The sequence below is a fragment of the Aquarana catesbeiana genome, linkage group LG01 (assembly GCF_042186555.1).
Source record: "Aquarana catesbeiana isolate 2022-GZ linkage group LG01, ASM4218655v1, whole genome shotgun sequence".
Classification (NCBI taxonomy): Eukaryota; Metazoa; Chordata; class Amphibia; order Anura; family Ranidae; genus Aquarana; species Aquarana catesbeiana.
This window is the reverse complement of record NC_133324.1, coordinates 415,149,490-415,293,668: the sequence shown is the minus strand read 5'-3', so window position 1 is coordinate 415,293,668 and position 144,179 is coordinate 415,149,490.

Here is a 144,179-nt window from a genome sequence, read left to right as displayed (position 1 = left end):
TGATAAAGTTGACTGTGTCCCAAAATGCGTAGCTCCACCCTCATGTGTAACATCCTCACAGCATCACTTCCAGTCAATCACACTTCCTTGCTGTCCACTGCTGTCTTCCATATGACTTCACACTATCAGTGCTGGCTCTTTCTGGTTTTCAGCTTATGGCTGGCTTGCTCCATTTCCTGACAGACCCATACACATACATGACTATGGTCATTGGAGATGTATCACCCACGCGCCTATACTGTTTTCTATGAAATGGCGTCATCTGCTGGTATGTATTCTTTATGTAAGTGCAATACTGTTTTTACATTTGTTTATATCGATTATAATAAATACTAAACTCTCAAAAACTCTCTCATTGCCTGCATTTGTGTCATACTTGGGAAATGTTGTACCTCCACTGGCTGATGAGGACATCCACTAGAAACTTTTCACCATTTGCTGGATTTTATGAGTAATGCCATTACTTCAGCTCCGAAATGTGAGTGCATTTGTATTCTCCTCTTCACACCAGCATTTTCACCAGTATTACACTGAGAGTTGGTTGTCCTCCTTTTTTTTACTGTTATCATTTTATATCCATTTGAGAACCCAAGATATTGTGTTCACTGATACTGTTGCATAATGAGTTTGCAGCTAATGAGGCCATCATAGTGATCTATTGAGATGCCATATACTCCTACTGTACAGTATAGGTGAGTGTAATACCTACCCTTTTTTATGTATACAGTACTATGTATTATATAGCTATGTATACTATGTATACTTTATCTTTATGTATACTATGCTTAGCCTCTCCTCCCCTTTTTTTGACTTACAGAACTCATTAACCCTCAGCTGATGAGAGAAGCTGGAAGGCTTTCCATTTTCATGGAAATAGCCCATGCTCTATATTGAATACTGTGTTGGCTGACAAATGTTAATGTTTAAATTAAAGTTGTTTTTTTTTAGCATTTTTTTTTTGTTTGCATAAGCCCCCCTTAGAACTCATGCCAGACCCTTATGCAGATTTATCCAAGTTATCCATGCATGCAACTGGGGTGTGAGTCATGCTTGTAACTGTCAGCCTTGCAATGCCTCATGGGACTTGTAGTTCTGCAACAGCTGGAGAGCCACCAGTTTGAGAACCCTGCTCTAAAGGCTAAAGACTATCCACAGGCCTTAAAGGAAAAATTTTTAAAAAGTGTTGGGTTCCCCAACATATATCCCCAGGTAGAAAAAAGAAAAAAGAAAAAGGTGTGGTGTCTCCCCCAAATTCTATACCAGACTCTTATCTAGGCATGTGGGGTTATCCAGGCATGCAGTGAGCATGCAGCCTCCCCTGAGGCCATATGTCCTCAACATTGGGTATATTGCCAGGGGGCCAAACCAAACCAATGTTATTTACGTCAGGGAAGTAATTATCAACCATGATTAGAGATGGGATGAATGCCCCCCCACTGTTCGGTTTGCACCAGAACTCCCGAACAGAGAAAAAGTTCTCACTCGAACGGTGAACCCTAAAAAAGTCTATGGGACCCGAACTTGAAAAATCAAAAGTCCCCATTTTGAAGGCTTATATGCAAGTAATTGGCCATAAAAAGGGTATGGGGTCCAGGTGCTGTCCTGGGGGACATGCATCAATGCAATTTTTTTTTTTACAGGAACAGTGATTTTAAGGATGCTTAACCACTTGCCGGTTAAGTCATATGACGTTGTCCCAGAACAGCAGCTCCTGCACGCCTGCAGCGGCGCACAGCATGGCGATCACCACCACGCTGTGTTCCTAGGACACAGGGCAACCCCGATCTCAGTAAAGAGCCGTGGCTCTTTAACCATGTGATTGACTGTGTCCAATCACAGCTGGTCACATGTAAATGCGGAAGTGCCGATCAGCGGTATCTCCTTGCAGGGAAGACCAGGACAGGTAATCAGGGCACTGATCATCAGTGCCCTGATTACAGTAAAGCCCCAGCAGTGCCCATCAGTGACACCAATTAGTGCCCATCAGTGATGCTAGTCAGTGCTGCCTTTCAGTGCCCATCAGTGCTGCCATTCAATGCCCAGAAGTGCCCATCAGTGGTGTCCATTAGTGCCCATTAGTACCACCCATCAGTGCCGCCCATCAGTGCCGCCTATACGTGCCGCCTATTGGTGCCCATCAGTGCCAGCTATTAGTGCCCATCAGTTGCACCTGTTAGTGCCCACCAGTGCCACTGTTCAGTGATGATCAGTGCCACTGTTCAGTGATGATCAGTGCCACTGTTCAGTGATGATCAGTGCCGCCTATCAGTGCTCATCAGTGCCGCCTATCAGTGCCCATGAGTGTGGTATATTAGTGCCTCCTCATCAGTGCCACCTAATCAGTGCCCTTCAGTGCCGCCTCATTAGTGCCCATCAGTGCCACCTCATCAGTGCCCATCAGTGCAGCCTATCAGTGCCCATCAGTGCTGCCTCATCAGTGCACATCAGTGAAGGAGAAAAATTGCTTATTTACAAAATTTACTGACAGAAAGAATTGTTTTTTTTTTTTTCCAAAATGTTCTTTTTTTCTTCTTTTTTTTCGTAAAAGATAAAAAACCCAGCAGTGGTTAAATACCAGCAAAAGAAAGCTCTATTTGTGTGAACAAAATGATAAAACTGCATTTTGGGTATAGTGTTGCATGACCGTGCAATTGTCATTCAAAGTGTAACAGCGCTGAAAGCTGAAAATTGGCCTGGACAGAAAGGGGGTGAAAGTGTCCAGTAGGCATGTGGTTAAAGTGCAACAATAACATTTAAACATTCCTTTAAATATAGTGCCTGGGGGCCCCCTTAGTCTGCCTGTAAAGTGGTGCATCTGTAGCATGTATAGAACATGCTGCAGCAAAAATTATATTTCTAAAGAAAAAATAATGAATGAGAGGACATTTAAATTGCTGGCAATTTAGTACAATTGCCGGCAATAGAAAAATGTTTAAAAAAACGCCATGGGGTGCCCCCCAGTCCATACCAGGCTCTTCGGGTCTGCTATGGGCTTTAAGGGGAACCCCACACCAAACTCTAAAACACAGAGTGGAGCCCCCCAATATCCATACCAGACCCTTATCTGAGCAAGCAGCCTGGCAGGCCAGGAAAGAGGGGGCGAGCGAGCGTCCCCCCTAAACCATACCAGGCCACATGCCCTCAACATGGGGGAATGGGTGCTTTGTTGATGGGGACAAGGGCCTCATCCACATAACCCTGAGCTGTGGTTATGGGGGTCTGCGGGCAGGGGGCTTATTGGAATTGGAAAGCTCCCTTTAACAAGGGGACCCGAAAGTGGAGAAAGAGTCTGCTTAACAGGGGAAAGTTTTTTTTCCTTTTAATTGCTGCAGCCTGCAGATCACAGTCTTCTCTCTGCCTCTGCCCACCCCCTTCCTTCCCTGCTGAATCGGCTGGACCAACCCCAAACAAAAAAACCCATGCAGCAGGCTGGGGACAGCAGCATGGGCTGTCCCCCCCTCTGCCTCAGCCCACCCCCTTCCTTCTGGGCAATTCTTTGACTGGGATGGCTCACCAGCCCCATTGCAGCCAGACTCCAGGACCAGCAGCCCAGCTCCAGCAGCCAGACCCTTGGTCCCAGCAGCCAAACTCCAGCCCCAGCAGCCAGACTCCAGGACCAGCAGCCCAGCTCCAGCAGCCAGACCCTTGGTCCCAGCAGCCAGACCCCTGGCCCAAGCAGCCAGCCCCAGCAGCCAGACCCCTGGCCCCAGCTGTCGGACTCCAGGACCAGCAGCCCAGCTCTAGCAGCTAGACCCATGGCCCCAGCATCCAGCCCCCCTGGCCCCAGCAGCCAGCCTCAGCAGCCAGACCATTGGCCCCAGCAGCCAGACCCCAGGACCAGCAGCCCAGCTCCAGCAACCAGACCCTTGGCCCCATCAGCCAGGCCCTAGCAGGCAGACCCCAGGGCCAGTAGCCCAGCCCCAGCAGCTATGTGATCAGGCTGCATTTCATTGGGCACTGGTATAGCTGCCTTTAATTGCCACTGATCAGGCTGCATTTAATTGGCATTGATAAGGCTGCATTTTATTGGGGGAGGAGGGAGAGGGTCGGCGCTGGCGCGAAGCGTCACCTCCCTGAAATGAGTATGAAACCTCCCTGAAATTAGTTTTTGCAGGTTGGGATGTCTGGACGTGCATTACCGCACATTTTAGAGACACACAGCAAAGCGTGTGTTTTCTGTATGAGTTGCCGGGCATTCAGAAACAATGCAAACTTAGCCTAAACAGCACCATGATAGTGACATGGGTTTGGTGGGTGTTGCCATGCATTTTCTGTGCAGGTTGCGTGAAAAAGCATGCATGAGTGCCCTCTCAGCAAACAGCAGTGGGGGAAGAGGAGGATCAAAATCTTTACAGAGAGCAAGTGAGTATAACATGTTTGTTATTTTTAAAACATTAAAAAAATGCCTTTAGAATCATTTTAATTTTCTGACTAAAACTCCACTTCCTGCTTTTTCCCTATTCACTGCACAGAGGAATTGAGTGTGGGCAGGGATAACACAATTCCATTCCTTTCCATTCACCACCCACATGAAGGCCCAGAAACTCCCACAGTAACCCCTACCCACCCACATCAACTCCCACAGCTGATACACGTGACTCCCATAGCAGGCCATTGAACTACAGAGGCTCAAAGGATCATGGGGGAAGGAAACAGGAAGTCAGAGAACTTTGAAATTCAGCCAGGAGGAGCAGTGACATCACAGACACAGAAATCTGCTTTATACAGCTAAGGCTGTATTCACACCTGAGTGTAGGATCTTTGAGTGTTTTCTGGTGTTTTTTCACGCTTTTTTATGCATGAGTTTGGAGTGTCATTATTTAAGTCCACATCATTACACAGTCATTGATGAGGAGTCCTGGATCAGAGGAGAGACTGTGGGGAGTTGTGTCAAATCGATGTGGCCTGAGGGCATAGGATTTGCAAGCTGGGCTAGCTGGGACCAGTAGTTCACTGTTCAGAACATGCTTTTAAACCTCTAGGCCTCCGGGGAGAGATACTGCAGGCCCCTGGCCTAGTAGCTGTGAGCAACCAGTGTCAGCAGGAGAATTTATTCAGAGTGGGTTCTTTTGATTACAGAAGAAGATGTAACAAAAAATTAATATGCTACAGTATAAGTTTGTGCAGGAGGAGAGGATTTCTGGGAATATCACCCTTACACGGTCAAGGGTGATGTCCTCGTCTTTACACGGTCATTGATGAGGAAGTTCTGGAAAAGTGACGTTCCCTCACAGACTTCCTGGCACATCCAGCCCTCCACTGTGGTACACTCACCGACCTTTCTCTGACCTGAGTCCTTGATGGAGAAATTAACCGGACCGTACGTTCCGACAGCTTCACCTGCCCCTCTGCTCCAGGAGTTCCTCATCAATGACCATGTAATGATAAGGACTTCACTAATGACCATGTAAAAGTGAAGTTCCTTCACAGTTCTCCCCGGGCCTCCTCCTGCGATCGCTGCACCCCCCACAGATGGGGGTGCCTTCCTACTGCTGTCTAGTACTCCATTCTCCACTTCACCCTGCTGACAACTCCCTAGCATGTTACCTCAGCTTATATAGGAGGCCCGCCCCCTGCCAATACCAATTGGGGATTGGTCAGGGCTCCCACATGAGCTGCCTGCCACTCCAGTTCTAGGCCCTGCCCTTCTTCCAGAACATTCTCCCTGGAAGCAGGGGAGGCGCCTCAGAACTAGAGCACAGGTGGTCACACCCACTGCTACTCTAACCACTCCCTGCCCCCAGATCAAAACAGACAGGCCTAGCTTAAAGCATGGGCCTGCCTAAATTTACCTGTGCTGACAGTCTCCCTAGTAAAAATCCTATCCTAGCACCTACCTTTTGATAGAGGGTGTTACAATACTATGTAATAATAAATAAATAAATAATTAACCCCTAAACGTAACCGATAACCCATAAAAATAAATAAAAGTGAAGTAATAATAATAATAATGAAATAAACACAAATAAACATCCTAACCCTACCTAAAAATAAATAAATAAATAAATAAATACATTAATTAATAATAATAATAATAAAATAATAACAATAATAATAATAATAATAATAATAATAATAATAATAATAAATATACTAAATTACTATTATTATTACTTTTTTGAGTTTATTATTTTTTGGGTGTTTATTATTATTTTTATTATTATTAATAATAATATTAATAATAATAATAATGTATTTAATATATATGTTTTAAGGTTAAAAGTAATTCTTATTTATTATTACTTATCATTCATTCATTTTATTTATTTATGATCATTTTTAGTTATTTGTGTATTTATTTTACATTTACTTATTCATATATTATAAAAAAAAAAATCTTTTTTTTTTTTTTTTTTTTTTTTTTTTTACATTTTTTTCATTTGAGCAGAAAATCGCTCAAAAACGCTTCACAAAATGCTCAAAAACGTGCGCAAATCTGCCCAATTTGAGCTACAAAAAAAGCTCCAGAACTTTTTTGAGCTTCAAGTGTTTGGCTTCAGGTGACTTGGAGTAGAGATGTGAACCATCACCTTGGAGAATAATTGATTTTTTCTTCTCCAGTGTTTTGGAGCTTAGAGCTTCGAGGTGTGAATGAGGCTTAAGTTACGCATAAACTGACAGTGGGGTTGTTATTAATTTACATGCACAATGCATCTGTTGTTTTGGGGAGGAAAAGCTGGAGTTCTTCTTTAACCACTTCCCGCCCGGCCTATAGCAGATTGACGGCTGGGCGGTGGTTCAGTTATCCTGACTGGGCATCATATGATGTCCAGCAGGATAACATGCCGCCGCGCGCCCGCGGGGGCGCGCATCTCGGTGATCGGTGGAGCGGTGTGTCAGTCTTACACAGCGCTCCACTTATCTTGGTAAAGAGCCTCCGGCCTCCAATCCTCCAATCACGGCTGATCACGATGTCAATAGGAAGAGCCGTTGATCGGCTTTTCCTCACTCACGTCTGACCGATCGACGGCTCTCCTGACAGGGGGGTCTGCGCTGATTGTTTGCCCACACTACACTACCAGGGAATCCACCAGGACGACCAGGGAGCCGGGCAACATGTGGATGGCCAGGTATGTACCCCATGGCCATCCTAATGTGCCCAATGTGCCCAATCTACACTATGGCAGAAGAATTCCACAAATACCTCCGGTTCAAGGTCGGACAAGAACATCTACAGTTCACTTACCTTCCTTTTGGGTTGACAACCTCACCCCGAGTCTTTTCAAAAAGTTCTTCTGGCCGTAGTGACCCTCATCAGAACTTAAGGGATACGCTTGTACCACTATCTCGACGACCTTCTGCTACTGTCCTAAGACAAGAACCAGCTATTGATCCACAGAGAGCAGGTTATCACCACACTGCTTGAGCTTGGTTGGCTCCTAAACTTAGAGAAAAGCCATCTGGAACCAGTTCAGTGCCTGGTATACCTAGGGGCCCAGTTTGACATGGTGGAAAGCACCATCTCTCTCCCAGTGGAGAAGATCCCAGTCATCCGAGGGAGAATCTCACGGGCTCTGAGCTCCTCACACCTAAAGGCCTCACAGTGCCTAAAAAAATTATCGGCACGATGGTCTCTATGACCCCCATAGTCAAATGGTCTCTGTGGAGGTTACTCCTTTTCTAGACAGAGTTTCTCCATCAATGGAGCTCAGGGGACGGCAATCAGTCCATTCACATAACCTCAATGATGAGGAACAACCTCTTCTGGTGGCTTCAATGCAGAATTCTTCTCGCCTGCCATTCCATTGCCCCCTTCTCATGGGTCACAGTCACAACCGATGCCAGCGGTGCTGGTTGGGGAGCCCTTTGCAGGTCAGAATTTGCTCAAGGCAAGTGGGATGCACATCTTCACAACCCAGACTCAAACGTCCTGGAACTATGGGCAGCCTGGTGTGCCCTTCAATTTTTCACTCATCTCCTGAAAGGGGAGTCAGTTTTAGGGAAAATGGACAACACCACAGTGGTGTGAAGAGGCAAGGGGGCACTCAGAGCTCCACACTGCTAGAGCCCATCATGTCCTGGGCTCAAAAAAACCTGACCAATCCTGAAGTAGACCTATTTGCATCAACCTGCAACTTCAAAATCAAGAAGTATTACACTAGGGGCTGTTGCAGTCAAGACTTTGGAGTAGACGCACTGACAGATCAGTGGAGCTTCAACAGCCTTTCCCCCGCTTCCGATCATTCTCAGGTTCTTACGGCGACTCCAAGCAGAAGCAGTCAAGGTGGTAGTCATTGCACCTTACTGGCCAAACTGGCCAAACAGGCCATGGTTCCCCTCCTGACCCAGCTCAACTTCTGGGACCCGGTGCCTCTTCCTCCCAGGCTGGACCTTCTTTTTCAGGGGGCTGTCCTGCATCCGTGTCTGGCGTCACTAAGACTGATGGTCTGGTTCTTGAGAGGGAAAGGCTGGAATCTTTCAGGTGCACTTCAAGAGTGATTTTCACCCTCATGAGCTCGAGAAAAGAGAGCATGAACAAAATGTGTGAGGATATGGGCCAAGTTCGTTGAATCCTCATCATCTAAGGGCAGATCGTTCAGGGATCCAGGAGTCCAGGATATCCTCGGCTTCCTCCAATCCGGCCTAGATCTGTCTCTATCCATCAGCTCTCTGAGTTCAAGTCTCAGCTCTGTTAGCCTTGGGTGGTTCACCCTCTTATCCGGCAGTTCTTCTGTGGGGCGATAAGACTCAGGCCCCAAAGAAGACCAAGATTCTTGTTTTTGACTCGCTGACTGGTCTCAGTACCGCAGGATCCGCTCCGCTTTCTATCAAAGTCTTCCTGATGCATTTCATCCACTAGCGCTTCTTCAAAGGATGGACTTATTTTCTAGTCTTAGAATTAATAGATGGATGGTAAGTTTGAAGAACATGGGGCACAGCAATAGGTTACCCAAGTTACCACAAATAAAGAAAAAAAAAAGGGACACCGCAGTTAAAAAAATGTACCTAACTACTCTACATTGGATAATTTATTAATAAAAATTAAAATGATCCTTGCCCCAGACAAAGCTTAAGTATCATAGTGGTACCCCATATTATTCTGGGGTGTCCAGCCATATAAAGGTTAAAGCTGGCCATACATTGATTTAAAATCAGCTGATTCAGCATGGAGCAGCGAAATTTCAATCCATATGTGTCCGAAGTGGTTGGAAAGTCGATCTACTGATCGACTTCTCTTCAGCTGCCCTGTTGGAAAAAAGCCACCCACTCAGCGCTGTAGGCTATAGACTGCAGCAATAATCTGTGTTTTCTGATGGCAAAGAAGTCCCCCCGCTGTCAGAATACAATGACACTATGGGGGTTATTTACTAAAAATGGATAGTGCAAAATCTGGTGCAACGCTGCATAGAAACCAATCAGCTTCCAGGTTTTATTGCTAAAGCTTAATTGAACAAGCTGAAGTTAGAAGCTGATTGGCTACCATGCACAACTGCACCAGATTCTCTGTACACCTGTTGTAGTAAAGTTATCCCAGTGGGGAGGATTCCCCCACCCACATTGAATGTTTCAATGGGGGCAATGAGTCAGTTTTTTTCATTCAACCTGCTGGATGAATGAAAAAAAGGGACTCATCGATGGCCAGGCTAAGTTTCACAGTGATTCATTGTAGTAACTGGAGACTTGCTCTGAGAGATATAAATATCCCAGTTTTATGCTATCAGCCTTGTTTACTTTATTCATTCACAAGAAAACATTTCAACAGCAGTTAAAAATTGGTTTCAGGTTTGAGTGTGGGAACACATAGTAAGTTTTGAGTAAGGTTCTATGGAAACCTAGAACTGTTGTCAGTTAGAACTAATGGGGTTGATTTACTAATGGCAAAAAAGCTGTTCATTTTGCAAGGGAGTGTCCACTTTGCAAGGAGACTTTCAATTAGCTTAATTATTGTGGTAAAAATCCACTTTGCAAAGTATACCCAATCATATGCAAGAAAAATATAACAGTATTTTTGTTTGCACATGATTGGATAATGGAAGTCATCAGAGCTTCACCTAGTTTACTAAACTAATGCAAAGTGAAAATTCTCTTGCAAAGTTAACAGCCTATTTGCTTTTAGTAAATAAACTTCAATGTGTCTTCTTCCGTCTGGATACACAGTAGAAAAAAAAGCTCATTACAAAGTTTAAAGGTGGATCTTGGGCACATCTAAAAGACTCAAATGAATGCAAATCTGTATTCAATAATACATCCTGAAATGTGTTTCATTTTTATCTCAAGCAATATAAGTGCCAGGATTTGATTTGTTTTCATCATCTTATAGTCAGATTAGGGGAGAGAAAAGCAGTGCAATTAACCAATCATTGCTGCAGATAAGTGAAGAGAACATAGTAACAGAAAATTGAGTACTTCTTTCACTAGATGACAAAAATAAAAATTATTGTCAGATAAAACAGCTTCTGTATATGCATTGTTTCTGTTTTTTTAGCTGCTGGCCTGGAGTTCAACTTTAAAGGGCTTGTAAATCCTCAATTTAAAAAACAAAAAAAAAACATGTCATACTTACCTCCACTGTGCAGTTAGTTTTGCACAGAGTGGTCCTGATCATCCTCTTCTGGGTCCCCCAGTGGCGCTGGTGGCTCCTCCCCACATCTAGTGTCCACATTGGAGAAGCGCTCTGTATATGCATTGTTTCTGTTTTTTTAGCTGCTGGCCTGGAGTTCAACTTTAAAGGGCTTGTAAATCCTCAATTTAAAAAACAAAACAAAACAAAAAAACATGTCATACTTACCTCCACTGTGCAGTTAGTTTTGCACAGAGTGGTCCTGATCATCCTCTTCTGGGTCCCCCAGTGGCGCTGGTGGCTCCTCCCCGCATCTAGTGTCCACATTGGAGAAGCGCTCTTCTTGGTGGACACCCATGCGGGCGTGCTCCTGAGTCCCACATCTGTGTCCATTCACACAGAATGCAGGACTCGGGCCCGCCCCTGGCACCGCATCATTTGATTTGATTGACAGCAGTGGGAGCCAATGGCTGCGCTGCTATCAATCTATCCAATCAAGACATGAGACACCAGGTAGAGCTGGTGTGCTCGTTCCAGGCCAAAATGGATCGGGGTCAGGTAAGTAAAATGGGGGGCTCGGGGGCTGCAGCACCACAGAAGGTTTTTCACCTTAATGCATAGAATGTATTAAGGTGAAAAACCATAAGGGTTTACAACCCCTTTAAGCAGAAAATATACAACAATAAAAATGTATTTTGTGTCCAACATTTCACCATAGTTAAGTAAGTACAATGGACTCCATACAATAAGGGCTGGTTCAAACCAGCTGCTGCATTGCAGAACAGCAGCTGATGTGCAGTACAATCCAGCTGAGATCAGCACAGTAATCATGATCTGAGCTGCGCGGATCACACTGTTTCTTTTTTTTTTAATGAACTTTATTGAGTTGTCACACTGACATCTATAAAGTTCAATTACTGGCCACATGGTGTGAGGCAGTGGATTGCCTCACACTGTGCTGTGCTGAAAAAAAGTACTGCATGCAGTACTGTTTTCAGTGCATTGTGCCTGCACACCACTGCAACAGTGGCACATAGGAGACAAGGCATTTTGCCTTGTTCTTGAGGTGGGACTGCTCTGGAATAGCCACCCAACACTGTCTCACCTCATCTGGTGTGAAGTATCCCTAACTGAAAGTATCTGATGTAAATTAGCCCTAACTGAACATATCTGGTAGTCATATGTTGTATAAAGAAGCCAATTTTCAGAAAAAAAAGATTTTCTCAAGTAATTGTATAGTGCATGTTAAACATAGAAGCCAGACAGTCAGAGCAGCCTACAGTGTAAACATTAAACCACATTTTGCCCTGAAAGGGTTACAGATAAAATTGCCATTAATCAATGTGCAACTACAACTATATTATCCAGCTAGCTTTGTGTGCTAAATGAGCTTCCTCAGGAAGAAGGCAAATAGCTGGGTCTTTTTGTTACCGTAATTCTCATTGCTTGGATTTATCACTAAACCATGACTTATTTCAATAAGATATTTTGTATGCATTTTTATAACATACTATATTATATACAATATATCACATTATTGAGACATATAACCTAATAAAAACATAATACACTTGCATCATAACATTTTATGGTAGAAACATCCAGATGTTTGTAACAATTGCCAGCTCCCTGCCAATAGTACTGCTAAGCCACAATGAGCTACTAAAATGTTCCTTCTGAGAAAAGCAGTGAAATATATGATTTTATTGATTACTGTTGATATTATGTTCCTTTAAAGGATTTAATAAAATATTATATCCTTTTTTTAAACCTAGTGCCTGAAACACACATAAATACAGGTGAAATGATTTGTAAGGCATGAAAATGTTAACGCTAATACATTTCAAAGATATTTACACAGGTGAAGTCTAACAGATAAATACTTATTATTATTGTTATTATTGTTATTATTATTAATATTATCATTATTTAATATGTAGGTGATTATTTATCAATGATTTTCATTCTACTTTAAAGGCTTTCTTTTTTTTCTTCTTTTTAACCTTTATACTTGATTGTAAAGCTAATACATGTTCATTTGTTCACTTGCTTTACAAGATATCTTTGATGATTACAGTGGACTATTTCCTGCCTAGAAGGTGGTTAATCCCAGTAGAAAGAAGGCTTTCAATTTTTGAATGCTCTCTGTGCATCTAGTCTTTCTTGACTAGGATACTTCATTAGTGTTATATGGCATACTATATCCAACTGTTGTATTGGTTGCGCAGCGGAATCTATGTAGTGTGTGCTTCCTTGATAAATCTTTTCATACAGTATGCTTTGTGATCTCAAGGGATTAAGCATTTGGAAAAATGTATGATTGTTTCAGATGTTTAATAGGTGAGATAAGATATTGCTGAAGATTTGTGGCAAAAAAGAAAAAAGTTAATCCTAAAAGGAATTTTATTCTGGGTTTAATTCAGGATAAAAGAGCACCAGCGAATTAGCTGGCACAAAGGTGAAAGTATTTTGGAAAGAATAATACAAAGGAACTGCTAAACATATCAAATAGTCTAGTTACACATACCAACAAAATTGAAGATTAAATTGATAGAAACTTTTAAAAGCTGCATTAGAAGTCATACCAGCAGTTACAGAATTTATGTTTTGTGTATTACAAAGAATACAAAGTTTCAGCTTTAGAGAACAGATTTTTAGAGCATTTTACTTTGTTGTATTCAAACAAGACATTCAGCAATTATTTGCTGTAACAACACATATCAGAAATGTAAGAATTGTACAAACTGAGCCAAGTGACTTACAAATATATGGTAATTAAGATTAAACAGAAACTAGCCAACAATATGAGGAAGAAATTGCAGCTGGGATCAAATGTCATCTGCTGTTTCTTTGCAGTTATTATATGCATCAATGATCAATCGCAGAAATTGGATAGCATTGGTGGTAGATAGGTCAGCCAATGACATAATTTCTATGCAAATCATCGGCTGCTTTCTGTCTCTGATATTGTGCTAGCACTGTGCAGAAGGCTCCAGTAGGGTTCCATACATATTATCTCTTGTTTTTTTTAATAATTTCTGTATCCCTGCATATTTATTTTCAATGATAAGAAGGATTAATGCAGATTAATACTTGATTTTGTTTTTGTTTATGTGATGATTCATGGATACTTTATATTAGAAGAAATACCATACTGTACTTTATAGTGGAGATATTTTTGAACAGTCTAAGGAGGGTAGGATTGATTGCCTTCCAAAATGTATTGATGCTTTACTGCAATATAACTTTTCAAGTTGTTTATGACCTTCTGGATGTTACTGTACTTTTATTATCAAAAGTGGTTAAGACTAGCAATCATTCACTATAGATTATGTGGAAAATTTGGTCCTATGATTTGCTTTGATGAAATGGATATCAGTTGGAGCAAATTTAAATGGTAAATGACTCCTTTTTTTTTTTAAATCAGAAAATTCGTTTATTGAGCCACCAAAGATAAAATACATATCATGCATCAGATCATTAAAAATGACACAGTATAAATTGTAACATCAGAATCTTAAATGTCATCTTGTCTAAATGTACGTTAAGTAACTGGAAATTATTACAACAGTGGCATCAAATAGATTTTGCTTTGATATAACAACAAACCGTGTTGTGCAAGAGAGTAAGGATTCTCCAACCCAACACAGCTATCAGACGACCAACTGGCCATCTAACCATAAACCTTGCTCCTGGTCTGCTCAAATAGGTACAATTTCATTAAAGCAAAATATGAATACTCCTACTATTATACCTGTCAAACAGTGCTCTCTAAACTTGTAGTAATCTGTGCATAATTAATTGTGGGGGTGCCAATCCCGGGGTATCCAGCCAGGGTTGCCAAATGGAATTAAATTTCCGAGATGCATTTCTATGCTGATATGTTAAATGTTCCCTGATAAGGATATCATTTACCTGCTCTATTCATTGTTTTTTGGTTGGAACATTTAAAGATAGCCAAAATCTGGCCACCATCTTACGAGCCAAATATAGCAATATGATCACTGCTATATTAATAGGAGGGGGGTATTTTTCTTCATCTATCGCTCCCAAGATGCATATCAGGGGGTCCAAGGGGACCCTAATTTGAAATACTGAGGAAATTACCTTGGTAACATCGCCCCAGTAGCGATGCAACTTGGGGCAGCGCCACATCAGATGGATCAATGACCCCTCCTCACCGCAACATTTAGGACACAAGGAAGAATCTCTGCTACCCCAACGATGTAATTGTATTGGTGTGCGGTAAGCCCTATGTAGCAGGAATAAATGTGAAAGTCTATGTGATTGTGAAACGGAAGTTATCGGCCCTGTCTGAAGGCATATGTCCCATGTGTCATCACTCACTTCCCCCAGGTCCTCTATCCATCCCCGTCTACTTGGTAGAGTTGTGGTGTCTTGTATGGCTAACAGCAAAATATGAGTAAATATGAGATATTAGACCCTTTTTTTCCTGCCCAAAGAAAATATTATTTATTAGAGGGTGAGTGGCAAGTGAAAGAACAGATGTCCGGCCCTGGGCTTGGAGAGCATGTCGTAACTGAAGGTACCGGCAAAATTTATGTCTGGGAAGCCTGAATTCTGACTGCAGCTCCATAAAAGATTTTAATATGTTCTGATTAAATAGTTGAGATATATTGTGAATTCCGGCGTTCCTCCAAAATTGGAAGCCGTCTAACTTGTAAACTTCTGCTAAATTCGGATTATACCACAGAGGAGTTTCTGCCAGAAAACCCAGAATTTTCAACTTAGATTTGACCGTGGACCATAGTTTTTTCAGAAGAATGATAGTGGGAGCCGTTTGTGGCAAATGTGACAATCCTGCCTCCAAATTCGCCAGCACTGACGTATTTAGTGTTCCAGTTCGCAGCATGCTTTCGACTGAGTCAGAATCACTCAGCAACCCAAAGCCGCTTAATTGTTGTAGTTGGGAAGCATAGAAATATAGTTTAGGGTTAGGAACTGCAGCTCCTCCCCGATCTTTACCATACTGCAAAGTGGAAAGACCTATTCTTGCAACTTTTTTCCTCCATATTAGGGATCTAAACAATGTCTCAATACGATTAAACCATCTGCGGGGTATCCATTGCGGGGAATTGTGCATAATGTACAAAAGTTGGGGTCCCCAGACCATTTTAATTAAATTTATTCTACCAATTACTGATAATGGGAGTTTACACCAAGTATTACATGCCATTTGAAGTCTTTTAAAAAGGGGTAGTAGGTTATCCTCTAAATATTTTTTTGGGTCAACCGACACTTGCACTATGAGGAGACTACTTTGAGAGGTTCGGCGTTGGCCGGTAAAGTGATTGTTGGCTCGTCCACCGGAAGAATGACGGATTTACTCCAATTAATGGAGAATCCTGATAAGGAACCAAAGTGCTGTATTATCTGCATCACATTTGTGAGAGAAGCATCCACGTCCCCCAGGTAGAGAAAGGTATCGTCCGCGTAAAGGGAGATCTTATCGGACACTGGTCCTCTGACAAAACCCACAATAGACTGTGAGGATCTTACCACAGCCGCCAGTGGCTCAAGGGCTAACGCGAACAACAGGGGCGAAAGTTGACACCCCTGTCTCGTACCCCTGAAAAGGGGGAATGGATCTGAAAGATCACCATTTACTCGGATTCTAGCCGTGGGGGCTGAATACAGCAGTTTAACCCATTGAATGAAGTTATCTCCTAAGCCAAAGCACTACAAAATTTCCCATAAATAAGGCCATTCAACACTATCGAAAGCCTTGGCGGCATCTAATGACAGTATTGCTCTTTTACCTGGGTTATCAACAGGAATCTGAAGATTAAGAAAAAGTCGTCTGATGTTAAGGGCTGTAGATCTCGATGGGATAAACCCGGATTGGTCTCTATGGACCACCTTATGAATAACTTTAGCTAATCTTGTGGCCAGTACCCTTGCTAGAAGTTTTACATCTGTTGTTAATAGCGATATGGGTCTATAAGAGTCCGGGGAATGGGCCTCTTTACCAGGTTTAAGGAGAAGGACAATAATTGCTTCATTCATGGATTGGGGTAAACTTCCTATTTTTTTGGCATCCTCAAATACTTCCTTCAAATGTAATAATAATGTTTCAGAGTAGCGCTTGTATACCTCCGCCGGCAAGCCATCCGAACCTGGAGACTTGCCAGGAGAGGAAAGCGCCAGCGCCTCCAACAATTCCTCAGCCATAAGGGGAGCGTTCAACTGCTCTACATCCTGAGTCGGAAGCTGTGGTAATTGGCATTGATCTAGAAAAGAATTCATTTCTGTTAGGGTGGGCGTGACCATAGAGGAGTACACATCAGCATAGAAATCCCTGAACGTGGATAATATATCTGCATGGGAGGAAACCAAAGTACCTGAGGAGTTAGTGATAGCTTCTATATGAGATGAACCTTTTTGTGAACGTATCATCATAGCAAGCATATGGCCTGTGGTTTCTCCCTCCTCAAAATATTTCTGTTGAAGAAAAAAACTTTTTTTTCCGCTGTAGTTAACACCAGATGCTTGGCCATGTGTTGAGCCTCAAGAAAAGTTTTCTCGGTGCTTTCCGAAGGGGAGTCGATAAAGGCTGACTCCGCCCTCTTAACCTCGTTCAGAACAGTCTGCTCCCAGATCTTGGTCTCGGTCTTAATGGCATTAATAGATTTAATAAATTGTCCTTTTAAGAATGCTTTTAATGTGTCCCAAAAAACGCCAGGGCTAGATGTAGGTTTGTTAAACCGAATAAAAGATTCTAAATTGTCATAAATAGGGTCAGGAGTAGGAAATAATGACAACCAGAACGGGTTGAGTTTCCAGCAACCCTTCTTGGAGATACCAGATGTAAGGATCTCTATGCATAAGGGAGAGTGATCAGAAAAAGTTCTTGCTTCATATTTTGTGGAGGTTACTAATGGTAGCATCATATCATTGCCTAGACCGAGATCAATTCTGGAGAAACCCCTGTGTGTGACAGAAAAACATGAGTAACATTTTACATGTGTGTGGCTCATCCTCCAAACATCCCTCAGACCCAACTCCACAACAAGGTGAGCGAAGGATGTCTGCCCTCTACTCATCCCACTCGAAGGGGTTTTTGTGGACATCTTATCCAGATCAGCATCCAAATAATTATTAAAATTTCCAACGACAAGTGTTGGAATCCCTGGATGTTGTGACAAAAAGGAAGCTAATGTCTTGACGACCTCCACCGAAAAAGGGGGCGGTATATATATATTTCCAATAATGCATTGTAATCCATCTAAGGAGCATACTAGAAAAACATATCGACCATAAGGTTCAACAAGTGATAGTGTATGTGTAAAGCTGACATTTTTACCTATCAGTATACTGACACCTCTGGCATAGGAGGAGAAGACAGAGTGGAACTGGGCACTAAATAATTTGGTAGAGAATGGGGATTCCTGACTAGATGGGATATGCGTCTCCTGAAGACACACTATTGAGGATCCCATACGTTGAAGCATATGGAGTACCGCTAGACGTTTCACTCTGTCTCCCAAACCTCTAACATTCCAGCTAGTAAGTACTATCTGTTTAGCCATAAAACATTAAAGCATATGTAAATGAGGCAAAGTTGTAAAAGGCACAGTGAGTGTACTCTAGATAACCGCAAATATGTTGTCTAGCAAGACGGTAAACATTAGGCAGTCTTTGGTATAAAAAATTAGATCTGTAAGAGAGCAGGTTAGGCAGTACCAGGACCAACGATTCAACTGAGTCCCAAAAAACAGAGAACAATAAAAAACAAAAAAGAAAAAGAAACTGTATTGTCCACGAAGGACCCGCAACTGGGGGGCTAAATTCAGTAGGCAACAGGCCTTGTTTTGCGTGCATGAACGTAAATACAACTGACATGCTTTGCGAGCGATATCCTCCGTCTTGAAAGGAGAATTGCAATCATGTGACCAAATCTATTATTTGCAAATAATAGTTGCACCATTATGACATGAGTAAAAAAAAAAAAAACCCGTTGACATTCAGGTATTTCTGCGCTGTCTGCCCAAATCTTCCCGCAGGGATCTTTCCTCTCTATCCAACCATTGCATTGCCATTGTAGGTTTCTCGAAGAAATGTATCTCATCTCTGGCTACAACACGTAGATGGGCCGGATAAAGCATGGAGTATTGTAATTCCAAAAAGCGGAGTCTCTTTTTAATATCATTAAACTGGGCCCGCTGCTTTTGTACTTCAGCCGAAAAATCTGGAAACAGTGATATTTTAGATTTATCAATCACCAGGGCATCACCCAAGGTACGTGCTTTTGACAAAATTATGTCTCTGTCTCTAAATGGAGCATTTTAAAGAGAAAAGCTCTAGGGGGATTGCCCGGAGGCAAGGGCCTAGACAGGACCCGGTGCGCCCGCTCCACTGCGAACATAGGAGAAAATGAATCTTTCCCAAACTATTCCAGTAACCACTTTTCAATAAAATCGACCGGATTCCTTCCCTCCATCTTTTCAGGGATGCCAACAGCTCTGACGTTGTTCCTGCGAAGCCTATTTTCTAAATCATCGAGTTTTGCAGCGTGTTTAGCCACCATTAACTGCTGTGCGTGTGTGTCTCTTTGCATGGGGGCCCATTCATCCTCTATGGTGCTAATACGCCCCTCAATGGCAGAGGTCCAATCCCTTAATTTCTGCATATCCTGACACATGAAATACATCTTAGCTTTCATCCCTTTAACTTCCGATGCAAGTGCAGTGATAGAGAGATTACAGGATGTAACTGTGGAGAAGATATCCCTCAGTGTGGGGGGGAGTTTATGTTCTTGGATGTAATATTTTTTTACTTAACTTTGTGGTGTCATTTTTTTGGTGACAGGTTCTTTTTATTGAGATATGCAGGGTCTAAAAGGCACTACAAAGGCACTACAAGTCTCCCCTGTGCTCCACTAAATGTTTTACAATGCAGATCACATTGAAAAACATTATTTGAGCTAGCTGGGGACACGGAGAACTTGTCCCGGAAGTGACGTCCGAGAGGTCGCTTTTCGGGTCACAAGAAAAAGGGGAGGAGAGTGGACTTAGCCACTGTGCTACCCACTTGATGTTTCATCACCTGTGATTTAATTGCTCCAAAATTTAGATGTACTCTTTAATAGATTTATGGATAAAATTAATGGATCTAGAGAGGAGTGTGCTGTATTTGGACTGATTTGCTAGTTGGTGATTGGGATATAGGTACTTTTTATATGTGAGATCGGGGGGGGAGCATCTCTTGGGTTGGGCTCCTCTGGTCCCACCTTCTTACGCAATAAATGTTGTTATTATCACTCCTTTTTTTTTGGGGGGGGGGGGTCTCAGAACCATATGTTTCTTGGGAGGTGTCTGTATTGTTATATGGGGTATAAATTTTAGGAGTAATATATATTTACATGGTATATTTATATGATGAAGATGTTGGTATGCCCTGATGTGTTGTTTTTGAGTATGTTATATATGTTTTTTTCTTTGGAAAAATTAATTAGAAAGATTTGAAAAACAAAGACATCTGTTTCTGATTTTTCATTTGTAAAATATTTTTGCATGTGTTTGGAACTCCCTACCGGACCATTTCTGACATTTCTCCTTTTTGTTTTTGTTTTATACATTTTATTGAAAATAATAAAACATATACAAGACATTTGTAGACAGAATACAGTTACAATATGAAAACAGAATGTATACAATGTCATATTGCCACTGATATAATGTAGGTGTATAAAGACAAGAGAAAAATAAAAAAATAAAAATTGGATACCACTGGATGTGTTTAGGGTATCATTACAAAACGACAGATCAAGTACATGTTGGATTTGAAAAACAGTAATGGCTACAATTACCAAGGTAGGGATTAGGTTTAGATGAATAGACTTAATTTTAGATGTATAGGAGGAAAGAGAAGAAAATAAATAAAAAAATAAGAAGGGAAAGGGGGCAGGGGAGAAGGGGGGGTATTTCCCCTCTCTCTCTCTCTGTGGTATGGAAGTTGTTAATCAAATTTCTGTTGTTTTAGCATAAAATATTTCATCTCAAAGCTAAATATCCTCCAAGGGTACCGAGAAGAAGTGGCCAAAACAGCTGTATAGTGTAATTCTAGGGTTTGTTGGTGGCAATAAAAACTTAGCTGTTTTCTAAATATAGTAGTGTTGTCTTAAAATGCTGCCAGCTATACCATGTTTGTGTGAATTTAGAATGTTTTCCTGTGGTATACCAATTCCTTCCATATTGTTATATCTGTGGAAACATTCTTTCTGTGTTGGGGTGATTGGAGAGTGCCAGTGACAGGGTATACAGTGTCTAGCGGCATTTATCATAAACATAACTAGGGATTTGAGATTTATTTTTTAGGTATAGTGGTGTGATGGAGAAGGTATTGTGCAGGTGAGTATTCAACATTTTCAGAAGTAACAGCTAGGATAGTTTCATGTACTGTCTTCCAAACAGTTCCACCAAACGTGTAGTATGGACCCATTGGTTTCATCACATTGCCAACATTTATTAGGAATCAGGCTGAAACTTTGTGAAGTAGGAGTGGAGTTCTGTACCATCTTGTGAGTATTTTGAAACCACACTCCTGAGTTGCAACATTCAGAGATCCCCTATGTGAGTAAGTACATGTAGCGCTGGTAGATTTGCAATCTTCCGCATGTTAGGTAAATTTAGTAAATTGTGTGTTAGGAAGGTTAAAGTTTGCCTCTGTTCCAGCTTGGCTGATGTTGCGGGTGTTTCCCTGCTGACCGGTGGGTGTCGCTGTTACCACTGGTCAGGGTTGGAAAGGCAATGTGTTGAAGCGTATGGATGCTCCTCTGTCCCGGAGGCACGCTCGGTGGAGGTGGTCCTCCGAGTTGCATTCTGGGCGAGGGTATTTATGGGACAGATGCCATATTTTGGGGTTCGTTTTACAGCCACCTGCTGGCCCTCCTGGCCGACAGGTATGAGTTAAGGAGCTACCTCGTGGTCCTCCGTCTGGGAGGCCCACGATACTATGGTGCAGGGGTGGGTCCAGAGGCTTGTCTGGGGCCTACCACCGCGGCCGAGGAATGGTCCTGAGCTGTCGGTCCTGTGTGACGAGGCTGGACAACCGAGGGGATCCCAGGGGAGGACCAGTCTTGGAGAGATCATGCCGCATGCTGGTCTATAGAGGGGCCTGGTGACTCGGTTGGAGGACGTATCCAAAAGTAACTATACAGCATAGTTTTGCCGGCTCGGCTTAAAGGTTCAAGCACTGTGACTGACTTTTCACTACCGAAAATCTATACATCCTGTGGCAGAGGATTGTACGGATTTTATTCCCAAACAAGTCTGTGGCAGAGACTTTGATTCGTGCTGCGTACTGGCTGCTAGATCGGTGAGAGAGGCCTATCCAGACGAGCAAGGAGTGTGTCCCACAAGGGGAGCGCATTTCAAATAGTGTTTGATTTATACCAAGACCATTTCGCCAAGAGAACCCTTTCAGAGAATATTTGAGTTTCTTCTGCGAGTTTCCTTTCTACCTCTTTCCTGCTACTTCCTAAGTCGTTTGTTTAATAAAGCATTTAAAACGTACTCCAGTGTTGGTGCGTGTATCGTCCAGAAGTAAACTCAAGGGAACCCTAGACCCAGTGCCAGTGAAACAGAGGGAAGCAGAGTGAGGGTAACAGACCCACTTGGGCCAGCAGCTCCACCGTGAGTTAGTGCTACATACATATGGATTTTCATTCAAGGTCAGAGAGCTTTATATCAAGGTCTCATTCCCATGCCAAACAAGAGGCGCTGGAGAAGGCTAAAAGATGCCCACAAATTTAAGACTATATACCAGATATGAGGTGTCTCAGAGGGGTTTTCTTGGTGCAGAGATATTTTATGAATGTAAGAAGTTTCTTCCAAAAGTATGTAAGCTCTGACATTTCTCTTATACATGTAAACATGATCTTTTTTGAAGAAAAATTACTCAGAATCCCTAAACTTCTTATATATTTCTTAGCAGAGGCCCTAGAAAATCAAATGATGGGTTTTTCAATTCTTTATGTCACAAGGTATTTCCACAGCAGTTTTTCAGACACATTTTTTTGGGAAAAAATACAATTTAATGGATTTTAGTGCACATAAACACAATATAATACCATTGTTTTGGTAAAATATAAAAGGTGATGTTATGCTGAACAAATAGATGCCTGATATGTCAAGCTTTAAAATGGCTTACACCTGTAGAACAACGCCAAGCTACAGTACATAAAAATTTCCATAGGCAACCCTTTAAAAGCCTTTACAGGTTACCAGTTTAGAGTTATACAGGAGATCTGGTGCTAGAATTATTGCTCTTGCTATAACGTTTGTGGTGATACCTCACATGCATGGTGTGAACACTGTTTACATATGTGTGCGTGACCTATGTATGCGTTCACTGAAGATTGGTGTGATCAGAAAATGCCGCTATTTACATAGTCCATGAAGGCACGAGAGAGCGGCAGGAGGGGGGAACCCCTCCCATCACTTATAAAAGCAGTCCAGTGGCTAATTAGCCATTAGGGTTGCTTTTACTTTACAGGGCATCGCTGGCTAAAAGAAAAGATAACGGGATGATGCCTGTAGCTGCACGAATAATAGAGTGGACAAAACAAGACAAGTGAAAAAAAGATGGGTGAAAATTGAGAACACAATTAGTAATACATTAGGTAAAATTATATGGATTCCACCACAACGTAGAATGCTAGACACGAAAACACACGTTATGTAAGTAAATGTATTAAGATTATGGGATTTAATTCACAAACAAGCAAAATAGAAATATAATTTGCTGTTAGTCACGTTAAGGGAAACAAATTATTTTCCACCAGAGGAGGAGGTATTAAGGCACAAGAAAGAAACATTGGGGGTACATGAATGGCAGTATTTTCAGTTGAGACCTTTTGTTACAACACTACCACAGCCAATGAGATCTGGAGAGGATTTAATGCCTTTCGAGCATCTGTGTGTCTCAAGGAGCACAAGACATAGTTTCTCCCAGATCTATAAGATTGGGAACAAAAGTGAATGAACAACAATTAGGAACATTTTTGAAAATGGTATATAGCTCTGCAGTAGATATAAAAACTACAGAAATTAATTATAAATGCCTGACAAGATGGTATATAATGCCAGAAAAAACATACAAATATCAAACAGGGAAATCACATTATTGGCGGGGATGTAAAGTAGTGGGAACTATGGCCCATATATGGTGGGATTGCCCAAAAATAAAGAAATACTGGAGGGAGGTGTTGCAACAAATAAAAGAGATTATAAATATAAAAAAACCCAATAAAACAATATAAGAATACAGTGAATCCACATCTGATAAACGCAGCAAAAAGCTTGATACCTCGATACTGGCAAAGAAATAGAGAGCCCTACAATAAGAAATTGGAATAAAAAAGTGGAGAATACATACAAAATGGAATACTTATGATGTAGTGGAGGAGATGAGATTGAACAATTCACTAATACAGTATGTGGAGAAATTTGACAGAATTAAAAAAAACAAGGAAATATGCTGGAATAGTGGGAATATAAGAGAAGAGGAGGTGGGGGGAAGAGAGAGGAGGATATAGAATTAAAAGATTGAAGAGAGGGGGTACCAGTTTAGAGTTATACAGGAGATCTCGTACTAGAATTATTGCTCTTGCTATAACGTTTGCGGCGATATCTCACATGCATGGTGTGAACACTGTTTACATATACGTGCGCAACCTATGTATGCGTTCACTGAAGATTGGCATGATCAGATACTTTCCAATTTAAAAATGCCGCTATTTACATAGTCCAGGAAGACACGGGGGAGCGGCAGGAGGGGGGCACCCCTCTCGCCACTTGTAAAAGCAGTCCAGTGGCTAATTAGCCATTAGGATTGCTTTTACTCTACAGGGCATCGCTAGCTAAAAGAAAAGTTATGGGGATGATGCCTATAGCTGCAGGCATCATCCCAGGATCTCCACTCAAAGTCCAGAATGTCAAATGACATCCTTTGGGCTGGAAGTGGTTAAAGACACTGCACTGAAGTCAAGAAGCCTAACCTTTTCAATATTGTGTTAAGTATATTTCAATCTGGAACCAAATATCCTTTTAAGAATGATTTCTTCATAAGTGATTAATTTCCATGACTACAGTTAATGGCAAAGTTTACAGTAAACAACATACAAAATATAGAAAAACTTTGTTTGAAAAATCCATAAAAAATACATATATCACTCTCCTTGATCAATATACTTTAAAAATTGACAATTGTAATATACTCTCCATGGAGACATTTATCCACTCATATAAATAGCATATTTATACAATTTAAAAATTGTTGCAGGCAGCCTATGTGAAACACATTTATACATGTCTGAGCTTGACACAGAACACATAAGGACTGCAAACTCTAGAGAAAAAGACATGAAGGGATGCACAATCACATATAGTGAAGGAGACTCCCTCTGTATCAACACATCTATATACTGCTTAAATTAGAGCATCTTTACAGTTAAAGTGTTACTAAACCCACAACTGTAAAATAAGTCTGTATATGCAGTACAGCATGCTTGGTATACTCACTGTGGAACCTAAGGGGTTAATTCTCCGCATTGTCTAAAAAGGCTGTTTGATCCCATCTTCTCTGATCCTCCCCTTCTTTTACTGTCCCCTATCCATCTGCTGATAGAACAGAGCCTCGGAGGCACTCTGCACATGCTCAGTTTGGTGTGTGTTGCTAGAGAGTATTTTTTTTTTTTGGGAGGGTGCATGTGATCACCACAGGGCCAATCAGCACTGTCCAGACAGAAGGTCAGTGGTCACACAGCCTCATAGGACAGTCAGAGCAGAAAAAACCCTCCCACAAACTTTAATCATAGACATCACAAGACTGCTATATACTGCTGATGAGAAAGGGTATTTAGCAGTTTATATTTACTAAAACTATTGAATTGCCATGTTCTGTGTACTGAAGGAGACCAGATATAGTGACTGCAGGGTCCTGGGTTTAGTAACACTTTAGGAAATTAGAGCATCCTTAGAGGCACTAGGTAATGAAGATCAACAGAATGGTTTAAAAAGCCTATTTTTCTGACATAAAAAAAAAAAATATGTTACTAAACAGATTAGAAAATGACATTTTAAGTTTAAGGGGAAAATGATTTATTAATTGGAGCATTCATTAAAAAGGAAAGTAGAGAAAAAACAAACAAAATAATAGTTAAAATATGAAACAAAAGAAATACAAAGGGATATTCTGGATTTCCAGAAATGGGAGATATTCAAAATGTCTTTCATTCCCTAGAAGGAATAGAACTATTAGCTAGAGTGATAACTGGGAAGAATTGAGTGAAGATCAATCAACAACTGACATGGAAGGATCAGCAAAAGGATGCTCAGGCATTTTTAAAAAGACTGATAGCAAAATTGTGATGTCTTTTTAGACACAAACAAGAAAGGCAATGAACTAGAAAAGAAAAAAATGAAGGGGCAAGGACAAATACTGCTGCAGGAGTGCAGAATAATGATGAAGGAAACTTGCAGGATTTAAAATACCCTAAAAGGTATAGATAATAACTTTGAAGTTATTATTCTTACAGGTTTCCCTTTAAATGATCATATCACTTTTTTTGAAGTAAGGTTTGATGTTTTTTGTATATAACTAAATTAATATAACTGCCTCAAGTCAAATGCTCATGTTTCAAGGAGGATGCCACCATTCTTATTTTACTGGATTAACCTGCGTGGATGGCCGCTTAACCCACAAGCTCTGCTCAGCCCTGAGACAATAAGCAATCCTCCACCTGCCACAGCAGCCTTTTTCTCCTATACTGGAGGGGAGCTGGAACACTGAGGATCGCAACGGTATGTCAAAAATAAATACCACTGCACATACAAGTTGCGCCGCCTCACAGACTTCTATACACAGGGAGGCACACTCACAGGCAAGGGCATGCAGCGCAGCCAAAATGGCGCCGGATCTCCATCCCCCTCTTCTCCCGCGCCAGCAACAGAGGCACCACAAGGTCCAGCACACAATCTGCAAGACATGGACAGCACTTAGCCCGACTTCCCACCTCATCAAAGCTCATCTGCTGATAGAGGTAAGGGGCCAGCACAGTACCCAGCACCCTCTCCCTCCAAAATCCTGTTGTACAAAAAACAGCACTGGGATGAAGTTGAGGAAAGTGAAAGTACGCAGGAATACCTGGCTGCTCTCCCTGCAAGCGACCAGCCTGCCTCAGAACACACCCTGAAACTGATGCTAAAGTCCCTGCAAAAGGACTTATGCAATGAGCTCCGCTCATCCTTATCCTCCCTCCACTAGTCCAAAGTGGATCAGATAGAGGAGTGTACGAACATGCTTGAGAGGCAAATTACAGAACATACCATTGTGCCCACCATGAAGCATCTGAGGCATACCACCAGCACTCGCAAGAAATCAGATTTTTATATAGCTAAAGTGGCCGACCTCAAGGATCATTCCATGAGGAATAATATAAAGTTCAGAGGCATCCCTGAGACTATCAAACCTCCAGACCTCATCCAGTACATTTCAGCAACTGTTTCTCAAGCTCATTCCCCAACTATCACAAGCTGATCTTGCTATAGACCTCACTCACAGGATCACAAACCGAATTACCTACCAGAAATGGTCCCGCGAGATGTATTAATTTCTTCCATGTTAAAGAAAAAGTTATGTCCGCAGCCCACACTAGCGCTTTACTGCCAGATCCTTACTTCTCAATCTCACTTTACACAGATATCTCAGCTGCCACTGCGTAAAAACATAGAGAATGTGCTCTAGTCACCACAGTCCTCCGGGATCGCAACATCACTTACAAGTGGGGTTTCCCCATCAAATTGATGATGACATTCCAAAGTCAAACAACCACCAGCTTCACTCCTAAAGAAGGCATTAAAAGATTGCTAAATTGGGGCCTCATCTACTCACCCCCACCAGCGATGGAATCACGCCGACAACAATCATCCGGCCATGGCCACGACAACACCAACCGCTCCTCACCCCGCGACCAACACCTCCGTTGACATTCCATTCTTATTCGGGGCCACCTCTGTTCCTAAACAAGCGATTTGGACATTACTTCTCTCCTTAACAACTTGTTGTAGATGGGTATTCTATGTTCACCCTCCTTTTTTATCTCCTTTTTTGTCTTTGTTTCGGTGCTTTTTTCTCTCACACTTTCCCCTGGATAACACAGAGGGATAAGCACTCTACCACAAGTTCTAAACTGTACTGAAAGTTCAATAAGCTATCCTTATTGCTTTTTACAATTTCATGTATCTACCATTGTACCAGTGATTAGTAAGTGCTATTGTTATATGTAATAAACAGCACTCAGAAGTTTGGTGTGCGAATCAACAGGTGTTCTCCCCCCTCCCCCCTTCCGCATCTCAAAGCCTCGTTTAACACAAACTCGCTATGGCTCGTAACATTACCTCCCTAAATGTCAAAGGCCTCAACTACCCCTTTAAGTGTCATTTACTATGGAAAGAAGCACTGAGACTTAATTCAGATCTCATGTGCCTGCAAGAAACCCATCTCTCATCTCTCAAACCTCCATCTTGTTCTCATAAACAATTTCCACATTGCTTTTATACCAACTGCCCTAAGAAAAAAGCTGGAGTCCTCATAGCTATACACTTTACAGTAGCGTTTCAGCGGACTCACTCAGAAATAGACATATTTGGCAGGTATATCATACTACATGCCTCTATCAACAACCATAATATGATGATTGTTAATCTATATGCCCCCAATACCCGCAAGGCCAGTTCTTTAAAACCATTATGGGGAAACTAACACCCTTCCCACAGCATCCCCTATTCTTATGTGGAGATTTTAATAAAATTGTAGACCCAATCCTTGACTCCTCCAGCCCACTACTCTCTACTTTGATCTGAAGATCTATATGACCCATGGAGATGCCTATATGACACTGAGAAGGACTATACCTTTTATTCGCACATGCAAAAGTCCTCTTCCAGGATAGACATGTTTCTGGTGGACAAACATACCCTCCAAATAGTACAAGATGCAAAAATGTCACCACGCCCCAATTCTGCTTAAGCTCTTTCCTCCTCACCCTAAACAATTGAGGAAAACATGGAGGCTTAACACCTCCCTTATCTCTCGCCCCCATCTCCAAAAACATGTCGCATCCACAATTGAAAATTATTTCTTGCTAAATGTTGATTCTGTGTCGAACCCCACTGTCTGCCGGAATGTGCATAAGGCATGTCTCAGGGGTCTCCTCATTAAATTAGGGGCGCAAGAAAAAAAGGAACACAATGCTACCACCGCAAAATTACTAGAACAAATACGCTCTCTTGAAATTGCACACAAAGCCCAGCCCTTCCCACTCCTAGGAACTGAACTACACATAATCAGAAGAGCTCTAAGCGAACACTTACACTCAAACTTTGACCTATCCCTAAAAAGGTTAAAACTATGTTTCTATGCACACCATAACAAACCAGGAGCTTGCCTTGCAAAGCAGCTTAAACGCTGCCTGTTGCACACCAAAATCTCATACCTCACATGCACTAACCACACTCGCCTCACTAATCCCAGACATGGCCAACCGATTCAGTCAGTTCTATGTCAACTCATACAACATAGCCATCACCGGTGAAGCCCTCTCTTCCACACCATCTGATATAACACAATTCCTAGATCACATACACCTCCCAAACAAATACACACCATCTCTAGACCCTTCTCAATTTCTGAACTTAAAAACACTATCTCCTCCCTCCCATTACATAAAGCCCCTGAACCTTTACATTACTAACTCCTTATCTATGTAACTCATTCAATCATACACTCTCCACAGGCTCAATCCCTTCAGAAGCCCTTGAAACAACCATTACCACAATTCCTAAACCAGGCAAACCAACAGATGACCCAGCCAGCTATAGACCCATCCTATTTCTGAATACTGATACAAAACTCTACGCTAAGCTCAGGGCCATCTTTAATAATGATTGGACCCTGGGCAAAACTTTTCTTGGGGCCTGCCCCCATGCAGTTTTGCTCTCCACCTGCTCTGAGACATACAATAAATAGCAGCTAGACTCAAAATTAGTTTACTTAATCAGATCAGGCAGCTATTGCGATTGGTTTCCAGAGGTTACAGTGTATCATTACCGCTCACTGACTGGTTGTTAGAGGTTACAGCACACATTACGGCTCACTGATTAATTGCTAGAGGTTACAGCACATGATTTCTGCTTGTTGATTGGTTGCTAGAGATTACTGTGGATATGCCCTCAGGGGGGCATGATATACATATCAATGCCGCTGGCTGTCCCTATTTACATATGAATGCTGCCGCTATTTACATATGACTGACGGTAATTTACATGTAAACACAGGGTCTGCAGGTGAGTCATCTTCACACAACAATAGGGCAGAGCTGGGCAGCATTAGTAGCAGCACTTTACACTGAGATATTGGGACACAGTACAGGACTAAAACCTCAAGGGACGAGGGAAAATAAACCAGGATAGTTGGCAAGTATGAGACAGCTGCTTTGGGCCCCACAACAATGACAGGGCCCAGGGCTGCCCCTTTTGCCCTGCCTTAAAAACGGCCCTGGCTAAGCTCCTGGCTTCACATATTTCCGCTATCATCCCTCACTTGGTCCATCCAGACCAAGTGGGATTTGTCAATGGCAGGCAGGCATCTGACAGCACATGCCGGTATATTGACCTGATGCAATGGGTCGAACACCACCAAACGTCTTCTCTGTTCATCTCTCTAGATGCAGAGAAGGCATTCGATAGAGTATATTGGAATGACCTAAAAGCGGTCTTACTGAAATTTGGCTTCTCTGACCCTATACTAAAAGCAACATTGGCTCTATATTCTTCCCCCAGCGCCAGAGTCATAAATTTCTCTCAGATCCCTTCCATATAACTAATGGAACTCTTTAAGGCTTCCCCATATCCCCATTAATTTTTACTCTCATCATGGAACCACTGGCACATTCCATTCATGCAAACCCTGCCATTTCTGGCATTGAGATTGGGGAGCGCAACAATAAAATCGGACTTGCAGATGATGTGATCGTCTCTATTACCAAACCCACACAATCTCTCCCCCATCTTCATCATACCCTGGACCTTTTTACAAAGCATCTTTATACAAAATCAATTACTCCAAATCCTGTATGAATGGATCCAATATGGATCCTAACACCAAGCATAGCATTGATCAACACACCTCTTTTCATGGGTCCCAGACTTTACTCTCTCCTATTTAGGTATCTACTTGACTACTCATACTTTCCACCTACTTTTCCTTACTTTTTCACATCTAGTAACCAAACTGCAAAAAAAACGCGCAAGATTTAAAAAGTGTTCAAGCATCATTGCACTTACTAATATGTACCTCTTGTCTCATGTACTGTACATATTCCATACTTTACCTATCCCCTTCTTACAATCACATCTTAACAAACTACAAGCTATTCTGACCTCCTTCATATGGAACGAGAAACACCCCAGAATTAAAAGATCTACCCTCTGTTCACCAACGTCTACTGGTGGGATGGGAGCTCCTAATATTTCAGTCTACTTTAAAGCAACCATTCTAGAACAAACCAAATACTGGTAGAAAGCAGATATGCAAAAACCCTGGATACAAATAGAAGCAACAGTCATGGCAACTCACCCTAAACTAACACTTAATGCACTACTCCTGCACCACCACAAAAAGCAGAGCTATCTTACCACAGTCAATGCAACTCTCAAAATATGGAGAGCAATCTTTCAACAATCAGGAGGCATACCCCACCGACTACTACAAGACATACCTCTCAAGGCTCTACAAACAATTCTGCCTGATATCCCAATCTCAAACTGATCACATAAGGGCATTATTACCATTGGAGATCTCTACCATGCCTCCCTGCTCCTACCCTTCCAGCACCTACAAAAAACCTACCGCATTTCATCCCGAGACTTTTTCATGTACCTCAGAATCCGCACAGTGCTCTCACAGGTGATGTGGTCTAAGAATCCATTCTTCTGGCTCCTACTAAAATTCTACAATACAGAACATCCCCAGCTGAAAGGCATCTCCTATATCTACAAGCCCCTTACAAACCCAGTACCAGACACCAAAGCTACTGCTATGCTGCAATGGGGGAACCTCCTCGAGTGTACCTACACTCACCAGCAATGGCCCAGTGCCTTCAAAAGACCACTTAAAATTCTCCCAATGTATCACACATTGGGAAATGGTACAAAAAAATCCTCAATGACTGGTACCTTATACCTTCTAAACTGGCAGTGATTTACCCTACCACATCCAACGCCTGCTGGAGAACCTGTGGCCACTGTACACATCTGGTAGCCATGCCCCAAACTGAAACCCTTCTGGTCTGCCCTCACAAAACTTCCTGCCTCTATCCTATCAACTCCTATCTCACTATCTCGCAAATGGTCCTTTTGGTTCTAGACTTTGACTCCTGGCCATCAGCCACTCACCCCATTTTAACTCACATCCTTATCACTACCAGGCTGACAATTGCCAAAAAATGGAAATCTCCTGATCCCCCCTCACTCACAGAAGTGATTCTATCACTAAACAACCAATGTCTCATGGAATTCATGTATGCCAGGGCCCATTTGCTAGCTCCTACATTCCTAAACAGATGGAACCCCTAGTTAGCACACCCTAAATGTTTACCCCTACCTTAACTTCTTACGCTCACAACACAACCCTAAAATAATGACACCTAAAAGGATCACCTGCTCTATCGCTACTATCACTGGTGTGTGGACCTACATGTTGTAGGCAACACACTATTGTTAAATTGTTGTTAACTCTTCAGTTGTGAAACGCAAGTTGTCTCACCACAGCTGACTGTACCTACATGTACCTTATATCTACTATTAAACTGTATCCACATCTCTGAAAGATGTACTGTTGTACTGATAAAATACCTTAATAAAATCTCAAGTTAAAAAAAATTATATAGGCCAATACACAATGCAACATGACCACAAAAGACAACTTCAGCCCACAGTATTCAATATTGTCATATTAGACCATATACTCTTAGTGTAATATACAGTATGTCATAATGAGACCCCCCTGTTCGGTTCGCACCAGAACATGCGAACAGGAAAAAAGTTCGTTTGAACACGTGAACACCGTTAAAGTCTATGGGACAGGAACATGAATAATCAAAAGTGCTAATTTTAAAGGCTTATATGCAAGTTATTGTCATAAAAAGTGTTTGGGGACCTGGGTCCTGCCCCAGGGGACATGGATCAATGCAAAAAAAAGTTTTAAAAACGGCCGTTTTTTCTGAAGCAGTGATTTTAATAATGCTTAAAGTGAAACAATAAAAGTGTAATATCCCTTTAAATTTCGTACCTGGGGGGTGTCTATAGTATGCCTGTAAAGGGCTGCATGTTTCCCGTGTTTAGAACAGTCTGACAGCAAAATGACATTTCAAAAGAAAAAAAGTAATTTAAAACTACTCGCGGCTATTGCATTGCCGGTCGGACAATACACATAGAAGTTCATTGATAAAAACGGCATGGGAATTCCCCACAGGGGAACCCCGAACCAGAATTTAAAAAAAAAATGACTTGGGGTGTCCCCCTAAATTCCATACCAGGCCCTTCAGGTCTGGTATGGATATTAAGGGGAACCCCGGCCAAAATTTAAAAAAAAAATGATGTGGGGGGTCCCCCTAAATTCCATACCAGACCCTTCAGGTCTGGTATGGATTTAAAGGGGAACCCCGTGCCAAAATAAAAAAAAAACGGCATGGGTCCCCCAAAAATCCATACCAGACCCTTATCTGAGCACGCAACCTGGCAGGCCGCAGGAAAATAGGGGGGGAGAGAGAGTGCCACCCCTCCTGAACCATACCAGGCCACATGCCCTCAACATTGGGAGGGTGCTTTGGGGTAGCCCCCAAACACCTTGTCCCCATGTTGATGAGGACAAGGGCCTCATCCCCACAACCCTGGCCGGTGGTTGTGGGGGTCTGCGGGTGGGGGGCTTATCGGAATCTGGAAGCCCCCCTTAACCAGGGGGACCCCCAGATCCCACCCCCCCTGTGTGAAATGGTAAGGGGGTACTGTACCCCTACCATTTCACTAAAAAACTGTCAAAAATGTTAAAAATGACAAGAGACAGTTTTTGACCAATCCTTTATTTAAATGCTTCTTCTTTCTTCTATCTTCCTTCATCTTCTTCTTCTTCTGGTTCTTCTGGTTCTTCTGGTTCTTCCTCCAGTGTTCTCATCCAGCATCTCCTCCGTGGCGTCTTCTTCCCTTCTTCTCCTCGGGCCGCTCCGCATCCATGGCATGGAGGGAGGCTCCCGCTCTTCTCTTCATCTTTTTCATCTTCTTTTCTTCTCTTCTTCATCTTCTTCTCTTCTTCATCTTCTTCTCCGGACCGCTCCGCATCCATGGCATGGAGGGAGGCTCCCGCTGTGTGACGCTTCTCCTCTTCTGACGGCTCTTAAATAACAGGGGGCAGGGCCACCCGGTAACCCCGCCCCCCTCTGACACACGGTGACTTGACTGGACTTCCCTGTGAAGAAGAAGATGAAGGAAGAAAGAAGAAGCATTTAAATAAAGGAATTGTCAAAAACTGTTTCTTGTCATTTTTAACATGTTTGACAGTTTTTTAGTGAAATGGTAAGGGTACTTTTGTACCCCCTTACCATTTCACACAGGGGGGAGGGCCGGGATCTGGGGGTCCCCTTGTTAAAGGGGGCTTCCAGATTCCAATAAGCCCCCCGCCTCGCAGACCCCCCACAACCACCGGCCAGGGTTGTGGGGATGAGGCCCTTGTCCTCATCAACATGGGGACAAAGTGTTTTGGGGGCTACCCCAAAGCACCCTCCCAATGTTGAGGGCATGTGGCCTGGTACGGTTCAGGAGGGGGGGCGCTCTCTACTCCCCCCCTCTTTATCTGTGGCCTGCCAGGTTGCATGCTCGGATAAGGGTCTGGTATGGATTTTTGGGGGGACCCCACAACGTTTTTTTTTTAATTTTGGCGCGAGGTTCCCCTTAATATCCATACCAGACCCTTCAGGTCTGGTATGGAATTTAGGGGGACCCCCACATCATTTTTTTTTAAATTTTGGCCGGGGTTCCTGTCACGGGCATGGCCAGAGCGGAGGCTGTTGGAGAGGACTGTGTGCAAGCCTGTTGCCCACCGATTATGGGCCCTAGCATTTGAGGTGAATGAGAAATCCAGTCTGAACTGTATTAATCGGACTCAGTCATGTATATATTGTATGGGGACTCCTTACTGTATATTTGTGTCCCTGAAGAGGGAGGGGGGATTCCTCCAGCAGCCCCCTGCTGATAAGACTGATTCATTCTGCTGGGACACATCCTGTGAGGAGATGCTGGTGTTATCAACATGTGTTTATGTTAATTGAGAGAGCTGATCACATTAGCCACCAGCCCTGGCTAATAGACGAATGGTCTAGGCTGAGGAGGGGGGAGATTGTTGTTTGTATTGTTAATTGTATTAATGTGTGAAGCTCGGTGCCCACAAGACTGTCATCTGGTCTGGGTACATTTTGTAGTAAATTAGGTCATGTTAATTAGGTTAGCTTTGAGTCATCCCTGCTGTATAAAGGTCTGTGAGATCTCAAAATAAAGGTAGTTCTGATGTACTCCAAGACTGGTGTTGTCTAGTTCTTGGGGTTCCTATAGCCAGATCCATTGGACTCGTGTTCCAGAACTTAGGAAGCGGTATATGACGGAAGCACTCAAGCGGAGTGTGGGGCGTTCCGTGACATTGGTGGCAAGCAGCGGGAAAGCTTCCTGAAGTCTGGGACATCCAAACTTCCATCTGGATCCAAGGTCCAGATAGCAGAAGAGGAGAGGTACAGATACCAGCCGCCATGGATGAGGAATTCAGAAGGAGGTTGCGAGAGATGCAGATACAGCACAGAGGACCAGTATCGGAGCAGGTCCTGCTGGGATGGTGTGATTCTATTCGCTGCAAACTCTGGAAGGAAGCGCTAGCCCGTGAGCAGCGACACCAGGGAAAAGTTCTCCCCTCCATCGAGGAAAGGTACTGGTCGCAGTACGGACTGCGGGTGCGGTTTTTGGGAGAAAAACCACACAAGAAGCAGACAGCTGAATTAAGCAGGCTGGTCTGGGCAGAGATGAAGCTGGATGAGAGCTACAGAGCCCTCCGGTGGCATGTATCTCAAGCATGTCCCTGGATAGTGGATGACAGCCCAACGGAAGGCTTAAGCTACGGCGGCTTGGGACTGTTGTTTGTGAAGCTGACAGGGGACCCTAACTTTGGGAGTGATTTGGAGCGGCGGGTGGACGAAATCATGGATTTCAGAGAAGGGCTACTGAACATTTCGGAAGTGCACTGGGCACAGGAAGATTTGGAGTTTCTGGCCGTTCAGGAATGGGAGCTAGAGATCGCCTACAGACGGCTGCTAGACATTGCTCAGTGCCAGGGCTGGGCTCCCTTTGCCTGGGACTATCAGGAAATACCAGCTGACAACCCTGAAATCCTGGCTGAAGAGTCGGCAATGTGGCAGAGCGATAGTGTGCTTTGCCAACCTGCCCCCACAGCTATGGAGGCGGAGGTCTTATGGCGGATGCAGCAAGTGCTGACTGACCTTGATGATCCTGTTTCTGCATGGGATGATCTTGGATGGAGGAATGTGCCTGTCCAGCAGCATGCCAGAGAATCTGCAGTGGAAAATCTGGAGATTGCCATCCCCAAAACTGAAGTGCTGACAACAGGGCAGAGCTCTGCTAACCTCTGCCCAGCATTGATAACATCTTCTGGGTTCCATGGACAGGAAATGGTGAACCTCCATCCCCAGACACCAGTTGCAGAGACAGGGGATTTGATAGACTTTTCTGCTGAGGAAGAACCATCGGGTGAGCCCCCAGCAGAAGAGTTGGGATTAGGGCCAAACTTCATTGCGCTCTGCTCAGCACTGATGGCATCTTCTGAGTTCCACGGACAGGAGATGGTGAACCTCTATCCACAGACACCAGTTATAGAGGTAGAGGATTTAATAGACTTTTCTGCTGAGGAAGAACAACCTGATGAGCCTCCAGCAGAAGAGCTGCTATCAGGGCCAAAGTTCACTGTGTTCTGCCCAGCACCAACAGTGGCTTCAGCCTTCCTGAGAGAAGAGGTAGTCAGCCTTTCTCCCACAACACTGACAGGGACATGTGATTTTCTGCCAGCAGCATCTATGGAGTTAAAACAAACTTCTCCAGCTGAAGATCTGGTAACTGAACAGAGGGTCCAAGACCTCTGTCCCACACTTTTACCAATTCCAGAGACTGGGGATTTAATAGACGTTTCTGTAGAGGAGGAACCACCTGGCAAACCCCCAGCAGAAGTGCTGGCAACCGGACAGAGGGTCCAAGACCTCTGCCCCACACCTGCAGCAATTGTGGAGGCCCAAGGTGAGGAGGTGGCAGTCTATCGCGAGCTGCAGATCAGAATCCAAGGAGAGAATGCAGTCATCACCTCACAACTGCAGCTTGATCTGGTGTCGGTTGATGGGGCTTCAGTCCCCACCTGTATACCCCAGGGATGCTGGGCAGTCGGCCCAGATCCCCAACAGCAGGATGGAGTGAGCCCAGTCCCCCTGTCTTCTCTCCAGCGGCAGAAAGGATTCCAGGGAGAAGGGCCAGTCCGGGCCTCTCCCCAGCGGCAGATATGTTCTCTGAGAGAGGCAGAGGATGGCTGGGTGAGTAATGCACTGTTTGGGATGATTTGTTTGGGGTACTGTGTGGGTACAGGCAGTAGAGGACTGGAGCTGTGGACTAACTTCGGAGTCAACCCGTCTGGGGTCTCCTCCTGTGTTAGTCTCCTGCCGAAAGGGGAGAAATGTCACGGGCATGGCCAGAGCGGAGGCTGTTGGAGAGGACTGTGTGCAAGCCTGTTGCCCACCGATTATGGGCCCTAGCATTTGAGGTGAATGAGAAATCCAGTCTGAACTGTATTAATCGGACTCAGTCATGTATATATTGTATGGGGACTCCTTACTGTATATTTGTGTCCCTGAAGAGGGAGGGGGGATTCCTCCAGCAGCCCCCTGCTGATAAGACTGATTCATTCTGCTGGGACACATCCTGTGAGGAGATGCTGGTGTTATCAACATGTGTTTATGTTAATTGAGAGAGCTGATCACATTAGCCACCAGCCCTGGCTAATAGACGAATGGTCTAGGCTGAGGAGGGGGGAGATTGTTGTTTGTATTGTTAATTGTATTAATGTGTGAAGCTCGGTGCCCACAAGACTGTCATCTGGTCTGGGTACATTTTGTAGTAAATTAGGTCATGTTAATTAGGTTAGCTTTGAGTCATCCCTGCTGTATAAAGGTCTGTGAGATCTCAAAATAAAGGTAGTTCTGATGTACTCCAAGACTGGTGTTGTCTAGTTCTTGGGGTTCCTATAGCCAGATCCATTGGACTCGTGTTCCAGAACTTAGGAAGCGGTATATGACGGAAGCACTCAAGCGGAGTGTGGGGCGTTCCGTGACAGTTCCCCTTAATATCCATACCAGACCTGAAGGGCCTGGTATGGAATTTAGGGGGAACCCCCACATCATTTTTTTTTTTTGGCCAGGGTTCCCCTTAATATCCATACCAGACCTGAAGGGCCTGGTATGGAATTTAGGGGGACCCCTACGTCATTTTTTTTTTTTTGGTTCGGGGTTCCCCTGTGGGGAATTCCCATACCGTTTTTATCAATGAACTTCTATGTGTATTGTCGGACCGGCAATGCAATAGCCGCGAGTAGTTTTAAATGACTTTTTTTCCTTTGAAATGTCATTTTGCTGTCAGACTGTTCTACACACGGGAAACATGCGCCCCTTTACAGGCATACTATAGACACTCCCCAGCTACGAAATTTAAAGGGATATTACACTTTTATTGTTTCACTTTAAGCATTATTAAAATCACTGCTCCCGAAAAAACGGCCGTTTTTAAAACTTTTTTTTGCATTGATTCATGTCCCCTGGGGCAGGACCCAGGTCCCCAAACACTTTTTATGACAATAACTTGCATATAAGCCTTTAAAATTAGCACTTTTGATTATTCATGTTCCTGTCCCATAGACTTTAACGGTGTTCGCGTGTTCAAACAAACTTTTTTCCTGTTCGCATGTTCTGGTGCGAACCGAACAGGGGGGTCTCATTATGACATACTGTATATTCCCCAAACACTTTTTATGACAATAACTTGCATATAAGCCTTTAAAATTAACACTTTTGATTTCTCCCATAGACTTTTAAAGGGTGTTCCGCGGCATTCGAATTTGCCGCGAACACCCCAAATTGTTCGCTGTTCTGCGAACTTGCGAACAGCCGATGTTCGAGTCAGCCCTATTCATGATGAAGATTATCTATACCATACATCAACATATTAGTGATAAAATCACATACTTTGGTCACATCTCCACTTTATTGCACATAGCCATTATTTACAGGCATGTTGCTTCATTAGGCCTACAATGTTGTTTTTTTATTTTATTTATTTTTATTTATTTTTATTTTTTTTCCTTATTGCTTCAAGCAGTGCAGAGCATCCAGCAACACAATCATCTCAAAGAGAATCAATAAGGATACAAAAAAAAACAAAGGACTACAGTCACAACCAGGTTGGATGAATAAGTTACAGGGACACCATGCAACAAAAGATCAGCCACATACTCAACCACACAATCTGGCACATCCTGGTAAAAGTATCTAGTATCTGGCGGGTAAGTGCAACTTCAGACCGGAGGGAGAGTTTGAAGGGAAGTGTTACAGATGGACTAGAAAAGGGGTGGGACTTAAATGTACTGACTGACTGCTGCTAGTGTGAGATTACAAGGGGTGGATGTGCAGAGAGACACAAATAATAAAAAACTGACTGACAGTGTATGTGAGTACCTGTGTATGTGAGTACCTATGTATGTGAGTACCTGTGAGTGCCTGTGTATGTGAATACCTGTGAGTACCTGTGTATGTGAGTACTTGTGAGTACCTGTGTATGTGAGTACTTGTGAGTACCTTTGTATGTGAGTACCTATGAATACCTGTGTATGTGAGTACTTGTGAGTACCTGTGTATGTGAGTACCTGTGAGTACCTGTGTATGTGAGTACCTGTATACGTGAGTACCTGTGAGTACCTGTGTATGTGAGTATCTGTGAGTACCCATGTATGTGAGTACCCGAGTGCTGTGAGTACCTGTGTATGTGTACCTGTGTGCTGTGAGTATCCAAGTGTGGTGAGTACCTGTGTGCTGTGAGTACCCGAGTGCTGTGAGCACCCTTGTGTTGTGAGTACCCGTGTGCTGTGAGTACCCAAGTGCTGTGAATACCCGTGATTTGTGAGTACCTGAGTGCTGTGAGTATCAGAGTGCTGTGAGTTCCCGAGTGCTGTGAGTAGTAGTGTCAGAAAGCTAGTGGTTAGTTAATTAACTGACAGTGTATGTGAGTACCTATGTATGTGAGTACCTGTGAGTACCTGTGTATGTGAATACCTGTGAGTACCTGTGTATGTGAGTACTTGTGAGTACCTGTGTATGTGAGTACTTGTGAGTACCTTTGTATGTGAGTACCTGTGAATACCTGTGTATGTGAGTACTTGCGAGTACCTGTGTACGTGAGTACCTGTGAGTACCTGTGTATGTGAGTACCTGTGTACGTGAGTACCTGTGTATGTGAGTATCTGTGAGTACCCATGTATGTGAATACCTGTGAGTACCCGAGTGCTGTGAGTACCTGTGTGTGTACCTGTGTGCTGTGAGTACCCAAGTGCTGTGAGTACCCAAGTGTGGTGAGTACCCATGTGCTGTGAGTACCCGAGTGCTGTGAGTACCCTTGTGTTGTGAGTACCTATGTGCTGTGAGTCCCCGAGTGCTGTGTGTGTTGTGAGTACCCGTGTGCTGTGAGTACCCATGTGCTGTGAGTACCCAAGTGCTGTAAGTACCCGAGTGCTCTGTATGTGAGTACCTGTGTGCTGTGAGTACCCGAGTGATGTGAGTACCCAAGTGCTATGAGTACCCCAGTGTTGTGTATGTTAGTACCTGAGTGCTGTGAGTACCCGAGTGCTGTGAGTACCTGAGTGCTGTGAGTACCCGAGTGCTGTGTATGTGAGTACCCATGTGCTGTGGGTATCCGAGTGCTGTGAGTACCCATGTGTTGTGAGTCCCTGAGTACTGTAAGTATCTGAGTGCTATGAGTACCCGAGTGCTGTGAGTACCAGAGTGCTGTGAGTACCTGAGTGCTGTGAGTACCCGTGTTTTGTGAGTACCTGAGTGCTGTAAAGTACCAGAGTGCTGTGAATACCCGTGATTTGTGAGTACCTGAGTGCTGTGAGTATCAGAGTGCTGTGAGTTCCCGAGTGCTGTGAGTAGTAGTGTCAGAAAGCTAGTGGTTAGTTAATTGACTGACAGTGTATGTGAGTACCTGTGTATGTGAGTACCTATGTATGTGAGTACCTGTGTATGTGAATACCTTTGAGTACCTGTGTATGTGAGTACTTGTGAGTACCTGTGTATGTGAGTACTTGTGAGTACCTTTGTATGTGAGTACCTGTGAATACCTGTGTATGTGAATACTTGCGAGTACCTGTGTATGTGAGTACCTGTGAGTACCTGTGTATGTGCATACCTGTGTATGTGAGTACCTGTGTATGTGAGTATCTGTGAGTACCCATGTATGTGAATACCTGTGAGTACCCGAGTGCTGTGAGTACCTGTGTGTGTACCTGTGTGCTGTGAGTACCCAAGTGCTGTGAGTACCCAAGTGTGGTGAGTACCCGTGTGCTGTGAGTACCCGAGTGCTGTGAGTACCCTTATGTTGTGAGTACCCGTGTGCCGTGAGTACCCGAGTGCTGTGTGTGTTGTGAGTACCCATGTGCTGTGAGTACCCATGTGCTGTAAGTACCCATATGCTGTGAGTACCTGCGTGCTGTGAGTACCCAAGTGCTGTGAGTACCCGAGTGCTGTGTATGTGAGTACCTGTGTGCTGTGAGTATCTGAGTGATGTGAGTACCCAAGTGCTGTGAGTACCCCAGTGTTGTGTATGTACCTGAGTGCTGTGAGTACCTGAGTGCTGTGAGTACCCGAGTGCTGTGTGTACCTGAGTGCTGTGAGTACTCATGTGTTGTGAGTACCTGAGTACTGTAAGTATCCGAGTGCTGTGAGTATCCGAGCGCTGTGAGTAGGGATGAGCTTCGTGTTCGAGTCGAACCCATGTTCGACCTGAACATCGGCTGTTCTGTTGTTCGCCGAATTCCGAACTTTATGGGCCGTTCGCGCCAAATTCGTGTGGCGCGTCACGGCCCATAATTCACTGCGGCATCGCAGTGCATTGCTGGCTGATGATTGGCCAAGCATGCTCTATGACCCGCATGTTTGGCCAATCACAGCATCGTCGGTAGAGAGAGCTGTAATTGGCCAAAGCCAGGGTGGCTTTGGCCAATTATGGCTCAGGGGGTTTAGAACACGCCCCACACTCTATAAGGCCACCTGCACGGCGGGCCTGTGTAGTGTGTTCCGGCTTGCTTAGATAGAGAGAGAGAGACAGTGTCATTTCATTTGAGTTAGCTAGATTAGGCAGGACAGTCAGTGAGTTAGCTGCACTTACAGTGTATTGTGTATATATATGCATCCCAGGTGTTGTATATATATATATATATATATATATATATATATATATATATATATACACACTGTATTCAGTTTAGCTAGATCCATTCCTGTTATCTTCCTACTGACAGGCAGGCTTGTCTTGTTACAGTATTTACAGCTACCTGAAGAAAATTGCTGGTGTTCTTTTGATCCTATTAGTACCACAGTCAGGCAGCTAAACTATTTACAGTTAGTGTAGTGCGTCCTGCTCACAGTGTTCAGCTAAAACTACAAGTTAGTGTAGTGAGACCTCTGCACAGTGTTCATCTAAAGCTACAAGTTAGTGTAGTGCATCCTGCTCACAGTGTTCAGCTAAAACTACAAGTTAGTGTAGTGAGACCTCTGCACAGTGTTCATCTAAAGCTACAAGTTAGTGTAGTGCATCCTGCTCACAGTGTTCAGCTAAAACTACAAGTTAGTGTACTGAGACCTCTGCACGGTGTTCATCTAAAGCTACAAGTTAGTGTAGTGCGTCCTGCTCACAGTGTTCAGCTAAAACTACAAGTTAGTGTAATGAGACCTCTGCACCGTGTTCATCTAAAGCTTCAAGTTAGTGTAGTGCGTCCTGCTCACAGTGTTCAGCTAAAACTACAAGTTAGTGTAGTGAGACCTCTGCACAGTGTTCATCTAAAGCTACAAGTTAGTGTAGTGCATCCTGCTCACAGTGTTCAGCTAAAACTACAAGTTAGTGTAGTGAGACCTCTGCACAGTGTTCATCTAAAGCTACAAGTTAGTGTAGTGCATCCTGCTCACAGTGTTCAGCTAAAACTACAAGTTAGTGTACTGACACCTCTGCACAGTGTTCATCTAAAGCTACAAGTTAGTGTAGTGCGTCCTGCTCACAGTGTTCAGCTAAAACTACAAGTTAGTGTAGTGAGACCTCTGCACAGTGTTCATCTAAAGCTACAAGTTAGTGTAGTGCGTCCTGCTCACAGTGTTCAGCTAAAACTACAAGTTAGTGTAGTGAGACCTCTGCACAGTGTTCATCTAAAGCTACAAGTTAGTGTAGTGCGTCCTGCTCACAGTGTTCAGATAAAACTACAAGTTAGTGTAGTGAGACCTCTGCACAGTGTTCATCTAAAGCTACAAGTTAGTGTAGTGCGTCCTGCTCACAGTGTTCAGCTAAAACTACAAGTTAGTGTAGAGAGACCTCTGCACAGTGTTCATCTAAAGCTACAAGTTAGTGTAGTGCGTCCTGCTCACAGTGTTCAGCTAAAACTACAAGTTAGTGTAGTGAGACCTCTGCACAGTGTTCATCTAAAGCTACAAGTTAGTGTAGTGCGTTCTGCTCACAGTGTTCAGCTAAAACTACAAGTTAGTGTAGTGAGACCTCTGCACAGTGTTCATCTAAAGCTACAAGTTAGTGTAGTGCGTCCTGCTCACAGTGTTCAGCTAAAACTACAAGTTAGTGTGGTGCGTCCTCCTCACAGTGTTCAGCTAAACCTACAAGTTATTTTTTTGCGAGCTCTGCACAGTGTTCAGCTAAAGCTACCTGTAGAAGGTTGGTGGTATTTTCCTGATGCTATCACTACTGCAGGCAGCTAAATAAGCTGCAAGTTATTTCTTTGTGAGCTCTGCACAGTGTTCAGCTAAAGCTACCTGTAGAAGGTTGGTGGTGTTTTCCTGATCCTATCACTACTGCAGGCAGCTAAATACCGTAAGCTGCAAGTTATTTTTTTGCGAGCTCTGCACAGTGTTCAGCTAAAGCTACCTGTAGAAGGTTGGTGGTGTTTTCCTGATCCTATCACTACCGCAGGCAGCTAAATAAGCTGCAAGTTATTTTTTTGCGAGCTCTGCACAGTGTTCAGCTAAAGCTACCTGTAGAAGGTTGGTGGTGTTTTCCTGATCCTATCACTACTGCAGGCAGCTAAAAAAGCTACAAGTTAGTTTTTTGCAAGCTCTGCACAGTGTTCAGCTAAAGCTACATGTAGAAGGTTGGTGGTGTTTTCCTGATCCTATCACTACCGCAGGCAGCTAAATACCGTAAGCTGCAAGTTATTTTTTTGCGAGCTCTGCACAGTGTTTAGCTAAAGCTACCTGTAGAAGGTTGGTGGTGTTTTCCTGATCCTATCACTACCGCAGGCAGCTAAATAAGCTGCAAGTTATTTTTTTGCAAGCTCTGCACAGTGTTCAGCTAAAGCTACCTGTAGAAGGTTGGTGGTGTTTTCCTGATCCTATCACTACTGCAGGCAGCTAAAAAAGCTACAAGTTAATTTTTTGTGAGCTCTGCACAGTGTTCAGCTAAAGCTACCTGTAGAAGGTTGGTGGTGTTCTCATACTACAGGCAGGCAGTTGATTTTGCTAGCTGCAGTATCAGTACATATATATATATATATATATATATATATATATATATATATATATATATATATATATCCCAGCTTAGTGCAGCTACAGGCCCATTAGTATGTCTGGAAGGCCAACAAGGAGAGGCAGACAGTCACAAGCCAATAAAAGAGACGGTGCATCCTCATCAGCATGTGGCCTTGGGACACGCTTGGCCTTTTTTTCGGCAGCTGGCCATGTTGAGCCGCAAAATGCGGAAGACTGGGTCGAGTGGATGACCAAGCCATCCTCATCCTCCTCATACTCTCTCACCCATGCTCAGGGTACTTTGTCTGGCAAAGCAGCGGCCTCTTCCCTCGGCTCAATGTCATCAGTGACTCCTTCCCTAGCCCCACCATGTCCTCCTGAGGAGTCCCTCGAACTGTTTTACCACAGTGTTGGGTACATGCTCCAGGAGGATGCCCAGCGTTTGAAAGGCTCTGATGATGATACTGAGCTAGATGAAGGCAGTAACGTGAGCATGGACAGAGGGAGTGCCCAAGAAGGACAGCAATCTGGCAGTCATGCTCCCCCTGCTGCAGCATACTGCCAGGTTTGCTCCAGTGATGAGGAGGGAGGGGATGATGAGGTCACTGACTCAGTGTGGGTGCCTGATAGGAGAGAGGAGGAGGAGGAGGAGGAGGCGGCACATCACCAACGAGGCAGGATGCCCTCCAGGGGCCAGCCTAAGGACAGCACACTGACTGCATTACACCCCAAAGCTCCACATGTGCAGGATGCTGCAGTCTCTGTGCGTTATTCAAAAAGTTCTTTGGTGTGGGCCTTTTTTGAGATGAGTGCATCAGATCGCACCGCTGCTATTTGCAACATGTGTCTCAAGTGTATCTCGCGTGGCCAAAACATCTCCCGCTTGGGTACCACATGCTTGACCAGACATATGTTGACCTGCCATGCAGTTCGTTGGCAAGCGTATCTAAAAGACCCACACCAAAGAACAAAGAGGACCTCTCCTTGCTCCTCATCAGCTGAGATCTCCAACCCCACTATACCTTCAGTCCTCTCTGAGACCTGCACTGAGAGGAATGAAGGTGTAGAATTAGGTGTGTCACAGCCAAGTACTAGTGGGCAATCTGCTTTCGGTACAGCAACGTCAGATTGTACCAGGCAAATTTCCCTGCCTCAGCTGCTGCACCACCGAAAGAAGTTTGCTCCCAGCCATCCACATGCCCAGCGGTTGAATGCTAGCTTGGCAAAATTGCTAGCACTTCAACTGCTACCTTTTCAGTTGGTAGACTCTGCCCCCTTCAGTGAGTTTGTGGAATGTGCGGTTCCTCAGTGGCAGATACCCAAACGCGACTTTTTCTCACGGAAGGCGATTCCGGCTCTCTACTGGCATGTGGAAGGCAATGTCCATGCCTCGCTGGACAGGGCGGTCAGCGGTAAGGTGCATATTACCCCTGACTCATGGTCCAGCAGGCATGGACAGAGACATTACCTACGTTTCACGGCGCATTGGGTGACTCTGCTGGCAGCTGGGAAGGATGCAGGACAAGGTGCGGTAGTGTTGGAGCTTGTTCCGCGACCACGCCTCCAAAATGCCACTACTAATGATTGTGACACACCTCTCTCCTCCACCCCCTCCTCTTCTTCTTCCTCCATGGCCTCTTCCTGTGCTTTGTCCTCGGAACCAGTGGTGCTCTGTAGGCATTCAAGGGGCTATGCAAGTATGCAGGCCAAAAGATGAAATGCGGTGCTTGAGCTGGTGTGCTTGGGGGACAGGAGCCACACTGGGGCAGAGGTTCTGTCAGCTCTGCAGGGGTAGGTTCAGAGGTGGTTGACACCACAATAACTTAAGGCAGGAATGGTGGTTTGTGACAATGGCACCAACCTCCTCTCTGCCCTCTGACAGGGACAAATGACCCATGTGCCCTGTTTGGTTCACGTCCTTAACTTGGTGGTGCAGCGGTTCTTGGGCAGGTACCCGGGCTTACAGGATGTCCTGAGGCAGGCCAGGAAAGTCTGTGTGCATTTCCGCCGGTCATATAATGCCAGTGCTCGGCTGGCGGACCTGCAAAAGGAGTTTTATCCTGCCCAAGAACCGCCTAATCTGTGACATGCCCACCAGGTGGAACTCAACGTTGGCCATGCTGCAGCGGCTGAGGGCCATCAATGAGTACCTGTGCGACTATGGCACCAGGACAGGGTCAGGGGAGCTTGTTTTTTTTCCCCACGCCAGTGGGCCATGATCAGGGATGCATGCACTGTCCTGTCACCATTTGAGGAGGCCACGAGGATGGTGAGCAGTGACAGTGCATGCATCAGTGACACTGTCCCCCTTGTCCACCTGTTGGAGCACACGCTGCGTGGAATAATGGACAGGGCACTTGAGGCAGAACAGAGGCAGGAAGAGGAGGACTTCCTTAGCTCTCAAGGCCCCCTTTATCCAGACAGTGTTCCTGCGTGCCCGCTGTTCACACAGGAAGAGGACGAGGAGGAGGAAGATTGTGTCAGTATGGAGGTGGAGCCTGGCACTCAGCATCAGCAGCAGTCTTTAAGGGATCAGTCCCAAGAAACACATGGACTTGTACATGGCTGGGAGGAGGTGGCTGAGGACCATGTCGTCCTTAGTGACCCAGAGGACTCCGGACCGAATGCCTCAGAAAACCTACGCTGCATGGCCTCCCTGATCCTGCAAAGCCTGCGTAAGGATCCTCATGTTCGTGGTATCAAGGAGAAGGACCAATACTGGCTGGCAACCCTCCTTGATCCACGTTACAAGGGTAAGGTTGCGGACCTTATCTTGCCATCGGAGAGGGAGCAGAGGATGAAACATCTTCAGGAAGCCTTGCAGAAAGGTCTGTGCAATGCGTTCCCAGAGACTGGGAGGTTACAAACTCCTTTTTCTGGACAACGTGTTGCTGAGGCTTCGGTCAGTCAAAGAAGGAGCGGTGGAGAAGGTGGCCGTCTGACCGATGTGTTCAGACAATTTTTTGGTCCGCAGCCCCAAGGTATGATCGGTTCCAGCAACCATCGTCAGCGTCTGTTTTACATGGTGCAGGAATACCTAGGGGCAAGATCTGACTTGGACACCTTTCCCACCGAAAATCCTCTGGGTTACTGGGTCTTGAGGATGGATCACTGGCCACAGCTTGCATAGTATGCAATTGAGCTACTGGCCTGTCCTGCATCCACCGTTCTTTCGGAAAGCACATTCAGTGCTGCTGGAGGCTTTGCAACCGATCACAGGGTGCGTCTGTCCACCGACTCGGTCGATCGACTGACCTTCATAAAAATGAATCAGTCTTGGATCACCACCAGCTACCAAGCACCTGATGCTGATGTAACCGAATAATTTTTTTAAAAATCTCAGATCCCTTCAAAGACTGCCTATGCTGATGCTGAGTGACTATCCTGAGTAATTATCCTCTTCCTCCTCAATGATCATGCTGATAGCTTGTAAGAACATTTTTGGTTCTTGGCGCCACCACCAGTGCCTAAGGCCCAATTTTTCAGCCCCTGTTTAACAGGGGCGTGTAATTACAATTTTTGATGCAATACTTTGCAGCAGGGCTCGTTCCTGCGTTCCAACTAGAGTATCTGTGAGGGGTTGCAGTGTTGTGGCACCAGCACCAGTGCCTAAGGCCTAATTTTTCAGCCCCTGTTTAACAGGGGCATGTAATTACAATTTTTGATGCAATACTTCACAGCAGTGCCCATTTCTGCGCCCACCAAGAGCGAGTGAGGACTTACAGTGTTGTGGCACTAGCACCACCACCATCACCAAAGGCCCAATTTTTCTGCCCTTGTTCAACAGGGGCATGTAATTACAATTCTTGATCTAATATTTCACAGAAGGGCCCATTTCTGCACCCACCAAGAGCGAGTGAGGACTTACAGTGTTGTGGCACCAGCACCACCACCACCAAAGGCCCAATTTTTCTGCCCTTGTTCAACAGGGGCATGTAATTACAATTCTTGATCTAATATTTCACAGCAGGGCCCATTTCTGCGCCCACCAAGAGCGAGTGAGGACTTACAGTGTTGTGGCACCAGCACCACCACCATCAAAGGCCCAATTTTTCTGCCCCTGTTCAACAGGGGCATGTAATTACAATTCTTGATCTAATGTTTCACAGCAGGGCCCTGTGAGGGCTTACAGTGTTGTGGCCACAACAACACCTAAGGCCCAAATTTCTGCTGAGTATATAGGGCAGGCCCCTACTTTCAAACATCTAACTTACAAACGACTCCGACTTGCAAATGGAAGGAGACAACAGGAAGTGAGATGAAATCTACCCCTAGGAAGGGAAATTCTCTCCTGTAAGAGTTAATATGGGAAAAACATTTCTCCTTTCCACTGATGCTTTCCAATCCTTGTTCCACAAAAAACCCCAAATTTTCAAAAAACATTTGTCATTGGGACAAAAAGTGAGGTGAAATCTTCTGAAGAGGAGGACAGACAGCAAAACAAATGTCACAGGGGTGATAACCCTTACCTATGTTTTCCAAAAAGCTTCAAAAAGATTTTTTGGCTGGAGCTAAACACGTTAAAAATGTACCCGTTCAAAACTACAAACAGATTCTACTTAACAACAAACCTACAGTCCCTGTCTTGTTTGCACCGCCTGTATACTGCTGTTCAGAGTATATAGGGCCTGGTGGCCCCACACCTTTCCTTATTTTAATTTGGGTGCGGGGTTCCCCTTAATATCCATACAAGACCCAAAGGGCCTGGTAAGGGACTGGGGGGTACCCATGCCATTTGTCTCGCTGATTTTCATCCATATTGCCAGGACCCGACATTACATTAAAGCCGCAAGCCGTTTTAAATTACTTTTTTTCCTTTAAAAATGACATTTTGTGCAGGGACTGTTCTAAGCATGGGAAACACGCGCCACTTTACAGGCACACTATAGACACCCCCCAGGTACGATATTTAAAGGAATATTTCACTTTTTTTTTTTTTTTTTACTTTAAGCATCATTAAAATCACTGCTCCCGAAAAAACGGCCATTTTTAAAAGTTTTTTTTGCATTGATACATGTCCCCTGGGGCAGGTCCCGGGTCCCCAAACCCTTTTTAGGACAATAACATGCAAATTAGCCTTTAAAATGAGCACTTTTGATTTCGAACGTTCGAGTCCCATAGACGTCAATGGGGTTCTAACGTTCGTGCGAATTTTCGGTCCGTTCGCAGGTTCTGGTGCAAACCGAACCGGGGGGGTGTTCGGCTCATCCCTAGCTGTGAGTACCAGAGTTCTGTGAGTACCTGAGTGCTGTGAGTACCCATGTTTTGTGAGTACCTGAGTGCTGTGAGTACCAGAGTGCTGTGAATACCCGTGATTTGTGAGTACCTGAGTGCTGTGAGTACCCAAGTGCTGTGAGTATCAGAGTGCTGTGAGTTCCCGAGTGCTGTGAGTAGTAGTGTCAGAAAGCTAGTGGTTAGTTAATTGGACAGAGCATAATTCCCAATCCCCATTAAATTAGTGGGAATGATGGCCGGCGGGTGTGGAGATGCGACTCGGTGTACATCTTGCGGCAAGTATGTGTTCCTTGATCATCCGATCGAGGGTGAATACTGCTGTGCAAAATGTAAGCACATTGTTTCCCTGGAAGCCCAGGCTCTGAATCTAGGAAAGCAACTGTCAACACTGAGAAAACTCTCCATACTTAAGGAGAGTCGGAATAGTACCCGGCAGTTGCCGGCAGGGGCCAGCACAAAGGCAAATGGAGACAAAGAGGTGCAAGCACCAGAGCAAAGTAGATGGGTGACAGTCAGGAAGGGTAGGGGGGAAAGAGTCAGAGAGGCCAATCCTGGGCTGGAACATCCCTATAAGTACGTCTCTTGCATGATATTGCAGAAACCAGTCAGGGACCAGCATTTCTGAAGCAGAGTGACGCCTGCTGCCAGGGGAGTAACTCCTCCAGTGAGGGCAGGGTAAAGCCAAGGAAAAGGAAAGACAGATTCTGGTGGTAGGGGACTCAATTCTCAGACAGACAGAGAGAGCAATCTGTCACAAAGACCTGAAGCGCAGAACTGTATGTTGTCTACCAGGCTCTCGGGTTAGGCACATCACGGATCTGGTGGATAGATTACTGTGAGGGGCTGGGGAAGATCCAGCTGTCATGGTGCACGTTGGCACCAATGACAAAGTCAGAGGAAGATGGAGTGTCCTAAAAAATAATAATTTTATTGTGTGTGGTCAAATAATGTTTAGAGACTGAGTGCTTTGGAAACGATAGAGACACTTATACCCCTCTTAAATCTGACCCCAAGATCCTGTATCAAAGGGAATTGGTTAAGATAATAGATAGAGGGTTTTCACAAGGGATTATTAATAAAAAGGAGAAGTTGTATCTCATTCCTAAAGCACCTCGCACTCCTGTCATATACTACTTGCTGAAGATTCATAAACACCCTACCTGCCTCCCGGGATGCCCTATTGTGAGTGGGATTGATTCCCTCACATCCCGGGTGGGCAGGTATATTGATTTTTTTCTACAGCCCTTAGTGGCTAAGAAGCCCTCTCTTATCAAGGACTCCAAACATGTAATTAATCTTTTATCTAATTATACCCCTACCTCCACTATGTGGATGGTCACAGCAGACATGACATCATTATATACGGTAATACCCCATGACTTAGGTCTCTTTGCCATGGAGTATTACCTTAGGTGGGATTCCGAACTCTATGATGAAAAAATCAATTTCATTATGGATCTTCTGAGGTATGCAGCATCCCATAATTACTTCTGGTTCGATAAACAATTTTACCGTCAAGATCGGGGGGTCGCTATGGGGGCAAAATATGCCCCTATCCTTGCGAATCTCTTCATGGCCCTGTGGGAGGAGGATGTCGTCAATGTTTGCCAGAGGCCCCAGCTCAAGTTGTGGGCTAGGTATATTGACGACATCCTCCTCCTATGGGATGGAGCCCGCAGTGAATTGGATCTCCTTATGGAGGATCTTAATAAAAACACTAGGGGTATTTTCCTCAATTTTGAGGCCAGCCAGTCCAGCATCAACTTTTTAGACTTCAATATAACTGTTCAACACAACCACTTTATTATCTCTACGTTCTTTAAAAATACAGATCGCAACTCTTACATACCTATAGATAGTTGCCACCATAAATCATGGCTTCAATCCGTAACAAAGAGCCAATTTTTACGCCTCAAATGTAACTGCACAGATGCAGACCAGTTTTTGGAACAAGCAGATGTTCTTGTAAAGAGATTCCTGGAGAAGGGCTACTCTATGGAAACACTTAATTTCACTTTAAATGAAATCAAAACCTTGGATAGAAAGGATCTGCTGATTGATAGGCCGCTCCGTGAGAACAATTCTTCCCTTGTTTATTGCCACGTACTCAGTGCAGCATAATAGTATTAAAAACCTGGTGAAAAAACATTGGCATATTTTGGGTAATGACCCCATTTTGAGATCAGTTTTACCAGATAGGCCACAAGTTGTATTTAGGTGAGCACCATCACTGAAACATAAACTGGCCCCCAATGTTTTAGATCCCCCCACTATTAACAAAAGGGGTTTCTTTGATAACCTCACAGGTTTTTATAAGTGTGGAAGGTGTCGAGTGTGCTCCATAAATAGTGGCACACAGAGACGGACCCACAAGTTCATTTCCCACAGTACACACATTGAGCATGAGATTGAACCCTTTATCACGTGTTCGATGGTGGGGGTCATTTACCTGCTCCAGTGCCCTTGTGGGTTACAATATGTGAGCAGGACTAAACGACCCCTCTCCGTCAGACTCAATGAACACATTACCAACATCAAGAATGGTTTTCCAAAGCACTCAGTCTCTAAACATTATTTGACCACACACAATAAAGACCCCTCTAAAACCATCTTCTTGGGGATTGACAAATATCGCCCCCAATGGAGAGGGAGCTCTCTTGTTAGGAGCATTTCCAGACTTGAGATGCTATGGGTCCATAAAATCAAATGCTATACCCCATATGGGCTCAATGTGGATATAGATACCAATGCCTTTATTGATAATTCTTGAAGCAATTTTTGGTTTGGTATGTTTGGTGTATATTGCTCCAATGTATGTGGGACAATATGTTTCATATATGTGGGGCATCTATGTTCTCTTATTTGTATATGAGAGGTAATATATACTCCATATGGGGCAGCAGAAATCATATCCAATCTAAATATGATGACAATTGATTAATACCTCCATTCCCTGTGTATAACAACTAGAAACACTAGGAATATGAATGGTACATCATTTTTTATATATTGATAAATTTAATATGCAGTGTCTGTTTGATCCAGACCCTGTAACTGGTTATATTATGTTTATTGATCTTCATTAGATCAAATTTTAGGTACCTAGCAACTTGGTATTGCTGAAGTACATTGCGGTACTATTAAATAATATATTATATTAAGATTGACCCTTTGAAACATTTTATTAGTTACATTTGTTCTCTTGTCCCTTACCTAATTCGAATGCCTGCCTTCTATTCTACTGATCAATTTTTAATTTTCATAGAAGTTGATCACGACTGAGATGTTTTTGTGAACACTCAGTGCCAGAGATCTCTTTATTTTTATCAGTTTTTTCCTAGTCTTCTGCCTCAGTTTATTACGGCAGATCGTTTTTCCAACATTTAATATGGTGGATCCGGTTGTCTGCCAGGTTTCCTAGTAAAGCGCCAGATGATTTCCTGGTTCTGATTCATATTGATGCTTGGTTCTAATACATGTATATATACGCGACATGTCACCCGTGCCCCAGACGTCATTATATGACAAAATGCGCGTCAGGAGGAGCTGACGTGCTGACGTCTTTGCGCGTGCTGTTGAAGGAATGGGTGTTCGTACTAGCCGGCCAGATGTTATGTTTTTATACTTCCTGGATATTGTAAGTGTTATTTTATATCCTTAATAAATGATGATTTGTCAGTATTACGCTATGGTGAACCTTTTCATTCTGGGGAACATCTGAATGGCATTCATATTTAGCCACCTGTTTGAATCCGTGACTGGGGTGATTTAGGATGTATGATGACCACTTCCATAGGATTTGCTGGGACATCGTTCTCCCTAAATCTCCCCCGGATAAAGGCCCTGGCCGGGTAATTGATCACAGGCTTACAGAGCTTGCCTTAGGATAAGCGTGCATTCTGTGGGTGTTATCACTGTGGTTGCGGTGGAGGATTCATTCATTTTTCTAAGAAGCATTTATCCACACTTTGGATATGGAATTTGAGCACAATCAGTATATACTGAAGGACGTTTTCTTCTTTATCAAACCTCAACACAATTAATGAACTTTATAATACTATAATATTGTCAATCACTACAGTTTATATTGGAATATTGTTGTCAATCACCACTGGTTCAGTCTATTATAGTAATATATTGTTATTTAATATTGGTATAAATTTTTTTCTAGCGCTGCTACATATTTTCCTACTAGCAATACAGACCTAATCACAGATGTGGAAATTAGGGGCAATTTAGGAAACAGTGATCATGGGTCAATTCGTTTCAGTATGGATTGAAAACTAGCTACAGGAGCAGGGTCGTGATAAATGGGGAGTACTCGGTATGGTCTGGTGTGCAAAGTAGGGTCCGCCAGGGTTCTGTTCTGGGACCAATCCTATTTCATTTATTCATAAACAATCTGGAGGATGGGACAAACAGCTCAATCTCAGTATTTGCAGACGATACTAAGCTAAGCAGGGCAATAATTTCTCAGCAGGATGTGGAAATCTTGCAAGAAGATCTGAACAAATTAATGGGGTGGGCAAATACATCACAAATGAGGTTTAATGTAAAAAAATGTAAAATAATGTATTTGGGTGCCAAAAATACGAATGCAATTTACTCACTAGGGGGAGAACTTCTGGGGGTATCAAAGGTGGAAATAGACCTGGGGGTCTTAGTAGATGACAGGCTCAGCAATGGCATGCAATGCCAGGCTGCTGCAAGCAAAGCCAATGGAATATTGGCATGCATTAAAAAGGGATTAACTCCAGAGATAAAACGATAATTCTCTCACTCTACAAGATTCATGTCCGGCCGCACCTGGAATATGCCATCCAGTTCTGGGCTCCAGTCCTCAGGAAGGATGTGCTGGAACTGGAGAGGGTCCAGAGAAGGGCAACAAAGCTAATAAGGGACTGGAGGACCTTAGTTATGAGGAGAGATTACGAGCACTGAGCTTGTTCTCTCTGAAAAAGAGATGCTTGAGAGGGGATATGATTTCAATGTACAAATACCGTACTGGTGACCCCGCAATAGGGATAAAACTTTTCTGCGCAAGGGAACATAAAAAGACACGCGACCATTCACTAAAATGAGAAAAAAAGCTTTCTGCGTAGAGGGTTCTTTACAATAAGAGCTGTAAGGATGTGGAATTCTCTTCTACAAACAGTGGTTTCAGCAGGGATAATAGATAAGGACTGGGTTGGACTTAATGGATTTGTGTCTTTTTTCTTTTTTTTTTTTAAATCAAAGTTTATTGAAGAAAAGGACATACAAGTATGGAGTCACAGCTCCAATTAAGCAAGTAACAAATATGCGGTGAAGTAATGTGTTGGATAACATGATTGTTCCAAAACTATATCTTGATTATCATATGGACGAAGTTTCCGCTTTTTAAAATATCGAGGTGCGGTAACTCCTTTTTATCATTTTTATTTTTTAATGCTTTGAAGTTTTTAATCTCTAAATTAAACATGTATGATGCTGTTCCTAGTGTGAGCAGTGACTGCACCATACTTGGAGGATGTCGCTTCTTCAGTGAGATGAATTAGCCCGGGTTCACACATGTGCGGTGCGAATGGAAGCTCAGGTTTCACTGGGAAGATAAAAATCAGCTGTTCAGAGATTCCTCTGCATTGTAGCTGCGGATCAGTGAGCAGGGAGAGGGGGGGAGGTGTAGTGAGGAGAAGGAGAAAATCCATGTTCAGAACCCAATGCATCTGCGAATCAGATGCGTTACCATAGAAGATAATGGGCTTGTAATTTGCACCACAATGCCCAGAAAACACACATGTTTTTTGTGCAATGCACAGTGTGAATGCAACGCACATATGTGAACCAGATGCATTCATATGAATGTATTTTAAAATGTCCTGCGAATTGGATGCGGTATAAGCCGCATCTATATTGCATAGGTGTGAACGGGGGCTTAAGTGTGTGTAGAATGTGCCATACTTGTGACTTGAGTGACACACAGCACTTGACTATCTGTGGTTCCAGTTTCATGTCTCATAATCCTTAAAGACTACTCTGTATAGCGCTAAGGTTCCATTTGACAGTATTGGTATTGTGTGTGTGTGTGTGTTTGTTTTTCTTTTTTTTTTTTCTTTTTGTGTCTTAAACTAGTCTTAATGTTTCTCTATTTGCGTATATAGCATGGTGATAATGCTAATTTTGGGCTACAAATTTGCTACAACCAAACCTAATATAATAAGAGCTATGCAGAGCAATTTGTGTGGCAGGTCCTGATACTCTTCTTGTTCATTTTTTTGCCATAACCTGGGATTGGACTTCAGTTTGTGTATGAGACTTCGTTTCGGAAAGAGGGAGTCATTCAAGCCTTAAAATTGTAACTTAAAAGAAAGAGTACTTTAGGAAGGAAATAATAGATCAATAAGAAGTGAAATGAATTGGGAATAAAAAGAGGGGATTGTAGAGAGGCGATGGAGTGGTGAGTATATCTTTATTAATACTGTGAGCCGTTTGAGGTGTTCATCAATAAAACAGTTACATATACAGGTCTAGGTAGAAAACACAGTAGTTACAGATTATTGAGTGTTTTAGATCTTGTTCAGAAAGCATCAATAGGTAGAGGCAATCCTTAATATTAGTTAGTAGTCATCGCATTTTCATAAGCCTGAGAATATATAAACAGAAACCAAGGGGACCAAGTTTTGTGGTAGCATTCGGAGTTGTAATTTGACTGAGCAATGGTCTCCTCCATCTCACAGATGCCAGTTATCTTATACAGCCAGTCCCGGATAGTTGGGATGCATGAGGATTTGGAGTGGGATGAGGGCTTTAGCTGCATTCAGTAGATGTTTAGACAGTGAGTTTTTATATTTCTTGAATGGGAAATCTGTGATATGGAGAAGACAGCATGCCGCATCAAGTTTCAGCTTTGTCCCTGTAATCTGGGATATCATTTCCCTGACCTTAGACCAGAATGGCAATATCACAGGGCATTGCCACTAATTGAGTGCCCTTATCAGTTTGGCAGTGCCAATAGGTGTCTGGGGTTTGTGGGAACCAGGAATGTAGTTTCACTGGAGTAGCATACCAGTGGGTGAGCAACTCGTATGCTGTTTTCTGCATTCTGGTGCTGAGTGAACATTTGTGAGTAAGTATACATGCCCTTTGCCATTGCTTATCCGAGATTGGTAACCCCAATGCCTCTGAACAGCTCTCTCTGAATCCATTACCACAGGGTCCACAGTAGTCCTGAATTCATGTCTAAGAAAGTGATGTTTTTGGAAGAGGTTTGCCTTCCAGGCACACTGATTCCAGCTCGGTCATTTGTCTACTGAAGTTAGTTTTTCAAGAGGCATGGTTGAGGTAACAGCGGACTTCAAAATAGGTCCACAGTGATAAGTCAGGGGTGTCTGTCCTAAGAGCTCTGAGCTCCTTAAATGCATTATTGTGAAAGCAGTACATGGCCAGAAGTGGCTTTGTCATAAACCAGATATGACCAGAATTGTGTGACTGCGACAGAGTGAACCAGACATAAATAGGTGAAAGCAAGTAAGTTTATTAAAGTAAATGCATATAAATGTGAACACACCACAAATACAAACAGAGTGAACAAACCAAACAACCAAACAGTGATAAATAACCAACCAGCATATATAGCAAAAGGGAGTACCAGAATCGTAGTCAAGCCAGGCCAGAGTCATCAACAGGAGATCAGCAGATGGGGAGCCAAGAGTAAACAGGCAGGGAACAAGATGGAAGGGATCAGGCTGCAGGGCAAGGATCCAAGGATACAGGAACAGATACAAACAGGTTAAGGATACAGGATACAGAAATCAGTGTTCAGGTTCAGGACCAGGATGAGGATAACAGATAAACAGGCTGCAGGTCAGGGCACAAGGACAATACCAGGGCAAGGTGTGTGTGCACTTGCCAGGTATTTATACTCATCTCAATCAGACTCAGGTGATGCCTGATTGCAGGAGATGATGTCAGCCCCACACTGCCAGGAACCACCCGCTGGTGGACGCCAGTACTGCGGCTCAAAGATCACATAATATTACCAACAGGTGAAAGCTCCCCTGGAAGTTAGAGACTGCCAGGAGACACCTGCTGGTGGACCACAGTACTGCATGTCAAATATCAGGCAGTGTCATCAGCGGATGGAACCTTCCCTGACAGGCTTGTTTGAATTGAGGGGACATAGAAAGTGATTCCCTAACCCTGGTAGGAAATCAGGATTGTTCTGTAGAGGTGTAAGCAGGCTCAATGGGGTGGAAATGTCAGAATGTTTGGTTAATCAATGAAAAATTGATAGCGTGGTGCCTATTAGGGGCTGTATTTATAAGGCTGATGGATAGCTTGTCCATGGGATACAGGGTGAAAATTGTAGGGGTATGGGGCTCAAGTGGTCTTCCAGAGAGACCCAGTCCTTGAGTTTGTAGTGACAATGCCAGTCAATGATCCTAGCGATGTGAGAGACGAAGTAATAATTTTGGAAGTCTGTAATACCATCCCTCCTCTTTCCTTGGGTTTGGTCAGCAAGTTAAATTTAATTCTAGGAGTTTTATGGGCCCAGATGAATTTCAGTTGGATCGAGTAGATCACTTTAAAAAGCTCTGGGGTTTTTTTACCGGTAGGTTCCTAAACAAGTAGAGATCTCTTGATAAGATGGACATTGTGCAAATAGCTGCTCGACAGAACCAAGAAAAGTGTTGTGGTTGCAAAGATTGGAGATTTTTTTCTATCGTTTTGAGTAGGGGTACAAAATTACGTTCATAGATTAGGGAGAGTTTTGGAGTCAACCATATCCCTAAGTATTTAAGTGCTGATTCTTCCAACTTAAAGGGGCAATTGGGTTTTATGCTATTAAGGGTATCCTCAGGTATGGCGTTGTTCATTCCTTCCGATTTGGAGCAATTCATTTTTAGATTTGATATATAGCCAAATCTGGAAAATTCTTTCATCAAGGTCGGTAACGAGTAGGGATGAGCTTTGAGTTCGAGTCGAACTGATGTTCCACTCGAACAATGGCTGTTTGCCTGTTCGCCGAACAGCGAACAATCTGGGGTGTTCGCGGCAAATTCGAAAGCCGCAGAACACCCTTTAAAAGTCTATGGGAGAAATCAAAAGTGCTAATTTTAAAGGCTTATATGCATGGCATTGTCATAAAAAGTGTTTGGGGACCTGGGTCCTGCCCCAGGGGACATGGATCAATGCAAAAAAAGTTTTAAAAATGGCCGCTTTTTTGGGAGCAGTGATTTTAATAATGCTTAAAGTGAAACAATAAAAGTGTAATATTCCTTTAAATTTTGTACCTGGGGGGTGTCTATAGTATGCCTGTAAAGGGGCGCATGTTTCCCATGTTTAGAACAGTCTGACAGCAAAATGATATTTCAAAGGAAAAAAGTCATTTAAAACTACTCGTGGCTATTAATGTATTACCGGTCCAACAATACACATAAAAGTTCATTGATAAAAACGGCATGGGAATTCCCCACAGGGGAACCCCGAACCAAAATAAAAAAAAAAATGACATGGGGGGGTCAGAGGGGGAGCCACGTCACAGGGAATGCCACAGGGAAGTCCCCGTCAAGTCCCTGTGCGTCAGAGGGGGGCAGGGTCACTGGGTGGCCCTCCATTATTTAAGAACCATCAGAAGAGGAGAAACATCACACAGCGGGAGCCTCCCACCATGGTGTATGCGGAGTGGCCCGAGAAGAAGAAGGGAAGAAGACGCAGTGGAGGAAGATGCCGGACGAGAACACCGGAGGTAGAACCAGAAGAACCAGAAGAAGAAGATGGAGGAAGAAACCGAAGGAAGGTAGAAGATAGAAGAAAGAAGATAGAAGATAGATGAAAGAAGAAGCATTTAAATAAAGGAATTGTCAAAAACTTTCTCTTGTCATTTTTAACATTTTTGACACTTTTTTTGTGAAAAGGTAGGGGTAGCGAGTAGTTTTAAATGACTTTTTTTCCTATGAAATGTCATTTTGCTGTCAGACTGTTCTAAACACGAGAAACATGCACCCCTTTACAGGCATACTATAGACACCCCCCAGGTACGAAATTTAAAGGAATATTACACTTTTATTGTTTCACTTTAAGCATTATTAAAATCACTGCTCCCAAAAAAATGACCATTTTTAAAACTTTTTTTGCATTGATCCATGTCCCCTGGGGCAGGACCCAGGTCCCCAAACACTTTTTATGACAATAACTTGCATATAAGCCTTTAAAATTAGCATTTTTGATTATTCATGTTCATGTCCCATAGACTTTAACGGTGTTCGCGTGTTTGAACAAATTTTTTGCCTGTTCGCATGTTCTGGTGCGAACCGAACAGGGGGTGTTCTACTCATCCCTAATAATGAGGTATGTGGGTTGGATAGGAAGAACAGCAGGTCATCATCATAGGCCACGACCTTAAACTCCCTGTCTGCTACCTTAAACCTCTGCACTGTTCTCTCTGCTATTATCCGGTTCAAGCGTTAAAATGAAAAGAAGGGGCGAAAGGGGACAGCCCTGCCTTGTTCCATTATTGATGTTTACTTTGTCAGATAAAGATCCGTTAATCTTAGGTTGTGCAGTTGGGTTTTTATAAAATGACGAGATCCAGGTCATCATATGAGTTCCCAAGCCAATGGACTGGCATGTTTCCAGCATAAAGTTTCAAGCTACTCGATCGAATGCCTTCTCCGCGTCAATAGACAGGAGAAGGCCTTCGATTTTTTTTTAACATGTATCAGATTGAGTATTTTGATCACATTATCTCTCATTTCTCTGCCTGGCATGAAACCGGCCTGCTCTGGACTTATCAGGTTGTGTAGCAGAGGCTGAAGCCTGTTGGCAATAATTTTTGACAAGAGTTTGACATCTATATTGAACAGAGTGATTGGCCTGTAGCTGGAACAGTTCGTAGGGTCCTTGTTTGGCTTGGGAATAACCGTTATGTGGGCTGAAACAAAGGCTGGTGGGATCTCCCTAGGAGCTGACATGGAGTTAAGAGTCTCCAGTAGTGGTTTAAGGAGGTTGGTAAAGAATGTCTTGTAATAGATGGATGTGAAGCCATCTGGGCCTGGGCTTTTCCCCGCCTTGAGGTCTTTAACGACCTGTTGGAGTTCCATGGCTTCAGTAGGTCTCTCTAGATGACCTGCATCTTCCTCTGTTAGTGTGGGAAGGTTGGAGTCTTTGAGATAGTCCTGGATGATTCATAGTCTATTACCTTGGATTAGGGATGAGCCGAACACCCCCCTGTTCGGTTCGCACCAGAACTTGCGAACAGGCAAAAAATTTGTTCGAACACGTGAACACCATTAAAGTCTATGGGACACGAACATGAATAATCAAAAGTGCTAATTTTAAAGGCTTATATGCAAGTTATTGTCATAAAGAGTGTTTTGGGACCTGGGTCCTGCCCCAGGGGACATGTATCAATGCAAAAAAAAGTTTTAAATGGCCGTTTTTTCGGGAGCAGTGATTTTAATAATGCTTAAAGTGAAACAATAAAAGTGTAATATCCCTTTAAATTTCGTACCTTTATATTTCCCTTTATATTTCTTACGCCATTTTTTAAAAAATGTTGGCCGGGGTTCCCCTTTATATCCATACCAGACCTGAAGGGCCTGGTATGGAATTTAGGGGGACACCATGTCATTTTGTTTAAAAAATTTTGGTTCGGGGTTCCCCTGTGGGGAATTCCCATGCCATTTTTATCAATGAACTTTTATGTGTATTGTTGGACCGGCAATTCATTAATATCCGCGAGTAGTTTAAATGACATTTTTTCCTTTGAAATGTCATTTTGCTGTCAGCTTGTTCTAAACACGGGAAACATGCGCCCCTTTACAGGAATACTATAGACACCCCCCAGGTATGAAATTTAAAGGGATATTACACTTTTATTGTTTCACTTTAAGCATTATTAAAATCACTGCTCCCGAAAAAACGGACGTTTTTAAAACTTTTTTTTGCATTGATCCATGTCCCCTGGGGCAGGACTCAGGTCCCCAAACACTTTTTATGACAACACCATGAATATAAGCCTTTAAAATTAGCACTTTTGATTTCTCCCATAGACTTTTAAAGGGTGTTCCGCTGCATTCGAATTTGCCGTGAACATCCCAAATTGTTCGCTGTTCGGCGAACTAGGGAACAGCCGATGTTCGAGTCTAACATGAGTTTGACTCGAACTCGAAGCTCACCCCTACCTTGGATATTTCCAGGTTTCTGTTGACTTGGGAGGTTATAAAGGGCAGTGTAGTAGTCGTGGAAATTGTGAGCTATTTGTTTAGTAGTGATGTTGATTTTCCCTTCCTTAGTCCGTATGCCTAAGATGTTCTGGTTGGCTACAGTGCTTTTAAGGGCTCTCGCTAGGAATTTTCCTGTCTTATCACCATGCCCGTAGTAAATTTTTTTACTAAAAAATAAAAATCATTTGGTCGTTGTGTCAAAAATCAGCTGGAGTGATTTCCTAGTTTCTAACAAAGCTAGGGCAGATCGTTCTGTTAAGGATTGTTTGTGTTGTGTTTCAAAGGTGTGAATCTTTTTCTGTCAAGTGTTTGATTTCCTTCCCTTTTTCTTTTTTAGGCTGGGCTCCTTCTTGATTAGTTCTCCCCTGATAGAACATTTATGTGCCTTCCAAACCATTATAGGGTCCACACCTGGAGTAATGTTGCGTTCAAAAAATTATTTTAAAAGGGAAGAGATCTTGGGGAGCAGTTCTGGGTTGGTCAGTAGTAAGGAGTTCAGTCTCCAAGTGTTGGGTTTGGGTGGAGGTTCTGACAGGTTCAGAGTCAGGGATATGGGAATGTGGTCTGGGATGGATTGGAACCCTATGTTGGCCTCAGATATCAAGTTGAAATCCCTTTGTGAGATAAAAATGTAATCGATACTTGAATAGCGATCATGTGGGATGGAATAGAAAATAAACTCCCTATCTTCAGGGTGGAAGAAGCGCCATGAGTCAATCATTTGCATGGAGTTCAGTAATAGTTTGATTGGTTTAAAAATTCTGTATATGATGTAGGTTTTACCTGAGGAGGTGCAAGGGCGTTTAGGAGTGCGTTAAAGTCTCCCCCTAGTATCAGACAGCTCAAACTGAACTGAGCTCAGTTAACATGCGCTGACAGAAGGCTAGGTGAGACGTGTTTGGGAAGTATACATTCGCTATCGTAATGGGGATTCCACAGCATTTCCCCTTTAGGAAGAGATATCTACCCCCGGGGTCTGTCAGTCTGTCTGTGAGTTCAAAAGAGGCATTCCTACTAATAAGTATGGATACTCCTTTAGTCTTTGTGAGGTCATTGGTTGCCTGATATGCCTCTGTAATGAAGGAGTCAGTGAGCCTGGGTACATGCTGTGTCTTGAAGTGAGTATCCTGCAGGAAGACAAAGCGGGGCCTACCTTTTTTTGAGTTCTCTCAGGAGGGCGGAGCACTTCTCAGGAAAGTTCAGTCCCTTGGCGTTGTGGGAGATCATCATGGGGCTGTCACCCAGGGACGAATATGCCATAGCGTGGATTTAGAGAGAGCCGGTGAGTGGCCTGTAAGTAAAACTGAAAAATCTGTTAGAGTACTTATTGTTAGGGATGGGCAAACGGTTTGGCCCGAAGCATAAGTTCAGGCCAAACTTTTGTCGTTCGGACGTTCGGAGAACAGCCGAACAAACAAGACATTTGACCGTTTGTTCGGCCCCCCGAACTGACCACAATGCATTGTGGCGTTGAACAGTGCATTGCAAGCCCTGATTGGCTGAAGCAGTGAAAGCTTCAGCCAATCAGGGCACAGAGCACTGTCAGAGTCATGATTGGACACTGTCATCATGACTTTATCCAATCATGGCTCCCACCCCACATTATAAAAGTATTCTTTCAATGGTAGCCATTTTCAGTGTGATTTTGGTGTGGAGAGAGATAGACAGGACTCTGTTCAGTGCTATTAGTTAATGTGCTATACTGTGCTATTTTGCTTCAATTGTCAGTGTAGAATATTAGTTTAGTGTCAGTCTAGGGATAGTGTGAGCGTAGTGAGGAGGACCATCATTCAGCTTTCCATATTGTGCAGCTAGAGTAGGGACAGCTCAGATAGTTTCAGTGTAGTGTAGTGAGACCATGTCAGTAATCTTGACATTAGTATATAGCTAGAGTAGGGACAGTTCAGATAGCTTCAGTGTAGTGACAGTCGAACACCGTCTATTTGATTGCGTTACTGCCAGTTTAACGCCATATCTTATTGCGTGTGTTACTGCCAGTTTAACGCCATATAGTTTTGTGAGCATTACTGCCAGTTTAATGCCATATTGTATTGCGTGCGTTACTGCCAGTTTAACGCCATATAGTTTTGCATGCGTTACTGCCAGTTTAACGCCATATAGTTTTCGTGCATTACTGCCAGTTTAACCCATATAGTTTTCCATGCGTTACTGCCTGTTTAACACCATATAGTTTTGCGTGCGTTACTGTCAGTGTAACACCATATAGTTTTGCGTGCATTACTGCCAGTTTAATGCAATATCATTTTGCATGCGTTACTGCCAGTTTAACGCCATATCTTTTTGCGTGCGTTACTGCCTGTTTAACGCCATATAGTTTTGCGGCCATTACTGCCTGTTTAACATCATATAGTTTTGCATGCATTACTGCCAGTTTAAAGTCATATCGTTTTGCATGCATTACTGCCAGTTTAATGCCATTTAGCTTTGCGTGCATTACTGCCAGTTTAACGCCATATAGTTCTGTGTGCGTTACTACAATTTTAACGCCATATAGTTTTGTGCATTACTGACAGTTTAACGCCATTTACTTCTATGTGCCCTACTGTCAGTTTAACGCCATATAGTTCTGTGCATCACTGTACATTTGGCGCATTATATTGCAGTATATTATATTGTATCCATGGAGTGTGTCTGTGTAGTGTGAATACTCAAATTAAAGGGCACCAAACACCTCCTTACATTGATTAAAGTGCATCTACATACAGATTTCAACTTTTCCTTTACATTTGCTTAAAAGCACCGCCCCCTCCCAATAATGTCTGGGAGAACAACAAGGAGAGGCAGACGTTCCCTTGGCACTGTAAGGGGGCCAGCAACAAATGTGTCCACAGGCAAAGGTGGACATGGTGGTCATTCCTCAGGTAGGGCAGCATTTCCTCTGTTTAGTGAGTTTGCCCATGCTATCCAGCCACAGCATGCAGAGGAGGTGATGGACTGGCTTACTAAACCTTCCCCATCCTCCTTATCCTCTGTCACACAAGCAGAGACAAGTGTGCAGTCCCCTGCAGTTGCCAGAGTGGATAAACCTGCCTCCTTGTCCACATCTATTCCTGCCATAGCCCTAACATCAGCCATTGAGGAGTCAGCTGAGTTATTTGACCACAGCATCAGCCACTTGCGCCTTGATGATGCCCAGCCATTACTGGATTCAGATGCTGGTTCTGAGGTTGAGAATGACAGGAACATGAACCTAGAGAGAGGGAGGAACACTGGTAGACAAATTGGCATTCATGTTCCCCAAGCCGCAGCGTATTGCCAAGTTGTCTCCAGTGGTAATGATGAAGATGGAGGAGATGGAGATGATGATGATGATGATGATGAGGTCACTGATGCGACTTGGGTGCCAGATAGAGCAGAGGAGGAAACTGAAGGTGAGGTAGCATAACCCCAAGGAGGTCAGCATCAAGAAAGAGTAGGGAGCAGCCACCCTATTCCATCACATTCTGCAGCTGTTATCTCCCGGCCCACTCCTCACAGCTCAGCTGTCTAGGCCCTTTTCAGCACATCTGCAGCAGATTGCACTGTTTCTATCTGAAAACTGTGTCACAGGCACATCAAACGTGGCAAAAACACCAACCGTTTGGGTACCACATGCCTAACAAGGCATTTAATGTCCAACCACTCAGCCCATTGGCAAGAGCACATAAAAGCCACACAAAAGGAGCACAAATCTAACCCTCCTCCTCCTCCTCCTTACCCACTTTAGTCTGCCCCTATCAGCAGCCTCCACTGACAGGGATTATGGTATAGCACATGGTGTCCAAGATCCTAGCAGCTCATCTACCATTAGCACACCACCAGCTGTAGACTGTAGCCGGCAAATTTCTTTGCCCCATCTTCTGCAGCGGAAAAAAAAATATAGTCCCTGCCACCCACATGCCCAGCGCCTGAATGCAAGCTTGTCAAAGCTATTGGCTCTCCAATTTCTGCCTTTCAGCCTGGTGAATTCTGCTCCCTTCCATGAATTTGCACAATGTGCTGTACCACAATGGCAGGTTCCCAGTCGATACTACTTTTCACGTAAGGCCGTTCCATCTCTCTACCATCACGTGGAAGGGAATGTTCTGGCATCATTGGGCAAGGCAGTCAGCCGTAAAATCCACCTTACTGCTGAGACATGGTCCAGCAAGCATGAGCAGGGACGATGTATTTTGTTCACAGCACACTGGGTAACACTGCTTGCAACTCGAAAGGATGCAGAACAGGGCTCAGTGCTGCAGCTTGTTGTGCCCCCACATCTCCATACAGCTGGTGGTGATGATGCCAGACCTGTTAGCTCTACCCCCTCCTCCTCCTCCTACGCCACCTCCATGCCCTCCTCTGCAGAATTGTCCTATGAACTTCAAGTACCCCCTAAGCATTCAAAGGGCTTTTCCCAGGGTCAGGCTAAAAGGTGCCATGCAGTGCTTCAGCTTTTGTGTTTAGGGGACAGGAACCACACCGGAGCAGAGATTCTTGCAGCTCTGCAAGGACAGGCCCAGAGGTGGTTTATACCACGCCAGCTGGAGTCAGTAATGGTGGTGTCCGATAATGGCTCAAACCTCCTGTCTGCCCTTAGACAGGGAAAGTTGACACATGTGCCATGCCTGGCACATGTCCTCAATTTGGTGGTGCAGCATTTCCTAAGTATGTACCCAGGGTTGCAAGATGTACTAAAGTAGGCCAAAAAAGTCTGTAGCCATTTCAGGCGGTCATACACAGCCAGTGCTCAGTTGGCTGAAATTCAGTGGGAATTCCACCTGCCCATAAACTGCCTGATTTGTGACATGCCTACCAGGTGGAACACAACTTCGGGAATGCTGAAGCGGCTATACATGCAGCAGAGGGCCGTCAACGAGTACTTGTGTCAGAACGGAACGACAACAGGCTCAAGCCACCTCAGCTTTTTTTTCCCACCAATGGCTGATCATTAAGGATGCATGCACTGTATTGTCACCATTTAAGGAGGCCACAAGGATGGTGAGCAGTGACAGTGCATGCATCAGTGACACAATCCCTGCTGTGTTTCTGCTGGAGCAGACTCTGCGTGGCATTATGGACAGGGCACTGGAGGCAGAGCAGCAGGAGGAAGAGGAGGACTTCCTTTCCTCTCAAGGCTCACTTTATGCAGACACCATCATTCCTTTGTCACAGAACACACAGGAAGAGAGAGGGTGGGAGGATGAGGAGAAGGATTCTGGCACTTTCATAGGCTTTGAAGAGGAGGCTTTCCAACCCCAGGACCCTTGGGAGTAGTACATGGCTGGGAGGAGGAAGTTTCAGATCCTGTCATCCTGAGTGACCCCAAGGAGTCTACCTCTCATGCTTTTGCAAATTTGAGGCGCATGGGCAACCTGCGAAAGGACCCAAGAATACGTCGCATAAAGGAGAAGGATGATTACTGGTTGGCAACCCTCCTTGACTACCGTTATAAGGGAAAGGTCTCTGAAATCATCCCGTCCCCACAGAGAGTGCAGAGGATAAAATCTCTTGAGGACACATTAAAGAGGATTTTATTGAATGTTTTTCCTGACTCTAGTACGTTACAGTGTGGTGGAAAACGTTGTTTTGAGTCTTCCGTTGGTCAAGAAAGAGCGTTGGAGAAGGCATCCGCCTAAGTGAGGCATTTCGGAATTTTTTTAGCCCTCGCCGGCCAGGGCTGTCAGCTTCCACATCCCATCAGCAGCATCTGCAGCACATGGTGGATGATTACCTCGGGGCCAAAACAGAGACGGAGAGCTTTCCAGCTGATGATCCACTGGCTTACTGGGTCATGAGAATAGACCACTGGCCAGAACTTGCCCAGTATGCTATTGAGTTGTTGGGCTGCCCTACATCCTGTGTGCTTTCAGAACGTGCATTCAGTGCTGCAGGAGGTTTCATTACTGATCATAGAACACGTCTGTCCACAGACTCTGTGGACCGTTTGAATTTATAAAAATGAATCAGTCCTGGATTACTAGCTATGAAGCCCCTGATGCTGATGTCACTGTTTAAGTCTTTTTGGGATGTGGCTGCCTAGTTTTGAGGATGTTCAATCATTTCATCTGGAAGAATGTTTTTGGTATAGATTTCATTGGCACAATTAACACCCAAAGACCAATTTTTCTGCACCTGTCTGACAGGTGCATATCATTGCAATTTTTTACAGCAAGGTAAATTCTTGCTTGCATCAAGAGGACCTCTATAGGGTTACGGTGGGAAGGCACCACCAACACCCAAAGACCAATTTTTCGGAACCTGTTTGACAGGTGCATATCATTGCAATTTTTTACAGCAAGGTAAATTCTTGCTTACATGAAGTATACCTCTATAGGGTTACGGTGGGAAAGCACCACCGACACCCAAAAATCAATTATTCTGCACCTGTTTGACAGGTGAATATCATTGCAATTTTTTACAGCAAGGCAAATTCTTGCTTGCATCAAGAGTACCTCTATAGGGTTATGGTGGGAAGGCACCACCGACGCCCAAAGACCAATTTTTCTGCACCTGTTTGACAGGTGCATATCATTGCAATTTTTTACAGCAAGGCAAATTCTTGCTTTCATCAAGAGTACCTCTATAGGGTTACGGTGGGAAGGTGCCACTGACACCCAAAGACCAATTTTTCTGCACCTGTTTGACAGGTGTATATCATTGCAATTTTTTACAGCAAGGCAAATTCTTGCTTTCATCAAGATTATCTCTATAGGGTTGTGGTGGGAAGGCGCCACCGACACCCAAACACCAATTTTAACACACCCGTTACTTCTATCCAAAGTCAAAGTGACTTTGAATACCAGAATGTATCCAAAAAATCTCTAATCTTGTTCCCGCTGTACTACATTGTGGCCTCATCATACACACTGGCTCCCCAGCTGTTGCTGAGCAAAATAAAGGCAGCCTGCAGGAAAAATATCATTTTTTTGCCTTTATAAATTCAATTATTGCTGCAGCAGATTCTAAACATGGCACAGATCTGCCACTTTACAGTTAGACCCCCCTGGCACTATATTGAAAGGAATTTTTCATTTTTAGGCTTTCACTTTAAAAATCAAAAATCACTGCTCATTTAAGAATTACATTTTTCACAAACTTTTTTTTATTGATCCATGTCCTCCAGGGCAGAATCCGGACCCCTATAACCATTGTATGCCTAATTACTTGCGTTTAAGCCTTCAAAATGGGCACTTTTGATATTTAACGTTCGGGTCCCATTGACTTTAATGGGGTTTGTGGTGTTTGGATGTTCTGGTCCGAACCAAACTGAAGGGGGGGTAGAATAGGTAACAGAAGAGAGGAGAGAAAGGACAAGGAGAGATAGATAATTCCTCTTTCGAGTCTGGAAATAGTGCCTAATTGGGGCTAATTGCCGTGTCAGGAGGCACTTTGGGGGGGTTAGGAACGAGCCGGCCGACCTGGACAATCCTATTAGGATTCTGTATAATGGAACAGTAAAACCTGAATATGTGAAGATGTACAGGTCGCAGCCATTGTAAATTGTAATCAATCTAAAAGGTCAACTCTGCACATAAAATGCTGTTAATAATAAAACTAAAACAAAAAACAAAAAACAGGAACCTGAGTAGGAAAACCACTGTGTTGGATGGGAAGCAGGGGGACGAGAATAATTTGGTCCACACTGTTCCCATGTATTGGCAGTAATTAGGTGTGGGTCTGAACAATTTGCGTTAGACCAGTAGCTAATTCCGATCAACAAAACAATATATAACCTTATGTCAGCACAATTAACCTTTGGGCTATCACAACTAAACTATAGATTCAGTGGAAGTAACTGTAACTGTATCTACCCCTTCAGGTGCTGTAAAGTTTAAAGGAGCTGGTGATGTCTTAGTGGAGGAGCGAAGATGTCAGCTTTGTATTCCGAGTATGTGGGTAGGTGAGTAGAGTGATCCTCAAGTTGGTCCGTGGGCTAATAGGCTCATTTGGGCAGCAGCTAGGTGAGTGTCGTAATAATAGCCTGAGTGCCTTAATATGAAGAGTGGTATTGGTAATAGGGATAGGAAGTCACAGAGATGCCTCACTGAACATTGGAAAATGTGGTGAATCAAACTGGGTTTCTACACATCTCGGTGTAGGGGATGAACTGTAGCAGTCCAGGCAATGGGGTACATGAGTAATGGCAGTCAGTCTGCTCCTCGTGAGCATTGTAAAGATTAGGGGTATAGATCAGCTGTGGAATGTAGGGAGCTGAAGCCTGTACTGGTGATCGGTTATCCAAGAATTAGCTGCACTCTCAACCGGGATGATCGAATGATAGTGGATGGTGTTAGGCATCGTCAACTGCCCTGGAGGAGTGGGGCTTGTTGTTCGATGTGCCTGCGTGTGAGCTGCCTGGGTGGGAGGATTTCATCTTTTTAGATTGGCGTTTTTCTGGGGAGGCAAAGGGTGAACTTGGAGGGGTTCTTTCCAGGGGAGGTAGAATGAATTCTTGGTACCATTCTGGCAGGTCTATCTGTCCTAGTTGAAGTGAATGGTAGAATTCAGGGAGATCCTCTGGCGAATGAAGGGAGTGTTGTCTCCCATTGTGGTGCTTTAGTGAAAAGTTTTGTAGACAGCAGATAATGTCAAGTGGAGGCATAGTATCTGGGCCTCTGGCTCTGAGTGCTCTGTGGGCTCTTACAAATTCAACTTCTGTGTCTTCAGGTCTTTCCAGCAAACTATTGAATACCCTTTGTAAGGCCGGTGTAATTTGGTCAGTTTCCACAGATTCCGGGATCCCCCTGACCCTGATATTAGTCCTCCTTCCCCTGCTATCTAAGTCCTCGAGATGTCTGTTTCTTACAATAAAATTATAGGATTGTGAAGTGGTCACCCTCTCTAGCCTGTGTTTTGCTTTCTCCCTGTGTTTCTCAGCTGCTTCCCCCAAAGCCATCTTTTCTGTGAGAACAAGCAGGTTGGTTTTGAGATATGTTATGGCCACTGAGAATGTGGATTTAATGTCCTCTGCAAAGCCAGACATCTCTGCATAAGTGAGGGGACGATCTGGGCGGGGGGTTCTTCTACCATTATCCTCTGCTACAGACTGGGATTCCTCACTGAAGTCCTCCTCCTCATGTGGCCGGACCATCTTACCTCCAGGCACGTTGCTCCGGGAAGCCGCTTGGTTCCTGAAGAGATCTGTGATGTTTCTCCCCTTATAAGCTGCCGATAGAAGGTGGGAAATGGTGTGCGGTGTGTTGTGGTTTTTCCTGCTCATTATTGTGCGAGCAGTGTGCAAAGAGATGGGTTAAGGCTGTGATGCCGTCAGAGCTGCTGCACTATGCTGCCATCTCAGCTGAGTGCCAAGCCATGCCCCCGTGCTTTTTTCAACCTTACCAATTATGTAACTATGTAACGAACTGTTCGACCACCGATATATTCTAATTCTCCTAAACTAGTAAGTGTATGAATTCCTACTAGGGGATCAATAATTTCCATACCTGTCTGACAGGGTTCCTCCCCACTAAAAAATTATGAGGAAGATTTCAATGACATAGCTGAGCACTAGACCTCCCAGCTGCTGAAAAAATGTACTTTTAATAAATGTGACCCTCTCCTTAAATAATACATCATATGAATAAATGATAAATAAATATATACAAAATATTGTCACTAATTCAGACTCTCTTTTGCATTCCTATTTCACCCCTAGCTCTAGCTACTTATTATCAAAAAGTAGGAGATTTGTGAGTTTCAACACTTCTTTTGTCTTCTTCTTAAGGATTACACCAAGCACCCACACTTCTTTCAAATGATGGGTATCCCCATCTGTACTGCACTTTAGCTGTCGACATTTGGTTTAGTAGAGGTTTAAGCACTCATCTTGGCCAAAGTTGCTGGTGCTAAATCTGCATATTACACAGAGTGGCCTGATCAAAATTTCTCAATTTACAGATCTCTTTTTTTATAATAATGGAACCATATTATGACATCTATTGGGTTTTCAGAGGACATGCTTTGAGATCTTGACACTGCATGCACTTTGTCAACGCTTGAGGGATCAATCTCTCCAATAATGGATTGAATTTATCTCTCATAGTGGCAGCTAAATCTTGTTCTTTTGTTGCCTCTGGCAGACCTTAGATCAGCAGAATATTACTGTGATTTTGATCTTTCACTTTATGTTGTTTTTTTTCTATGTGCCCTCCATAATTCCTTCACTTGGTCTTGTAGCTTGACTATGGTATCGGGATGTTTATCAGTTATGTCCTCTACACAATTTAGCATCTGTCCCAGATCTATATGTAAAGCTTCAGTATCAGATTTTAGGGATTGTTCCAACTTGTTAAATATTGCTCCTCCTTGGTTTACAAGAGCTGTGAAAATGAGGTGTCAGTAATTATGATGCCCCCTACTCAGTTCTTACTACTTGCATTTTCAGGTGCTGAAGCTCCCCCCAAGGGGTCTCTGATGTTCTGCACTATAGCTATAGGGCTTGTGCTCTTCAGCTTACCTGCCTCACTGCATTCATGAGTAGATTGCAGAGAGGCCTTCAGAGTCAAAATGTCTATTGAAGTGTCTTAGGCTAAATATACCTTTATCATGCCTGCATCCGATGCTTTTAACCCCCTACCCCCAATAGCTTCAGCCAGGTTGCTCCTCATCATGGTGGTGGGAAATGGCAGGTATTATGGCTGTGAAGGCAAGAGCTACTAGCAGGGCAGAAAATACATAAATTATATATATTCTTCAGCAATAAGTGTTTATTGATTATTTAAAAGTTACAGGTATTTCACTTAGGTAAGTAGGTGATTGTAGCAGTATTAGTGCCCTTACGGCAGAAACAATTGAGTACTCTTGTAAAACTTTTTTATTTGCTCTAACATACAATTTTTCAGGACAAGCTTTCGGGGTATGTCCCCTTCTTCAAGGTCTGAGCAGTACTAATTCACAAAGGTTTTAGCAGAATGTAACGAGCCCCTTTGCTCGCTCGGTTCCACTCCCCCGACACTCCTCTGCAGCTATTGAATCATACTGCAGATCGCAACATCTGATTGCTCAGTCATCCAATGCTCTGGGATTAGAACTACAGCTCTGTGCCATTCTAGTCCAATTGTGATAGCTCAGAACAAACACCAGGCAGGCTGTATGTAAGTTCAAACAGGAATCTCTCTTTATTGACAAGTAGGGATGAGCTTCGTGTTCGAGTCGAACCCATGTTCGACTCGAACATCGGCTGTTCGATCGTTCGCCGAATTGCGAACGTTATGGGCCGTTCGCGCTAAATTCGTGTGGCGCGTCACGGCCCATAATTCACTGCGGCATCGCAGTGCATTGCTGGCTGATGATTGGCCAAGCATGCACTATGACCCGCATGCTTGGCCAATCACAGCGCTGTCAGTAAAGAGAGCTGTAATTGGCCAAAGCCAGGGTGGCTTTGGCCAATTACGGCTCAGGGCATTTAGTACACACCCCACACTATATAAGGCCGCCTGCACGGCGGCCCTGTGTAGTGTGTGTTCCGGTGTGCTGAGAGATAGAGAGAGAGAGAGACAGTGTCATTTGATTTGAGTTAGATAGATTAGGCAGAACAGTCAGTCAGTTAGCTGCACTTACAGTGTATTGTGTATATATATGCATCCCAGGTGTTGCATATATATATATACACTGTATTCAGTTTAGCTAGATCCGTTCCTGTTATCTTCTATCTAGACTATTTACATTTAATGCAGTGCGTCCTGCTCACAGTGTTCAGCTAGATCCGTTCCTGTTATCTTCTAGACTATTTACATTTAGTGCAGTGCGTCCTGCTCACAGTGTTCAGCTAGATCCGTTCCTGCTATTTACATTTAGTGCAGTGCGTCCTGCTCACAGTGTTCAGCTAGATCCGTTCCTGTTAAATTCCTACTGACCGGCAGGCTTGTCTGGTTACAGTATATAAAGCTACCTGAAGAAAATTACAGGTGTTCTATTTGATCCTATTAGTACCACGGTCAGGCAGCTAGACTATTTACATTTAGTACAGTGCGTCCTGCTCACAGTGTTCAGCTAGATCCGTTCCTGTTATCTTCCTACTGACAGGCAGGCTTGTCTGGTTACAGTATATAAAGCTACCTGAAGAAAATTACAGGTGTTCTATTTGATCCTATTAGTACCACGGTCAGGCAGCTAGACTATTTACATTTAGTACAGTGCGTCCTGCTCACAGTGTACAGCTAGATCCGTTCCTGTTATCTTCCTACTGACAGGCAGGCTTGTCTGGTTACAGTATATAAAGCTACCTGAAGAAAATTACAGGTGTTCTATTTGATCCTATTAGTACCACGGTCAGGCAGCTAGACTATTTACATTTAGTACAGTGCGTCCTGCTCACAGTGTACAGCTAGATCCGTTCCTGTTATCTTCCTACTGACAGGCAGGCTTGTCTGGTTACAGTATATAAAGCTACCTGAAGAAAATTACAGGTGTTCTATTTGATCCTATTAGTACCACGGTCAGGCAGCTAGACTATTTACATTTAGTACAGTGCGTCCTGCTCACAGTGTTCAGCTAGATCCGTTCCTGTTATCTTCCTACTGACAGGCAGGCTTGTCTGGTTACAGTATATAAAGCTACTTGAAGAAAATTACAGGTGTTCTATCCCAGCTTAGTGCAGCTACAGGCCATTAGTATGTCTGGAAGGCCAAGAAGGAGAGGCAGACAGTCACAAGCCAATAAGAGAGGGCAAGCAGGCTCTGTGTCTAGTGCTGGTCGTGGAGACGGTGCATCCTCATCAGCACGTGGCCATGGGACACGCTTGGCCTTTTTTTCGGCAGCTGGCCATGTTGAGCCGCAACATGCGGAAGACTTGGTCGAGTGGATGACCAAGCCGTCCTCATCCTCCTCATCCTCTCTCACCCATGCCCAGGGTGCTTTGTCTGGCAAAGCAGCGGCCTCTTCCCTCAGCTCAATGTCATCAGTGACTCCTTCCCTAGCTCCACCATGTCCTCATGAGGATTCCCTCGAACTGTTTGACCACAGTGTTGGGTACATGCTCCAGGAGGATGCCCAGCGTTTGGAAGGCTCTGATGACGATACTGAGCTCGATGAAGGCAGTAACATGAGCGCGGACAGAGGGGGTGCCCAAGAAGGACAGCAATCTGGCAGTCATGCTCCCCCTGCTGCAGCATACTGCCAGGTTTGCTCCAGTGATGAGGAGGGAGGGGATGATGAGGTCACTGACTCAACGTGGGTGCCTGATAGGAGAGAGGAGGAGGAGGAGGAGGAGGAGGAGGAGGAGGAGGAGGAGGCGGCAGCACATCACCAACGAGGCAGGATGCCCTCCAGGGGCCAGCCTAAGGGCAACACATTGACTGCATCACACCCCAAAGCTCCACATGTGCAGGGCGCTGCAGTCTCTGCGCGTTATTCAAAAAGTTCTTTGGTGTGGGCCTTTTTTGAGACGAGTGCATCAGATCGCACCGCTGCTATTTGCAACATATGTCTCAAGCGTATCTCGCGTGGCCAAAATATCTCCCGCTTGGGTACCACATGCTTGACCAGACATATGTTGACCTGCCATGCAGTTCGTTGGCAAGCGTATCTAAAAGACCCACACCAAAGAACAAAGAGGATCTCTCCTTGCTCCTCATCAGCTGAGATTTCCAACCCCACTAGACCTTCAGTCCTCTCTGAGACCTGCAGTGAGAGGAATGAAGGTGTAGAATTAGGTGTGTCACAGCCAAGTACTTGTGGGCAATCTGCTTTTGGTACACCGACGTCAGATTGTACCAGGCAAATTTCCCTGCCCCAGCTGCTGCACCGCCGAAAGAAGTTTGCTCCCAGCCATCCACATGCCCAGCGGTTGAATGCTAGCTTGGCAAAATTGCTAGCACTTCAACTGCTGCCTTTTCAGTTGGTAGACTCTGCCCCCTTCCGTGAGTTTGTGGAATGTGCGGTTCCTCAGTGGCAGGTACCCAAACGCCACTTTTTCTCACGGAAGGCGATTCCGGCTCTCTACCGGCATGTGGAAGGCAATGTCCATGCCTCGCTGGACAGGGCGGTCAGCGGTAAGGTGCATATTACCGCTGACTCATGGTCCAGCAGGCATGGACAGGGACGTTACCTAAGTTTCACGGCGCATTGGGTGACTCTGCTGGCAGCTGGGAAGGATGCAGGACAAGGTGCAGTAGTGTTGGAGGTTGTTCTGCCACCACGCCTCCAAAATGCTGATTGTGACACACCTCTCTCCTCCACCCCCTCCTCTTCTTCTTCCTCCATGGCCTCTTCCTCGGAACCAGCGGTGCTCCGTAGGCGTTCAAGGGGCTACGCAAGTACGCAGGCCAAAAGATGCCATGCGGTGCTTGAGCTGGTGTGCTTGGGGGACAGGAGCCACACTGGGGCAGAGGTTCTGTCAGCTCTGCAGGGGCAGGTTCAGAGGTGGTTGACGCCACGCCAACTTAAGGCAGGAATGGTGGTTTGCGACAATGGCACCAACCTCCTCTCTGCCCTCCGACAGGGACAAATGACCCATGTGCCCTGTTTGGCTCACGTCCTTAACTTGGTGGTGCAGCGGTTCTTGGGCAGGTACCCGGGCTTACAGGATGTCCTGAGGCAGGCCAGGAAAGTCTGTGTGCATTTCCGCCGGTCATATAATGCCAGTGCTCGGCTGACGGACCTCCAAAAGGAGTTTAACCTGCCCAAGAACCGCCTAATCTGTGACATGCCCACCAGGTGGAACTCAACGTTGGCCATGCTGCAGCGGCTGCACACGCAGCAGAGGGCCATCAATGAGTACCTGTGCGACTATGGCACCAGGACAGGGTCAGGGGAGCTTGGTTTTTTTTCCCCACGCCAGTGGGCCATGATCAGGGATGCATGCACTGTCCTGTCACCATTCGAGGAGGCCACGAGGATGGTGAGCAGTGACAGTGCATGCATCAGTGACACTGTCCCCCTTGTCCACCTGTTGGAGCACACGCTGCGTGGAATAATGGACAGGGCACTTGAGGCAGAACAGAGGCAGGAAGAGGAGGACTTCCTTAGCTCTCAAGGCCCCCTTTATCCAGACAGTGTTCCTGCGTGCCCGCCGATCACACAGGAAGAGGACGAGGAGGAAGAGGAGGAGGAGGAAGATTGTGTCAGTATGGAGGTGGAGCCTGGCACTCAGCATCAGCAGCAGTCTTTAAGGGATCAGTCCCAAGAAACACATGGACTTGTACGTGGCTGGGAGGAGGTGGCTGCGGACCATGTCGTTCTTAGTGACCCAGAGGACTCCGGACCGAATGCCTCAGCAAACCTACGCTGCATGGCCTCCCTGATCCTGCAAAGCCTGCGTAAGGATCCTCGTATTCGTGGTATCAAGGAGAAGGACCAATACTGGCTGGCAACCCTCCTTGATCCACGTTACAAGGGTAAGGTTGCGGACCTTATCTTGCCATCGCAGAGGGAGCAGAGGATGAAACATCTTCGGGAGGCCTTGCAGAAAGGTCTGTGCAACGCGTTCCCAGAGACTGGGAGGTTACAAACTCCTGTTTCTGGACAACGTGTTGCTGAGGCTTCGGTCAGTCAAAGAAGGAGCGGTGGAGAAGGTGGCCGTCTGACCGATGCGTTCAGACAATTTTTTGGTCCGCAGCCCCAAGGTATGATCGGTTCCAGCAACCATCGCCAGCGTCTGTTTTACATGGTGCAGGAATACCTAGGGGCAAGATCAGACTTGGACACCTTTCCCACCGAAAATCCTCTGGGTTACTGGGTCTTGAGGATGGATCACTGGCCAGAGCTTGCACAGTATGCAATTGAGCTACTGGCCTGTCCTGCATCCAGCGTTCTTTCGGAACGCACATTCAGTGCTGCTGGAGGCGTGGTAACCGATCACAGGGTGCGTCTGTCCACCGACTCGGTCGATCGGCTGACCTTCATAAAAATGAATGAGTCTTGGATCACCACCAGCTACCAAGCACCTGATGCTGATGTAACCGAATAATTTTTTTTGAAATCTCAGATCCCTTCAAAGACTGCCTATGCTGATGCTGAGTGACTATCCCTGAGTAATTATCCTCTTCCTCCTCAATCATCACGCTGATAGCTTGTAAGAACATTTTTGGTTCTGGGCGCCACCACCAGTGCCTAAGGCACAATTTTTCAGCCCCTGTTTAACAGGGGCGTGTAATTACAATTTTTGATGTAATACTTTGCAGCAGGGCTCGTTCCTGCATTCCAACTAGAGTGTTTGTGAGGGGTTGCAGTGTTGTGGCACCAGCACCAGTGCCTAGGGCCCAATTTTTCTGCCCCTGTCTAACAGGGGCGTGTAATTACAATTTTTGATGCAATACTTTGCAGCAGGGCTCGTTCCTGCGTTCCAACTAGAGTGTCTGTGAGGGGTTGCAGTGTTGTGGCACCAGCACCAGTGCCTAAGGCCCAATTTTTCTGCCCCTGTCTAACAGGGGCGTGTAATTACAATTTTTGATGCAATACTTTGCAGCAGGGCTCGTTCCTGCGTTCCAACTAGAGTGTCTGTGAGGGGTTGCAGTGTTGTGGCACCAGCACCAGTGCCTAAGGCCCAATTTTTCTGCCCCTGTCTAACAGGGGCGTGTAATTACAATTTTTGAAGCAATAATTTGCAGCAGGGCTCGTTCCTGCGTTCCAACTAGAGTGTCTGTGAGGGGTTGCAGTGTTGTGGCACCAGCACCAGTGCCTAAGGCCTAATTTTTCAGCTCCTGTTCAACAGGGGCATGTAATTACAATTCTTGATCTAATATTTCACAGCAGGGCCCTGTGAGGGCTTACAGTGTTGTGGCCACAGCAACACCTAAGGCCCAAATTTCTGCTGAGTATATAGGGCAGGACCCTACTTTCAAACATCTAACTTACAAACGACTCCTACTTGCAAACGGAAGGAGACAACAGGAAGTGAGATGAAATCTACCCCTAGGAAGGGAAATTCTCTCCTGTAAGAGTTAATATGGGAAAACAATTTCTCCTTTCCACTGATGCTTTCCAATCCTTGTTCCACAAAAAAACCCAAATTTTCAAAAAACATTTTTCATTGGGACAAAAAAGTGAGGTGAAATCTTCTGAAGAGGAGGAAAGACAGCAAAACAAATGTCACAGGGGTGATAACCCTTCCCTATGTTTTCCAAAAAGCTTAGAAAAGATTTTTTGGCTGGAGCTAAACACGTTAAAAATGTTCAAAATTACAAACAGATTCTACTTAACAACAAACCTACAGTCCCTGTCTTGTTTGCACCGCCTGTATACTGCTGTTCAGAGTATATAGGGCCTGGTGGCCCCACACCTTTCCTTATTTTAATTTGGGTGCGGGGTTCCCCTTAATATCCATACAAGACCCAAAGGGCCTGGTAATGGACTGGGGGGTACCCATGCCGTTTGTCTCACTGATTTTCATCCATATTGCCATGACCCGACATGACATTAAACCCGCAAGCAGTTTTAAATGAGATTTTTTCCTTTAAAAATGACATTTGGTGCAGGGACTGTTCTAAACATGGGAAACACGCGTCACTTTACAGGCATACTATAGACACCCCCCAGGTACGATATTTAAAGGAATATTTCACTTTTTTTTTTTTACTTTAAGCATCATTAAAATCACTGCTCCCGAAAAAACGGCCGTTTTTAAAAGTTTTTTTTGCATTGATACATGTCCCCTGGGGTAGGACCCGGGTCCCCAAACCCTTTTTAGGACAATACCATGCAAATTAGCCTTTAAAATGAGCACTTTTGATTTCGAACGTTCGAGTCCCATAGACGTCAATGGGGTTCTAACGTTCGTGCGAACTTTCGGTCCGTTCGCGGGTTCTGGTGCGAACCGAACCGGGGGGTGTTCGGCTCATCCCTATTGACAAGAAGTCTTATTTATACAATAAAAGAGGAGGTGCAGGCCTCCTGCTCATATTACTCTAACAATACAGCTGTAACCTAATTAACCTAATTAACCTAATTAACATGAGCTAATTAACTAATCCCTTTAGACAGCCTAGATGACTCAGACATAACCTTTAGGCCAGACTGGCCGTCTTGTAGTTCAGAAAATTCAATCAACATTATCACAATCAACATAGACTGTTCTTCACACAATAGCAGAGTTAATTAACACAAACCACAATGGGGATCTAATGACTCTTAGATCCCATACTACAGACTTATTTACAATACACATTTTAGCAGACAACAGACAGACAGGTGCTGGAATTTACATCAGCATCTCCTAACAGTATCTGTCCCAGCATTATGAATCAGCCACTATTCCAATATGGCAATCCAGGGTCCCCAGAGTCTGTGTGTCCTGGGGGACCAGGACCCGAATCCACAGTAATACCACCTCAAGGGTCCCCAGGCATACAGCTCACAAATAGCACCTTTCCCCCAAATGCAAGGGCCCCCGATCAATCGGCAAGAGGCTAGCATACAGTCTCTCTCCCGGCTAGGTCTGCCACATTTCTCCCCTTTCGGCAGGAGACTAACACAGGAGGAGACCCCAGACGGGTTGACTCCGAAGTTAGTCAGTAGTTCCAGTCCTCTAATGCCTGTACCCACACAGTACCCCAAACAAATTGTTCCAAAAAAAGCATTACTCACCCAGCCAACCTCTGCCTCTCTCATAGAACATATCTGCCGCTGGGGAGAGGCCTGGACTGGCCCTTCTCCCTGGAGTCCTTTCTGCCGCTGGAGAGAAGACAGGGTGTCTGGGCTCACTCCGTCATGCTGTTGGGAATCTGGGCCCAGCATCCCTGGGGTATACAGGTGGAGACTGAAGTCCCATCCACCTTCACAGGAAATCCATCCTCTGTTAGTTGAGGGCAGAGTCCAGCAGTACTCGGCCCTGTTGCCAGCCCTTCTGCTGGAAACCCCACACCATTTGCTCCGGCTAATTGTTGGGGAGGGACGACAAACACCTCCTCTCCCTTCTCCCCCTGTATCCTGATCTGCTGCTGGGAAGTGACCACCTCCTTCTCACCCTGAGCCTCTGGAACCACCGCAGGTGTAGGGCAGAGATCTTGGACCCTCTGTCCGGTTGCCAGTGCTTCAGCTGGGGAAGTTCCTTGTAACTTCACAGATATTTCTGTTGGTGCTGGGCAGAGCACAGTGAAGTTTGGCCCTAATAACAGCTCTTCTTCTGCTGGAGGCTCACCAGGTTGTTCTTCCTCAGCAGAAAAGTCTATCAAATCCCCTATCTCTGCAACTGGTGTCTGGGGATAAAAGTTCACCATCTCCTCTCCGTGGAACCCAGAAGATGCTATCAGTGCTGGGCAGAGCACAGTAAAGTTTGGCCTTAATAACAGCTCTCCTTCTGCTGGAGGCTCACCAGGTTGTTCTTCCTCAGCAGAAAAGTCTATCAGATCCCCTGTCTCTGCAACTGGTGTTTGGGGATAAAGGTTTACCATCTCCTCTCCGTGGAACCCAGAAGATGCTATCAGTGCTGGGCAGAGGTTAGCAGAGCTCTGCCCTGTTGTCAGCACTTCAGGTTTGGGGGCGGCAATCTTCAGATTTTCCACTGCCGATTCTCTGGCATTCTGCTGGGCAGGCACATTCCTCCATCCAAGATCATCCAATGCAGAAACAAGTTCATCAAGGTCAGTCAGCACTTGCTGCATCCACCATAAGACCTCCGCCTCCATAGCTGCGGGGGCAGGTTGGCAAAGCACACCGTTACTCTGCCACATTGTCAACTCTTCAGCCAGGATTTCAGAGTTGTCAACTGGTATTTCATGATAGTCCCAGGCAAAGGGAGCACCACCCTGCTGCTGAGCAGAGTCTAACAGCTATTTGTAGGCGATCTCCAACTCCCATTCCTGAACGGCCAGAAACTGCAAATCTTCCAGTGCCCAGTGCACTTCTGAGACATTCAGTCTCCGCTCTCTGTGCTTCATTATTTCCTCCAAACGCCACTCCCGATCACTTCCAAAGTCAGGGTCCCTGGACAGCCTCCAGTATAACAATCCCAGGCCATCATAGTCAAAGCCTTCCGTGGGGCTGTCATCCGCTGTCCATGGGCACACTTGGGCTACATACCACTGGAGGGCTCTGTAGCTCTCCTCCAACCGCATTTCTGCCTGGATCAGCCTGCTTAACTCGGCTGTCCACTCCTGGTTCAGCTGTTCCCCCAAAAACAGCATTCGCACTTCATACTGCGACCAGTACCTCACATGGATGGAGGGGAGAACTTTTCCCTGGTGTCGCTGCTCACGGGCTAGCGCTTCCTTCTAGAGTTCACAGCGGATAGAATCAAACCATCCTAGCAGGACCTGCTCTGATACTGGTCCTCTGTGCTGTATCTCCTCTCGCAACCTCCTTCTGAATTCCTCATCCATGGTGGCTGGTATTTCTCCTCTCCTGCTATCCTGCTACATTGGATCCAGGTGATGGTTTGGATGTGTTCACGGCAAGGAAGCACGATCCCACCATTCCCTCCATGGCTCTCAAGTAAGACTTTCAGCATGGCTCTCCTGCAGGCTGGTTTGGAGTGTCCCAGTAACTGGAGAGCAAATCCCACGGCTGCCAACCAATGTAACAAGTCCCTTTGCTCGCTCGGTTCCACTCTCCCGACACTCTTCTGCAGCTATTGAATCAGACTGCAGATCGCAACATCTGATTGCTCGGTCATCCAATGCTCTGGGATTAGAACTACAGCTCTGTGCCGTTCTAGTCCAATTGTGATAGCTCAGAACAAACACCAGGCAGGCTGTATGTAAGTTCAAACAGGAATCTCTCTTTATTGACAGGAAGTCTTATTTATACAATAAAAGAGGAGGTGCAGGCCTCCTGCTCATATTACTCTAACAATACAGCTGTAACCTAATTAACCTAATTAACCTAATTAACATGAGCTAATTAACTAATACCTTTAGACAGCCTAGATGACTCAGACATGACCTTAAGGCCAGACTGGCCGTCTTGTAGTTCAGAAAATCCAATCAACATTATCACAATCAACATAGACTCTTCTTCACACAATAGCAGAGTTAATTAACACAAACCACAATGAGGATCTAATGACTCTTAGATCCCATACTACAGACTTATTTACAATACACATTTTAGCAGACAACAGACAGACAGGTGCTGGAATTTACATCAGCATCTCCTAACAGTATTTGTCCCAGCATTATGAATCAGCCACTATTCCAATATGGCAAACCAGGGTCCCCAGAGTCTGTGTGTCCTGGGGGACCAGGACCCGAATCCACAGTAATACCACCTCAAGGGTCCCCAGGCATACAGCTCACAAAGAGCACCTTTCCCCCAAATGCAAGGGCCCCCGATCAATCGGCAAGAGGCTAGCATACAGTCCCCTCCAAAAATCTCTCTCCCGGCTAGGTCTGTCACACAGAATGTTCAAATTTCTGTTAATTGGGGAAAAAAACACACACACACAAACAAATGTACAAGGCAATGATAATTAAACTTGCATAGTTAGTGAGATAAGACAGAGGGAGAGCTATAGACTTGGAATGGGGGTGGGGGGAGGGGTGACAGTCACATAGGGGGTCATAAAACTGTTGGATAATGAGTAAGAAAACCCATATCTAAGTTTAGGCCATTATCTTTTGTGTCAAATAGAACTATCATTCTTAGTTCAAAAGTTTCCCTTTTCTGAATAGTTTTTAAATTCCCTTTAAGAACTAAGGCATTGAGCTCTGATGGACTAATGCGTATAATCCCTGATATTAGTCCCATACAGCCAGGACTTATGCATCCTTATATCAGCAAAAAGCAAATGTCTTTACTAGCCAGCTGAGTCTGCTTGCCAAATCAGTATGTCATATGACATTTGTAAACTACCTGGATCACAACACAGTGCAACTACTATTTCTCATCAGTCTGCTTGTATACTTCTAGACCAAATTTGATTTAAAAGCCACTGATTTAGGACTAATTTATTTAGATGTTTTGGATCTAGATGTGCTATTTACCGTTATGTTAGATGCCCTACACCCTGCACACCTTAACTACCCTAGCTTTGCTGCCTGTAGTTTACACTCTCAGAAGCCTTTTAGATATATGAGATATTAAATACCCTATATAATGAGTAAGTTGGATTGTGGAGAGTCAGACTGGGGATTCAAAAAGGTGAATATAAAAAAAAAACATTCTGTCAATGGTAAACATTGGCAGTTTGCTGAAAAAATTGTATCCTGATGGTACTATACGCCATTACGTATATCTAAATTTTCCTATATTGGTTCCCTTATGTGCTGGTGGGACTGTGGACAAGTAGGATCTCTGCACCACATACTTTGGGCATGTAAATGTCTAACTAGCTCTTGGCCCAAAATATCTAGCATCATATCTGACATCACTGGAATTTTACTGCCTGTCACCCCAGCTTTAGTGCTACTAAACTTAGGAATAGAGTAGTGGCCTGAAAGAAGATCACACTATTATTACTCATGTTCTCTTGGCAGCCAGAACTACGATTGTCAGAAACTGAAAATCCCAGTTGTCACCCAATCCTTCAGAGGCACTCTCTTTGGTTAGGACCAACTTCTCTTATAAAAAAGCCCTTGCCATTAGTCATAGCTCATACCCGACCTTCTCAAAGGTTTGGCATCCATGGATAGAGTGGAGTTCTGGTCACAAAACCTAATTTTAAGATTAAGGTATTAAAAGAATATGTATAGTTTGTCTTCAGAAACTATGACTATAGATCTTCTTGCTAAGTTGTCAATAATGTGTTCTTTTCCAAAGGAATTCGCCTACGCGGGTTCCCATGAAGCTATCTCTCAGAAATTAGCTTGTTCCCATTTAATCTGTGATTTCTGAGGAATAGATACCGTTGTACTGTAAATAAGCTAAGTATGTTATGTATTATATGTCTGAGACATAATTGTTTTGCATAACTGTGAAAGGTCCCATAACGCACATGGGGTGCAGCTATAATGTTGTATAATGTTGTATGATAATTTTTTTCTTACATAAATGAGAGACAAATAAAAGCTTATCAGAATTACTCTGAGCAAACTACAACACTGTATCTGTGTCATTGTTTCTGAAGAGTATTTCTCCAGGGACCCTGATGGTGATAAGAATAGGAGTGATGTCAGACCCCAGTCTATAATAATTTAACCCTTACAGGTATCTCCTGACTTTATTTATACCACATTATTAACCTGTCACTATTTAATGATCCAAATGGGCTGTGTAGCATTGTTTTGGTTCTGTTATGGTTTCTTTTATTTTCCTATTATCCTGTATAGGGATGAGCTGAACACTGCGAACTGCTGAAAGTTCGTGCGAACTTTAGAACCCCATTAAAGTCTATGGGACTCGAACGTTTGAAATGAAAAGTGCTAATTTTAAAGGCTAATATGCAAGTAATTGTCCTAAAAAGGGTTTGGGACCCGGGTCCTGCCCAAGGGGACATGTATCAATGCAAAAAAAAAGTTTTAAAAACGGACATTTTTTTGGAAGCAGTGATTTTAATGATGCTTAAAGTGAAAAAAAAGTGAAATATTCCTTTAAATATCGTACCTGGGGGGTGTCTATAGTATGCCTGTAAAGTGGCGCATGTTTCCCGTGCTTAGAACAGTCCCTGCACAAAATGACATTTGTAAAGGAATAAAAGTCATTTAAAACTGCTTGCGGCTTTAATGTAATGTCAGGTCCCAGCAATATGAATGAAAATCAGTGAGACAAATGACATGGGTACCCCCCCACCCCAATCCATTACCAGGCCCTTTGGGTCTTGTATGGATATTAAGGGGAACCCTGCACCCAAATTAAAGAAAGGAAAGGTGTGGGGCCCCCAGGCCCTATATTCTCTGAACAGCAGTATACAGGCGATGCAAATAAGACAGGGACTGTAGGTTTGTTAAGTAGAATCTGTTTGTAATTTTGAACTGGTACATTTTTAAAGTGTAACTCCAGCCAAAAAATCTTTTTTTTAGCTTTTTGGAAACACATGCAAGGGTTATCACCCCTGTTACATTTGTTTTGCTGTCTGTGCACCTCTTCAGAAGATTTCACCTCACTTTCTGTCCCAATGACAGATGTTTTTTGGAGTTTTTAGTGAAACAAGGATTGGTGATAAAGCATCAGTGAAGAGGAGACATGTTTTTCCCATATTAACTCTTACAGGAGAGAATTTCCCTTCCTAGGGGTAGCTGGGCCTTAGCCACTGCTGCCACGACACTGCAACACCTCACAGATGCTATCGTTGGAGTGCAGGAATGAGCTAACTGCAAAGTATTGCAGCAAAAATTGTAATTATACGCCCCTGTTAAACAGGAGCTGAAATATTGGGCCTTGGGCACGGGTGCTGGTGCCACAACACTGCAACCCCTCACAGATACCAAAGTTGGAGCGAGGGAATGAGCCCTGCTGCAAAGTATTGCATCAAAAATTGTAATTACATGCCCCTGTTGAACAGTGGCAGAAAAACTGGACCTTGGCCACTGGTGGCGGTGCCCAGAACCAAAAATGTTCTTACAAACTATCAGAATGAAAATTGAGGAGGAAGAGGATTGTCACTCAGCATAACAGGATAATCACTCAGCATCAGCATAGGCAGTCTTGAAGGGATCTCACATAAAAAAAAAAAATCAGTTATATCAGCATCAGGTGCTTGGTAGCTGGTGATCCAAGACTTATTAAATTTTATGAAGGTCAGCCGATCGACCGATTCAATGGACAGGCGCACCCTGTGATCAGTTACAAAGCCTCCAGCAGCACTGAATGTGCGTTCCAAAAGAACGCTGGATGCAGGACAGGCCAGTAGCTCAATTGCATACTGTGCAAGCTCTGGCCAGTGATCCATCATCAAGACCCAGTAACCCAAAGGATTTTCGGTGGGAAAGGTGTCCAAGTCTGATCTTGCCCCTAGGTAATCCTGCACCATGTGAATCAGACGCTGGCGATGGTTGCTGGAACCGATCAGACCTTGGGGCTGTGGACTAAAAACTGTCTGCACGCATCGCTCAGATGGCCACCTTCTCCAACGCTCCTTCTGTGACTGACCGAAGCCTCAGCAAAATGTTGTCCAGGAGGACCAGGAAATTATAACCTCCCAGGCTCTGGAAGCGCGTTGCACAAACCTTTCTGCAAGGTCTCCCGAAGATGTTTCATCCTCTGCTCCATCTGCGACGGCAAGATAAGGTCCGTAACATTACCCTTGTAACGTGGATCAAGGAGGGTTGCCAGCCAGAAATCATCCCTCCCCTTGATTCCACGAATACGAGGATCCTTCCGCAGGCTTTGCAGGATCAGGGAGGCCATGCAGCGTAGGTTTGCTGAGGCATTCGGTCCAGAGTCCTCTGGGTCACTAAGGACGACATGATCTGCAGCCACCTCCTCCCAGCCATGTACAAGTCCATGGGTTTCTTCGGACTGTAAATGATCCCTTGAAGACTGCTGCTGATGCTAAATGCCAGGCTCCACCTCCATGCTGACACAATCATCCTCCTCCTCCTCCTCTTCCTGTGTGATCGGCGGGCACGCAGGAACACTGTCTGGCTAAAGGGGGCCTTGAGAGGTAAGTAAGTCCTCCTCTTCCTCCCTCTGTTCTGCCTCAAGTGCCCTGTCCATTATTCCACGCAGTGTGTGCTCCAACAGGTGGGCAAGAGTGTCACTGATGCATGCACTGTCACTGCTCACCATCCTTGTGGCCTCCTCAAATGGTGACAGGACAGTGCATACATCCCTGATCATAGCCCACTGGCATGGGGAAAAAAAACAAGCATCCCTGACCCTGTCCTGGTGCCATAGTCGCATAGGTACTCATTGATGGCCCTCTGCTGCATGTGCAGCCGCTGCAGCATGGCCAATGTTGAGTTCCACCTGGTGGGCATGTCACAGATTAGGCGGTTCTTGGGCAGGTTTAATTCCTTTTGGAGGTCAGCCAGCCGAGCACTGGCATTATATGACCTGCGGAAATGCACACAGACTTTCCTGGCCTGCCTCAGGACATCCTGTAAGCCCGGGTACCTGCCCAAGAACGGCTGAACCACCAAGTTAAGGAAGTGAGCCAAACAGGGCACATGGGTCAGTTGTCTCTGTTGGAGGGCGGAAAGGAGGTTGGTGCCATTGTCGCAAACCACCATACCTGGCTTAAGCTGGTGTGGCGTCAACCACCTCTGAACTTGCCCCTGCAGAGCTGACATAATCTCTGCCCCAGTGTGGCTCCTGTCCCCCAAGCACACCAGCTCAAGCACCGCATGGCATAATTTTGCCTGCATGCTTGCGTAGCCCCTTAAACGCCTATGGAGCACCACTGGTTCTGAGGACAAATCAACACAGGAAGAGGCCATGGAGGAAGAAGAAGAGGAGGGGTGGAGGAGAGAGGTGTGGCAGAATAACCACTAGTAGAATTTTGGAGGCATGGTGGCAGAACAACCTCCAACACTGCTGCACCCTCTCCTGCATCCTTCCCAGCTGCCAGTAATGTCACCCAGTACGCGGTGAAAGATAGGTAACGTTCCTGTCCATGCCTGCTGGACCATGAGTCAGCAGTAATATGCACCTTACAGCTGACTGCTCTGTCCAGCGAGGCCAAGACATTGCCTTCCACATGCTGGTAGAGAGCCGGAAACACCTTCCATGAGAAAAAGTGGCGTTTTGGAACCTGCCACTGAGGAACCGCACATTCCACAAACTCACGGAAGGGGGCAGAGTCTACCAACTGAAAAGGCAGCAGTTGAAGTGCTAGCAATTTAGCCAAGCTAGCATTCAATCATTGGGCATCTGGATGGCTGGGAGCGAACTTCTTTTAGCGGTGCAGCAGCTGGGGCAGGGAAATTTGCCTGGTACATTCTGACGTTGGTGTACTGATAGCAGATTGCCCGCAAGCACTTGGCTGTGACACACCTAATTCTACACCTTCATTCCTCTCAGTGCAGGTTTCAGAGATGACTGAAGGTATAGTGGAGTTGGAGATCCCAGCTGATGAGGAGCAAGGAGAGGTCCACTTTGTTCTTTGGTGTGAGTCTTTTAGGTATGCTTGCCAACGAACTGCATGGCAGGTCGACATATGTCTGGTCAAGCATGTGGTGCCCAAGCGGGTGATGTTTTGGTTTGGCCACGCGAGATACACTTGAGACATATGTTGCAAATAGTAGCAGTGAGATCTGATGCACTCATCTCAAAAAAGGCCCACACCAAAGAACTTTTGGAATAACGCGCAGAGACAGCAGCGCCCTACACATGCGGAGCTCTGCGGTGTGATGTAGTCGGTGTGCTGCCCTTAAGCTGGTCCCTGGAGGGCATCCTGCCTTGTTGGAGATGTGCCTCCTCCTCCTCCTCCCTCCTATCAGGCACCCATGTGGAATCAGTGACTTCATCATTCCCTCCCTCCTCATCACTGGAGCAAACCTAGCAGTATGCTGCAGCTGGGGGAACATGACTGCCAAATTGCTGTCCTTCTTGGGCACCCCCTCTCTCTGGGCTCACGTTACTGCCTTCCTCTAGCTGGGTACCATCATCGGAGCCTTCAAAACGCTGGGCATCCTCCTGGAGCATGTACCCAACACTGTGCTCAAACAGTTCGTGGACACCTCAGGAGGACATGGTGGGGCTAGGGAAGGAGTGACTGATGCCATTGAGCCGAGGGAAGAGGCCAGGTTGGCAGCTGCTTTGCCTGACAAAGTACCCTGAGCCTGGGTGAGAGAGGATGAGGAGAATGAGGACGGCTTGGTCATTCCCTCTACCACCTCTTCCGCATGTTGCGGCTAGACAACTGCCAAAAAAAAGGACAAGCATGTCCAACAGCCACATGCTGATGAGGATGCACCATCTCCAGGAGCAGCACTGTTGCCTTTAGACACAGAGCCTGCTTGCCCTCTTTTATTGGCTTGTGACTGTCTGCCTCTCCTTGTTGGCCTTCCAGACATACTAATGGCCTGCAGTGAGATGTAGCTGCACAAAGCTGGAATGTATATATATACTGATACTGCAGCTAGCAGAATCAATTGCCTGCCTGTAGTATTATTAGTATGAGAACACCAGCAATTGTCTTCAGGTAGCTTTAGGTGCACACTGTGCAGAGGACACAGTACACTAACTGTAAATACTGCAGCTGCCTGCCTATGGTACTAATAGGATCAGAAGAACACCAGCAATTGTCTTCAGGTAGGTTTAGGTACAAACTGTGCAGAGGACACAATACACTAACTGTAAATATTGCAGCTGCCTGCCTGTGGTACTAATAGGATCAGAAGAAAACCAGCAATTTTCTTAAGGTGGCTTTAGATGCACACTGTGCAGAGGACACAGTACACTAACTGTAAATACTGCAGCTGCCTGCCTGTGGTATTAATAGGATCAGAACAACAGCAATTGTCTTCAGGTAGCTTTAGGTGCACACTGTGCAGAGGACACAGTACACTAGCTGTAAATAATGCAGCTGCCTGCCTGTGGTACTAATAGGATCAGAAGAACACCAGAAATTGTCTTCAAGTAGCTTTAGGTGCACACTGTGCAGAGGACACAATACACTAACTGTAAATACTGCAGCTGCCTGCCTGTGGTACTAATAGGATCAGAAGAAAACCAGCAATTTTCTTAAGGTGGCTTTAGGTGCACACTGTGCAGAGGACACGGTACAATAACTGTAAATACTGCAGCTGCCTGCCTGTGGTACTAATAGGATCAGAACAAAAGCACTGTCTTCAGGTAGCTTTAGGTGCACACTGTGCAGAGGACACAGTACACAAACTGTAAATACTGAAGCTGCCTGCCTGTGATAGTGATAGGATCAGAACAACAGCAATTGTCTTAAGGTAGATTTAGGTGCACACTGTGCAGAGGACACAGTACACAAGCTGTAAATACTGCAGCTGCCTGCCTGTGGTACTAAAAGGATCAGAAGAACACCGCCAATTGTCTTAAGGTAGCTGTAGGTTCACACTACGCAGAGGACACAGTAAGCTAACTGCAAATACTGCAGCTGCCTGCCTGTGGTATTAATAGGATCAGAAGAACAAAAGAAATTTTCTTCAGGTAGCTTAAGTGCACACTGTGCAGAGGACACAATACACTAACTGTAAATAATGTAGCTGCCTGTCCCTGGTACTAATAGGATCAGAAGAACACCAGCAATTTTCTTCAGGTAGCTTTAGATGCACACGGTGCAGAGGACACAGTACACTAACTATAAGTACTGTTTCTGCCTGCCTGTGGTATTAATAGGATCAGAACAACAGCAATTGCCTTCAGGTAGCACACAGCACACTCACTGTAAATACTACAGCTGCCTGTCTGTGGTACTAATAGGATCAGAAGAACACCAGCAATTTTCTTCAGGTAGCCTTAGGTGCACACTGTGCAGAGGACACAGTACACTAACTGTAAATACTGGAGCTGCCTGCCTGTGGTATTAATAGGATCAGAACAACAGATATTGTCTTCAGGTAGCTTTAGGTGTAAAATGTGCAGAGGACACAGTACACTAACTGTAAATACTGCAGCTGCCTGCCTGTGGTACTAATAGGATGAGACGAACACCACCAATTTTCTTCAGGTAGCTTTAGGTGCACACTGTGCAGATGATACAGTACACTAGCTGTAAATACTGCAGCTGCCTGCCTGTAGTACTAATAGGATCAGAAGAACACCAGCAATTGTCTTCAGGTAGCTTTAGGTGCAAACTGTGCAGAGGACACAATACACTAACTGTAAATATTGCAGCTGCCTGCCTGTGGTACTGATAGAATGAGAAGAACACCACCAATTTTCTTCTGGTAGCTTTAGGTGCACACTGTGTAGAGGACACAGTAAACTAACTGTAAGCACTGTGGCTGCCTGCCTGTGGTATTAATAGGATCAGAACAACAGCAATTGTCTTCAGGTAGCACACAGTATACTAACTGTAAATACTGCAGCTGCCTGCCTGTGGTACTAATAGGATGAGACGAACACCACCAATTTTCTTCAGGTAGCTTTAGGTGCACACTGTGCAGATGATACAGTACACTAGCTGTAAATTCTGCAGCTGGCTGCCTGTGATACTAATATGATCAGAAGAACAACAGCAATTGTCTTCAGATAGCTTTAGGTGCAAACTGTGCAGAGGACACAATACACTAATTGTAAATACTGCAGCTGCCTGCCTGTGGTACTAATAGGATCAGAAGAACACCAGCAATTTTCTTCAGGTAGCTTTAGGTGAACACTGTGCAGAGGACACGGTACACTAAAAATAAATACTGCAGCTGCCTGCCTGTGGTATTAATAGGATAAGAACAACAGCAATTGTCTTCAGGTAGCTTTAGGTGCACACTGTGCAGAGGACAAAGTACACTAAGTGTAAATACTGCAGCTGCCTGCCTGTGGTACTAATAGGATCAGAAGAAAACTAGCAATTGTCTTCAGGTAGCTTTAGGTGCACACTGTGCAGAAGACACAGTACACTAACTGTAATTACTGCAGCTGCCTACCTGTGGTATTAATGGGATCAGAACAACCAGCCATTGTCTTCAGGTAGCTTTAGGTGCACACTGTGCAGAGCACACAGTACACTAACTGTAAATACAGCAGCTGCCTGCCTGTGGTACTAATAGGATCAGAAGAACACCATCAATTTTCTTCAAGTAGCTTTAGGTGCACACTGTGCAGAGGACACAGTACACTAACTATAAATTCTGCAGCTGCCTGCCTGTGGTACTAATAGGATCAGAAGAACACCAGCAATTTTCTTCAGGTAGCTTTAGGTGCACACTGTGCAGAGGACACAATACATTAACTGTAAATACTGCAGCTGCCTGCCTGTGGTACTAATAGGATCAGAAGAACACCAGCAATTTTCTTCAGGTAGCTTAAGGTGCACACTCTGCGGAGGAAACAATACACTAACTGTAAATACTGCAGCTGCCTGCCTGTGGTACTGATAGAATGAGAAGAACACCACCAATTTTCTTCTGGTAGCTTTAGGTGCACACTGTGTAGAGGACACAGTAAACTAACTGTAAGCACTGTGGCTGCCTGCCTGTGGTATTAATAGGATCAGAACAACAGCAATTGTCTTCAGGTAGCACACAGTACACTAACTGTAAATACTGCAGTTGCCTGTCTGTGGTACTAATAGTATCAGAAGAACACCACCAATTTTCTTCAGGTAGCCTTAGAGGCACACTGTGCAGAATACACAGTACACTAACTGTAGATATTGCAGCTGCCTGCCTGTGGTACTAATAAGATGAGAAGACCAACACCATTTTTCTTTCTTGTAGCTTAAGGTGCACACTGTGCAAATGATACAGTACACTAGCTGTAAATACTGCAGCTGCCTTCCTGTAGTACTAATAGGATCAGAAGAACACCAGCAAATAGCTTCAGGTAGCTTTAGGTGCAAACTGTGCAAAGGACACAGTACACTAACTGTAAATACTGCAGCTGCCTGCCTGTGGTATTAATAGGATCAGAACAACAGCAATTGTCTTCAGGTAGCACATAGTACACTAACTGTAAATACTGCACTGCCTGTCTGTGGTACTAATAGGATCAGAAGAACACCAGCAATTATATTTAGGTAGCCTTAGATGCACACTGTACAGAGGACACAGTACACTAACTGTAAATACTGTAGCTGCCTGTGATATTAATAGGATCAGAAGAACACCAGCAATTTTCTTCAGGTAGCCTTATGCCCCGTACACACGATCGGACTTTGTTCGGACATTCCGACAACAAAATCCTAGGATTTTTTCCGACGGATGTTGGCTCAAACTTGTCTTGCATACACACGGTCACACAAAGTTGTCGGAAAATCCGATCGTTCTATACGCGGTGACGTAAAACACGTACGTCGGGACTATAAACGGGGCAGTGGCCAATAGCTTTCATCTCTTTATTTATTCTGAGCATGCGTGGCACTTTGTCCGTCGGATTTGTGTACACACGATAGGAATTTCCGACAACGGATTTTGTTGTCGGAAAATTTTATCTCCTGCTCTCCAACTTTGTGTGTCGGAAAATCCGATGGAAAATGTCCGATGGAGCCCACACACGGTCGGAATTTCCGACAACACGCTCCGATCGGACATTTTCCATCGGAAAATCCGACTGTGTGTACGGGGCATTAGATGCACACTGTGCAGAGGACACAGTACTCTAACTGTAAATACTGGAGCTGCCTGCCTGTGGTGTTAATAGGATCAGAACAACAGCAATTGGCTTCAGGTAGCTTTAGGTGCACACTGTGCAGATGATACAGCACACTAGCTGTAAATACTACAGCTGCCTGCCTGTGGTACTAATAGGATCAGAAGAACAACAGCAATTGTCTTCAGGTAGCTTTAGGTGCAAACTGTGCAGAGGACACAATACACTAACTGTAACGCCTGCAGCTGCCTGCCTGGGGTAATAATAGGATCAGAAGAACACCAGCAATTTTCTTCAGGCAGCTTTATGTGAACACTGTGCAGAGGACACAGTACACTAACCATAAATACTGCAGCTGCCATCCTGTGATATTAATAGAATAAGAACAACAGCAATTGTCTTCAGGTAGCTTTAGGTGCACACTGTGCAGAGGACAAAGTACACTAGCTGTAAATACTTCAGCTGCCTGCCTGTGGTACTAATAGGATCAGAAGAACACCAGCAATTGTCTTCAGGTAGCTTTAGGTGCAAACTGTGTAGAGGACACAATACACTAACTGTAAATAATGCAGCTGCCTGCCTGTGGTACTAATAGGGTCAGAAGAAAACCAGCAAATGTCTTTGGGTAGCTTTAGGTGCACACTGTGCAGAGGACACAGTACACTAACTGTAATTGCTGCAGCTGCCTACCTGTGGTATTAATTGGGATCAGAAAAACAGCAATTGTCTTCAGGTATCTTTAGGTGCACACTGTGCAGAGGACACAATACACTAGTGCCCCGTATACACAGTCGGACATTGATCGGACATTCCGACAACAAAATCCTAGGATTTTTTCTGACGGATGTTGGCTCAAACTTGTTTTGCGTACACACGGTCGCACAAAGTTGTCGGAATTTCTGATCGCCAAGAATGCGGTGACGTCAACCACGTACGACGAGACTAGAAAAGGCCAGTTCAGAACCAAGCGCGGCACCCTTTGGGCTCCTTTTGCTAATCTCATGTTAGTAAAAGTTTGGTGAGAGACGATTTGCGCTTTTTCAGACTTGTGGTTTTCAGATCGTTTTCTGCCGTTCAGTTTGTGCTTGTTGGTTGATATCTGCTCTTCAGTGCATGCAAGCAAATTCCGCGTGACTTTAATTAGTCAATGTGTTCTTGTTCGTTCGTTACTGTTTTTCAGGTCGCTCTTCACAGGCCTTGTTGTTCTTCAGTGCGTTCTGTTACTTTGTTCTGAGCAGCCAACCGTTTTCTAGCCATGTTGCGTATGCATACTCCTCGTAGAGTTTGTGCTGTGCGGGGGCTTGGTGTTGGGGTCCTGACCTTGACACAAGTCCAGTCCATGAACAGGATGGGGAGGAGTTCATGGACCAAGAATTGGTTGCTTCAGCGTTACCAGTTCTCTCATATGCCTTTGCTCCGTGAGATCCATGAGAATAATCCTGATCATTTCAGGAACTTTCTCAGGATGACGGACCCTGTATTTCACCGTCTGTTGGCTTCGCTGACCCCCTATATCAGCAGGCAGGATACCTGCATGAGGCAAGCCATCACTCCGGAGCAGAGGCTGGTCGCTACCCTGTGGTACTTGGCGATGGGGAGAAGCCTGCAGGACCTCAAGTTCTCGACAGGCATCTCCCCCCAGGCTCTGGGTATCATCATCCCAGAGACCTGTTCTGCCATCATCCAGGTCCTGCAGAAGGAGTATATGAAGGTAAGATTTTTATCCTTTAATATCACACTTTATTGTATTTAATGTTTGATAATATATTGTATTTCTTTCCTCATTCCCTAATTACCATGATTGTAATATGCTGTGAATGTCCCCTTTGTCCTCATGCATGCTGGATTTTTATGTAATTAATTTTTTAGGTCCTTCATACATATTTGCCTTCACTTACCTCCCCAGCATGCTCTACGAGCCCTGTATTCACATCATGTAGTCACTTAACAATGTATTGTATGAGCTCCATAGTAGTGCTTTACCCCAAACACCCCCCAAAATGTTTTGAAATGTAATTTGTGCTTTAAATTCAGGCAGAGTGCCAGAGGCTTTTTTTTTGTGGTGTCCCCAAATCATTTTTAGTAACCCTCCCTCCCCCCAACTGCTAAGTCAGCTGATCCCAATTCTCTATCTATCCTCAATCATCTATCTGCTGACTTTGCCAAACCCATACACACTACACCCATCTCTTTTGTGGTCAGATTTATGGATGAATTCCCCAAAGCATGTAGTGCAAGGGCCTGCCTGTATACTTTCAAATGGTACTGTTTAAACTTTTTAGATCCTATTATTATCTTGAAAAACGCAGTGTTAGCGGGATCAGCCCAGATACCTGCTAGCACCTGCGTTTTGCCCCTCCGCCCGGCCCAGCCCAGCCCAGCCCACCCAAGTGCAGTATCGATCGATCACTGTCACTTACAAAACACTAAATGCATAACTGCAGCGTTCGCAGAGTCAGGCCTGATCCCTGCGATCGCTAACAGTTTTTTTGGTAGTATTTTGGTGAACTGGCAAGCACCAGCGCCCTAGTACACCCCGGTCGTAGTCAAACCAGCACTGCAGTAACACTTGGTGACGTGGCGAGACCCATAAGTGCAGTTCAAGCTGGTGAGGTGGCAAGCACAAGTAGTGTCCCGCTGCCACCAAAAAGACAAACAGGCCCGTCGTGCCCATAATGCCCTTCCTGCTGCATTCGCCAATCCTAATTGGGAACCCACCGCTTCTGCAGCGCCCGTACTTCCCCCATTCACATCCCCAACCAAATGCAGTCGGCTGCATGAGAGGCATTTTCTTTATGTCCTCCCGAGTACCCCTACCCAACGAACCCCTCCAAAAAAATATGTCGTGTCTGCAGCAAGCGCGGATATAGGCGTGACACATATTATTGTCCCTCCTTTCCTGACAATCCTGGTCTTTGCATTGGTGAATGTTTTGAACGCTACCATTCACTAGTTGAGTATTAGCGTAGGGTACAGCTCCCAAGATGCCATCGCATTTTGAGAGACCCGAACCTGGAACCGGTTACAGTTATAAAAGTTACAGTTACAAAAAAAAGTGTAAAAAAAAAAAAAAAAACATACAAAAATATAAAATAAAAAAAAATAGTTGTCGTTTTATTGTTCTCTCTCTCTCTATTCTCTCTTATTTGTTCTGCTCTTTTTTACTGTATTCTATTCTGCAATGTTTTATTGTTATTAAGTTTTATCATGTTTAATTTTCAGTTATGCAATTTTTTATACTTTACCGTTTACTGTGCTTTATTGTTAACCTTTTTTTGTCTTCAGGTACGCCATTCACGACTTTGAATGGTTATACCAGAATGATGCCTGCAGGTTTAGGTATCATCTTGGTATCATTCTTTTCAGCCAGCGGTCGGCTTTCATGTAAAAGCAATCCTAGCGGCTAATTAGCCTCTAGACTGCTTTTACAAGCAGTGGGAGGGAATGCCCCCCCACCGTCTTCCGTGTTTTTCTCTGGCTCTCCTGTCTCAACAGGGAACCTGAGAATGCAGCCGGTGATTCAGCCAGCTGACCATAGAGCTGATCAGAGACCAGAGTGGCTCCAAACATCTCTATGGCCTAAGAAACCGGAAGCTACGAGCATTTTATGACTTAGATTTCGCCGGATGTAAACAGCGCCATTGGGAAATTGGGAAAGCATTTTATCACACCGATCTTGGTGTGGTCAGATGCTTTGAGGGCAGAGGAGAAATCTAGGGTCTAATAGACCCCAATTTTTTCAAAAAAGAGTACCTGTCACTACTTATTGCTATGATAGGGGATATTTACATTCCCTGAGATAACAATAAAAATGATTTAAAAAAAAAATGAAAGGAACAGTTTAAAAATAAGATAAGAAAGCAAAAAAATAATAAATAAAAAAAAAAAAGCACCCCTGTCCCCCCTGCTCTCGCGCAAAGGCGAACGCAAGCGTCGGTCTGGCGTCAAATGTAACTAGCAATTGCACCATGCATGTGAGGTATCACCGCAAAGGTCAGATCGAGGGCAGTAATTTTAGCAGTAGACCTCCTCTGTAAATCTAAAGTGGTAACCTGTAAAGGCTTTTAAAGGCTTTTAAAAATGTATTTAGTTTGTCGCCACTGCACGTTTGTGCGCAATTTTAAAGCATGTCATGTTTGGTATCCATGTACTCGGCCTAGGATCATCTTTTTTATTTCATCAAACATTTGGGCAATATAGTGTGTTTTAGTGCATTCAAATTTAAGTGTGTTTTTTCCCCAAAAAATGCGTTTGAAAAATCGCTGCACAAATACTGTGTAAAAAAAAAAAATGAAACACCCACCATTTTAATCTGTAGGGTATTTACTTTAAAAAAAGTATATAATGTTTGGGGGTTCAAAGTAATTTTCTTGCAAAAAAAAATAATTTTTTCATGTAATCAAAAAGTGTCAGAAAGGGCTTTGTCTTCAAGTGGTTAGAAGAGTGGGTGATGTGTGACATAAGCTTCTAAATGTTGTGCATAAAATGCCAGGACAGTTTAAAACCCCCCCAAATGACCCCATTTTGGAAAGTAGACACCCCAAGCTATTTGCTGAGAGGCATGTCGAGTCCATGGAATATTTTATATTGTGACACCCCAAAATAAATTCTGTTACTTCTCCTGAGTACAGGGATACCACATGTGTGGGACTTTTTGGGAGCCTAGCCGCGCACGGGACCCCGAAAACCAAGCACCGCCTTCAGGCTTTCTAAGGCCGTAAATTTTTGATTTCACTCTTCACTGCCTATCACAGTTTCGGAGGCCATGGAATGCCCAGGTGGCACAAACCCCCCCCCCAAATGACCCCATTTTGGAAAGTAGACACCCCAAGCTATTTGCTGAGAGGTATAGTGAGTATTTTGCAGACCTCACTTTTTGTCACAAAGTTTTGAAAATTGAAAAAAGAAAAAAAAAAATTTTTTCTTGCCTTTCATTATTTTCAAAAACAAATGAGAGCTGCAAAATACTCACCATGCCTCTCAGCAAATAGCTTGGGATGTCTACTTTCCAAAATGGGGTCATTTGGGGGGTTTGTGCCACCTGGGCATTCCATGGCCTCCGAAACTGTGATAGGCAGTGAAGAGTGAAATCAAAAATTTACACCCTTAGAAATCCTGAAGGCAGTGATTGGTTTTCGGGGCCCCGTACGCGGCTAGGCTCCCAAAAAGTGCCACACATGTGGTATCCCCGTACTCAGGAGAAGTAGCTAAATGTATTTTGGGGTGCAATTCCACATATGCCCATGGCCTGTGTGAGTAATATATCATTTAGTGACAACTTTGTGCAAAAAAAAAAAAAAAATTTGTCACTTTCCCGCAACTTGTGTCAAAATATAAAACATTCCATGGACTCAACATGCCTCAAAGAAAATAGCTTGGGGTGTCTACTTTCCAAAATGGGGTCATTTGGGGGGTTTTATGCCATCTGGGCATTTTATGGCCTTCAAAACTGTGATAGGTAGTGAGGAGTAAAATCAAAAATGTACGCCCTTAGAAATCCTGAAGGCAGTGATTGGTTTTCGGGGCCCCGTACGCGGCTAGGCTCCCAAAAAGTCCCACACATGTGGTATCCCTGTACTCAGGAGAAGCAGCTAAATGTATTTTGGGGTGCAATTCCACATATACCCATGGCCTGTGTGAGCAATATATCATTTAGTGACAACTTTTTGTAATTTTTTTTTTTGTCATTATTCCATAACAAAAAAAAAAATGAATATTCAATGGGCTCAACATGCCTCTCAGCAATTTCCTTGGGGTGTCTACTTTACAAAATGGGGTCATTTGTGGGGGTTTTGTACTGCCCTGCCATTTTAGCACCTCAAGAAACGACATAGGCAGTCATAAATTAAAGGCTGTGTAAATTCCAGAAAATGTACCCTAGTTTGTAGGCGCTATAACTTTTGCGCAAACCAATAAATATACACTTATTGACATTTTTTTTACCAAAGACATGTGGCCGAATACATTTTGGCCTAAATGTATGACTAAAATTGAGTTTATTGGATTTTTTTAGAACAAAAAGTAGAAAATATCATTTTTTTTCAAAATTTTCGGTCTTTTTCCGTGTATAGTGCAAAAAATAAAAATGGCAGAGGTGATCAAATACCATCAAAAGAAAGCTCTATTTGTGGGAAGAAAAGGACGCAAATTTCATTTGGGTACAGCATTGCATGACTGCGCAATTAGCAGTTAAAGCGACGCAGTGCCAAATTGTAAAAAGTGCTCTGGTCAGGAAGGGGGTAAATCCTTCCGGGGCTGAAGTGGTTAATCATATAATCATGGCGTGCTGTATTCCCCATAACTTTTTACGGAAACATTCGGCCAACTATGCTGGCTCAGTTGGGCCTGAGGCCGGAGTGATCCCTGAAACAACACTGACGGCGCTTGAAAGCGGCCATCCTGGCTTGCCCTCCCTGAGTGCCCGTGATGTCCGGTTACGATACCTGGAGTTCTTTGCGGGTAGGGGGGCCATCAATATGCCTGCAAATTTGTGAAGCCTTTTTCAAATAAAAAAGCAAAAAAAATAAATTCTTTGTGGATATTTACTGCTTGTGTTTGTTTTAGCTGAGCCTGACAGCAATGTGGGGAGTCCTGAAAATGGCATGATTGTGTAACCTTATACAAAGCACTGTTGGGTGTTATTTACTAAAGGCGTATACACTTTTTATACTACAAGTGCTCTTGAAACTGCAATGAAAATGCTCTTGTAGTGCAAAGAGGATTTCCCCCTAGGATATAACCACCATTTTATCCGAAAACAGCAATTACATCACCACAAAAGTGTTGCAGCGTTGAGACAATAATCCACACATTCTTGATTAACAAACTTTTTAATCCCTGCACAATCACATGTGCATTTAGAAACGGTTTTTAAAACAAACCAACATCTTTGTTGTATAACAATTTTTGGGGTGGCATTATCAAAAATAGAAATGTCCATTTACGATAAAACAGGCCTGTGTAAAACCAACAAGAAAGACAAAAAACTTGAACTTACAAAGTTCACATATGGTAAAACTGGAAGGCAATATTAGACATGAGTATTTAGGAACTGTGTTTGATATTGCGTTCAGATGGGGTCAAATCACCCCTTGAAAAGCCAAATTTGGAAGATGCACACCAATTTACGAATGTCAACATGTGCTAGCTGCCATCATGGGGGATCAAGGGACGTGTTTTGGGGGAGCAAGCCCTTCCTCACCGCTACTTTATTAATGAGTAATAAGGGGTTGCACCCCCAAAACGCGTCCATTGATCTCCCGTGATGGCAGATAGCACATGTTGGCACACTGTGTGCATCCTCCAAATTTGGCTTTTCGAAACATTGCAAAAATATTTTAAACATTGTACCACACAAAAACAAAAGTGATTTTGTGGGGTATTAAATTCGCCCCAAAACATCAATGATGTTATTATTTTTTTGAATCACATCATTGATTTTTGTCTTGATGTTTTCCAATTCTAAATTACACCCCATGATCTCCCCGATCAGGATCTGGGCACTTTCTGATGTGAAAGGATCTCGATCCCTAACATCACGATCACCTAAAAAGAGAGAAACCAAACAAAAACAGGTATCAAAAATCTGCCAGCATCCATCTCTTACCTGAGTCTGTGGTCGCAGACACTCACCTGTTGTGGTGACATTTTCAACCACATCTTCTTCCTCCTCCTGCTCCACTTGGGTTGGGGGTATTTCACCTTCTTCCACAGGTGGGGGGTCTGTGGTCTCCTCGGATGAGGGGTGTCCTCCGAGTCTTTTCTCCCCTATGTAAAACAAAAATGGTATAATTAGCACACAGTGATTTGATGGCAGAACTATAAATAGGAAACATTGCTTGGAAGTGGGGTACAATTGTCAATTTTAGCAGAGTTGCAAGATGTCGCTTTTTTATTGTCCTTTGTCAACCTGCAATATTTTACCTGTTTAGTACAAGCTTCACAGATGGAGACCCCCCTATAGTATACACTGGAGCATCTGTGTGCCCCCCTAATAAAAATGGTGTTCTTGTGTCCCACACTAGTGCTCCAGCGTCCAGATGTTGTAAACAGCTGCTGAGTGTCCTCTCCTTACACAGAATCTAGTTTGCATTTCATTCTAGTAACAAACCTATCTACACAACCAAATATTTTTCATCCAAGTAGGCCCTGAAAAATCTTGGAAAATGCATATGGCCTAAACAATGGTGTTTTATAGGGCGAAAACAAAATGTTTGATATGAACGAATAATAGGCCTATGAACATTAAAATTGACATTTTAAACTGTACAATTAAGAAAAGCATATGGAGCAGCACGAACGTAATAAAGACAAAAAGAATAGGAACACAGCACAACTACTTACTTTTTTGCAGCACTCTCCGGATCTTTTGGTACTGCTCGGGCTCTCTCAATTTCAGGTCCGACCACCGCTTCCTGAGCTGATCTTTCAATCGTCATACCCCGAAATTCCTGTGCAGACTTTTGACCACTTTCGCCATGATCTTGGCCTTTCTGATATTGGGGTTAGGGTAAGGCCCATACTTCCGGTCATAGTCGGCCTTCTTCAGGATGTCCACCATCTCCAACATCTCCCCAAAAGACATATTTGTGGCCTTAAATCGTCTTCTTCTGGATCGGGACGTGTCCGGATCCAGGCTTTCTTCCTCCTCCTCCTCGTTGCTATAATTAGCACGCACCTGCTCTGACTCCGCCATGTGCTCTTCACCCACTGCGCCGAACGAAAAGGGGCGGGGAATAGACTAGAAAGAACGTCAGGGGCGGGCGGAGTTACACGCATGCGCAGTGTGTATAAAGCATAACACGCGTGCGTAGTACGTACGATCTGTGAGCGGAGGAAGGAGCATTGGACGCGCCGATCGTAAGAACGAAGGTAAGAGCCAAACTTGTGCCTATACTGCTTCTAGATTGAGGCCTATATTGTAACAAGATTAGGAGAGTTTTGTCTGACATTAGGCTTTGTCTTGTGTTGTGTTTTGCAGTGAACATGGATATCTTATTAAAAGATAATGACTTCATGTCACTATTCATTGATATGTTAAGGAAGCTGCCATGTCTGTGGGAGATCAACAACCCACATTACAAGAACCAAACAAAGAGGAAGGCAGCACTGGATAAATTGTTGGAAATTGTGAAGCAGGTGATCCCCACGGCAGACATCACATTTTAAGATCTTAATTGGTGGCCTGAGGAATACTTATGTAAGGGAGCGCCAGAAAGTCCAGGATTCGCAGAGATCCGGAGCAGCAGATGACATCTATGTCCCCAGGATGTGGAACTATAACAGGCTGCATTTTCTGGCAGGCCAGACTGAACCCAGGTCATCACTCTCCAGTCTTCCTTCCATGCTTCCTTCCCCCCAGCTGAGGCTTCTGACACCCAACCTGGGCCTTCCAAGCAGCAACATGTGGAGGAGCCCAGATTGAGCCAGGTATAGCATTCCTCTAAATAGTTCAGGTTGTCCAATCAATGATGTTAACTAGATGTTAGTTTGGAGTACTAATTTATGATTGTGGTTGATGATGCAAAAACTAAAACCATGTCCCTTATTCATACACAGGGATGTCTCAGCCAGGAGGTGGCCGGGCCGAGCCGGCTGCCTGATATTGCGGGGCCCTCCACTCCCCCTGGAAAGAGAAAGTGGCAGGAGGAGGAGTGCCCTAGAGGAGCCTGCCATAGGCCTTTTTTGCAGGGCTACAGAGGCCCTGGGAGCACCACACACCGTGGAGGAGGACATTGCTGCCATCATTGCCTCAAAAATGCAGAGGATGGAGGAGGGACAACAACTCATGTGTAAGTCGCTCATATTGGAGGCTCTTAATAAAGGTATGAGGGGCCAAATTACATCTCAGAGACACCTTTGCGAACTCACAGATGGTCCTCCTCCTCCTCCTGCAGGTCCTCCTCCTCCTTCTCCTCCAGGTCCTCCTAGTCCTCCTCCTCCTCCAGGTCCTACTCCTCCTCCTGCCACATCTCCAACAGCACAGCCACAGCCCGGAATGAAGTGTGGAAGGAAGACCAGAAAGTGAGGACCCTGGATCCAGTCTGGTCGGCCAAAAGATGCAGCCTCTTGTGGTACCACAGCCTGAGGACACAGATGTCATCTGCTGCTTTCCGGATCTCTGGGACTTCTGGATCAGACTGCCCTCCCTTACATATGGACTCCTCAGGCCACCAATTTTGATGTTCAAGAATTGATGTCTGCTCTGGGGGTCTCAGGCTTTGCTAATTTCTTCTGTTTATCCAGCGTTGCCTCCCTCTTTGTTTGGTTCTGAGCCCTTAATAAAGGATTTTTGTTTTGAATTATACTTGCCTATGTGTGTTTTACTTGAAAAAGGACAGTTTGTGAGGATTCAGGTACATATCAAAAATACAATGTGAAATTAACAAGGGACACCAACACCAAACAATCTCCTTGAGATTAAATAATAAAAGATATCAATGGTGTTGTGGTAACTTGACACACAAAACACACAAAAAAATAGTCTGGAGTAAAAATAAAAATAACATTAAACAAAGATCAGCCTTGGAAAAAATACAAACATAAAATCTAAACCAAAAATGGCTTTAAAGCCAAAAAAAAACAAAACAAAAAAAAAACATTCTGTCAGATGTGATTAATAACAATATATTAAGGGAATCCCAAGAAAAAAACAAAAAAAAAAGTTTGTGAGAAGTGTGTGTGAATATGAGCAGCAAAACTACTTAATTCTTGTCACATTATAAAGAAGAAGAGAGTGCGCTGTATTAAACCATTTTTAACATTGCACCGTGACGAAAGTGCTGTATCCATTGCGAACGCTAATTTTACCAGACCGAGCTTTTCCGTGTCGAAATTTCTTCTGAGCATGCGTGGCACTTTGTGCGTCGGAACAGGCCACACACGGTCGGAATTGACGCAATCGGATTTTGTTGTCGGAAAATTTTATCTCCTGCTCTCCAACTTTCTGTGTCGGAAAATCCAATGGAAAATGTCCGATGGAGCCCACACACGGTCGGAATTTCCGACAACACGCTCCTAACGGACATTTTCCATCGGAAAATCCGACCGTGTGTACGGGGCATAACTGTAAATAATGCAGCTGTCTGCCTGTGGTACTAATGGGGTCAGAAGAAAACCAGCAATTGTCTTTGGGTAGCTTTAGGTGCACACTGTGCAGAGGACACAGTACACTAACTGTAATTACTGCAGCTGCCTACCTGTGGTATTAATTGGGATCAGAAAAACAGCAATTGTCTTAAGGTATCTTTAGGTGCACACTGTGCAGAGAACACAGTACACTAACTGTAAATACTGCAGCTGCCTGCCTGTGGTACTAATAGGATCAGAAGAACACCACCAATGTTCTTCAGGTAGCTTTAGGTGCACACTGTGCAGAGGACACAGTACACTAACTGTAAATACTGCAGCTGCCAGCCTGTGGTACTAATAGGATCAGAAGAACACCAGCAATTGTCTTCAGGTAGCTTTAGGTGCACACTGTGCAGAGGACACAATACACTAACTGTAAATACTGCAGCTGCCTGCCTGTGGTACTAATAGGATCAGAAGAACACCAGCATTTTTCTTCTGGTAGCTTAAGGTGCACACTGTGCAGAGGACACAATACACTAACTGTATATACTGTAGCTGCCTGCCTGTGGTACTAATAGGATCAGAACAATACCAGCAATTGTCTTCAGGTAGCTTTAGGTGCAAACTGTGCAAAGGACAAAGTACGCTAACTGTAAGTACTGTAGCTGCCTGCCTGTGGTATTAATAGGATCAGAACAACAGCAATTGTCTTCAGGTAGCTTTAGGTGCACACTGTGCAGAGGACACAGTACACTAACTGTAAATACTGCAGCTGCCTGCCTGTGGTACTAATAGGATCAGAAGAACACCAGCAATTTTCTTCAGGTAGCTTTAGGTGCACACTGCGCAGAGGACACAGTACACTAACTTTAAATACTGCAGCTTCCTGCCTGTGATACTAATAGGATCAGAAGAACATCACCAATTTTCTTCAGGTAGCTTTAGGTGCACACTGTGCAGAGGACACAGTACACTAACTGTAAACAATGTAGCTGCCTGCCTGTGGTACTAATAGGATCAGAAGAACACCAACAAATTTCTTCAGGTAGCTTAAGATGCACACTGTGCAGAGGAAACAGTACACTAACTCTAAGTACTGTAGCTGCCTGCCTGTGGTATTAATAGGATCAGAACAACAGCAATTGTCTTCAGGTAGCACACAGTACACTAACTGTGAATACTGAAGCTGCCTGTCTGTGGTATTGATAGGATCAGAACAGCAATTGTCTTCAGGTAGCGTTAGGTGATGACTATGCAGATGACACAGTACACCAACTGCAAATACTGTAGCTGCCTGCCTGTGGTATTAATATTATCAGAACAACAGCAATTGTCTTCAGGTAGCTTTAGATGCACACTGTGCAGAGGACACAGGACACTAACTGTAAATACTGCAGCTGCCTGCCTGTGGTACTAATAGGATCAGAAGAACACCAGCAATTTTCTTCAGGTAGCTTAAGGTGCACACTGTGCAGAGGACACGATACACTAACTGTAAATACTGTAGCTGCCTGCCTGTAGTTATAATAGGATCAGAAGAACACCAGCAATTTTCTTCAGGTAGCTTAAGGTTCACACCGTGCAGAGGAAACAGTACACTAACTGTAAGTACTGTAGCTGCCTGCCTGTGGTATTAATAGGATCAGAACAACAGCAATTGTCTTCAGGTAGCACACAGTACACTAATTGTAAATACTGCAGCTGCCTGTCTGTGGAACTAATCGGATCAGAAGAGCACCAGCAATTTTCTTCAGGTAGCCTTAGATGCACACTGTGCAGAGGACACAGTACACTAACTGTAAATACAGGAGCTGCCTGCCTGTGGTATTAATAGCATCAGAACAACAGCAATTGTCTTCAGGTAGATTTAGGTGCACATTGTGCAGAGGTCACAGTACACTAACTGTAAATACTGCAGCTGCCTGCCTCTGGTACTAATAGGATGATGAGAACACCACCAATTTTCTTCAGGTAGCTTTAGGTGCACACTGTGAAGATGATACAGTACACTGGCTGTAAATACCACAGCTGCTTGCTGTGGTACTAATAGGATCAGAAGAACAACAGCAATTTTCTTCAGGTAGCTTTAGTTTCAAACTGTGCAGAGGACTCAATACACTAACTGTTAATACTGCAGCTGCCTGCCTGTGGTACTATTAGGATCAGAAGAACACCAGCAATTTTCTTCAGGTGAACACTGTGCAGAGAACACAGTACACTAACCATAAATACAGCAGCTGCCTGCCTGTGGTATTAATAGGATCAGAACAACAGCAATTGTCTTCAGGTAGCTTTAGGTGCACACTGTGCAGAGGACAAAGTACACTAGCTGTAAATACTGCAGCTGCCTGCCTGTGATACTAATAGGATCAGAAGAACACCAGCAATTTTCTTCAGGTAGCTTTAGGTGCACACTGCGCAGAGGACACAGTACACTAACTTTAAATACTGCAGCTGCCTGACTGTGATACTAATAGAATCAGAAGAACACCAGCAATTTAATTCAAGTAGTTGTAGGTTCACACTATGCAGAGGACACAGTACACTAACTGTAAGTACTGCAGCTTCCTGCCTGTGGTACTAATAGGATCAGAAGAACACCAGAAATTTTCTTCAGGTAGCTTTAGGTGCACACTGCGCAGAGGACACAGTACACTAACTGTAAATACTGCAGCTGCCTGCCTGTGGTACTAATAGGATCAGAAGAACACCACCAATTTTCTTCAGGTAGCTTTAGGTGCACACTGTGCAGAGGACACAGTACACTAACTGTAAACAATGTAGTTGCCTGCCTGTGGTACTAATAGGATCAGAAGAACACCAACAAATTTCTTCAGGTAGCTTAAGATGCACACTGTGCAGAGGAAACAGTACACTAACTCTAAGTATTGTAGCTGCCTGCCTGTGGTATTAATAGGATCAGAACAACAGCAATTGTCTTCAGGTAGCACACAGTAAACTAACTGTAAATACTGAAGCTGCCTGCCTGTGGTATTGATAGGATCAGAACAACAGCAATTGTCTTCAGGTAGCTTTAGGTGATGACTATGCAGATGACACAGTACACTAACTGCAAATACTGTAGCTGCCTGCCTGTGGTATTAATATTATCAGAACAACAGCAATTGTCTTCAGGTAGCTTTAGATGCACACTGTGCAGAGGACACAGGACACTAACTGTAAATACTGCAGCTGCCTGCCTGTGGTACTAATAGGATCAGAAGAAAACCAGCAATTTTCTTCAGGTTGCTTAAGGTGCACACTGTGCAGAGGACACGATACACTAACTGTAAATATTGTAGCTGCCTGCCTGTAGTTATAATAGGATCAGAAGAACACCAGCAATTTTCTTCAGGTAGCTTAAGGTTCACACTGTGCAGAGGAAATAGTACACTAACTGTAAGTACTGTAGCTACCTGCCTGTGGTATTAATAGGATCAGAACAACAGCAATTGTCTTCAGGTAGCATACAGTACACTAACTGTAAATACTGCACCTGCCTGTCTGTGGTACTAATCTTATCAGAAGAACACCAGCAATTTTCTTCAGGTAGCCTTATGCCCCTTACACACGGTCGGACTTTGTTCGGACATTCCGACAACAAAATCCTAGGATTTTTTCCGATGGATGTTTGCTCAAACTGGCTACATGAGAGATAGTGTGGGAGAAGAGTGGCGCTGCCCTAAGAATGTTTACTGGTAAATGAATTACAACCTTTATTCATTACCATAAGTGCTTGTGTAGACTGTATCCTTAATTGTACCTAAGTATGGTCATATCTCGACCAGTAACCTTGTGTGTGTGAATCCCAAATAATAATAAACCAAAAATAATAAACCAAAAATTAAGTGAAAAATTAAGGATTAAAATCTTCTTACCCTATTATCAGAGAGTGCTGGTTAAATTTAAATTACCATAGATAATGTGAAAAAAAACATTAATACTTTTTAAAAATAAATAAAATAAAATAAAATAAGAATTGACCCCAAGTTTCAAAAGTATTGTGACACTAAAAAATCCTATAAAGTGCAGTATAAAAAGTGTTTCATATGATCAAATTGACATGAATAATGTGAATATGAAAAAAGTTACTTTAAAAATTAGATAAATTAACAAATTACCCCAAGGTTCAAAATTATTGTGACACTATAGCCTCCTTTAAAGTGTAAAAATATTAAAGTGTAAAAATATTCTTTTAGGTGAAGGAATGTGTGTGATAAATATGGGGTGTCAGTGTGAGAGGGTGTTTAGAAACTCAAATAAGTTAATTCGGTATTTTATATAGATATTATTTGAAAGTCATCCCAAACTCCAAAACTATTGGGACAGTATGGCACCTTATCAAGGGCAAACTCCCTAATCCATATAAATAAAATTATAGATACAAAGTGTCAGTGCCAGATTCTATTGTGATTCTCAGAGAAATTGTTGGTATACCCACAAATTAAAATTACATTGAGATAATCCACAAGATAAGTCGCATGAGAATAGTGAAACTCTTATATTATGTCAGCAATTGCAATAGGGATTTATAAATTATTTTGTCCGTTTAAAACCAGAAAATTGCCTCCAGCCAGACAATATAATTAGCTGAGTTCAGTATATGCAGTTCATCAGCCACAGGAACAAAAAAGCAAAAAAGCAAAAAAGCAGTGACTTCTGTGTGTAGTTCAAACAGTGACTCGAGGTGCTCACCCCCCGTGCTCTCCCACTCACCAGAAAGAAACACCCCTACAGGGGTACCGAGCGATAGAGTGGGTGCCTTTGGGGATGGGTGTGGATCATTCCTGTACTATTGCTGTTCCTCAGGTCTGTATGGTTCCTCCGCTGATTGCAGATAAAAACATGCGTTCCAGGAAACCAGGGTCCTCCACTGCTTGCCAATTACTAACTGTTAGACTCTCCAGTCCACCCAGAGAAAGAAAAAACAGGGGCTTCCTTCGTGAAGTATGTCCTAGTTTATTGGTGCATATAGTAATAGCAAAGTCCATACACATAGAACATGTATACTATATATTGTAAATCGAAAAGCGCTGTGTGCAAGGATGGAACCAGGAACAAGAAACGAGCGTGCGTTCCACCTTGCGTTCCAGCGTACCACTTCCGGGTATGACGTGTGAGCGTGACTCCGCCTTACGCGTTTCGTCATAGTACGTTCTCAAAGACGTCCTATGACGTCTTTGACCGTCTTTGAGAACGTCCTATGACGAAACGCGTAAAACGGAGTCACGCTCACACGTCATACCCGGAAGTGGTACGCTGGAACGCAAGGTGGAACGCACGCTCGTTTCTTGTTCCTGGTTCCATCCTTGCACACAGCGCTTTTCGATTTACAATATATAGTATACATGTTCTATGTGTATGGACTTTGCTATTACTATATGCACCAATAAACTAGGACATACTTCACGAAGGAAGCCCCTGTTTTTTCTTTCTCTGGGTGGACTGGAGAGTCTAACAGTTAGTAATTGGCAAGCAGTGGAGGACCCTGGTTTCCTGGAACGCATGTTTTTATCTGCAATCAGCGGAGGAACCATACAGACCTGAGGAACAGCAATAGTACAGGAATGATCCACACCCATCCCCAAAGGCACCTACTCTATCGCTCGGTACCCCTGTAGGGGTGTTTCTTTCTGGTGAGTGGGGGAGCACGGGGGGTGAGCACCTCGAGTCACTGTTTGAACTACACACAGAAGTCACTGCTTTTTTGCTTTTTTGCTTTTTTGTTCCTGTGGCTGATGAACTGCATATACTGAACTCAGCTAATTATATTGTCCGGCTGGAGGCAATTTTCTGGTTTTAAACGGACAAAATACTTTATAAATCCCTATTGCAATTGCTGACATAATATAAGAGTTTCACTATTCTCATGCGACTTATCTTGTGGATTATCTCAATGTAATTTTAATTTGTGGGTATACCAACAATTTCTCTGAGAATCACAATAGAATCTGGCACTGACACTTTGCATCTATAATTTTATTTATATGGATTAGGGAGTTTGCCCTTGATAAGGTGCCATACTGTCCCAATAGTTTTGGAGTTTGGGATGACTTTCAAATAATATCTATATAAAATACCGAATTAACTTATTTGAGTTTCTAAACACCCTCTCACACTGACACCCCATATTTATCACACACATTCCTTCACCTAAAAGAATATTTTTACACTTTAATATTTTTACACTTTAAAGGAGGCTATAGTGTCACAATAATTTTGAACCTTGGGGTAATTTGTTAATTTATCTAATTTTTAAAGTAACTTTTTTCATATTCACATTATTCATGTCAATTTGATCATATGAAACACTTTTTATACTGCACTTTATAGGATGTTTTAGTGTCACAATACTTTTGAAACTTGGGGTAAATTCTTATTTTATTTTATTTTATTTATTTTTAAAAAGTATTAATGGTTTTTTTCACATTATCTATGGTAATTTAAATTTAACCAGCACTCTCTGATAATAGGGTAAGAAGATTTTAATCCTTAATTTTTCACTTAATTTTTGGTTTATTATTTTTGGTTTATTATTATTTGGGATTCACACACACAAGGTTACTGGTCGAGATATGACCATACTTAGGTACAATTAAGGAGACAGTCTACACAAGCACTTATGGTAATGAATAAAGGTTGTAATTCATTTACCAGTAAACATTCTTAGGGCAGCGCCACTCTTCTCCCACACTATCTCTCATATTTATTCAATTAGACCCCTTAGGGGAACTAATTAGGGAGAGGCTGCAGCTCATACAGTGTCCGAAGTGCGGATTTATTTACTTAATTTCCAAACTGGCTACATACACACGGTCACACAAAGTTGACGGAAAATCCGATCGTTCTAAACGCGGTGACGTAAAACACGTACGTCAGGACTATAAACGGGGCAGTGGCCAATAGCTTTCATCTCTTTATTTATTCTGAGCATGAGTGGCACTTTGTCCATTGGATTTGTGTACACACGATCGGAATTTCCGATAACGGATTTTGTTGTCGGAAAATTTTATCTCCTGCTCTCCAACTTTGTGTGTCGGAAAATCCGATGGAAAATGTCCGATGGAGCCCACACACGGTCGGAATTTCTGACAACACGCTCCGATCGGACATTTTCCATCGGAAAATCCGACCGTGTGTACGGGGCATTAGATGCACACTGTGCAGAGGACACAGTACACTAACTGTACATACAGGAGCTGCCTGCCTGTGGTATTAATAGGATCAAAACAACAGCAATTGTCTTCAGGTAGATTTAGGTGCACACTGTGCAGAGGACACAGTACACTAACTGTAAATACTGCAGCTGCCTGCCTGTGGTACTAATAGGATGATGAGAACACCACCAATTTTCTTCAGGTAGCTTTAGGTGCACACTGTGAAGATGATACAGTACACTAGCTGTAAATACCACAGCTGCTTGCTGTGGTACTAATAGGATCAGAAGAACAACAGCAATTTTCTTCAGGTTGCTTTAGTTTCAAACTGTGCAGAGGACTCAATACACTAACTGTTAATACTGCAGCTGCCTGCCTGTGGTACTATTAGGATCAGAAGAACACCAGCAATTTTCTTCAGGTAGCTTTAGGTGAACACTGTGCAGAGGACACAGTACACTAACTATAAATACAGTAGCTGCCTGCCTGTGGTATTAATAGGATCAGAACAACAGCAATTGTCTTCAGGTAGCTTTAGGTGCACACTGTGCAGAGGACAAAGTACACTAGCTGTAAATACTGCAGCTGCCTGCCTGTGGTACTAGTAGGATCAGAAGAAAACCAGCAATTGTCTTCAGGTAGCTTTAGGTGCACACTGTGCAGAGGACACAGTACACTAACTTTAAATACTGCAGCTGCCTGACTGTGATACTAATAGAATCAGAAGAACACTAGCAATTTATTTCAAGCAGCTTTAGGTGCACACTGTGCAGAGGACACAGTACACTAACTGAAAATTCTGCAGCTGCCTGCCTATGGTACTAATAGGATCAGAAGAACACCACCAATTTTCTTCAGGTAGCTTTAGGTGCACACTGTGCAGAGGACACAGTACACTAACTGTAAATAATGTAGCTGCCTGCCTGTGGTACTAATAGGATCAGAAGAACACCAACAAATTTCTTCAGGTAGCTTAAGGTGCACACTGTGCAGAGTACACAATACACTAACTGTAAATACTGAAGCTGCCTGCCTGTGGTATTGACAGGATCAAAACAACAGCAAATGTCTTCAGATAGCTTTAGGTGCAGACTATGCTGAGGACACAGTACACTAACTGTAATACTGCAGCTGCCTGCCCGGGGAACTAATAGGATCAGAAGAACACCAGCAATTTTCTTCAGGTAGCTTAAGTTGCACACTATGCAGAGGAGAACACCAGCAATTTTCTTCAGGTAGCTTAAGGTTCACACCGTGCAGAGGAAACAGTACACTAACTGTAAGTACTGTAGCTGCCTGTCTGTGGTATTAATAGGATCAGAACAACAGCAATTGTCTTCAGGTAGCACACAGTACATTAACTGTAAATGCAGCTGCCTGTCTGTGGTTCTAATAGGATCAGAAGAACACCAGCAATTTTCTACAGAGAGCCTTAGATGCACACTGTGCAGAGGACACAGTACACTAACTGTAAATACTGGACCTGCCTGCCTGTGGTATTAATAGGATCAGAACAACAGCAATTGTCTTCAGGTAGATTTAGGTGCACACTGTGCAGAGGACACAGTGCACTAACTGTAAATACTGCAGCTGCCTGCCTGTGGTACTAATAGGATGAGAAGTACACCACCAATTTTCTTCAAGTAGCTTTAGGTCCACACTGTGCAGATGCTACAGTACACTAGCTGTAAATACTGCGGCTGCCTGCCTGTAGTACTAATAGGATCAGAAGAACACCAGCAATTGTCTTCAGGTAGCTTTAGGTGCAAACTGTGCAGAGGACACAATACACTAACTGTAAATAATGCAGCTGCCTGCCTGTGGTTCTAATAGGATGAGAAGAACACCACCAATTTTCTTCAGGTAGCTTTAGGTGCACACTGTGCAGATGATACAGTACACTAACTGTAAATTCTGCAGCTGCCTCCCTGTGGTATTAATAGGATCAGAACAACAGCAATTGTCTTCAGGTAGCTTTAGGTGCACATTGTGCAGAGGACACAGTACACTAACTGTAAATACAGGAGCTGCCTGCCTGTGGTACTAATAGGATCAGAAGAACACCAGCAATTGTCTTCAGGTAGCTTTAGGTGCACAGTATGCAGAGGACACAGTACACTAACTGCAAATACTGTAGCTGCTTGCCTGTGGTATTAATAGGATCAGAAGAACACCAGCAATTTTCTTCAGGTAGCTTTAGGTGCACATTGTGCAGAGGACACAATACACTAACTGTAAATACTGTAGCTGCCTGCCTGTGGTACTAATAGGATGAGAGGAACACCACCAATTTTCTTCCAGTAACTTTAGGTGCACACTGTGCAGATGATACAGTACACTAGCTGTAAATACTGCAGCTGCCTGCCTGTAGTACTAATAGGATCAGAAGAACACCAGTAATTGTCTTCAGGTAGCTTTAGGTGCAAACTGTGCAGAGGACACAATACACTAACTGTAAATAATGCAGCTGCCTGCCTGTGGTACTAATAGGATCAGAAGAACACCAGCAATTGTCTTCAGGTAGATTTATGTGCAAACTGTGCAGAGGACAAAGTACACTAACTGTAAGAACTGTAGCTGCCTGCCTTTGGTATTAATAGGATCAGAACAACAGCAATTGTCTTCAGGTAGCTTTAGATGCACACTGTGCAGGGGACACAGTACACTAACTGTAAATACTGCAGCTGCCTGCCTGTGGTACTAATAGGATCAGAAGAACACCAGCAAATTTCTTCAGGTATCTTTAGGTGCACACTGCGCAGAGGACACAGTACACTAACTTTAAATACTGCAGCTGCCTGACTGTGATACTAATAGAATCAGAAGAACACCAGAAATTTAATTCAAGTAGCTGTAGGTGCACACTGTGCAGAGGACACAGTACGCTAACTGTAAGTACTGCAGCTTCCTGCCTGTGGTACTAATAGGATCAGAAGAACACCAGAAATTTTCTTCAGGTAGCTTTAGTTGCACACTGAGCAGAGGACACATTACACTAACTGTAAATACTGCAGCTGCCTGCCTGTGGTACTAATAGGATCAGAAGAACACCACCAATTTTCTTCAGGTAGCTTAAGGTGCGCACTGTGCAGAGGACACAGTACACTAACTGTAAATAATGTAGCTGCCTGCCTGTGGTACTAATAGGATCAGAAGAACACCAACAAATTTCTTCAGGTAGCTTAAGGTTCACACTGTGCAGAGTAGACTAACTGTAAATACTGAAGCTGCCTGCCTGTGGTATTGATAGGATCAGAACAACAGCAATTGTCTTCAGGTAGCTTTAGGTGCAGACTATGCAGAGGAAACAGTACACTAACTGCAAATACTGTAGCTGCCTGCCTGTGGTATTAATATTATCAGAACAACAGCAATTGTCTTCAGGTAGCTTTAAATGCACACTGTGCAAAGGACACAGTACACTAACTGTAAATACTGGAGCTGCCTGCCTGTGGTTCTAATAGGATCAGAAGAACAGTAGCATTTTTCTTCAGGTAGCTTAAGGTTCACACCGGGCCGAGGAAACAGTACACTAATGCCCCGTACACACGGTCGGATTTTCCGATGGACAATGTCAGATCGGAGCGTGTTGTCGGAAATTCCGACCGTGTGTGGGCGCCATCGGACATTTTCCATCGGATTTTCTGACACACAAAGTTGGAGAGCAGGAGATAAAATTTTCCGACAACAAAATCCGATCGCGTCAATTCCGATCGTGTGTGGCCTGTTCCGACGCACAAAGTGCCACGCATGCTCAGAAGAAATTCCGACACGGGACAGCTCGTTCTGGTAAACGTAGCGTTCGGAATGGATACAGCACTTTCGTCACGCTGCAATGTTCAAAATGGTTTAATACAGCGCACTCTCTTCTTCTTTATAATGTGACAAGAATTAAGTAGTTTTGCTGCTCGTAGTCACACACACTTCTCACAAACTTTTATTTGTGTTTTTTTAGTGGGATTCCCTGAATATATTGTTATTAGTTGTCACATCTGACAGTTTGATATTTTTTAATTTTTTTTTATTTTGGATTTTAAGCCTTTTTTTTATTTAATGTTTGTATTTTTTCCAAGGCTGATCTTTGTTCAATGTTATTTTTATTTTTACTCCAGAATATTTTTGGGTGTGTTTTGTGTGTCAAGTTACCCCAACACCATTGATATCTTTTATTATTTAATCTCAAGGAGATTGTTTGTTGTTGGTGTCCCTTGTTCATTTCACATTGTATATTTGAAATGTACCTGAATCCTCACAAACAAACTGTCCTTTTTGAAGTAAAACACATAGGAGAGTATAATTCAAAACAAAAATCCTTTATTAAGGGATCAGAACCAAACAAAGAGGAAGGCAACACTGGATCAACAAGAGAAATTAGCGAGGCCTGGGACCCCCACGGCAGACATCAATTCTTCAACATCAAAATTGGTGGCCTGAGGAGTCCATATGTAAGGGAGGGCAGTCTGGTCCGGGATTCACAGAGACTTGGATAGCAGCAGATGACATGTGTGTCCGCAGGCTGTGGTACCACAAGAGGCTGCATTTTTTTGCCCAACAGACTGGATCCAGGATCCTCACTATCTGGTCTTCCTTTTACGCTTCATTCCCGGCTGTGGCTGTGCAGTTGGAGATGTGGCAGGAGGAGGAGTAGGACCTGGAGGAGGAGTAGGACCTGCAGGAGGAGGAGGAGGACCATCCCAAAGCTGTGTGTGAGGTGTAATTTGGCCCCTCATACCTTTCTCCAGAGCCTCCGATATGAGGGCCTTACACATGGCTTTTTGGCCCTCCTCCATCCTCTGCATTTTATAGGCTATGAATGCAGCAATGTTCTCCTGCCTGGTGTGTGGTGCCCCCAGGACCTCTGTAGCCCTCCAAAAGAATCTGATAGCCGCCTCCTCTAGGGCACTCATCCTACTGCCACTTTCTGTTTTCAGGGGGGGTGGAGGGACCTTGATATCAGCCAGCCGGCTCGGCCCTGCCACCTCCTGGGTGAGACTTCCCTGTGTATGAAAAAGGGACATAGTTGTAATGTTTTGCATCATCAAACACAATCCTTAATTAGTACTCCCAACTAACATATAGTTCACATCATTGATTGGACAAGCAGAAATATTTAGAGGAATGCTATACCTGGCTCAATCTGGGCTCCTCCACATGCGGCCTGGAAGGCCCAGGTTGGGCGTCAGAAGCCTCAGCCGGGGGGGAAGGAAGCGTGGAAGGAAGACTGGAGAGGGATGGCCTGGGTTCAGTCTGGCCTGCCAGAAAGTGCAGCCTGTCGTAGTACAACATCCTGGGGACATAGATGTCACCTGCTGCTCCGGATCTCTGTGAATCCAGGACTTTATTGCGCTCCCTCAGATATGTGCTCCTCAGGCCACCAATGAAAATCTTTAAATAAGTGATGTCTGCCGTGGGGATCACCTGCTTCACAATTTCACACAATTGCTCCAGTGCTGCCTTCCTCTTTGCTTGGTTCTTGTAATGGGGGTGTTTAATCTCCCACAGACAGGGCAGCTCCCTTAGCATCTCTATGAATACTGAAATGAAGTCCTTATCTTTGAGTACCATATCCATGTTCACTGCAAGACACAACACAAGACAAAGCCTAATGTCACACAAAACTCTCCTAATCTTGTTACAATATAGGCCTCAATCTAGAAGCAGTATAGGCACAAGTTTGTCTCTTACCTTCGTTCTTACGATCGGCGCGTCCAATGCTCCTTCCTCCGCTCACAGATCAAACGTAATACGCACGCGTGTTACGCTTTATACACACTGCGCATGCGTGTAACTCCGCCCGCCCCTGACGTTCTTTCTAGTGTATTCCCCGCCCCTTTTGTTTCGGCGCAGTGGGGGAAGAGCATGATGGCGGACATACAGCAGGTGCGGGCTAATTGTAGCAACGAGGAGGAGGAGGAGGAAAGGGCGGATCCAGGCACGTCCCGATCCAGAAGGAGACGTTTTAAGGCCACAAATATGTCGTTTGGGGAGATGTTGGAGATGGTCGACATCATGAGGAAGTCCGACTATGACGGAAAATATGGGCCTTACCCCAACCCGAACATCCGAAAGGCCAAGATCATGGCGAAAGTGGTCAGGAGTCTAGAGCGGAATTTCGGGGTATGAAGGTCTAAAGATCAGCTCAGGAAGCGGTGGTCGGACCTGAAGTTGAGAGAGCCAGAGCAGTACCGAAAGATCCGGAGAGTGCTGCAAAAAAGTAAGTAGTTGTGCTGTGTTCCTATTCTTTCTGTCTTTATTACGTTCGTTCTGCTCCATATGCTTTTATTAGTTGTAACGTTTAAAAAGGTCAACTTTAATGTTCATGGGCACATTATTCATTCGTATCAAACATTTTTCTTTCGGCCTCTAGAACACCATTGTTTAGGCCATATTCATTTTCACACATTTTTGGGGGCCTACTTGGATGCCAAATATTTGTTTGTGTAGATGGGTTTGTTACTAGAATGAAATGCAAACTAGATTGTGTGTAAGGAGAGGACACTGAGCGGCTGTTTTCACATCTGGACACTGGAGCACTAGTGTGGGACACAAGAACACCATTTTTATTAGGGGGGGGCACACAGGTGCTCCAGTGTATACTATAGGGGGGGCTACATCTGTGAAGCTTGTACCAAACAGGTAAAGTATTGCAGCTTGACAAAGGGCAATAAAAAATATACATCTTGGAACTCTGCTAAAATAGACAATTGTACCCCACTTCCGAGCAATGTTTCCTATTTCTAGTTCTGCCATCAAATATCTGTGTGCTAAGTATACCATTTTTGTTTTACATAGGGGAGAAAAGACTCGGACACCCCTCATCCCAGGAGACCAGAGACCCCCTCCCTCTGGAAGAAGGGGAAATACCAACACAAGAAGAAGAGCAGGAGGAAGAAGAAGACGTGGTGGAGATTGGCACCACAACAGGTGAGTGTCTGCGACCACAGGCTCAGATGGATGGTGGCAGATTTTTGAGACCTTTTTTTTTGTTCTTTATCTCTTTTTAGGTGATCGTGATCCAGAACGCTTTACATCTGAAAGTGCCCAGATACTGATCAGGGAGATCATGGGGTGTAATCTCCAATTGCAAAACATCCAGCAACAAATCAGTGATGTTATTAAAAAAAATAATAACATCATTGATGTTTTGGGGCGAATTTAAACCCCACAAAATCACCTGTTTTATCGTACCAAAATTTTTTAAATGTTTAGAAAAGCCAAATTTGGAGGATGCACACAGTGTGCCAACATGTGCTATCTGCCATCACAGGAGATCAATGGACGCGTTTTGGGGGTGCAACCCCTTCCTCAATTATAAAGTAACGTTGAGGAAGGGCTTGCTTCCCCAAAACACGTCCCTTGATCCCCCCTGATGGCAGATAGCACATGTTGACATTCGTAAATTGGTGTGCATCTTCCAAATTTGGCTTTTCCAGGGGTGATTTCCCCCATCTGAACGCTATATCAAACACAGTTCATAAATACTCATGTCTGATATAGCCTTCAGGTTTTACCATATGTGAACTTTGTAAGTTCAAGTTTTTTTACTTTCTTGTTGGTTTTACACAGGCCTGTTTTATCTGAAATGAATATTTCGATTTTTGATAATGCTACTGCAAACATTGTTATACAACAAACATCTTGGTTTGTTTTAAAAACTTTTGGGAAATGCACATGTGATTATGCAGGTATAAAAAAGTGCCTTACTCAAGAATGTGTGGATTATTGTCTCAACACTACAACACTTTTGGGGTGATGTAATTGCTGTTTTATGCAAAAATGGGGGTTATTTCCTAAGGGCAAATCCTCTTTGCACTACAAGTGCAGGTTCAGTGCAGTTGCAAGTGCACTTGTAGTGAAATGTGTTTTTGCATTTAGGAAGTACCAGCCAACACTGTTTTTTATAAGGTTACCCAATCACGACATTTTCTGCACTCAACACATTTCTGTCAGGGTCAGCTAAAACAAACACAAGCAGTAAATGTCCACAAAGAATTTCTTTTGGTTGTTTTTTATTTGAAAAAGGTGTCACAGATTGTCTGGCATATTGATAGCCCCCCTACCCACAAATAACTCCAGGTAGCGTAACCGGACATCACGGGCATTCAGGAAGGGCAAGCCAGGACGGCCACTTTCAAGCGCCGTCAGTGTTGATGGATTAGGGATTCCGGCCTCAGGCCCAACTGAGCCAGCATAGTTGGCTGAATGTTTTCTTAAAAAATTATGGAGAACACAGCAGGCAAGTATTATATGGTTCAGTTTATACTCCGCCATATGGATGGGTGTCAGAAATAATCGGAACCGGCTGGCCAGGATTCCAAATGTGTTCTCCACCACTCTTCGGGCTCTGGCCAGCCGGTAATTAAAAACCCTCTGTTCCGGTGTGAGGGTCCTCATCGGGAATGGCCGCATCAGGTGGTCCCCCAGCGCAAATGCTTCATCAGCAACAAACACAAATGGGAGACCTTCAACATTGTCCTCTGGAGGTGGCAAGTCCAAGCTGCCATTCTGGAGACGCCTGTAGAACTCCGTCTGGGCGATCACTCCACCATCGGACATCCGGCCATTCTTCCCCACGTCCACATACAAGAACTCGTAATTAGCCGACACCACCGCCAACATCACTATACTATTAAACCCCTTGTAATTATAATAGTACGACCCCGAGTTGGGTGGTGGGATGATGTGGACGTGTTTCCCATCAATTGCCCCTCCGCAGTTAGGAAAGTCCCACCGCTGGGCAAAGTGGGAGGCCACAGTCTGCCATTCCTGTGGCGTTGAAGGAAACTGTTGAGGAAAAAAAAATAAACATTACTATTTTTTCACAGAAACATGGCAAGCAGATTAGACACAAACATTATGGGGCAACCTCCAGATAGCATTTACTAAGGGGAATTTAACAACAACAAAGTATAAGGTACACCTATCATATTCCCCCTCCCCCCCTCTCATGGGCCATTTTTAACATTATAGGGGGGGGGAACTCTTGGACAGGTAACCCTCTTCACTTCATTGAGAGATGAATGCCTAAATACAGGGTATTACTTGGAACAGCCCCTCCTTAGTTACACTATTGGCAGACCACTGGACAGGTAAGAAGTGTCAGAATACAAAGATATAAATACACACTGTACAGACTTCCGGTTCCGGCGCCATATGAGGAGGAGGTAGGAACCCACAGCTCCCGCACCGCTCTCCATAAAATCGGCCTAAAAGCCCGGCATAAGCCTCGGGGAGATCCCCCCTTATACTGCCGCTCAGAGGGGACACATATGGATCGCTTTGTGGAGCGATCATACGCCCGAGCGGCGTCCGCCTCACTGACACAGGCTGAAGGGACAGAGACAGGCGCAGCTAAAATGGCGGCCGTGATCTCTCAAGCTGAACTGCTGCAGCCGCCTCCACTGCCTCCACAACAGCCCACCTTACATCCATCAGCCCCAGTAACTATAGCTGCTGACCCTGCATCACCTGAAGGCATAGCCCAAGCAGTTGTAGCGCTGCTAGGACCCACTCTTGCTGCCACAGTAGACACAGCAGTAAGCAGGGGGCTAGAGCTGCTCCATGTTGAAGTGCAGGCACAAGCACAGCGGATCTCACACACAGAGGAATGAATCTCCTCACTGGAAGATGAAGCCACTGCTACATCTGCTGCAGTAGCACGTATGAGCATCACACACAGAGAGATCTGGGAAAAACTCGACGATCTCGAAAATCGTTCGAGACGAAACAATTTAAGGATAATAGGACTTCCTGAATCGATCACTACCCAACAACTGACCAATATATGTGCAAAGATCATTCCCGAACAACTGGGCCTCCGCATACCATGCATAATAGAAAGAGCGCATCGCATTGGACAATACACGGAAACCCGCGTAAAGCCCCGACATGTTATTGTCAAGTACCTGAACTACGCAGATAAAAATGCCATCATGCAAAAGTTCCGTCGTTCCCGCTCACTAACGGTAGATGGCGCGAAACTGCTGCTGTTCGCCGACTACTCTGTAGAGGTCATGAATAAGCGCAAGGCTTTTTCTCCAATATGCTCCATTCTATACAACCATCAGCTCAGATTTTCCTTGGCCTATCCGGCCACCCTTCGAGTTCAAACACAGGATGGAGAACAACTCACTTTCACCACGCTGGACGAAGCGGAAAAATTTATCTCTACCCTGGACACGGAAATGGAACATAATAAATCAACGGAGGACTATGCTACAACATCGGAGACCCCTCCATTTTCGTCTGCTAAACCCCAACGTAGCCCGACCAAACCCCCATACAAGCGTCTTCGTGCTACGCAGAAAGAGGACCGTTCGGGACACCGCTGATGACCTACAAGGGACAGATGCTGCTTCGCCTATCCGGGAGACGGGTAGTATTACTCCCCCCACATGCTCCCTTTCATCTCACCTTACGTTGTTTTTTACACCTTTTATACCCTATGTACCTGAATGAACGCCCACAGCTAATATTGCAACATGCTGCTATACTTAGGCACGTTTTCGTTTATTCAATACTTGTTCGGTTTAATATAGTGGTATTGCTTTGAAAAAATTGTGTTGTCTACGGGCTAAGCTGTTTAACCACCACTGAGGCTTCAATTGCTGATCCGCTTCTCTGATTCCCCTTGTTTCTAGCTTTTACTTCACAAAACTTAATCACTCAAAGACGCCGCCCTCCTAGGTGAGGACTGGATATGTCTCGTGTAAAATCTCAGTCCCCAGGACTTCCAATCTACTAACATCTCCTCCCCCATGCCCTTTTACCCCCCCTCCCTCTGGCTCAACACCTGCAGCCGAGAGTGGAATGGGAGATCGATGGGAGCCATGAAAAGTAATCGAACCTCATGTGGAAAAAAGTGAAGCCCATAATGCCTGTTAAAAGTTTTTCCCATTTACCTTCTGCCAAACTGTTCTTCTCTATCATCCTTAGTTATGTTTACTTATCAAATGTAATCACCTGTTCAATACTTATAACCTCAGGAAACTTAGATCACCTTCAGATTGCAGATGCACTGTCTGATTGGAGATTTTATTCCATCTCCTCAACCCAATACACTCCTCAACATCGGACATGGCCTCTTCAACTGGTGAGAACCACTTAAAGTTCACTTCATGGAATGTCAAGGGACTCCGCTCTCCATGTAAGCGAATGGCTATACTTAGACATCTGAAACGTCTTCAGACAGATGTGGCCCTGCTGCAGGAAACGCACCTGTCTGCAGACGATCTAACCCGCTTACGTAAATTATGGGTGGGTATGGTATATGGATCACCTGCAATAGGCCGCAAAGCAGGTGTGGCCATACTGATACATAAAAACCTAAAACACACATTAAGAGACGTTAGGATTGACTCATCAGGCCGCAAAATGACCATACACCTGACAATAGGCAACAAACAAGTGGCTATCACTAACATCTATGCTCCTAACTCGCCAGACACCTCCTTCTTCCAAGACATGGTGCAATGGATACTCTCCACTCCTGAAACACTACACTTAGTGGGTGGAGATTTTAACTCAGTCATGTCTACACTAGCAGACCGCACAAAAGATTCCACCCACCGAACACATAATCCCACATCGCAAGCGCCTGACTCTACTCTACTGGCACAAGCTATTGCTTCCATGCAATATGCGGATGTCTGGCGTCTGTATCACCCGACAGACAGGGAGTACACTTTTTTCTCACCCCCACACAACTCCTTTTCGCGCATTGACTACTTCTTTGCCTCCCCTGCACTAATCAACACCCTATGCGAACCAGAGATCTTAGACGCTAGGATATCAGATCATAGCCCTATATCTATACACATGACACAGATGGCACCTTCAACTCCTTCGCCCATATGGCGCTTTCCATCCTACTTGATGGACAACCAGGATTTTCAACACACACTAACCACGGCATGGAACGATTATGTCTCCACCAATGGAGCACATATTACCGAACCTAATCTCTTTTGGGAAGCTGGCAAAGCTTTCCTCAGGGGGACGATCATTTCATATACCACACAATTCAAAAAACACTCTAAACAACAATACCGACAAGCCAGTGAAGCGCTACGCACAGCTCATGACTGCTTAACTTTAAATCGTACACCTGATAATATCCGAACATGGAGACAAGCTAAGTGCACGTTTGATCTTTGGGCAGAACATCAGGAGGCGGCTAGGTTGGCATACTCTAAAATACATTTCCACAGGTATGGCAACAAAGCTGGCAAGCTACTGGCCAAACTGTGTGCAGGAGCGAGACGACCCACCCGCATCTCTACTTTGAGAAATGCGGATGGATCCATAACTACGTCTACTGATGAAATCAGTAACATAATCAGTAAATACTACACAGATTTATATGCTGCCGACCAGACGGATCCAGCCATTACGGAAGCCCTCCTGTCTAAAGTACATCTACCCAGACTTCAAACTGCACAGCTAGAGGCACTTAATGCACCTATCACAACCGACGATATCCGACGCACGATCAAAAAGATGTCATCTAATAAAGCCCCGGGTCCCGACGGATACACAGCTGAATTTTATAAAATGACCAAAGACTTCATCCCAGACACCCTAAAGCACGTATATGCAGCCATGTGGGATGGGGGGCCTTATCTCCCTACAGGGACACAAGCCCACATTAAACTAATAGCTAAAAAAGGAAAAGACCCCCAACTGCCAGGTTCCTATCGCCCAATATCCCTCATAAACGTAGATGTCAAAATCCTCTCTAAAATTGTTGCGTCGCGCTTAGCACATCTTCTCCCTTCATTGTTACACCCAGCTCAATCGGGATTTGTTACGGGTCGTTCTGCCACTTTAAATATACGAAAAGTACTAATGGCGTTACATTACGCTACAACCCATCCAGACCAAGATGTCGCTATTATATCACTAGATGCCGAAAAGGCTTTCGACAACGTTAGTTTGTCCTGGCTATTTCGAGTACTACAACAATTCGGTTTCACGGGCCCTATCATGAGTTTCCTTCAACAAATGTATGCTTCCCCGACAGCTCGACTTGTCACTCCTGACTTCATGTCGGCCTCGATTCCCCTGACTAAGGGAACAAGACAGGGATGCCCACTCTCCCCCTTACTTTTCAACTTGGCCATAGAACCACTTTCCAGACTACTAAACGCACAAGATGGGGTCAGCGGAATCACAATAGGAGACCAGGTTCTCAGATCCGCATTATTCGCAGATGACATACTGTTGTTTTCCACTAATCCTCTTTCAGACTTTGAAAAACTGCGTGAACTATTTGCGGCTTTTCAACTAAGCTCGGGCTTTAGAATTAACCTTGATAAAAGCGAGATCCTACCACTACACCCACGATTGGCAACTAAATGGAAACATCTATCACCATTTACAGTGACAACCCGATATATCACATATCTAGGCATACACATAGGACGTGAACCCTCCTTTCTCTATGTACTTAACTACCCACCTCTGATAACTAAGATTGTGCAGGAGTTGGAAGCTTGGGCCCTCCCCCTCTCGCTCTTTGGGAGATGTCACCTATTCAAAATGGTGTCGTTTGCGCGCCTGCTCTACCCAATGCAAACCATACCTTTATTATTAAAACATTCAGATGTACAGAAAATACATAAAGCATTAATTACTTTTATTTGGTCTCGCAAAAAACCACGTATCGCGCTACAAAAACTATGTCTCCCGAAGTCCGAGGGTGGGGCGGGTCTGCCCAATTTACGTTTTTATAATCTGTCGTGTTTGCTTCGACAAGGTTTGGATTGGCTGAATGGAAAGTCGAAATATTGCAATACCTCTCTTGAAGCTGCCATGACCTCACCTCACACATTATCAGCTATCCTTCATTCTAACCTCAACGCTCTCTCACCCCACCTCAAATCCAATACACTTATCAGAGACACTGTAATTGCCTGGAGAGAAGTACGAAAACTACTGGGACTTCCCTCAAACATTTCAAGGCACTTAATCATTCAAGGAAACCCTATGTTTCTCCCATCCACGATGCATAAAGCGTTTGATCAATGGAGATCCAATGGCCTCACGAAAGTAGTCTCTATATACCAGGGCACCTCGGGGCGCTTCAAACCTTTCCGGTCGTTGGCTAGCGAATTCTCCCTACCAGCAAAACATGTATTCTTTTATTCTCAATTAATCGACTATTTGAAGTCTTGCTATGGACCCAAATCTGATCCCCTCCAGAAATCCTTCATAGACACAGTATTACAGCAAAATGATTATTCCATCACCAATCTCTACTCCTACCTCATCCAACATCAATCTGCAAAATACCACCTCAAACCATTTCATAAATGGTCTGTTATCCTAGGAGATGACGAACTGTCAGAAAAAATACTTGAAGGATACAGACAAGTCCGCAAACTAACAATATCTGAAACGTGGCGGGAAACCCAATTCAAAATTATACATAGAGCATACTACCCTTTTTACTTCACCAAAGACAATCCAAATCAAATGAAATGCCCCTGGTGTTCGGTACCACGCCCCACCCTGTTGCATCGTCTTTGGGACTGCACAGCCATAACCACATTTTGGAACTCTGTCTTAGAGCACATTGACAGGATCAATAAAGCACAAATCCCAAGGGATCAATTATTATGCCTATTTGGATACACGCCCCAAACAGATCCTCCAACAACCAGAGGACCTACGAATATTCCCCAATGGGCACAACTACTCCTTCTAGTAGCCCGCAGAACGATAATGAACCATTGGATTATACCAACGCCACCTACATTACCCGAAGTTGAAAAAGCCATGATGGCACTTTTCTACATGGAAAGGCTCGACACCATTTCACTCAACTTTCGCTCTACTTCGCGCTTCTTCATGAGGTGGCGCAAATATATAGAAGCCACATTCACTCAGACGGCTCTGCAAGATGTCATGCGCCCATTCCGATACACGGACTGGTACCTGAAAAGAGATATCTCAAATTCTCTGGGCAACCTTAAAATTAAGTACCCCGCTCAGAAGGACCCCCCCAGCTTACATATGCCACAATTCGCCACAAAACCATCACAGCCCCTTGACTTCCATGTCCCTCATATCTCTGACATTGGTTACTCCCACAGTCTACATTGACACTACTTGAACGTAATGCATCTTTATAAGATATTGTTGTCTATACTATGCTTCCACTCCTGAGGTTGTATTGTGATGTACTGTTATGCACCCATCATTATGGGTATTAGCTTGGTCAGTTCTTAGTCTTTCATAAGCAGTGATCCGCTTGGCAGATCCCCCTTCCCCCCCCCTCCCCATTATTCCAAGATGGATTTGTTTTGCTCTCGTCTTATATATGGTCAGTCAAATGCATCTATTTGTATGTATACAAGCTAACATGCTATGAGATTACTGCAATGTACTTGTTTATACTATGCAAACCTCAATAAAATTTTTTTCAAAAAAAAAAAAAAATACACACTGTACACATTTGAGGACATTTGAACATTCTGCTATTACCTATCAAGATAATAATACGATACAAAAACTTTAAACAGTACCATTGTAAAGTATACAGGCAGGCCCTTGCACTACATGCTTTGGGGAATTCATCCATAAATCTGACCAGTAAAGAGATGGGTATAGTGTGTATGGGTTTGGCAAAGTGAGCAGATAGATGATTGAGGATAGAGAATTGAGATCAGCTGACTTAGCAGTTGGGGGGAGGGTTAAAAAAAATTTGGGGACACCACAAAAAAAAGCCTCTGGCACTCTGCCTGAATTTAAATCAAAAATAACATTTCCAAACATTTTAGGGGGTGTTTGGGGTAAAGCACTACTATGGAGCTGATAAAATACATTGTTAAGTGACTACATGAGGTGAATATAGGCCAGGAAAGACCATGCTGGGGAGGTTAGTGAAGGGCAAATATGTATGAAGGACATAAAATAATAATTACCTAAAAATCCAGCATGCATGAGAACAAAGGGGACATTCACAGCATATTACAATCATGCTAATTAGGGAATGAGGGAAGAAATACAATATATTATCAAACATTCAATACAATAAAATGTGATATAAAAGGATAAAAATCTTACCTTCATATACTCCTTCTGCAGGACCTGGATGATGGCAGAACAGGTCTCTGGGATAATGATCCCCAGAGCCTGGGTGGAGATGCCTGTCGAGAACTTCAAGTCCTGCAGACTTCTCCCTGTGGCCAAATACCGCAAGGTAGAAAACCTCTGCTCCGGAGTGATGGCTTGCCTCATGCAGGTATCCTGCCTGCTAATATAGGGGGTCAGCGAAGCCAACAAACGGTGAAACACGGGGTCCGTCATCCTGAGAAAGTTCCTGAAATCATCAGGATTATTCTCACGGATCTCACGGAGCAAAGGTATATGAGAGAACTGGTCACGCTGAAGCAACCAATTCTTGATCCATGAACTCCTCCCCACCCTGTTCATGGACTGGACTTGTGTCAAGGTCAGGACCCCAACACCAAGCCCCCGCACAGCACGAACTCTACGAGGAGTACGCATATGAAACACGGCCAGAAAACGGTCGGCTGCTCAGAACAAAGTAACAGAACGCACTGAAGAACAGCAAGGCCTGTGAAGAGCGACCTGAAAAACAGCAACGAGCGGGCAAGATCGCATAGAAAACTCCGATACGAACTGACTGCACGCACTGAAGAGCAGATACAAACCCACAAGCACAAACTGAACGGCAGAAAACGATCTGAAAGCCACAAGTCTGAAAAAGCGCGAATCGTCTCTCACCAAACTTTTACTAACACGAGATTAGCAAAAGGAGCCCAAAGGGTGCCACGCTTGGTTCTGAACCGGCCTTTTCTAGTCTCGTCGTACGTGGTGTACGTCACCGCGTTCTTGGCGATCGGAAATTCCGACAACTTTGTGCGACCGTGTGTACGCAAAACAAGTTGGAGCCAACATCCGTCGGAAAAAATCCTAGGATTTTGTTGTCGGAATGTCCGAACAAAGTCCGACCGTGTGTACGGGGCATAACTGTAAGTACTGTAGCTGCCTGCCTATGGTATTAATAGGATCAGAACAACAGCAATTGTCTTCAGGTAACACACATTACACTAACTGTAAATAGTGCAGCTGCCTGCCTGTGGTACTAATAGGATTAGAAGAACACCACCAATTTTCTTCAGGTATCTTTAGGTGCACACTGTGCAGATGATATAGTACACTAGCTGTAAATACTGCAGCTGCTTGCCTGTGGTACTAATAGAATCAGAAGAACAACAGCAATTGTCTTCAGGTAGCTTTAGTTGCAAACTATGCAGAGGACTCAATACACTAACTGTAAATACTGCAGCTGCCTGCCTGTGGTACTAATAGGAGCAGAAGAACACCAGCAATTTTCTTCAGGTAGCTTTTGGTGAACACTGTGCATAGGAAACAGTACACTAACCATAAATACAGCAGCTGCCTGCCTGTGGTATTAATGGGATCAGAACAACAGCAATTGTCTTCAGGTAGCTTTTGGTGCACACTGTGCAGAGGACAAAGTACACTAGCTGTAAATAATGCAGCTGCCTCCCTGTGGTATTAATAGGATCAGAACAACAGCAATTGTCTTCAGGTATCTTTAGGAGCATGCTGTGCAGAGGACACAGTACACTAACTGTAAATACTGCAGCTGCCTGCCTGTGGTACTAATAGGATCAGAAGAACACCTGCAATTGTCTTCAGGTAGCTTTAGGTGCACATTGTGCAGAGGACACAATACACTAACTGTAAATAATGCAGCTGCCTGCCTGTGGTACTAATAGGATGAGAAGAACACCGCCAATTTTCTTCAGGTAGCTTTAGGTGCACACTGTGCAGATGATACAGTACACTAGCTGTAAATACTGCAGCTGCCTGCCTATAGTACTAATAGGATCAGAAGAACACCAGCAATTGTCTTCAGGTAGCTTTAGGTGCAAACTGTGCAGAGGACACAATACACTAACTGTAAATAATGCAGCTGCCTGCCTGTGGTACTAATAAGATGAGAAGTACACCACCAATTTTCTTCAGGTAGCTTTAGGTGCACACTGTGCAGATGATACAGTACACTAACTGTAAATAATGCAGCTGCCTGCCTGTGGTACTAATAAGATGAGAAGAACACCAGCAATTTTCTTCAGGTTGCTTTTGGTGAACACTGTGCAGAGGAAACAGTACACTAACCATAAATACAGCAGATGCCTGCCTGTGGTATTAATAGGATCAGAACAACAGCAATTGTCTTCAGGTAGCTTTTTGTGTACACTGTGCAGAGGACAAAGTACACTAGCTGTAAAAAATGCAGCTGCCTCCCTGTGGTATTAATAGGATCAGAACAACAGCAATTGTCTTCAGGTAGATTTAGATGCACATTGTGCAGAGGACACAATACACTAACTGTAAATACTGTAGCTGCTTGCCTATGGTACTAATAGGATCAGAAAAACACCAGCAATTGTCTTCAGGTAGCTTTAGGTGCACACTGTGCAGAGGAAAAGTACACTAACTGTAAGTACTATAGCTGCCTGCCTGTGGTATTAATAGGATCAGAACAACAGTAATTGTCTTCAGGAAGCACACAGTACACTAACTGTAAATACTTCAGCTTCCTGTCTGTGGTACTAATAGGATCAGAAGAACACCACCAATTTTCTTCAGGTAGCCTTAGATGCACACTGTGCAAAGGACATAGTACACTAACTGTAAATACTGGAGCTGCCTGCCTGTGGTATTAATAGGATCAGAACAACAGCAATAGTCTTCAGGTAGCTTTAGGTGCACACTGTGCAGAGGACACAGTACACTAACTGTAAATACTGCAGCTGCCTGCCTGCAGTACGAATAGGTTGAGAAGAACACCACCAATTTTTTTCAGGTAACTTTAGGTGCACACTGTACAGATGATACAGTACACTAGCTGTAAATACTGCAGCTGCCTACCTGTGGTACTAATAGGATCAGAAGAACACCAGCAATTGTCTTCAGGTAGCTTTAGGTGCAAACTGTGCAGAGGACACAATACACTAACTGTAAATACTGCAGCTGCCTGCCTGTGGTTCTAATAAGATCAGAAGAACACCAGCAATTTTCTTCAGGTAGCTTTAGGTGAACACTGTGAAGAGGACACAGTACACTAACCATAAATACAGCAACTGCCTTCCTTTGGTATTAATAGGATCGGAACAACAGCAATTGTCTTCAGGGAGCTTTAGGTGCACACTGTGCAGAGGACAAAGTACACTAACTGTAAACTCTGCAGCTGCCTGCCTGTGTTACTAATAGGATCAGAAGAAAACCAGCAATTGTCTTCAGGTAGCTTTAGGTGCACACTCTGCAGAGGACACAGTACACTAACTGTAAATACTGCAGCTGCCTCCCTGTGGTACTAATAGGATCAGAAAAATACCACCAATTTTCTTCAGATAGCTTTAGGTGCACACTGTGCAGATGATACAGTACACTAGCTGTAAATACTGCAGCTGCCTGCCTGTAGTACTAATAGGATCAGAAGAACACCAGCAATTTTCTTCAGGTAGCTTTAGGTGAACACTGTGCAGAGGACACAGTACACTAACCATAAATACTGCAGCTGTCTGCCTGTGGTATTAATAGGATCAGAACAACAGCAATTATCTTCAGGTAGCTTTAGGTGCACACTGTGCAGAGGACAAAGTACACTAGCTGTAAATACTGCAGCTGCCTGCCTGTGGTACTAATAGGATCAGAAGAACACCAGCAATTGTCTTTAGGTAGCTTTAGGTGCACACTGTGCAGAGGACACAATACACTAACTGTAAATACTGCAGCTGCCTGTCTGTGGTACTAATAGGATTAGAAGAACACCACCAATTTTCTTCAGGTAGCTTTAGGTGCACACTGTGCAGAGGACACAGTACACTAACTGTAAATACTGCAGCTGCCTGCGTGTGGTATTAATAGGATCAGAAGAACACCAGCAATTGTCTTCAGGTAGCTTTAGGTGCAAACTGTGCAGAGGACACAATACACTAACTGTAAATACTGCAGCTGCCTGCCTGTGGTACTATTAGGATCAGAAGAACACCAGCAATTTTCTTCAGGTAGCTTTAGGTGAACACTGTGCAGAGGACACAGTACACTAACCATAAATACTGCAACTGCCTGCCTGTGGTGTTAATAGGATCAGAACAACAGCAATTGTCTTCAGGTAGCTTTAGGTGCACACTGTGCAGAGGACAAAGTACACTAACTGTAAATACTGGAGCTGCCTGCCTGTGGTATTAATAGGATCAGAACAACAGCAATAGTCTTCGGGTAGCTTTAGGTGCACACTGTGCAGAGGACACAGTACACTAACTGTAAATACTGCAGCTGCCTGCCTGCAGTACGAATAGGTTGAGAAGAACACCACCAATTTTTTTCAGGTAACTTTAGGTGCACACTGTACAGATGATACAGTACACTAGCTGTAAATACTGCAGCTACCTGCCTGTGGTACTAATAGTATCAGAAGAAAACTAGCAATTGTCTTCAGGTAGCTTTAGGTGCATACTTTGCAGAGGACACAGTTCACTAACTGTAAATACTGCACCTGCCTACCTGTGGTATTAACCACTTCAGTACAGTGCACTTACACCCCCTTCCTGCCCAGACCAATTTTCAGCTTTCAGCGCTCTCACACTTTGAATGACAATTACTCAGTCATGCAACACTGTACCCATATGAAATGTGTGTCCTTTTTTTCACACAAATAGAGCTTTCTTTTGGTGGTATTTAATCACTAGTGGGTTTTTTATTTTTTGTGCTATAAATAAAAAAGTCCGTAAATTTTGTGAAAAAAATGCCTTCTTCTTTGTTTCTGTCATAAAATTTTGCAAATTAGTAATTTTTCTTCATATATTTTGGCTACATATCTTTGGTAAAAATAACCCAAATTATGGTAAATTATTTGGTCTTTGTGAAAGTTATAGTGTCTACAAACTATGGTGCCAATCACTGAAAATTGATCACATCTGATCACACCTGATGTACTGATGGTCTATCTCATTTCTTGGGACACTAACAAGTCAGAAAAGTACAAATACCCCCTAAATGACCCCTTTTTAGAAAGTAGACATTCCAAGGTAAAGTAAGTAGCATGGTGAATTTTTTTAAGTTGTAATTTTTCCCCACAATTCTTTGCAAAATGAAGATTTTTTTATTTTTTTTATTTTTTTACAAAATTGTCATATTAACAGGTTATTTCTCTCTCAGAGCATATGCATACAACAAATTACACCCCAAAATACATTCTGCTTCTCTTCCTGAGTATGGCGATATCACATGTGTGAGACTTTTACACAACCTGGCCACATACAAAGGCCGAACATTGAAGTAGCATCTTCATGCGTTCTACGAGCCTAAATGACACATCTCATTTCTCAACCACCATTTACACTTTTGAAGGCCCTGGAGCACCAGGACAATAGAATTGCCCCCAAACTGACCCCATTTTGGAAAGCAAACACCCCAACGTATAATCTATGAGGCATAATGAGTCTTTTGAACTGTTAATTTTTTTCCAGAGGTTTTTGGAAAATGTGGAAAAAAATGAAAACGCATTTTTTTTACACAAAGTTGTCTATTTATCAGATATTTCCAACACATAGCATGTACGTAGCAATGATGACACCCCAAAAATACATTCTGCTACTCCTCCTGAGTATGGCGATACCACATGTGTGAGACTTTTACACAGCCTGGCCACATACAAAGGCCCAACATTGAAGTAGCATATCCATGCGTTCTACGAACATAAATGACACATCTCATTTCTCAACCACCTATTACACTTTTGAAGGCCCTGGAGCACCAGGACAATGGAATTGCCCCCAAAATGACCCCATTTTGGAAAGCAAACACCCCAACGTATAATCCATGAGGCATAATGAGTCTTTTGAACGGTTCATTTTTTTCCAGAAGTTTTTGGAAAATGTGGAAAAAAATTAAAACTCATTTTTTTTACACAAATTTGTCTATTTATCAGATATTTCCAACACATAGCATATACGTAGCAAAGATGACACCCCAAAATACATTCTGCTACTCCTCCTGAGTATAGCAATACCACATGTGTGAGACTTTTACACAGCGTGGCCACATACAAAGGCCCAACATTGAAGTAGCACCATCAGGCGATCTACGAGCATAAATGACACATCTCATTTCTCAACCACCTATTGCATTTTTGAAGGCCCTGGAGCACCAGGACAATGGAATTGCCCCCAAAATGACCCCATTTTGGAAAGCAAACACCCCAACGTATAATCTATGAGGCATAATGAGTCTTTTGAACGGTTCATTTTTTTCCAGAAGTTTTTGGAAAATGTGGAAAAAAATGAAAACGCATTTTTTTTTACACAAAGTTGTCCATTTATCAGATATTCCCAACACATAGCATGTACGTAGCAAAGATGATGCCCCAAAATACATTCTGCTACTCCTCCTGAGTATAGCGATACCACATGTGAGACTTTTACACAGCGTGGCCACATACAAAGGCCCAACATTGAAGTAGCACCATCAAGCGATCTACGAGCATAAATGACACATGTCATTTTTCAACCACCTATTGCATTTTTGAAGGCCCTGGAGCACCAGGACAATGGAATTGCCCCCAAAATGACCCTATTTTGGAAAGCAAACACCCCAACGTATAATCTATGAGGCATAATGAGTCTTTTGAACTGTTCATTTTTTTCCAGAAGTTTTTGGAAAATGTGGAAAAAAATGAAAACGCATTTTTTTTTACATAAAGTTGTCCATTTATCAGATATTTCCAACACATAGCATGTATGTAGCAAAGATGACATGCCAAAATACATTCTGCTACTCCTCCTGAGTATAGCGATACCACATGTGTGAGACTTTTACACAGCATGGCCACATACAAAGGCCCAACATTGAAGTAGCACCATCAGGCGATCTACGAGCATAAATGACACATCTCATTTCTCAACCACCTATTGCATTTTTGAAGGCCCTGGAGCACCAGGACAATGGAATTGCCCCAAAAATGACCCCATTTTGGAAAGCAAACACCCCAACATATAGTCTATGAGGCATAATGAGTCTTTTGAACCGTTCATTTTTTTCCAGAAGTTTTTGGAAAATGTGGAAAAAAATTAAAATGCATTTTTTTACACAAATTTGTCTATTTATGTGTGTCTCACTCTCCATTCTCCTTTTTCCCCTCCCCTTTCTTCCCCCTTTTTCTCCCTGTCTTGTTTTTCTTCTCTTTTTTCTCACCATTTCCAACTTTCATCTCAGACACCGAGGTGCGTTCCCATTTTTTATTACAAAATCTTAGGCTTACAATTACTTATTTCCTATTTTATACTAGTACTTTCCAAAAGTGTCCCCCTTGCCCGCACCCGGGGGAACGCCCACCGAGGGCATCTCACAGTGTCGCTCCAGCCCCTTGTGGGCTAAGGTTGGTGAGTGCAATATATATCAACGACTACTTCCTCCAATATCAATTGTCTTGAATGTTTATTACATTGCTGTCTTTATTTAAATGTTCAGCTGTTTTTGTAATGTTGATTTCTTTACTCTGTAGAAATTGTACTAGGATGCCTCCTGAAGAAGCGGCTTGACTGCGAAACTGTAGAGGTCACGTTCGCAAGTACTAAATAATCTGCCTTCATTTACCCTTGTGGGCATGACATCATAACCTATCTGTCAACATTGCTGTTAACATTTTTGTATTATGTCATTTGTTTACTCATTATGGTGTCCTTATATGGACCTTTTAATGTCTTAATTTTCAATAAACTAAAGTTTTTACATATCTTTGTTTATACCTTTCTGGTACCACAATAGTCCTAATACCTTTTTCCCTTGGAAGAGATAGGACACAATTGGAGGGGCCCTAGCTATCTTCTCTTTCAAACATTATTGCTCTAAACATCTCATTTCTCAACCACCTATTGCATTTTTGAAGGCCCTGGAGCACCAGGACAATGGAATTGCCCCCAAAATGACCCCATTTTGGAAAGCAAACACCCCAACGTATAATCTATGAAGCATAATGAGTCTTTTGAACGGTTCAATTTTTTCCAGAAGTTTTTGGAAAATGTGGAAAAAAATGAAAATGCATTTTTTTTACACAAAGTTGTCCATTTATCAGATATTTCCAACACATAGCATGTACGTAGCAAAGATGACACCCCAAAATACATTCTGCTACTCCTCCTGAGTATGGCGATACCACATGTGTGAGACTTTTACACAGCCTGGTCACATACAGAGGCCCAACATCCAAGTAGCACCATCAGGCGTTCTAGGAGCATAAATGACATATATAATTTCCTGGCAACCTATCATTTTTGAAAACCCTTCATATTTCTAACACATAGCATGCACATACCAAGAATTACAATCCAAAATAAATTCTATTGCAGAAAGGGTAAAAAAAAAAAAAAGCATTACCTGTGCTTTTAGTAGTATCCACAGAGGAGAGCACTGGTCCAGGCAGCAGGCAGGGAGGTGCTTAGCGACAGCAATATTAACTATCCAGGCAGCAGGCAGGAATATTGTCTATAATCGACACAGCACAGTCCATAGAAATTTTCCAGACAGAGACAGCCAGCACAGCCATAATATTGGTCTTGGTACACTGTTACCTGCAGACACTCATTATTGTACCGCTCTCCAGCCCTTCATAAACATACTGCCTCCTGCTGCAACTAATTATTTGCATAGTCCAGGTAGCGGTGTAGTCCATTCATTCGACAGGCATGGGCATGGTGGCAGTAAGTCAGCAGCAGGCTGAGGGCCACAATCAGGTAAGACCTGTGCATAGGGGCACAGGGGTAGAGGCTTCGACCCACCCAAATCTCTATGAAGCCTCCAGAATCCATACCCTAATTCCGAAACCCAGAGAAAACAAAAATAATTGTTTTCTCCAACCGAAAAAACAATTCTGGAGCCCCTCACATATGTGAGACCCCTGTGTACTACAGTAGCGGGGCAACAGATCAGTCCAAGCGGTAGGCAAAAGCATAGTCCATAAAACAGGCCAGGGTCAGTTCACGTGCGAAGCAGTCCAAGCGGTAGGCAGTAGAGTAATTGATAAAACAGGCCAGGGTCAGTTCACGTGGAGGCAGTCCAAACGGTAGGCAGAGGCATAGTCACAAAACTGGCCAGGGTCAGTTCACATGAAAGCAGTCCAAACGGTAGGCAGAGGCATAGTCAAAAAACAGGCCAGGGTCAGTTCACGTGGAAGGCAGTGGCATGGTTATTTGGGAAAGAATGGAAAATGGTCAGCACAGATGATGAAAATGGGGAAATGGTTAAAAATATGGGCTAATATTTTATGGATGTATGATAAAGTTGGAAGCATTCACCAATGCAAAGGCCAGGTTGGGAGGGACACTGGGGACAATGGTTGCTGGTATCTTTTCTAAATCCTTTTTTGGTGCACACGCAACATTTTTTTTGCCGTCTTCGGCCTGCTTCAGATGGTGGAATGCTGAAGGGGAAGTGGCGCTCATGAAGTCGGCAAACAGCCTCAGAGCGAAGGTCTTCTTGGGGGGGTCTTTGGTGATAGATGAGGGACGTGACAACTTCTTCTATGAATTTTAGGCAGGGGGTGGGGCTTACAATGGATTTAGTGTAGACTACGTAGGAATTGTAAATGGCCAAATGGATGAGATAAATTGCTACCTTCTTATACCAGAATCGGGACCTCCTTATTGACAAATAGGGCTGAATCATTTGATCGTTAAAATCTACCCCCCCATGTAGAGATTATAATCTTGGACACATGCTGGCTTTTCAGTGGGACCTTGTCTTCTTTGTACCTCAATTGCAGTGTCGTCATGGATGGTGGACATCATGTGCACGTCCCTCTTATCCTTCTACCTCAAGGCCAGCACTTTGTTGCATCTCAATGATGCTCTTTCCCCCCTTCGCAACTTTTTGTTCACTAAAGATTGTAGGAAACCCTTTCTATTTTTTTTGGAGGTTCCACAGGCCAGGGTTTTTGCAGTGTATAAGTGTTTGAAAAGGGGCAGGCTCGTGTAAAAGTTGTCAACGTAAATGTGATATCCTTTTATTAGAAGTGGGTATGCCGGGTCCCATACAATCTTTCCAGTTGTGCCCATGTAGGCCGGGCACTCAGGGGGCTGGAGTTGGGAATCTTTTCCTTCATATATGCGGAACGCATACAAATATCCCGTGGCTCTCTCACATAGCTTGTATAACTTTACTCCATATCTGGCCCTTTTGCTAGGAATATACTGCTTTATTCCTAGCCGGCCTGACAAAGGGTACCAGGGACTCATCGACGCAAATATTCTGATCCGGGACATAGAGTTCTGCAAATTGTTGGGAAAAGAAATTTATCAGTGGGCGAATCTTGTATAACTTGTCGTAATTTGGATGATTGTGGGAAGAGCACTGGGTGTTGTCGCTGAAGTGAAGAAAGCACATTGTCATCTTGTATTGGGACATGGACATTAGGGCAGAATAAATGGGCATATTGTGGATAGGGTTGGTGGACCAATAGGCATGTCCTTCAGTTTTTTTTGTAATCCCCATGTTTAGGGTGAGGCCCATAAACACTTTGAACTCCTCCAAATTCAGATCTCTCCACTCAAAAGGACGGGCATAGGATGATTGGGGGTTGTTGGCAACATATTGCTGGGCATACAAATTTGTCTGGTCCACAATAAATTGCAGCATAGTCTCAGGCAAAAACATATGAAAGAAATCAATCTCTGAGAAATTTCGGGTGTTGGTCTGCACACCTGGCAGTGCTGTGAACGGGGGAATAATTGGCGATGCCGAGTTGGAAGACAGCCATGTTGGGTTGGCAAGACCATCTGGCATGTATGTAGAGGCCCTGGCTCTTGGGGGGTGTGACACTCCAGTAGTTGGATTGGAATTTCCTGTGCTGGTACTCAGGCATGATGTGGCAGGACTGGTACTGGGTCTGGGCATTTGTTCCTGGGGCCTATCGCCGGCGGCAGCGCTGGTACTGGGCATTTGTTCCCGGGGCTTAACGCTGGTGGCAGCGCTGGTACTGGGCCTGGGAATTTGTTCCTGGGGCCTATTGGTGGTGGCAGCACTGGTACTGGGCCTGGGAATATAATCCTGCCGTGCCCTTTTGGGAGGGACCCATTCTTCCTCCGAATCATTTGCCGATTCACTATTTGGTTCAAATGCCGAATTTGATTCAGAATCCGAATTGCAATCTGATGAGAACTTCCCGTTGCTCTCATCGGTCATGGAAAGGATCTGGAACGCCTCCTCACTGCTGTATACTCTTTTGGACATGACGCGGTGTGACAGGTGGCAGGTGACGGTCACTGATGGGTGATGACGGTGTGACAGGCGATGGTCATTGATGGGTGACAGGCTATGGACAGTGATGGGTGATGGGTGACGGTCACTAAAGGGTGACAGGTGATTGGTAATGGCTGACGGTCACTGATGGGTGACAGGTGATGGGTAACGGGTGATGGCTGGCAGTCACTGATGGGTGACGGGTGATGGCTGGTGGTCACTGATGGGTGACGGGTGATGGCTGGCGGTCACTGATGGGTGACGGGTGATGGCTGGCGGTCACTGATGGGTGACGGGTGAAGGCTGGTGGTCACTGATGGGTGATGGGTGAGGGCTGGCAGTCACTGATGGGTGACGGGTGATGGCTGGCGGTCACTGATGGGTGACGGGTGATGGCTGGCTGTCACTGATGGGTGACAGGTGATAGCTGGTGGTCACTGATGGGTGATGGCTAGCGGTCACTGATGGGTGACGGGTGATGGCTGGCGGTCACTGATGGGTGACGGGTGATGGCTGATGGGTGATGGGTGACAGGTGCGCTGCAGATGGTCACTGATTTGTGATGGGTGACAGGTGCACCGCTGACGGTCACTGATGGCAGTCCCTTATGTGACAGGTGCACTTTATTGGGTGACTGTGGTGACTGTTGGGTGACAGATGACAGTTGGGGGGGCGATGGGACAGGTGTGGTGTTGGTGCAGACACTACAGAACACAGATCGGTAACTCACTGCTTCTGGCTCTTCTCTCCTCACATTGGAAACGGTGTGTGAGGAGAGAAGAGCTGGTAACAGCTAGTTACTGCTCTGTGTTTACATTTATGATCGGCTGTGAATGGATCACAGCCGATCACGTGGGTAAACAGCAAGGCAATGGCTGTTTACCGGCATCGGTGATGAGTAGTGTTCCCGGGAACACTCCGCCACTGACGTGCACGCGCAGCGCGCTCGCGATCGTGCGCATGCGCCGTGCACAATGGGGTGGACCTATCTGTGATCGGCCGTGGCTTCATCGCGGCCGATCACGTGGTAAACAGCCATATCCAATGGCTGTTCACCCCCCTCGGTGGCGAGCGCTGTCTCCGTGACACGCCACCACCGAAGGAACAGGGATGCGCGCGCAAGATCACGCGCATTCCCTGTTTAAATGGGAGGCCGTCATATGATGCCCTCCTGCAATGAGAGCCACGCCGCCTGGCTGTCAACTGATGGCCTGCGGTCGGCAAGCGGTTAATAGGATCATAACAACAGCAATTGTCTTCAGGTAGCTTTAGGTGCACACTGTGCAGAGGACACAGTACACTAACTGTAAATACTGCAGCTGCCTGCCTGTGGTACTATTGCCTGGATCAACCAATAGGTTAGTTAAATAGATGGTCGTTTTAACGGATAAGTATCAAAAAATCATGCAGGAAGAAGTCTGCATGCAGTTCCAAGATGCCCTATGAATCATATAACAAAAACATAAGAGAAAGAGTTCTCTAAAAGAGGGTCAGCAGGGAACACTGATGTTGATACAGATCAGCTTTATTTATTACCAAATAGTAAACCAAATTAAATACAAAAGAAAGTGAAAAAACCAGCAATAATGACTGACGGTTACCACAAACCAGTTAAAATGGGACAACGTTGTCACAAGGGGTAATTAAAAACATATGGGAGCCGCGGCTTCACATCCACTCATACACGTCATACACATCTCTAGGTTGTAAATAAGGTATAATAAGCTAAATGATATAATGAAGATTAAGTATTGCTGCCCTATTAAAGTACCAGTCATATGTAACAGTTGGCAAAAAAGTGTTTTAGAAAGTCCTGTATAATGGGGGCAGGTCATATATCAGTAGCAGAGATGTGGGTGGATGGACAATCTGGCAATTAATGAGGTATATTGTGGTTCAATTTAGATGAATCGATCTGCTGAAAGGTAAGCAATGTCCAGTTATTGCACACATTGTATGTATAGCAGCTGTTTAGATGGCAAATCAGATCATGTCCCGGTTCCAGCAGATAGATATAAATTGTGCAGTTCAAGTAGCAAAATATATGTCCATGGAGACAAGTATAGGAGGTGCAAACAATACTGACATACTTTTATAAAGACGCTGAATGAAATGGAAGGATCTCACCAGCCTCAGTAGCTCTGTCGTCAGGTTTGCAGTAAGTCCTCAGTCCGCAGTTCCTAAGTCTCTACATGGATAGGTGCCGCTGTAATAAGCGGATAAATGCCAAGATGAAGGAACCGTTTGTTGATGAAGCCGCCGTAAGGCAGGTGTCTCAGTATGGAGAGATGTTGATGGAGGAGACAAGCATCAGCTGTTGAGTTGTGCAGGAATAGACCGGATCAAATAGTACAGGTCGAATTGCCAGGTCGAATTGCCAGATCGAATAGCGCGCGGCTCCCAGTGACGTGCTGACGTCACACCGCTGACGCGTTTCACCAGCCAATGGACGCTGGTTTACTATTTGATCCGGTCTATTCCTGCACAACTCAACAGCTGATGCTTGTCTCCTCCATCAACATCTCTCCATACTGAGACACCTGCCTTACGGCGGCTTCATCAACAAACGGTTCCTTCATCTTGGCATTTATCCGCTTATTACAGCGGCACCTATCCATGTAGAGACTTAGGAACTGCGGACTGAGGACTTACTGCAAACCTGACGACAGAGCTACTGAGGCTGGTGAGATCCTTCCATTTCATTCAGCGTCTTTATAAAAGTATGTCAGTATTGTTTGCACCTCCTATACTTGTCTCCATGGACATATATTTTGCTACTTGAACTGCACAATTTATATCTATCTGCTGGAACCGGGACATGATCTGATTTGCCATCTAAACAGCTGCTATACATACAATGTGTGCAATAACTGGACATTGCTTACCTTTCAGCAGATCGATTCATCTAAATTGAACCACAATATACCTCATTAATTGCCAGATTGTCCATCCACCCACATCTCTGCTACTGATATATGACCTGCCCCCATTATACAGGACTTTCTAAAACACTTTTTTGCCAACTGTTACATATGACTGGTACTTTAATAGGGCAGCAATACTTAATCTTCATTATATCATTTAGCTTATTATACCTTATTTACAACCTAGAGATGTGTATGACGTGTATGAGTGGATGTGAAGCCGCGGCTCCCATATGTTTTTAATTACCCCTTGTGACAACGTTGTCCCATTTTAACTGGTTTGTGGTAACCGTCAGTCATTATTGCTGGTTTTTTCACTTTCTTTTGTATTTAATTTGGTTTACTATTTGGTAATAAATAAAGCTGATCTGTATCAACATCAGTGTTCCCTGCTGACCCTCTTTTAGAGAACTCTTTCTCTTATGTTTTTGTTATATGATTCATAGGGCATCTTGGAACTGCATGCAGACTTCTTCCTGCATGATTTTTTGATACTTATCCGTTAAAACGACCATCTATTTAACTAACCTATTGGTTGATCCAGGCAACAATCCCCTATTTTTTGTTCAGTATTTGGGACGTTTTCTGTCCTTTCTTTGCCTTGAGGATCCCACCACTATTGTATTAACATTAGTGTTTCAGCAGACTGACTGACGGTCTAATAGCACAAACCGTGCATACAAGCACATACATGGCATATATGATTGATCGAGAACTGGATGACGAAATTAATACGGCCTTCTCCACAGATAGAAAGAGTGAAGAAAATGGGGAATTAACACGTAAGCTTTTTAAAAATCATAAAAAGCTTATGATTAAATTTTTAAACCGTAAATGGGACATTTCCTCCTTAAAATCACATATTTCTCACAATATTATTCCTAGAGGTCTAAGAGAGAGAATTGTCCCTGCAGAACATCTCCATACCCCCAGTTTTTTGGAGGTGTGGAAAGAGGAATGTTTAAATAGAGGCCTAGCCTTAATGAAGATTATAGTTCTGGAAGAAGAAAGACAATTTGAGGAAATCAAAGGAGAATTAGAAATAAGTGCAAAAGCCCTGGAACCTCATAAAGGCGAACCTGATTTTGAAAAAAATAATGACTTCATTAAAAAAGAAATAGAAAGAATACAAAAAAAAATCTCAAATACACGAAGCAGGAAAAATTCAGACAAAATCTTAGTGATTTTGAGGGGGGGGATATTTTTAACCCTACCTTGCCAAACAGAAGTAGATCCTCCTCAAGAAATTCTAGATACTCACAACGTACCAGCAGGAATAGAATTGGTTCCTCCTCAGATAGTGACCTTGATAAGGATATTCCTACTAAATCTGTCACTTTTTTAGAGGAACCTCAGGGCAACCTAGTAGCAGATTGCCCAAAACAACTAACAGACAAGAGTCATCTCAGGGAAATTGGAAACGTAAACGTAGAGGGAAGAGGAAAGGATCGAAACATAACTCAGCATCGACGCAGTGGGCGATTAAGGAGCCAGAAAAGACGCTAAACGGAGTCTCTAGCTCAGCCTCTACGGATATGAGCATTATTAATCTATCTGATTTCCAAATGGATTCCAATCATGTAAAACTCCTTCAAAAAGGACTATCCTTTTCCCCCACTGCGCCCATGAATGAATTCGAAGTGTTTAAGGACATAAACTTATTCCTTAGAAAGGTTCTCTTTAGACTGTGGCACCAAAATGATTCCAATAATAAACCTATCCCCAATTCCAATTTTGACAAGGATGAAAATGAGGCTATTAATAACTTAATTTCTTTATTAGAGGAAAACGCCGATAGCGACTCTGAAACTGAAAATAGCCACCCAATCAGGAGGAAATCCAATCTGAGGATCAAGTCTACAAAAA